The sequence below is a fragment of the Cyprinodon tularosa genome, unplaced genomic scaffold, assembly GCF_016077235.1.
Source record: "Cyprinodon tularosa strain WSP-4 unplaced genomic scaffold, ASM1607723v1 ctg177, whole genome shotgun sequence".
In the NCBI taxonomy this organism is placed as follows: Eukaryota; Metazoa; Chordata; class Actinopteri; order Cyprinodontiformes; family Cyprinodontidae; genus Cyprinodon; species Cyprinodon tularosa.
In genome coordinates this window covers 1404288-1548466 of record NW_024038589.1, presented here as the reverse complement: position 1 = coordinate 1548466, position 144179 = coordinate 1404288, and the positions used below count along the sequence as shown (strand labels likewise).

Here is a 144179-nt window from a genome sequence, read left to right as displayed (position 1 = left end):
CTGCTGCTGGCACGTGTTTGTGCTTAATGAAAGTTTGTGTTTTCATATTTGATTTCCAATTTTGACTCTCATGTCATAAACCTCATGGTTTATGCGAAGTTTGGGAAAAATGTAGCAACTTGTAGACTAAAAAATACGGTACACAGATGACAGTTTTTTTTTGCATTTTGAAAACAGTCAATCTATGAAAAATAAAATCAATTCCTTTGTTGCTTTTCTAGTCATACTAATTCAGTCATACTGATGGCTTTTTATTAGAGCTCCACTTAGATTCATACACCATTATGCAGGTTTTTAAAAATGTGCACCTTTATTGGGGACACAGACATGTTTCCAAAGATTTTTTCATGTGCATTTTGAAGATTTGCATTAGAAGGGCTTAATGGAAACAGCAAAGTTCAAATGAACAGACTATGTTTTGCAGAAAAGCAAAAAATGTTTTACGCGCCCTTGGGGTTGGTTTTTACTTTTTTTTTTTTTTAAAGGGAAATGTGCTAAAGAGGAGATGGAAACAGATTCGTAGAGTGATCTGCTGTTTCCAATTAACCTGAGGTTCAAGTGGAAGTAAAAACGAAGGGTAAGCATTTAAATTCTACTTTTTCCCCCATTCTGGACAACATTTTAACAGAGTCTAGACACCTGGATATATTAGGAGTGTGATGAGGTTGAAGAGTTTGCAGCAATTGATCAAGTGTATCCATTAAGGTTAGAGGTCAGTGCAACTAATACATCCACCATGCATGTTTAGTAAAAACATAATTTTTCTGAAAAATAACATACTTTGAAAATTGTGAGAAGCATTTAATTCGATCTACGCCACAGTCAGTTGCTGTTTGGACCTTTTGACATTCTATAACTAGCTCTGCCACATGTACTCAGTAAAATGGATGTATTTGAGGGATTTTTGCCATTTTTAAGTTTTTTTACACCCACTTCTGTCGGCGTAGAGTGTGTCCTTCACCTTCTCTGTAAAATGATCCGTTAACACAACACGACAGGCCTCGATCAAACCTCCAGCCGCCAGTCAGTGTCAGACAGTTCACTGAAAGGCCTCCGGGTGACGACGACTCCTCTGAGCTCCAGCTTCCCTGTACCTGCTAAACTATCCTTGGATGTTGCTATGGAAACTGTTTGATAAGCAAGGAGCGCCGAAGGTTGATTTTTTTTTTTTCTTCCCTTTTTTTGCTTTACCACACACATCGAAACACACGCACATGCACAAGCCACTTCACTCGATCCCTAGAGGGGAGCGCCTGGGATCATATGTGGGAGCAGATCTTCGGAGTTGAAACCAATATTTGCAGGCAAAGAGAGGATGGAAGAAAAAGAGGAGGAGGATATGATTGGGAGGACGTGGGTGTGTTTTCTGTTTTTCCTTTTTAGCACAATCTGAGGTGTGAAGACACTGAGAAACAGGGAGGCTCCCAGCGCCTGCCAAGGCCCCCCTCTTTCCACTGCTTTCTTTTACCTCAGAAATTTGATAAAAGATGGTGTGACAAAAAGGAAAAGAAGAGCAAAGAAGTGAAAATAGCCCAGTACTGCCTATTAAAAGAACAAATAAAGGCTTAGATCACCTCAAACCTTAGTTTATTATCCTAAATGTTGTCTCTTAAAAATTGGTCTCTAAAAATAACCTTAACATCATGTTAATTGTGCATCTTTGGGCTGAAAAGCCAATTTAGCTGAACTGTGGTTGTCATCTCAGTTTAGAACCCATTCCCATTAACTGGAAAGTAAGAAATAAGTTGATATTATGTCTGAGTTGTGCAAATGTTTTTTGCTAGTGCAGTTTGTCCAGGTTAGACTATCAGTCTCAGCAAAGGATAATGTGGATGGCTTCTAGAAATCCCCCCAGTTTTCAAGGCTTTTAATGTAAACATTGATTAACCCTTTTCTGGCAAAGTTCTTTGTCCTAATACAGGCGGAATTTCACCTTTAAACCTACCTTGATGAAAACAGTCCTGTTATTTCATAACTAATCCATGATTAACATTGACAGATAACTCTATAGCAGGGGTCACCAACGCAGTGCCCATGGGCACCGAGGGGCCCTACAGGACCACATGAAGTGCCCTCAAAATCTTCTTAAAAACAGATCAACTCAACAGTGGGCTAAGTTTGAATTTTTATTCTACACTGTTGCTTCTGTTTTTTAATCATTCATAGAGCATTAAAACATTTATAGAGATTTTAAAATAATATCTAAAAGAAAAATAGAAATTTAAATAAACAATAAAAATATGTTTATTATGCATGAAGTTTAGATGAATGCTGACCTCTCCAGCTCACAGGTCAGTGTTGGTAGCCTTTCCAATGACTCAGTGATCATGAGGTAGCCCTCAGCCGTAAAACGGTTGGTGACCCCTGCTCTATAGATTATAAACATATTAAGCTCACTGCTGTTGTCCCACAAACCAAAGGACAGCAGTTATTTTTTTTTGCTGAGCTCAATAGAAACGTCCCATAGAAAATCCATTGACTTTAAATTAGACCATGTAGATAAGTATCAATTTCCATTATTTTTGTCTAATTTGTAGGTAATGGCTAATTAGCAATAACCTACAGATAATTTGAATCATTACAATTATGTCAGTAACATCTGAGAATGGTTTAATTTTTTTCAGATCACATGACCCAGACAACCTGTAAATGTTATAAAGAACTTGTTATAAAGAGGTTCTTGTACTCCAAATGGATCTAATGTACCATAATGTCTTATAACAAGATGTTTCTCCCTGATAAAATAGTCTCCAATGCAAAACTTTCCAATTGTATCTCTAGGAGTCATGAACTGCATGGCAAAAAAATAAAATAAAATCCCTGGACTGTTTTCTTTTATTTTACTAATTGTTTTTTAAACTTTGTCAAAACCAAACTGTCAAGGCTTGGTGGAGGTTGGTTGAGGATCCAAATGAAGAGAAGAAGAGGCAGAGATGAGTTTTGCTGATTTAATGAAAGATCCAGAAGCAAACCAGGGCATGTGATGGGTTTAATGCAGAAAGTTCATTTCGTTGTTTGTACTTGTGACAATCTAATGACAAGAAAAGTTGGATTTTATTCTATGCAATTATGAACAGCAATTTCTCAGGGAAGATGAGACTTTCACTTGATAGGTGGTAATAAATAATATAGCGACATATTCATAATATGTTACATTTCTGTCAGTAACTCCCTGTAATTATTACACACTGAACGTTTAAAAGCCTTTCATAAGTTCTAAGTAATGCACAGTGTGTGTCTGCAGCCTCTAGTGTCTATTCTGCTCTTACCTTATTCACTCACTCTTTATTCTTTGATATTCAGATCGAAGCTTCCAGTGAGGCATAAATCCACTTTCTAGTGTTTATGTATTTTTTGTCCTCAGTATAATACTTCCGGACTTCTCGAGTCCAATGCTGAAGTTGTCAATAATCATTGCTGCCACCTGCTGGTTTAAGGGGGAACAATTATGCCAAATAATATTAAAAACTCCTGTATCCTGATTATGTCTTGATCATCACTAAAATGTAATGGAATGTTCCTTGGACTCAGGTGGACCTCTCGTAAAACTTTAATTAAAATCTGCTCCGAGCTTTTCAAGTGATCCTGCTAATAGACAAACCCAAGAAAGCTGAGGTCAGAACCATTATTAAGAGGTAAATCTACCATGTTTTTCCTCTTATATATGAGACTGAATTATTTAATGCTTAAATGAAAAATTAGACTGAGACTACGTAAGTACCTCTACGTATGTAGGTCCCATCCTAAATGCTGACATTGCTTGAAACCTAAAGGCCTAAGCCTTTAATCTTGGGTACTTACTATGAAAAGCTATAAAAATGTAAAAAAGTTTTTTTTCAATGTGCTTAGTCATTTTTATTAGCTTTAACGTTAAAAAAATTACCATAAAACACAAACAGGATGAATTCCATATGCCCCATCAATGTGTAGGGTTCTCTAATGCTTTCCCACCAGGGTAATGTATCAGTCCTGCCCAAAAAAATGTGGGGGTTGGGGTATTAAATAACATGGTAATGGAGTAGGTGGTGAGTGCAGAGGTGCAGGTGACTTTACCTGAAAGCATAATCCTCTGCCATTGTATGTGCTGCTGCACTGAGTACTTTGTAGGTTTGGATACTGGTGAATTTCATAAGAAAGAAAATAGAGGTAATGTAACATCATATTGGTAATTAAAGCAGACACTCCTGACTGTGAAGATTACTTCGCTGAATTGTGCGTACGTGTACATAAAAAATGAAGAAAACAAGACTGAAAAGCTGCAATTTTACTATAAATTACTTTAATTGGACTAAAGGGACTCACAGGCTCATTTTAGGCTTCAGAAAATTATGATAAATTGCGAAAAGCTTATTGGATGTCATATGAGTAATATGTGGGTGATTTATATCATTTCGGAAGCTAAGGAGCTAGTTTCTTCACATTTTCTAAAGGTCGTAATTTATTCATGCAGGGTTTAAAGACGCCTGCGTACAGATGTTGGGTGTTGTGTTTCCCCCATGGGTACCTTTCCTCTGTGAGAGCAGATTAGGTCTGACACTTGGGACAAGAGCTAACAAGTCACTGTTTAAACTTTATACTCCTTAGTTTGCTTTTCCTTAGGCATATAGACGAAAGTGTGTTGCCTTTCCTTAATGGTACAACTAAAAGAATATGAATATTCTATCAGAGTTTCCACAAAATAGAATGAAGGAGATGTATCCAAGCCTTAAAACTGTGATGATTATGCTGTTTTGCAAATTAACATTTAGATTGGACTGGACTAACGATAGAGCGAAATTAGCGCTGCTATTAGACTGCGTCCCTGAGAGAAGTTTAGCCACAGCAGGATCTATGAATTGGTTTAAGACTGAATGCAAGGTGGCTATGTCGGGTTTGAGATCGAGGCTCACACCTGAAAATCTAAACTAAATAAGAATCCTTAAAAAATGCAGACTTTGAAAGAACCACAATGAAGGACAGAGCCTATTTTGTTTCATTCAGGAACTTTCATCAGAGACCAGAAAAATCCTGCCGTGTTCTGAGAGGGTCCTTCTTAGGGGTTCTCCTATTCTATGTCTACATGTTTACACAAACTTTTTAATAAACAACAGTGTAATATACCCTAACTATGTAGAGAACACACAACTGTGTATTAAAATCTCACCAGGTAACTATGAACCCATTTCAGCTCTGGGCAAATGCAAATAGATCAAAATAATCAATACATGGATGTCCCCAAATTTTCTTCAACTGTATTAATAAAAACTGAAGTAATAGTTTTTGTACCAAAGGAAGAGCATTTAATAGTTAGCACAGAGCTTCAGTTAATCCAGCTTGAAACTAGAAATCAGGTTTTAGATCTGTGTGTAACGACAGACTCAGACCTGAACCTTTAGAGCAGGTATCACCAAAGTCGGTACTCGAATGCGGCTGTCCTGCAGGTTTTAGACATTTCCTTGTTCCAGCACAGCTCATTTTAATTGAACACTGATTAACAGGCTTTTGCTCAACTGCAATCATCATAATAAGCTCTTCTAAAGCAGGGAAACCTCTAAAACCTGCAGGACAGCCGCCCTCGAAGACTGACTTTGGGGATTCCTGCTTCAGAGGCTCATAAAGACAGAAACAATCTCAGCCTTTTATCAACTAAAAAAATTTCCAAGATTAAAGAGCACATGTTTTAGCAGGACCTTGCAAGCTTATTAGTTAATCTTTAGAAGAATCAATTATTGTATGGCGTTTTCACAGATCTGCCTAAAAAGTTGATCAGACAGCTGCATCTGATTTGAAATGCCACTGCCAGCATCATCACTAGAACTGAGAAAGTAGAGCACATCAGCCCAATAGTCCTTCCACAGACTCATGGTATCTCATAGAATAGACTAGATTATCTATAAATCACTAAATGGCTTAGCAACAATGGCCATGCTACTGAAATGTGCTAATAAAATAAACTTGTCTTGCTTTGGCTTTTGCCAATGCTGATGCTGGTCGGATCCCTCATTCTACACAACTGAAGAACCCTATAAACCTATAACCCACAACCCTATTTCCCATTAACTCTCTTCAGATCAACCTGAACCCGTCGCTATATAACCTATACTTGGATTAGACTTCAGAACCAAATTATGTGCAAAATTCTCATCCGGATTCTCTGAGCCTGTTTTAACCCCTATCGGACCTGATTGTTTGGATAATGTGGATCTCTGACCTGTTTGTGTCACCTGACCCTGCATCTGGATTTTGCTCTGGATTTCCCTGGATACTCTGATCACCCAGCTCTGAATCATGTCCCTTGACCGCTGTTTATCTGCCTGTACCATGAGCTCGATCCCTGATTGTGCCCCAATCGGACTTAGGATCAAGATTATCACCAGAGACATAACCCATCAACAGGAGCTTCGGCCTACCTCACAAGCTAATCCTCGGAGTGTGAGAAGGACGTGACCTCTGTTATCTTTGTTGAACTGTCCCATAGTCTCTGCCTAGTCACTAACCATCCGTCTCCACTCCCAGAGGTTGCTGTGTCCTACACAGATGATTCTTCACTGAACTACCACAGCCAGACTTAAAAAATAAAAAAACGTTAAACGCTATCTGTTTTCTGGATGTCTTTGGGTCCTTTAGTTCAACCTGTAACACACAAACAAAAATTAAGGCTGAAAGATCTTACCCAAAAATCTAAATTTTGATTATTTTAAACCAATATTGCAAATGCAATTCTATTTTGACTGCACTAACCACAAGTATGTATATGTTTCATTCCAAGGATTTTTTTTTTTTTCATGCACTTAAAGACCAGCTTGTCCAGAATACATTTTTTTTCAGGACTTTACTGGAACCTTCGTTTGAAAAAGTGCTGACTTGAACTAGAATGCATAGATGTGCGTGCTAGCTGGTTTCTCTCTCCTTTTTTTGAGGCAGCAAACCCATTTGAAACATACAATCGCCACCTAAAGGGTTGGAGTTTGAAAAAACTTGTTTCTTAGTCTCTGTAAAGTGACCATAATTGACTGCCTCTGCCATTTGAAAATTGTGTTCTGTTAAATGGTGATTATATTGCAAAAGCAGTTACCCTCTTACCAAATCCTCAACCTAACCCTGAAAGATTTGCATTGTGTGGCCATTCTCACTCCGTTCATGAAAAATAGACCGCCTCCCCCTCAATCAGAAATGTTCATGCCCCACAAGCTACACAAACACCCACACAGTGCCAGTGGTAAGGGCACAGTTGTTAATTTCTTGTTGTTCGGCCACCACAAATGACAGATAGGAAGATGTGATGTGTTTTGATAGAGAGACTAAAGGGGAGACAGGAAATGAGGGTGAACAGTAAGGGGAAAACTTATCACCAGCAGTAGGACAGCTGGAAGATCAGTTGTCTGTCAGGATTAATGTCAAAAGAGATAGTTGGTCCAAAATGAATACAGTGTTCAAGTTTTAAAGCTGCAGTCTGTAACATTGAGAAGAGAGCAGACTTCGACTGAAAATTTTAAGAAAAACAGGTTTCACGCCACTCCCCCACCCTCTCTGCTTCACTCATGCCCCACCTCCAAGCTCCACCCCTCTCACAGCATCTGCGCGGCTACCGCATGCGACCAGAAGCGTCCAAGCAGCGTACGCGGCAGCTCTTCCATTGACATCTTTTTTTTTTAAGTCTTTGCCGTGTAACCAGTTGTCGGCAGGGGCAGTAAGGGCAGTTTCTCTTTCGCTGGTGGCTGTCGCTCCACCATGACTTCCACGCCATGACTTCCTCCTGACTGCGGCAGCCGGGCGGCAGCGGCAGGTTCAGCGGTGAGAGGGAGGGGGCGAGATTCAGCGTGTGTGAGCTGTGATTGAAACTCCATCAGACGCTCCTCTGGCTGTGATTGGTTGTTTTGTCTCGTCCCGAATTATTCTTTCCAGATTGAAATACAGGCAGTATGCGGGACCAATTGAAGCAGTTTTTTTCACAGGTTACATATCACATGTACTGCTGTCTGGGCATAGGGACAGTTTTAGCCAATATGACAAAAAAGTGATTTTTAAAAACTTACAGACTTCAGCTTTAAGGAAGTGAAAATAGAATATTGGCTATTCAGAAAAACAGCCTAAAATGTAAAAGGCAGACAGTATTGGAAATAACTCATTCAACAAAGTATGAAGTGAGGGAAAAAAGAGAAGGAAAACAAAAGCTCTCAAGATGAAGACAATGAAATTATTGGTGGGACTCAATTAAAATTTCAAATTGCATTAATTACAGGGACTGTATTAATTGATTAATTGACTGTATTGATCCCACAGTGGAGAAATGTACTCATTACATCAAGTCAATTGTCAAAAAGAGAAGAAGATGGTGCCAACGGAAGAAAAAGGTGCATGGGATATTTACAGTATATATATGCCGTGTCCACATATGATGCTTTTTTCTTTTGTGTGTAGTAGGATTATTATACAGGGTTATTGCACAGGGTGTTTACATGGGTATTTATGCAGATGGATATTTATATTTAAATATATACAGTTATTGCACTGCAATTAATCACATTTAATTGCATTTAAGTTGAAAAATATATACTTATTGAATAAATAATCCTATGAAGGCAGCTACACAGACGTTCCTAATTTTTAATCCATTATTTGTAATCAGCCATCAGATTGGTTGAAAGTGTCATTTTTCTTTTTTTTTCTTTTTTTTTGTACATGAGACATACTGAAACTGGGTGGTGTGGGGGGATGCCTTAGTTTTGAGAAAAGAGAAAATAAATTCGGTTCACCAATGCTTAAAGGCCATTATCATGGCTTATGGTATAATAACAATGGCTGTTATATTATCTAAAGCTACTACCACAAACCGGAGGACAGGGAACCAGAATCAAAAACAGCAGCAACCTTTATTTTCCTTTGAAGTGTGACGCTCAGAGTCAGAATAAAAAATTATTCTCAATTTAACTGTGTTCTTGTTCTAAATTCAAAATATTATCAGTAAGCCTGCAAACTGCTGTTGGTAGGGGCTACCTGTTGGTACATTTAAACACCAAAATAACATGTTCACTAAATAGGTTTGCACCATACTGCAGATTTGTGAATTGAAACAGAAATAATCAAACGCAGAAACAAACTGCTTTTTTGTTGCAAAATATATATATATTTCTAGAATCATATTAGATTTTAGGAACATTTTGACTCTATTTGCAATTCTGACTTGTTAAAGTTTTGTTGATTTTTTTATAGCTTAAAAATGATTCTTGGGTTTAATAAATGACACAGCTACTAGCTGAAAAGCACACAAGGACTATGGTTCTGATGTTTTAAGTTATCTGGTTCTTTAAAAACCTAATATTTAATGTGTGATCCAGTTATCTAAAGCGTAAAACACCAGTTACTGCACCAGTGCTTTCACTGGAAAAACGATCTAGAAATAAGTTAACATTTCCTAAATTAAGTGTATTTACCCTTAATTTGAGTAGGTAAATTAGATAGTTTGTCAACAGAATTTTTACTCTTAAAATGAGATAATTAGATAATATGTATTTGAAATAGGATAATGCAATTGTGTTTTCTTTTTTTAAGTGTAAATTGTCTTGTTCCACTGGCAAAATGTATAAGTGCAAAATGCATTTTTCTTAAGAAAAAATGACTTATCTAGATTTCAATTTTTTCAGTGTTCTACTGCATTGCATCACATGGGGATTCTTTGTTGCACTTTTTTAACTTTTAAACTGTATGTTGAATCCATAAAAATGTAAATTTCCCTTTAGAACTGGATTTATATAGTTTATAATTGCTGCGGTTTACATTTACTTGGAATACTTGATTTTACAAGCGGAGTTATCATCTCTGGGTCTCCTTCCTTCTCAGGTGCTCTCTCTACCACCATACTTTCAGGAGTGGTACATTTTTCCATGCATTCCTTATGCTCTGATGCAAATAATTGGATGTGCATCCCAAGGTCAGGACAGATATAGAGCCACATACCAATTAACTGGGGATGGAATAGAGGGAGATTATGGAGAGTTACATTTTTTAACTAGTAACATTTTGGAGGGCTGGAGATGGGGATGTATTTAACATAGAAAACAATATTTACGTTTCATTATAGAGTGAAGGTGATTCTTTCAACTAATTGGTCCATTTATGCACGGACCCTTATTATGTCAAGATGGCAGTCACTGTTCCAATGAGGTTGTGGGATTACTTTTTCTTTTTACAGGTTTTTAGTTTTGGCATTTCAGGAATGCTGCAAAAGACAAGCTTGTTATTATATGTGCCAGATCTACAAAAAGGGTACCTCAACACTGATCCAGATTTCCCATGTTGTTCTTGAAGCCTAAGGCAACAGATCCTCCATCAGTGGGCAAACCCAGGACCCAGATCCCCCATAGCTTGGCAGCAAGTGCCGTGATCGCAGCCCTGATAGGTGATCTAATTGCTCACTTCTCCGACTGAACCCTCCCCACCCACTAATCCTCATTCATCTTATCCACCCACTCCTTCTGCTTTATATATGGTTCAGCCCAGCTTTCAGGTCTAGATAATGTATGCTTGTTCGTTCCTGTGAATTTTTAGTTTTAGTTGGAGATAATGGCTGATGTCCAGAATTCATGTTCCCGTTCTCGTGGCCAGTGTTAGAGAGGGTTTTTTTGTCATGTCTTGGTGTTTCCTGATTGTGTCTTCTCTGCTGAGAGTGCCTTGTTCCAGTTTTGGCTCAGTGGGAAGGAGGTATTTTGAAGCTCCGTAGTGCTGTCTCTTATCCTCTGAGCGTGCCCTGATCCTGTATTTGGCTCAGTGGAGGGAGGCAGTTTAAAGTTCCGCAGTTTTCCTGGTGTTGTGTCATGCGTCTACCTCTCAACCACGGAGCCTGCTTGTTTCCATCTGAGCGTGTCTGCCTGAGCCTGCTGCTGGACTCATGGAGGTGTGATTCCACCCAAAAGCTCTGTGGATTCCTGGAACCCTGGATCTGTCTGTTCCTGCTCTGACTCTTGACTGGTTTTCAGACTCCTGGATTTCAGAATCATCCTTGTTCTGGACTGTTTCCCTGACCTGGCTTGGACTTCTTCCTGTTTCACGGAGGCTACCGCGTCAGCGACACTCCGAGCGGCTTCACGCCACATCTTGTCTGAAATTTTAAACAAGATAAGTGACTCACATGGATAATCATCTTCTGTCTTATTATCAACTATCACTTACCTGTGTTTCTCCCAAACCAGAGTGCCAGTGATGGGTTGTGCCCTCCGCAATCGCTGCATATCCACAGATCCAATGTTTGTTAGTTCTGGATAAACGCTTTTAACTTCCCACTGTCTGTCCCGCCTGAATACTGGGTCCTACATTCTGGGGTTTCATGACAGCAAGCGATGTCATAGAAGGAGAGGTAGGGTCGTCTGAATTTTAGTCCTTCCCAATGGGTTGTTTTTATTTATACTGATGACATTTTGCTGGGAAATATTATATTAGTAACACAAAAATAGCCTACTGTCAATATTTTAGAGATTCCTTCAAATCTTTACAGATTGCTGTTTCTAGGGAGCTCATTAGGAAGAGCCGAGCTCTCCCAAGATCCCATGAAAGTTTGCATCACACATGCATTCTCCTCTGTGTTCAAGGTCGCATTTATGATGCATTATTTGATGAAGGTGCGCTTCAAGGAGCACCTAATAAAGCACAGATGAAGGCATTTCATGGGCTAATGTACCCTGAAGCAGCCTCAGTTTTAGGAAAGAAAAACTGCAGCGCGGGCAGAGATATATGGTCTTAATGAATTTACAGTTACATAACACAAAAGTTAGGTCATATTTGATGTACTACAATGTTAATGAGAAACCCAGCAGAATCAAAGATTTTCTGTGGAACAGCAGTTGTTTAAACAGAATCTATTAAACTAATTTCTACTCCAGAATGGTTGCAAACTGATGGTGAAAGATTATGTAAACAAATCAACTAATGGAGCTGAATGAACAAAGTGGCATTGAACTCCAAGGACAGGCAAGTGTAGAGAATAACCCCCTGTGGGGCTCAAGCATCTGCTCTTTTACCCAGGATAAGAAAAGTTAATTTTCTGTTGGAGTCATTTTTTTTCATTAACCCATATTTTAAAGATAAAAAAAGACTGTCATCAATCCCCAACAATAAAGACTCTCTGAATAAAGTGTTGCAAATAGAAAACACATGATCTTAATCACAGCATCCTCTCTTTAACCCTGTTTTGTCTCTAAAGTTTCCCTCATGCAAGTCAAAAAACAGAAAATCCATAGAAAGCTAAATAAATGCTAAATAAAATGAATATCAGCTTGTTATGTATTTGATTGAACAGGCCTATGGTTAACATTAACAGTGAGGTCTTAAAAAATACTAAAATAGCAGCAAAGAAGAGGCTCTAGTGAAGAAGCTACTTCAGTAATCAAGCTCCCTTGACCTTCATAGAGAGCCTGCGCTCTTTAGCTAACAGTTCTGTTATAATGTATGTTTTTTGTGATTTATTTATGCAGAGCACAGGTTTGATAAGTTCTAATAACTTCCTGTGATTATTGAATGCATTTTTCATTACAAAAAGCCATAAAATGGCCCTGTTCTGCCAGTCTGAAAACTTCAGTTACCCTATTTGAAAAGGTGTCCCCTTTTAGGGCTCGTTTTTACAGTTATTAGTTGTTTTGTTAATTTGGTTTATTTTCCATTATATTCAAGCAGTCTTTAGTTATTCTCTGTTGCCGCCTTGTGCTTGTTCTCTATCCCCTTGGCTTCCTTCTACTTAGTTCCACTCACTCCTGCTCCATATTCAGCTCATTGGTCCATCTTTTGCTCTGTTCCCCTTATATACTCCACCTCTGCAGTCACTCAGTGCTGGTTCCTTGTTGTTGTTAGTTGCTTGCTCATCTCTGGCTCCCCACGTGAGTTTTCCCTGGTGTTTTCTGTTGTTTTTTTTGTTTTTGTTTTTTGTTTTTGTTTTTGTATTTTGCATTTTTGGATGTCTGCCTCAGTTTTTTAGCCTAGTAAACTAGTGGTCTAGCCTCTTTTAATGTCCCAGGCCCTAGAACTGCCAGGCCAATCACAATGCAGAGATGTGTTTTGAATTTCTGGATGCAAAGCAGGCAAGATTTTGAGGGCGGGACGACAAAGCTGTGTGATGGTGGAGAAAGCACAACAGGAAAGATGACAACAACTATTGAACAGTTCTCGTTTCTCTCAGCTTTGGAATCAGTTTTGGACGGATTAGACTTTGGGTTTTCATTGAAACATGAGCAGGAAGAGGCTCTACGCTCATTCATTTTTAGGAAGGACGCATTCATGTATAGTCTGGATTTTTCAGGCTACAGTTTTTTGTTAAACCAACAAGAACTCCTCTCTGCTTCTCTCACCTCTGCATTTGGGTCCTCAAGCAACCTCAATCCCATTGTTGACAGAGTTACAGAAAAAAAATATTCAATAGAAGTTAGAATTATCCTAGGCAGGTTTTGTGTGAATACATTTGGTTTCCTCTCCCAAAAGATTTCTGAAGATGTGGCGACACAAGAATGTCACCTGCAAGAGAAAATGCAGACATAATTGAAGTTTATTGATCTCACTTTGGAGAAATTTACCTCTGCATTTAATCCATCCCCTTGGAGAGCAGTGGGTTGCCATCATGGGGCGCCGCATGAAGGTGTGAAGTGACTGATCCTGCAGAAAGTTGGTGACCACTTTGCACTAAATTATCATCCGCTGACCTTGCTGTTGCTGTTGTTCTGAATCACTTCTATTTTCTTATGATACAGCCGACAGCTAACTATGGAATAGTTTGCAGCAAGGAATTCCATGACTGGATGTTTGTTGCACATGCGGTCTTGTTTCACAGTTCCTTTTTGGAATTCACTGAGCTTCTGAGAGCGACCCATTCTTTACAAATGTCTGTAACGACACATTGCATACCAAGGGGATTAATTTTATACACATTTTGCCGTGGAGGTGATTGGAACACCTGATTTCAATCATCTGGATAGGTTGAATTCCTGCTGTAACATGTAAAGATCGGCAATTAGACAGTAGTGTGTTTGAAATAATGTTTCATCTTTCTTCTTATCTGATGTTTATGTCTAAGGACACCCAAGTACAGTGACTCTGTCTATCTAGATCTAAATTTCTTCTTTCGGGGGAATTTTAGAGTTTTCTTTCACATAAGTTTGGTCTGTTGAAGGAAAAAGACAAAGTAGAAAAGGAAATACCTTTGGCTTTACCTTTATAGCAGTCAGCGTGATCTCAAAACTATAAAATACACAACTCTCAGGTGGAAAATACAGGTTTTGCCAGCCTTGACCCCAGTTAACTTAATGACTCATTCATTTCCCACGGGGAGCTTAGAGTAGCCCGCAGCTCTACAAGCTAATATCTGCTGACAGATTGGAGCATTTGCAGGTCATATTCAGTCGGCCTGAGTAAGCGAGTCACAGCTGTTTGGACCTTGGATTAAAATTCTGTGCTGCTCCAAGTGCTTACTGACATGATTATTCCACATAAAGAGGAAATGGCCTCGTAAACTAACTTTATTTCAGGGTCCATAAAACCAGTGGCCTGTAGGACTGCCTCTGATGAGGAGGACTGTTGACTTAAGAAGCAGCCAGGTGCACCTTGAACTGTCCAAGTCATCTTTAAAGAAGCCCCTCAGGCTGTGTGAAGAGGTCAATAAGTTTAGCTACATCGACCTCCATGTCTGTAACCTGCTGACGGTACAGTAGCTGGGTTTGTTCGTTTATTTGGCTGCTGATACTTAATGCCTCATTCAAATAAACCCTTGACGAGAGAGTCTTTCCATCTTCAAGCGTCATAAAGTCACATTGAAAATGATTGTCCTGCATTCCTTTCATGACACTGATGATGATCTGAAGTATTTTTACAACACAATTTAGGTCCATTCTAACAGAATTTCTTCCATATGTTATTCTGTGCTCCACATCATTAAAAACTCCTCAGAGTTTAAGAATTTGACTAATTTCAATATCAATAAACAGACTCTATTTATTCTAGATCTATTCCATGTCCAATCCATTCTAGGTCCACTATTGTTACAAGCAAATCACTTTTTTAGTTTTTTCTTAAGATAATGTAGAAAAAAATATTTTATTACATTGAAATAAATATAAACATTATGTAAAAATAATGCAATCCAGGAATAAAAAGGTTACACATGTTTTAAAATATATATAAAAAAATATATTTTACATATCATTTTTTTCTAAATAATGATTTGTTATCTTTTGAAATATTTTATATTTTCAAATGATTTTACATATCACATTGGCTGTGTCCAGATGTCCACCATAATCACTATATAGCGGTTATGCATATAAATCCTGAAATGCAACCACATTGTCATTGGTCAAGAGTGAATGTTTGTATCTGGCTTAATGTTAAGAGAATTCGATCTGTGAAACAAAATTTTGAAAGAATGCACATCATAAATCTTAATTGGAAAGATAGAAATTGGTAGAAAAAATGGAAGGTATAAAATTGTGAGCATTTTTTTTTAAAAGAAAAGTTTGAAAAAATAATTTTTGAAAATATACAAGTTACTCTCAAAACATTTGATTGATTAATATGCTTTTCAAAATGTAATTTCTGGATTACATTTGTTTAGATCAATTTATAAAATGTTTTCTTTGCTTGCAAAAATAATGGAACAAAGTTCACTCCATCCATCCATTTTTTTTTTTGCAGCTTTTATTGTCATTATACTGTCACAAGTACAAAGCAATGAAATTCACTCTGCATTTAACCCGTCCCCTTGTGGAGGAATGGATTTATTTATTTTTTAATCAATTTATAAAATGTTTTCTTTGCTTGCAAACATAATGGAACAAAGTTCACTCCATCCATCCATTTTTTTTTTTTTTTTGCAGCTTTTATTGTCATACTGTCACAAGTACAAAGCAATGACATTCACTCTGCATTTAACCCGTCCCCTTGTGGAGGGGTGGATTTACAGTATTTATTTTTTAATCAATTTATAAAATGTGTTCTTTGCTTGCAACAATGCTGCCATCGTGGGACACCCAAGGAGTAGTGTTGGGTTAAGGCTCTGTGCTCAGGGACCCAGAGTGGCAGTCTGTGGGAGTGGGGCTTGAACTCAGAACCTCTGGATTCCGAGTACAATTACCTAACCGCTGTCATGATCGGTTCTCTAAGAGAGACCCAAAGATGCAGAACACCACTGACGGACACAGGATGAAAAGTTTAACAAGTTTATTTGCACAAGCACGTAATATGTAGATGACTGGTTTGGGCCTGGAATCTGGTTTCACCGGAGTCTGCGTGAGAGACAACACAGTTAAGGGCTGTTGACGGGGTTTTGGTTTCCAATTGTGCTCTGATAGTACCTTGAGGGTTCTTGAGGTTCTCCTTGGGAGAGTCACTATTGGTTCTGGAGAAGGATGTGTTAGCAGAGTCCGTTAGCTGCTTCAGCGTCTCACGTCTTATTAGGACAGACCTTGGCTTGGGTTTCCTAGCTCTTGCCCAGAGCTGCTTAGAGGTTGACTGAGAATCTTCAGGGTTTGGCTCGGAGGGTCGGCTCGGCAGGTTAGCTCTTCCAGAGCTTTCACGGAGGAAGCACGAGTCACCTAGAGGCACAGAGACAAACGTTAGAATCCGACTCGGGATTAAGGACATGGAAAAATCACTGAGATCAAGGCTTTAGCGCTGACCAACTGGAACAACACTGCGGCGTTGAGGTAAGGTCTGAAGGCAGCTTATGTAGTGGATCCTCTGATGGTCTTGATGAGCTGCACCTGTGCAGGAGGCTCCCTCAGAGGATCCACGGCGGACTCTGCTGGAGAAAAGTGGTATTTTCTCCAGCTCCCAACAACCGCTAGGCCGCCACTCCCCTACTTCTATTGTCTTTCATGTTTTGAGGAAGAAAAACAATCTCTGGTATGGTGGTTTATACTGTTAAACATTATGGTCACAAAGTCATTCAAACAATAAATATTATTTCCAGGATCTGTACAAATCCTTCATCAGCTTATTAACTGAACATTATCCAGATTCTGCATTCATAAGGCATAGCAGACATGGGGATTTTGTTGAAAAAGACATCTTACTTAAAGGTTACATTTTATCAGTGGGGATTATGCAAGTATTTATGTTATGGAACATAAGTAATTATATTCAAAAAATTACAAAGTAGTGAGAGATGGAGAGGCCTGCTGTGAATGCAATCATCAGGAGCCACATGTTCATTTGTAAAAAGTACACCAGTATTTCTTTGTTTTTTTAAACATATTTTATTTAGTTTGAAAAAAGTTTGCATTGTGTACTTTATTAATTATTGTGAAAATAACCTGCATCGAAGGTAAAATGCTGGCATGGGCTGGAAATTATTACACCCAGCCGGATCATTCATGTGATTAAAAACATGCTTTGATTATGTTATTTAATCATGTGCAAAACTTTTTTACTTGTTTAAACATCTGCTGATTATTTAATTTCTATATATTTTGGTTTTTTGCTTATTCAGAATCAGAATTACTTTATTAATCCCTTGCGGGAAATACTCTTCTTGCAGTGGAATCGTTTAAGAAAGAAATATAAGATTGTAAATATATAGAGCAAAATAAAATATAACATAATAAGAATAAAATAAGTTTAATTACAACCTATACAGTAAGATGCATTATAAAGAGTTTATTGTTTTTTTGTATTTTATTGAAATTACAATAAGTCATAAAAAGCAACAGACGCTTTTATTTTGATGGGTTTTTGCAGAGATTTTATTTATTTCTCCACAGATTATAAAAGCAATTATTATAGATATTTATATATTGTATATCTATCTATAAATTATTATTTTCAAGTAATTTTGAGGTGATTTTATGTTTAAATATTGAAAGAAAGAGATGCTTTACATTAAGTTTATCATGTTTTCTTTGCTTCCTCTACCAGTTATCTGTGTTGTTTTTCATTTTATACATCTTTAAAATGAATAGTTTCATGTAAACCAGTTTCAAAAGTTGACACCAGTCTAGGACCAAAATCACTGGTGAAGCACCTGAGTAAAATCTTTATTATGCAAGATTATCTAATATGCAGGGTTTACAGGACATCAAACAACATTCTAATAATGCTGGATTATTTTAGTAGAGTGCAGCAAGCTTAACCAGCATTTAGGGTGCAAACGCTTTATATAATTTCAGGCAATTAACAGATGATTTATATTTTATCTAATTATAATACGCAATGGGAAACTGCCCTTTTAACCTATAGCAGTAAATCATGATACACATATTCTAGAGCTTCTAAAGTTCTCCAATGATGGTAAAAAAACAAAAAACATTACGCTTAGGAACTAAAAATAAAATATACCGTACAAAAGTGACATTTCTGTAGTAGGTTTTTTGATAAGTGGCTTAATAAGGAAGGAAATCAAAAAAATGGAAATCAAACTGGAAAGTGAAGCTAATCCTTTGATTCAAGCTTGTTTAAAGCTGCACTGACCCTTTGCTGAGCTAAAGTAGTAGCTCTGCAGCTCTAAATGCACCACATGCCTCTTTTAACCTCTATGCTTTCTTAACACTCAGGTCTTTGGGTAGAGTAACAACCTTTTGGATTTATGAGAAAACTGCAGTCGAGTTTACCTTCTGAATTTACTCCAAGAGCTCCTAGGACCAATTTTCACGAATTGAGGAAATGCAGGGGAAAAAAGCCCCCGCTGCTGCTTTCCTTGGAAAGGCTAAGTCTCCCGGGATTGTGACAGAGCCCTGCAAATCAGCAGGAAACTATGATCTTATAAAGCAAGCTCCTTTTGTGTGCACAGAGAAATAGAAAAGCTGATTAAATAACTTTTTCATTTTTAATTGTTTGAATTGGTTTATAACTAAAGACCTTATGTGGATGTGGCCTTTTTTTCCTACCACATGCAGCAGCATCACTCTGTTAATAAGGATATAGAGGATCTGTTTCCCCCCCCCAGAATAAGGACATGGGGAAAGCACAGATAAATGCAAGATAATTGCGCCCTGAGCAGTGAACCTAAAAGAATTTGTTTAAAAGCCTGTTTCCTTTCCCCATGAAATGTGCAGTGCAGATCTAGCTTTCTACATCTAATCCAATTTAATTACCCACTTTCGTCATTTCTACCCGTGGTCTGGCGTTTGCTTCCCTGATTAGTGAAACCACATTTATCCCACCTGGGTTTCAACAATACTAATCTTATTAAAGTGCTGTAATTCTTACACATAGCCATTCAGACTCCATGGTGCAGTGTTCATTCCAAAGGTTTGTGTTAAACAACAATGGCTTAAATCTTTAGGAAACATAAAAGAAGCTATTCTGTTAATACAGCAAACCTAATTTAGGTTTTACAACCAAATTGCAGTCAGATCTGGAACATTTTTTTCTGATTATAACTGCCTTTGCAAATTCTGCTGAGAGAAGGTAAAACCAAACCCTTCTTTCTCCTGAAAGACCAAAGTCAATAATAAGCATCCCAAAGTCTCCTCAAGCGATTTTTTTTTTGTTGGCACTACTACTGCCATTATTATTTCACCTGTGCAAATTGTCAATCATCCGGGCCACAGCAACCACAAAACAGGCATCCGAGGCAACCAGACTTTTGCTCAGCTTTCTATGGAAATTCAAGATTTTTGAAGTAACCAGAACCAATTTTCAACTTGAAATTATCACATCGAACGTGACATCAGCGTGGATGATGGGCTCGAGCTCGTTCACCAGGCGGCCACAGGTGACCCAGCTCACAAACTACCTGCAAGGCGGACTATCATGGGAAGAATAAATGACCAGCACGCCATGGAGAGAGCTGCGAAAGATGAGCAGGTGATCGAGGCAATGTAGGTGTCAGATTTTCTGAGACACTAAATTGTTAAAGTGGGAAAATCTATAATTGGAAGTGAGTCACTCTATTTTTTGCAGCAAAAACACAATACCAAATGAACAAAATGTCAAAATCTTAAGTTGGAGAAATTACTTGTAATTTTGCAAACAATAAAAAAAAGCAAAAAAATAAACTTTTTTAATAGTGGAGGTAGCAGATACATATCATGAATGCCTTTAGCAGAATTCAAATGAGAGATTTTAATCTAGATTAATTCCAAAATTACAGTGAGATCAATCTAAATTTTAAAAAAATCATCTATGCCCACCTCTAGTAGAAACACTTAATTACTGCAGAATTAAATATCTATAAAGGTAAGTTTAAATCATAAGTATTAAACTGTTTATGATTCATAGATAACTTTATATAAATATATCTATCTATCTATCTATCTATCTATATATATATATATATATATATATATATATATATATATATATATATATATATATATATATATATATATATATATATATATATATATATATATATATATATATATATATATATATATATATAATGTGTTGTTTGACCCTTCTTCTTATGAGCCCTGCATGATCCAAGGAAAACGTTCTAATCACAGTTTGAGGTTTTTAACTTGTTTCTTAATTATTCGGTGCAAAGTTCCAAACTCAAGGAATAAATCCCTTTTTGCACCTGTGGCTAAAACTGATAATAGAAAAACCCTAAATGACCTTAACAATGTATCCCTGAATTTACTGGTTAAGAAGGTGTTTTGGCGGCTGGTCAGATAGACCCTAATGTAGACTGTCTTGGGTCGGCTCAATGCAAGAGAAAATGCATCTAGAACCAAAAGAGGAGCAGATGAAGCAATCATCTTAACTGCTTCTACAAAAAAAATCTAAAGAAAAAAATCCCTGGAAGACTTTTATTTGTAGACTTATCTTTGAAGTTCTGTAAGATCTAACCACAGGTTAGATCAACCGACTATCGCAAGATTATAACCTTGAGGCCATCTGCCACAAATTGCACAAATCTAAATAATACAGTCTATCTTCAAGAATAACGAAAAAGTTCCCCACATGGATTACTGCACAAACGACTGCAGGAGCGTCCACAAGGACAGGCATAAACTCTGAGACATCTGTATCTGTGCTTGCATTACACGTTTCCTTTCTGAAGAATAATAAAAATGACTGACATTTCAGGTGCAAAAAGAAAGGATGTCAAGAAGTTTCACTAGAAAGCCAAGAGATAAAAACCATTTATACTAATAGCTGATATGAGGCTTAGTATAAAAGGTTTCAAATGCTTTTCAGGATTGCTATGTCGGTGTAATGTCACAGATTTCAAACTATCTGAAATGCACTTCTTCCCTTTACATACTTTTCAGAGTTTCATGGGAAAAAAACTATCCTTTAAAGTATTTTCCAAACCAGTAAAGAAATCTGTTTTTGTTCAAAGCAGAAGAAATGATGCATCTTCCCCTGAGCTTTTTTTTCCCAGTGATATTTACCTGCAGCAATAATATGTAAGAAAGAAACAAGCTTAGGTGCATTGAAGGTAAACTTGAACTGAAATCTTGATGTGATATAACTGCCAAAGGGCCTCTCTCTGCTCTGGTTTTTAATCTTGGTAGCAAACAGATGAAGAATCCTAATTTTATCTCGCCTCCCTTTACTGCCCTTGAGCATTCAGTGTGTTGAGACAAATCCCAGCATATGTGCTTTTGTTGCTTTTTAGTCACATAACCGAGAGGAAAATGAGAAAAGAGAAATGTCCACAGAAACACAAAAAAGTAATATACGACAAAAATCCAAACCTTCTCGTGATGAGATCAAACATACAGCATCTCTGCAGAGTTATGTTGCGATTTTAAATGATATTATTTAGGGCTGCATCATATGTTTATGCTTTAACATCCATATCAGTCAATGTCAGTCATTAATGGGGCTGATATTAATAACTGATATTTATTTTCCTCCAATTCATGTTTCCATTTTATTAGGTGGAAGGCAGGAGGATTGGTCATAGGGTGTTTGGTCATTTGACTTTAATACAGAATCAGAACCAGCTTTACTTTATTAATCCCTTGCTGGAAATTATTTTCTTGCAGTGCAAAAGTTTACAGAAGAGAGAAAAATAGGATTGAAAGTACAAATAAGATAAGACTAAAATAAGGTGCAGGTGGCTTCCTGCCAAAGAGCAAAGACAAAAACAACATAAGACTCAGAGAAAAAAGCTCAGGTTAGACTCTGCTAATCTCAGCTTGGCTAGAGTACCCAAAACTGGCAAACACCTGGCATCGAGGTAGTGACAGCCCACTGCTCAAATACTCCTCCAGTAATGAACCAAAGAGCCACAGGTGTGCAGGGAGGTCCAACGAGGAAAGGGCACCACCTGGTGGTGGAGAGAGAAGAAACGCACAAATAACCCACACAAACTGGATTCCTAACAGAAATGTATTTCTAATCTGCTTACTAGCATTCATGCTGTACTATTTAAGTGAGAGAAGACCCACCCCAAAGTTTAAAGGCTAACAAAGAGCGGAAAATGTTGCAACAGTATGAGTTTTAGGAAAGACTGGTCAAAATTTCTAATTTCTAATCAAGTTAATGCAGCAGAGGCTTCACTCTATAGGTATTGTTATATTAGTTGGGATGGGCTCACTAAACTCTTTTATTTTCTCTTGGTCACCATAGTCCTGTTGGGGTTTTTTATTCACTTCACATTTAAAACCCATTAGAACACAATCAAGTCTTAATTGCAGTTTAAGCCTGTACTGTAAGTTAGAATGCATTATTACATTTTATCTTGAAAGTTTAGAGCTTAAAATATAAGAAACAGAGGGTGTATGTTTGTTTGAATTGTTTTTAACTTCACACAGACAAGCCTGTCTGTGTCCAGATGTGAGCGGTGCAGGTTCCAAAACGCCGAAAAGGCACAATGGTTTCCAGGTAACAGGCAGGAAAGAGGAAGTCTGCCTTCACCTCTGTTGCCTTTAGGCAAGAGGGAACACTGTTTTTTGACTCTGTGCCACAAGCTCGCTCTCTCATCCAAGTCCTGCTAATTAGATCTATCCACGCAGTGGTGTGTTGGGCCATTAGAAAGCTGTGATGCTTAAACTGATATGTGGTTGCTGCCTGCTTTACGACCTTATAGATGCTAGCACAACTGTTTTTTTACCCTGAAGGCAGCTGTATCACACAAATACATAGTTAAAAAAATCATACATTGTGATTTCTGGATTTTTTATTTTTTTAGTTTATGTCTCTGACAGTCAACACTGCATTTCACCTCCTGTTATTAATAGCATCTAGATAGTAATGAATTATAACTTTTTTTTCATTTAGTGGGGTAATGATTAAAAACAGTCAGATAAACACAAATCAAAACTATGTTTTGCCAAAGAAAAAAAAAAAAAAAAAAAAACACCATCAGAGCCAGCAGTACTTTGCACATGGTTATGCCAACAGAGGGCTTCTGCAGATGGGCTAAGGTTAACCCTGGCTGCGCTTAGCCTCGATGCTCCGCTTATTGCCACGGTCATCTCAACATCCGAACTTCTTTTTTTTAATTATGCTCTAAATCAGTAAATGGGCCATATAGTGAAGCTTAAAAGTATAATGTTCTCACCTCAAATGATCTTAAAATATAGTTTTGTAGTGAACTTTTGACTTTACACCGTGAGTGCTCCGCTGAAAGCTGCTGCTGATGCTGCTGCAATGCATGCTGGGACAGCTGTCAAACTTGAGAACAGCCAAGTCTCTGATGCATGCTGAGTAAAGAGGGAGGGGCGAGAACAACATCCAGGGAATTTGTCTGTTCTCGGTCTTGTGTGTTTGTGAATTGGAACAGTGTTGGTGCCAAGGCACAGAACAGAGGACCCAGTTTTTCAAAGCAGACAGACAGTTTGATATCTCAAAAACTTTTATTAAGAGTAATGGATGTACAGTCAACAGCGAGAGCGTCTAAGGCAGGAACCTCTGCAGGAAGAGAACATAGGTTAGTGACCACATCAATCTGGCGGAGGAAAATTATGAACATGTGAGTCACTAACCTACACTAACCTGGTCCTAAAGTTCAGTCCGTCCTCAGAGGACGAGATTGGTTCCAGCCGGTCGGCTGCTGACAACACACGGTGCACACTGCCAAGAGAGTCCCTGACGTTGAAGCCCCGGAGAGGAAAACAGTGATTGTTACAGCAAAGAACAGTGTAGAGGAGGTGCTCAGGATTCCAGGCAAAAAGCATAGAGACAAAGTCAGTCAAAATGATCAGAACAGGAACAGGCAGGCTTAGAGGTCAAGAGGCAGAAAGGATCAGGATCAGGCATTCAGAAAACACTTAAATACGCTAGAAGACTCTCACCAGGGGCTGGAATAATCTGGCTCCGATGACTGGAAGAAGGCAGATTAAAAATAGCCTGGATCAGGTGAAACAGATGAATGGTCATGAGAAACTGGGCGGAGCTAGGCAGGTGAATGAAATGAGTAATCAGGCCAGTCAGCAGCGCCAAGATCATGACAGCTGGGTCTGAGGCTGATGGCATTTCACGAGCACACAAGAACAAACAAGTACGCATATTGAGAAACGGCCCATGACATACAGTACACACATACACAGTTAAATAGAAGTGCTGATCAAAAATACTTTCTATGTTAGAAAAGGTAACGGTAAACCAGCACCACAAGGAGCTCTGTCTGGGAAAGACACAGTTGAACCCTGAGCCCTTTTTCACATCAGATTGATGAAAAAGAGCACATAAAGTTAATCACAGTAAAAGCTGAGCCCATTGCTATGTCCAGGAGAGAAACAGTACCAAACTCTGAAAAACAGGTACAACTTTATCATCTAAAATATAAAATGAAATAAAAAAAAGTTATGATGGGATGAAATTGTGTCAAGTTAAACATTCAGTCCAGCTTTTACCCACACAACCTCTGCTGCCTGATATGTCTTTATAATCTGATAGATTTAGAGCACTTTCACAACTCAATGTTTCACAACTCAAATATTACCAAGTTAACACCTGGCAAACTAAGACTGAAGACTAAATGCTGTAATTATACCGGAGGGGAAGCCAGCAAACAGGACTGTCAACTCTCACCCATTGGGCGTAAGACTTGGGCCTCTAAGGGTATTCACAAGCTCATCCTTCATATCCTCAATTTAAACATTAAAACTCAACTCCCTTCCATCTATTCACTGTTCCCGGCCTTTTTCACTATTGAAAAAGGCCTTTTTCACTATTGAAAAAGGCCGGGATATCTGGGCAGTTATTAGGAAAGGTAATTAGGTCATTAGAATTTTTATCTTATCTTTATCTTATCTGGACTAAGATCATTCACTTTTTAAGTTAATGAAGACTTTAAGCAATCTATCACCTGAGTAAACATAAACAAAATTTACAGCAATCATTGTTTAGACTGAGTGTAGGATCATATCAAATTTATATCAAATAGTAGTTTTCTTTATACCATGTACTCTTTTAAGTGAGCTTTACTCTTTGTTTAATCTAGTTTACCCACCTGTTTTAGTTCATGTCTTGCTTATAAGTTACATACTTATTGCTCAGTCTAGTTTAATAATCTCCCTCTGGAAATAAGGACTAATTAAACCAACACAAATATGGAAATTCTTAAAGCTTTCAGGTATGCCTCACAAACCCATAGGAGGTCCGCAAAAATGAAAAAGAATGATTGCTTTTTATTTTTCAAAAGAAAGCCACCTAAGAAAAGAAATCCACATAAGACACAGAGAGGATGTGCAGAACAGCTGTTATCCAGGATTGAGTAGAAACCACAGGGATGTTCTCATTTCATTATTACTTATCCTATTCATTTATTCTTATTTTGGTCCATTGAATATGTTTAAAAACTTAATTTCAATCACATCTATAAAAATTAGACACCCAGAGAAGTCTTGCTTGTGTCACGGTGAGTTTTTATAGAATCTAAAGCCTCCTAAAGGGTCTGAATGGTGTTTTTTAATTAGGAAAAACACAAAAATTACGATAATGAGTTTAGATTTTTACAAAATATTTATACACTGTGTAGTTTGCATAGGGTTTGATTGCACTGGTTCCTGTATTAGTGACAGTAATCCAGTTATAACTTATTAGTTTTACATTATTTATTTTACTTTAACTACATAGAATAATTAATAAACATAGTTGTAAAATTCTTATTTTACCGTATATTTAAGATGCAAGTATTTTAGTATGACTCATTCTTCTTTAGTTAAATTCTCTGTAAATCACTGGAATACAGAAAATACAGATTACTTATTGTTATTCAGTCAAATTCATTGTGCTTTTAAAATCCACATTTTGCCACTTTATTCAGACAATCGTCTAAAAACTTACTGCACACCTTGTCAGGATTTGGTTGAGGTTTGGGGACCCAAATGCAGAGGCAGGGAAGCAGAGGTGACTTTCTTGATGATTTATTGATAAGTAAACAAACAACTGAGGCAGGAATCCAAAAATCAAACATGAAAACAAAGTCAAACAAACCTGGAACCATGGAGACATCTTGGGGAAACAATCACAAGGAGGAAGACTCAGAGAGACGGAGTTGGAGGAAGTTAGACAAGGAACCAGCAATGAAGAACTGCACAGAGAGAGTATTTATGGGAGACTGAAACAAAAAGAGGACCAATGAGCAGATTGGGAGCAGGTGTGAAACAGAGCAGAATAGGAAAGGAGCTAGGGAAAAAGGAGAACACAAGAGGGCAGCAGAGGGCAACAAATAAAAACCTGAAAACTGAAAATCTCCATAAAACACAACAAAATAAGAAGTAAACCACTTAAACTAGAAAACATGGAACAAAGTAAAACAGAATACACAAAAGAAAACACAACAGGACCAAAACTATGACACCCATCCTCATTGCCTTTCAGTCTAACCCTGACATGGGTTGCCTGTCTAAACTCTTTCAAAAACTCACTCCAAGGTTTGGTGAAAAGTTGGCAGCCCTGGGAACAGTATAATTCACTGTGTAACATTTCATTAAGCCTCACTTAAAGTTCTCACTCTAAACAATTGCATGCACATAATGTGAAGAGCGGATGGGATAAGGCTAATCGGAAGGACAGGGTCACCTCTTGATTGGTCGGTTTATCTGTGGGCTGGTGTGGAGGATAATACACACACCTTACTTGTTTTGAAAAGATAATGTTTAAGTTATAATATTAACTTTTTTGAATTACTTTGAATACCCAGAGGATCACTCAGAATACCCTTTATATTGTAGTTCTTATTCCATCCCTTTGCAAATGTGACTTGGTTTAGTCCAATTTAGAACCCTCTAATGAATTTTTTTTCTCCAAAAAGTGACTAGCGACAAATCTAGCGACTTTTTTGTCTTGTTGGAGACTTTGGTAACAACATATCAAGCAACAATCGATTTGTGATATAGATCAATGGCTGCAAGGTCCATTTTGTCCTTTGAAGGAAACATTGCAGTAGGCAAAATGTTGGCCGTTCCCAATATGTGTACTTCTGTGTTCTAATGTGTGCGAGTTCTTGTGAAACGTCATCAGCCTCAGCCCTAGTACTGTTCCAATTCTTTACCCAGCATGCATCAGAGGAGACTTATCCGTTCTTGAGATTGACACCTGTCCCAGCAGCAGCAGCTTTCAATGGAGCGCTCAGAGTTTTAAGTTAAAAGTTCTATTTTCTATTGCTGTTGTTCAATAAAAGCACATTTTAAGATAATTTCAGGCGAGAATATTATACTTTTAAGCATAACTATATGGCCCATTTACTGATTTAATGCATAAATGAAAATAAAATTTCAGAAGTTAAAAGGACCTCAGCAACCAGTGGCCCTCGTAGGGTAACGGCAGAAAGGTCTACTCCCAGCCCGTCTGCAGCAGCCCTCTCTCAGTATAGCCGTATGTGAAGGACCACTGGCTCTGATGGAGAGTTTTTTTGTTTTATTTGGCAAAAATTTTCATTTGATTTGTGTTTATCTGACGTTGTTCATTATTATTCCCCCACTAAATGAAAAAATTAAGAATTTATTATTATCTAGAAACTATTAATAACAGGAGATGAAATGCAGCTCCAGACGAGCAGAGTGTGTGGCAACGTCATAAGTACGCATCTGTTCCAATAGACCCATATTTATGCTGCGTTCACACTTTCCTGAGTTCTTCTCAAGAACATACTTGGCGAGGACACAAGTCCATTCTCGTGTTCTTCTGAATTGAGAAACAGCCATGGTTTTTCATATTTTGAGTTAGTTGATGGTAGACAGCACCCTCTGCTGTTTAGCTCTGTGTATTACCTGAAAGTCAGAGATAATTTTTTGCTCTACCTCAGCATGACATCTGTAGCAAAAGTAAAAGCAAAGGTTTAACTTGTGAAGCTGAATTTATGACTCAGAGGTAAAGCCTTGCTCCAAAAATTTTTTATTGCACGGAAAGGATCATTGCATTGTTACAGCAGAAGGTCAAACTGTTTGGACTTTATGTCTGTTTATTGTCTCTGTATGTTGGCTTTAGTTCCTTGGCTTAAAGATATAAAACTTCACAATAATAATAAAAAAAACAATGTCAATTATGACCATTCTTATTGACATCCAGCCGATTTCCTCCTAGTAGAGGCCTAACTGGTCCCAAAAGTCACATATATGGTTTCTGGTTCCAACCTGCGCATGCGACCGCACAGTCAGGTTCATGACGAGCCATCCACTGGTGTCAGTATAGCGTGGCCACACAGGAAGCCGCTGCTCCCGACAGAAAGCAGTCTGCTGAACCCGTGAGGACGGGTCGCCTGTGTGTGCAAATGCCCCCCAGTAGCACAGCATCCGGTTAGATAGCAGCTTTTCAGCCAGAGACAGGGAGTAGTTGGCCACTGGGGCAGAGTCGAAAAGAAAGGGCAGCTCAGCTCCATGGCAGACATGCTCATAGCAGAACGTTAAACCCGACCAGACACTGGAATCTGAGGCAATGTGGTCGAACACATACATCCACACCTGACTGGCTGCAGCAGTGCCAGCGCGCGCCGACCTCCTGGATGGACACAGAAAGACGTAATCGGTAACGATCTGAAAGGAGAAAAAAAATGGAGAGAAATTAATTGATAAATTCATCACCTTGAGGTGCTATTTATTTATTTATTCATTGGTATATTTACTAAATGGCACATAATCTAAACCTTTTTTGTTTTATCAACAACTTTAGATGACAGATGATAAAGACCTGTTTTTTTTTTCCAGAGTCCTGTTTCTCTCCTGGACTGTGAGCTCTGGACTTTTACTCTGACTGTATGTGCTGTCTTTTAGCCCTCTGACATGAAAACTGGCTCAGAGCTCGTCTGCTCGGCTTTTTCTTTGCCAGACAGAACCACCTATTGAGCTAGTTTACTGTTACCTTTTCTAACATAGAAAGTATTTATAGATCAGCATTTCTATGTTCTTTCTGTATCTTTGCTTCTGTCTCCTTGAACCCCAGTCGGCCTCGGCAGATGGCCGCTCACACTGAGCCTGATTCTGCTGGATATTACTTCCTGTTAAAAGGAAGTTTTTCTCTCCACTGTCGCTACAAGCATGCTTAGTGTGAGGGATTTCTGTCGATGAGTCGATGCAAACAGCTGGTTTTCCTTATATAGAAAACTTTGAATCTGACTGTAGGATCTGGTTGAATTGTCTCTTTAAAGAGTTGGCATGTGTTGTGAAATTGCACAATTTTAATACACTGAATTAAACTGAATTCTAACAGTTCAGCTTTTATTTGGTCTCCTAGTCCTCCTGTAGAAACGTCTGAAACATCCAGTGCCACCAGGGTCCAGGTTTCTCTGCAGTCTGACAACACTAATTAGCAGGATTTGGATGTGAGTGAGCTTGGGACAAAGAGGCAAAAACGGGTGTTCCCTCTTGCCTAAAGGCAACAGAGGTGCAGGCATACTTCTTCTCTCCTGCCTGTTACCTGGAAACCATTGTGCCTTTTTGAGCGCCGTGCAACTTGCTCCCACACAGCTGCATAGCTCACACCTGAACACAGACACGCTTGTCTGTGTGAAGCTAAAAACAAATCAAACAAACATAAATCCTCGCTTTCTGAGTATTTTTAGCCTTATGTTGGCTCTAAACTTTCAAGATGAAATGTAATAACCCAGAACAGGCACCTTCAGGACCTGAATGCTGAAATTCAAGTGGTTATGTTATGTAACAGATTCCTCTCTATCTTCAGCCAGCAGTTAATCTGCTGAAATTTTCTCTTCCTGAAACCATCTGATGCATTACAGTGCTGGGCTACAACTGCAATTAAAAGGTGTTTTAAAAGGATTTAAATGTGAAATTTATCAAGGCAGCAGCCTCCAGGGCTATGGTGACCCTCAGAAACATAACAAGAAGCCCAACAGCCAATATAAGAATATTTATGATCTAATTTTTAATGAACGCTGCAGCCTCAACCCTTTCCTGATAAGCATCATTAGTACTTGGTGCATCCTTCTGTTTATGTGAGCGGCTGCTACTTTGAATAATAGCTTGACAACAGCACCTGGCAGTATTCCTGGGAAGGCCTAGTCCTACAGTGGCTGACGGGTGCAAGAGCGCGGCAAACAACAGAACCAGCTGCAAAACCATATGTGGCACAAACTCTGTAACACGCAAGCACACAAAAACTAAATGCAACAGATAAACATTGCAAACAAAAATGCTGCAATTACTGAGATAGAAGAGGAAAAGAGTATAATTACAAAAACAAACACAAAAAATGCTGCAATTGCATAAAGAAAATGATACAAATACTATATATATATATACAAATACTATATATATATATATAGCTCATTTATATATATATATATAAAAATGCTAGATTCCCGGGGACAGACCCCAATTTGGACCACCTGTCTCCAGAGGTGTAGCCAGAAATAATTTCTAAGGGTGGCCAGGCAATAACCAATGTACACTGAGGGGTGGTTGAAAGTTGATAGGCGCCAGAACCTCAATCTAAACTGTTCCAACAGGAAAATTAACGAGCAAAACGTGTGAGCATGCTATACTCATTTATTTGGCTTTTACTTGTAACTCCAAATATTGTGGTAATTAGCCTTTTTAGTATTTAAACTGGTGAGATAACGACAACAACAATAATAATCATGAGCCACACATTGTCTGCGATGGACTGGCGACCTGTCCAGGGTGTACCCCGCCTCTCGCCAATTGACTGCTGGAGATAGGCACCAGCACCCCTCGCGACCCCACTCGGGACAAGCGTGTAAGAAGATGGATGGATGGATGGATGGATGGATGGATGGATGGATGGATGGATGGATGGATGGATGGATGGATGGATGGATGGATGGATGGATGGATGGATGGATGGATGGATGGATGGATGGATGGATGGATGGATGGATGGATGGATGGAGCCACACATTGTTTGTATATTCAGATTGAAACGTTAAAATATTATGAAAAGTAAAAAAAAAAAAAGAGGGAGTATTTAAAATGTATTTGAGAGAGTAAATTAATACTAGAATGTAAAACATTTATCACTGAATAATGCTTTGAATATGTTTGATTTTGGGTTTAGATCTTATATTTTGTTTCAGGAATAATTTTGTTATTTAAAGGAACTTTAATCATTGTTTCTCTGTGTTTATGTTCAAAGGTTTTTCACCTACTATTACTACTACTGTTCTACTACTATCAATGTTACTATTGTTGATTGAACTTTCAAATAAGAAAGAAAAAAGGGAAGAATCAACTTTGGTGTTCTGAGTGAAATCCTGTGAATTTCTGGAAGCAAGCTGCCTTCTGAAGTGGGGGAAACCTGCAATTTAAATCCCAAACAAAAAAGTGTGAACCACTTGACAATCCTCATAATAATAATCATAATATGTATACTGAGATCGCTGAATGAGTTCTGGGAAGAAACTCCGTTCCGAAGTCAGCTCCCGACCTCACTCCGTCTGCTGAAGGGATCGTTTTAAGGGTTGGAGGGCACTTCCCCCCCTAGCTCTTAACCGAATGGTAGGATCCAAAACGAATGCAAGTGAGAGAAATGGGACTGGGCCTAAACATGTGGAAAGGATTTTGATTGTATTATGTCACTGTTTTAGCTTAGTGTAAGATTGATAGAAGAGGAGAGGAAGATGATTAGAAGACAGTAAAGGAAAATAGAGACACTGATTGAAAGATCAGTTGAAGAGTAGGAAGCAGCTACAAAGAAAAGAAGATGGAGAAGCAAGAAGACAGAAGACTGAATGACCAAATGCCACTAATAAACTATATCTATTGATTCATTTGATTAATCTTAGGAAACAGGAGAAGCACGTTCCTGAATTTCACACTGGATTTTTGCTGTTTGAATATGAATAAATATGTAAAAATGGATGAAAGCATCACTATCTCTGTTTCCTATTTTAGTTTTGATGATTTTTTAAATTCTTTTATCTTCGAGCTGGAAATCTCCCCAGTTTGGATTTCAGAAATCTGGTCACCTTAACTATTGATGGTCCTTTCTCTTTTCTGCAGTTTAGTAAACCACAGCAAAAAAAATGGATTTCAGAAATCCGGCCACCTTAAGCTAGACGCTTGTGTTTTCAAAGTGAAAATATTCAAGGCTCTGCAGCAATCTGGACCCAGAGTCCAGCATGTTTTCAACTTTGCTCTCAGGCTGCAGGCTTCCTTGAGGTTCTTTTTAACTGTAATATCTGGATTCGACTGTAATTAATTAATCAGTTGGGTTCCTTAAAATAAAGCAGAGTATAAATGAAAGGAGCTGGCTGACTTTCCTAACCTGGGTTAACATATTCCTGCGGTCGGCTTCCTTGTAGAGAGGCAGATATTTGTGCAGGATCCTCAGAGCGTGCTGCTTGAAGATGGCTGCGATGTAAACCGTTGCCTCCACCACAGACACTGGCTTATTGAAGACCCCGTAAACAAAGAGCACTCCTTCTTCTGAGGTGGTTCCTGCAGGGGAACATCAGACAAATACGCTTCACGTCTATTGCTCTGAAGGATATCATCGACTTTAGATTTCCAGCTATTGTCAGAGTTCTGACATAGAGCTGTTTTTTAATGAGGACCTGTGGGAGTCTGGCAGAAAACAGGAAAACACATTAGAAACTGCCGTCTATGTCTCTGTGTTTGTGCTGTTCTTACCCAGCAGCAGGGGCTTCTCTTTCTGCCAGTCTCCTTTCTGAAAGGCGCTGATAGCCTGCTCTTTAATCAGCTCTCCATCAATGTGCGGGCCCCACGTCTCAAAAATCTCCAGGAACCTGAACGGGTTCACCAACTTAGAACCTGCAATTATAAACAACATTTTAGGAATATTGGCCGTCCGCTTTATTAATCCAGCTTCATTCCTCTTTGGAAGACGATTATAAAAAAGGGATTATTTTGTTTTTATGAAACAATTTTATCACTTTTGGCAGAAGAACCCCCCTCCCATCCCCCATTAGCACTACAAAAAACTCATTTATACTATTGTAAGATTTATGTAAATGTATTACATATCGAATTTCCCTTTACTTTTTTTTAGACAGTTTTTACACAAACCTATTAAGTAAACCTTATATAATGCATACTCATTACTATAATAAAGCCTGTTTATTAAAAATACATAATCACCAGGTTTATGTATCAATAATTATTAAAGTTTACTTGCTCAAGATTAGTACTAATGACTGTTTTTATTTCAAACACAGAAAGTTTCTCACTTAAACTGCATAAAGTTAACCTGATTAGTATGCAAATTAAACTAATAAACTTTATTTATTTGAAGTAAACAGACTAATTATTATTCTTTTTAAGTGGGTATAGTTTTGTCATTAAGATTTATATTGTTTATTAATTATTTCTTAGTTTACTCCTCTTTGTCGTTTATTTTAGTTATTTCTTTTCAGCGTTTTTGTTATTAATTTAGTCAGTTCTGGAGTTTTTCATATTAATGGTTTTATCATATATTTACATTATTTTTTCCATTGCATATTTGTTATATGAATTTCTCCAATGTCTTCCCCATCCTCTAGTTTTCCCTTTTGTTCATTCCGTGTTTCTTAGTCATTATCTATTTTTGTATCATATTATTTCTTGCCAGCTCTATTGTATTGTTCAGTTTTCTTCTCCCCTGTCATCATTAGCTCCTGTTACTTTCACTCACCTCCTGTGTAACTCTGCTCTGGTTCAATTCAGTTCAGTTTATTTATATAAAGCACCAATTCACAACACATGTCTTCTCATGGCACTTTATTGTTGACTAGATCATACAGTCAAATTGATTCAAAGTTTTCTATCTAAGGAAAAGCAGTTGATTGCATCAACTCATTGACTCAAATGCAATCCCTCACACTAAGCATGCTTGTAGCGACAGTGGAGAGGAAAAACTCCCCTTTAACAGGAAGAAACCTACGGGCAAAACCATGCTCAGGTTGAGCGGCCATCTGCCTGTTAGATTTATATAACTGCTTCCTTCATCTGTACATCTACAAGAAACCATCTCCGCTGCCTCCTCCTCTGCATTTTGGGTCCATCTACAAACTTCTACAAACCCTGACAACTTTATTTGTTCTAAATACATAAACCTGACAGTTATGTATTCACAAAAAAATAAGGTACATCAAATGAATACGTATCCATCATGTAAGGTTTCTTTAAAGAAAATAAACTTGTATTTTTTAGGTTATAAATTTATATAAATCTTGGTGTATGATTTTTGTGGGTGTAGACACTGTTAAAGCAGTAAATAATTGCCATGCAGCAACTACAGTAATTAAGACAACTTTGTTTTTTGTTTTTCAGAAATAAATGTATTTTACCTTGATTTTAAAGGAAAAGTTAAACAATTTACCCATTCAGTAAGATTATTTTTTTAATAAAAATCTCTATTTGGCATATATCTGATTACCTTATCTTAAAAAAACCTATTCCAATTGCAAGGCAAATTATTTACCGGTTTAGATGAAGGAAAAATAAACAAATTTTATATTTCTAGATCAGTATTTGCAGTCCTCTGTTTGACATCCATGATGGTTGAGTCATGGAAGTGTTCAGCAGAAACTCTGAGTGGAGATTCATGACCTCAAGGACCTAAAGTAAGGCGTATAAATTCTACTTTACAACTATGACACTAAAAATAATCTAACTGCACTATAATAATTACTTAAATTGTTTTATTTATTTATTAAATTTTTACTGACTGATTTTTTTTTTTGGTTTGCTGTTTTCATTAAAGGTTATTACTATTGTAGTATATGCGTGCTGTTTGCAGCCCTAAACTATAAATAAATTTTTTTACCTGCAGAGGGACAATAGAAATAATTCCAAGTATTAAATTGGGATTATACAATAAACCCCCAGAATGCTAAGACATTTTTATAGCCTAGTCCCAATTCCTATATATCTAATGATACATGAAAATCTGGGTTATGATGTTTGTAATCAAAATCTCCTCTAAAGTAAAAAGTCACCATGGGGAAACTGGAGGAAGAACACATTCCAGTAATTAGAAAATAGTCCAGGATGGTAAACCTCCTGGTTTACTACGGAAGAGGATTAGGGCCACTGGAAAAATAAAAAAAAGGTAACTGATTTATAAATGTTATTTCAGTTTAATATGGGGAAAAAAGTCAGAAATCTGAGATTAAATTCCGAATTCTCACTTTAATCTCAGAATTAAGATCAGATTAAAGTCCGAATTCTGAGAAAAAAGTCAGAATTCTGAGATTATAGTCAAAATCCTGTGAAAAAAGTAAGAATTCTAACTTTTTTCCCATATTAAACTGAAATAATATTCAAAAATCAGTTCACTTTTTTTTTTCCAGTGGCCCGAATTCTCTTCCGTAGTTTACTCAACTTAGTTATGTAAAAAAAAAAAAAAAAAAAAAAATGTTATTGCATCTGAAATTCTCTTTAAGCTACAGAAATGATCAAAGACGCCACAACATATCCCAACACATCTTTAAGGCTGATTTTTTTTAAGCATTCCAGTAAGCCTCCCCTTTAGACTAAAGGATAAATAAAAATAAGAGAGGAAACTTCTTGCATCTTTTGAATACAATGCAGAGTTTTCACCCTATTTCTTTTAATTTAAAGAAAAAACAAACTATCTTACAGAAAGAAATCCTAGAATTAGAGACACTGATCAATAAACCTGTCAGACATAGATGGATGACGTTCATTTTCTGCTGTAAGGCAATAAAACCCATCAAATGGCTCCTTTAGGATAAAAGTTCAAATTGAACAACTTTGTCTTCTTCTAACTCAGGATAAATAAAAGCTTTTCATCATCTTTTCCAGATAAACTCTTCGTCCTGCCTTGTTATATAACTGTGTGGGCAGCTCTAAATTGGGGGGTTTGCGGCGCCCTACTTGTTTTCATCTGAGCAGCCAGGACGGCCTGCGGAGTGAGAGACAGCAGGCAGATGAAGTCGCTCACAGAGCAGTTGGTTTCTTTAGCAAAGTCTTTTCCCAGCCTCAGGGCATCATGTCTGGGAAAGAGTAGAGATAGAGAGGGGGGTGCAGAGTTAGATGGCAGCTTGAAGCTTTGCCAGAAACAGCTAGGTAGGAAGCTCCTTTGATTAAGTTTAAAGACTCTGAATCTGTTTTTAGCTCCTCCAGATAAGCAAAGCGGGCAGCTTCCTACCTGGACTTGAGGGGGATGGAAAAAGGCAAACTCTGCAGGACGGCTTGTTTAAAGAGAGGTTTGCTGCTCTGGATCATCAGCTGGAGACTCACTGATTGAGCGCCTGCACTTTCCCCAAATATTGTTACCTGACCATAAAACAAAAGAGAATAGAGACTCAAATCAAAGCTCTGGAACAAACATATGGGTTATGTTTTGAAAAATATATATTGAAATATATCGGTTCCCCTTATTCCCTCCTTTGTTGCTCATTGTGAGATCATATAAAAAACATCATGGACATGAGAATAGCTATTTTAAAACACCTCTATAGCTTCTTCCAGTTTTATTATTTTCAAATTGACTTTACAGACCAGATTCTCTTATGAATGTGTGTGTGTGTGTGTGTGTGTGTATGTGTGTGTCTGTCTTAACATCAGAGTGAGGACAATTTTTCCAATTTCACCATCAGAGGACCATTTGTTGCAAAGTGAGGACATTTTGCCTGTCCTCACAAGCTGCAGTATTTTGCTAATGGTTAGGTTTAGGGTTAATGTGTCAATTGGGTTAGGGTTAGGTATGCATTGGTAATGATTAGGTTTAGGCTTAGTTTTAGGATTATGGCATATATAGGGCTGAACATGACTGAAAATCAATGTAAGTCAATGGGAGTCAACACATGGTCCTCACTACGATGGCAGAATGAGTATGGGTGTGGGTGTATTTGGAGGGGGGTGGCGGTTGGGGGTGAAAATATGTAAATCTTAATCTGAAAAATTTGTATTTAAAAATAAATATTTTTTTTATCAAAAAGAGATCAATTAAATAAAAATATAAAATCTTAAAAAGGTTTAAAATATTACAGTTATAAAAATGTGAAAACATAACATCTTTTAAACGATTGAAGATTAAAAAACAGAATTTGAGAAAAAAAAAAGATCAAAATTCAGGAAAGAAAATTTGCGGAACCAAAGAAAAAAAATAATTTCTAAAAAAAAAAGGAAATTGGAGAAAACAGCAAAGTTTTTCTTACAATGTTTTCTTTTAATTAAGAGTTTTAATCTTAAGGTTTTATTTCTGGATTGCATTTTGTTTTTCCAAATTTCCATTTATTTCTATGTTCCATGCTTCCAATAATAACGGAACAAACCTGACTCCATATTTTTGCCTGTACTGTCACTTGCCTTGTTGGGGTCGCCCCCAAAAGCTGCAATGTTCTGCTGCACCCATAGCAGCGCCGCCTGCTGGTCCAAGATCCCATAATTCCCCGTTGCGCTGGACGTAGGATCCTTCCCCGAAACGAGGAATCCAAACGCTCCTTTAGACACAGACCACTTCATGTAATGAGACACAAGCAACTTAAAAAAAATAGGTAATTGCCTCTGAATTCCATGTGACATTTCACATGCCACTGATTTCCCCTTGTTAATGCTATTAAACTGAGATTTCCTCTCTTTTCTCTAATTCAAGCAGAGACTCTGAGGGATCAGGAGAAACTAATTGAGTTAAAGTTTGTAAAACACCCCCGATCTCTCTCTGTCTTACCCAATCGGTAGTCCAGGTTCACAACCACAGTGTGAGTGAAGTTACTGATGAAGCGTCCGTCATACATGGGCTTTGAGGCAGAGCCAGCGATGAAATCCCCCCCATGGATCCAAACCATGACAGGCAGGGGCCGCCGCAGGGGGGAGGTGAAGTTAAGGTCCAGAGGTACGAAGATGTTGAGGTAGAGGCAGTCCTCGCTGACCTGGTTGGGATGCAGGTCATTTCAATTTTAGTTCAATAATTACACATCTGTAGAATATGGACCAAAGTAAACAGAGTCTACATTTTATTTTCAACTGAACACTATTTGGTCTGATTAAAATCCACATTCATGTAAAATTTTGAAGCGAATTCTATCAGTTTTCTGCTTGTGAACTTAAATCCAATGTAAACACATTTCATTGATTGATTGATTGTCTTTATTGATCTCATAGTGGAGAAATTTACTTGTTACATCAGGTTAAATAGTCAAAGGAGAGAAAGAATGTGCCAAAGAAATAAAAAAGTGCATGGGATACAGTGCATTTACATATGACAGCTTTTTTCTGATCTAATGTAAAACTCTTGGCTTGGAGGAAACCGAACACACCTCAAATAAATATGAACAGATACAGGTTTTATTAGACCGATGCTGGTAACGAGCCTATTCGATTCCTGATTTGTGCTGCAGATTTTTTTTCTGGAAATAAATTTTTTAAAAGAGATATTAACAGACGAAGTGACAATGCATGGGTTTTATGTTATCTTAAGGCTTGGCTGCTAAATATGCTAATGAATCAGCTGACGAATGAGTCTCTACCCGATTCGTCCCGGAGCCAGGATCCGTATCATTTGCTCATGCGCAACCAAATATACATCCATGTTACCTTTGATTTATTTTCTAAAATAGGCTTAAATTATGTTTTTCCCTCCCCAAAAAATAGTAAATGTACTTGAATATGATGCGTTAAAGGTTGATAATGTATTTCCTTATAAAATAAATGCCTTAAAATCCTTTCTGTTTTATCACTCGTCTGTGTCAGATCTGTAAAGGAAATGGGATCCTATGCTTCTTGCTTTTAATCACATTTTGACGGACTCCTCTGTCCGATGATGACATCAGACAAGCAATTTAGCTTAGGAAATGTAAAAAGCATCAAAATTGTCTCAGAAAAGTCATAAAACATTTTTTAAATATGTTTACTAGCATTCTTTAGTGAGTTAACGATAGAAATAAGTAATTTTAGAACCATAATTGAATTATTTATGGAATTTATGTGGTTGCGCATATGCAAATGAGCTGAAAACAAAACACAGACTAGACGGAACATTCTGTGTCCCCCCCCCCTACGTTAAAACAGTCACTATATTCACTATATTTGAGTTTTTAAGTTCAGTTTTATTAACAAGGCATAAGTTGTATGGTCCTCTGGGTCTTTTATTGTATTTCGATGTAGTTTTTATTCGTTTTTACCACTTATGGCACGTTGTTAGTTATGTTTATGTTACTGTGCAGCACTTTGGAAAATGCCTCTGTTTATAAAATGTGCTATAAGGAATAAAATGGATTGGACTGGGGGGGGAAAAAATTTTAATCTAGAGAAGAAACTTCATTAAACGTCTTCTGATTAAAATTACTCTCCAAATCTTTGTTGTTGTGTTTCCTGTTTTCTCAGGTTTTTAGTTATTGTTCTTTTTATTTTTTTATTAAATTTTCTGGTTTTCTGCTTACTAAACATGTTCTTTGCTTGCAACAATAATGGCACAAATTTCACTCCATACTTCTACTTCACATCCACGCGTCACTGAGAGAGTCAAAACTATTAATAGATGTTGCTCTGTTTTGTGATGTCTGAATGTCCTTATTTTAGTCTTTCTTCTCTCTCTTCTCCTTAGATACTTCTCCCCTACCTTCCTTCTCTCTGTTCTTTTGTTCCTAGTGTCATTTCTTTCTCATTTTCCTTAATTTTCTTCCATATCTTTCCAATTTCTTACTTTTCTTAGGACCTTACATTCATTTTCTCTCCTCTAATTTCTTTTTCATTCCTTTATTATGTCCTGACTACCTTTCTTCCTTGCTTTCCTATTCTGTAATTCCTTCTTCAGTTCCCTCTTTCTATCCTTTTCCTTCCTTCTGTCTTTCCTTGCATTGCTTCCTCTCTGTGTTAGGGTTAGGGTTAGGGTCCTACCTTCTGTCCTTTCTTTCTTAATCCTTTCCTTCATCCTTGCAACTTTCTTTTTTCCCTTCTTTGTCCTTTTTTGCTGTTTTTGGTCTCCTAGCTTCTGTGCTTCCCTCTCTCCATTCTTTCCTCCTACCTTCCTCTTTATCCTACCCTCCTTCATTCTTTATATTCCTCCTAACAAATCTTTTTTTTTTCTTTATTGTTTTGTTTAAAGGTGTCATGGTAAAACTTCCCTATAATAAAATTGCCATAAAATTCTTGTGAAAATCATAATCATTACATTTCACATCCAGATCTTAGTCAGGTTTGTCTCAAATTCATACATGTATAATTCTCTGTTGTATCTTAATAGAATGTGAAAAATAATTGGGTATCAGCTCTAATTTCTAACATAAATCCTGCAAATAAAGGAAATTTAAGAGTTTCTCACCTTCTTCGGACACTCAGCAGAGGTGGATTCAGTGCAGACCTGCATGCACGCCGCCCGAGGGAAAGAGGCGTCGTAAACCCCAGACCAAGTGCTCAAGGGTCTGGGTGGCTTCCAGCGATAGGCACCAACAGGGGGCTCTGCATAGGGCACCCCATAGAATATATGGGCCTTATCCACTGTGACCCCCCTGATCTGTCCGTTTTTGGTAAACACCACAGGCCCATCAGTCTGACGGAACACTCTGTCCTTACTTTGCTGTACGGCTGCAGGGTCCCTCAGCTCTTTAAGCTCAGGGTCCCTGATAAACGCCTGGCCTCTCACCGGCGGCCCTCTGTAAATATCCCTCAGAAGGCTGATGGGGTCGATGCCATCATTATTTCTCCTCACCTCTGCGGAGCAGAACCTTAACATCAAGGCAGTGAGCAGCAGCAGAAGGCACTGCCAGCTTTCCATGTTGTACCAAGCCTCTCCAAGGATCCTGCTTAGATCCTGATTTGACTTGAATGATGGACCAGATGAGGCAGAGGCCATCCTCTCTGCACAGCCTGTGCATGACTTTAATTTGCTTGTTTATGTGTTAAAGTTGATCGACAAAGAGGCCCTGTGTGACTGCTGAGTCCTGAAATGACTGAACAAATGCATCCAGAACCACTAATAGAAGACCACTGGCCTCTTCTTTGCTTAATTCAGGGTAATCACATTCAGAGATCCGAGGTAAAGGGAAGAATTTAAGCTTATGGAGGGAAAAACTGGCTTGAATCTAGTTATAATATGATGTATCATGTCTTTTATATATATATAAACATATATATGTATTTCCTTCAGTGCATCTGAAATAGAGTATACAGTGCCATCTTCTGGCTTCTTGCACCACAGCACCAAACTGGAAGGTCATCATGGGGCCATCTGCATAAAGGAAGGAAAGGAAGGACATTTTGTCACATTATTAAAGAACATATTTTGGAAATGGTGATTTTAATAATGTCATTTCAGAAATTAAGCTTGGAAAAACGTCTCGAACCAAAACATTTTTTTAAGAGGAACTTTCCCATTTTCTCAAAAAAAAAAAAAAAGAAATAAATCTGTTTTTTTATGGAAGAGGGTTAGTGCCACTGGAAGAAATGAAAATACGGGATACACTATATCATTAAAAGTAAAAGTGTGAAGACGTGACCTCAACTTTATAGCAACTTTTAGGCTGAACTAGAGCAGACACTGATTTCTGATTCCATGATTGACTATAATTACCCCGTGTAAACTTTATATAAAGTTTTAATATAAAATGTTAAATGTTTACAGTATAGGCAAGGTTTGCTGAGAGTGGCCAAGCTCTGATGACACACACAAAAAAAAGTGGAAAACCACAAAGGCCACAGATGCACCATGGACTAATTTTACGCAGGCAAAAGAAAAAATGTTCCAGGTAAACTCCTTTAGTTTTCTCAGTTTATTTTCTCCTCAGGCAAGCAAACAGAAAATGACAAACATTTCCTCCCTGCTTCTATTGCACTGCTAAAAACCTTACGGCCGCCCAGATGCATGCTGGTCCTACCATTGACTGCCTATTTATAAAAAATAATTCACCCAAATTAATCATAACTAACCAAAAACAAATGATCATGACTAAATAACCAGAAAAACATAATCTCATAACAGATATCAAACAATAAAGTAAATAAACGTAGCTAGACAATGCACAAAAAAGAAAAAACTTTGTTAATTAACAGAAAATTATAGGCTCCTACAATATGTGTACGCAGATTATCATGTTAAATTAACAGCTGTAAAAAATTGTTTAATTTATTTGAAGTTGAAAATAAAAAATCTTTTCTTCTTACTGTAATTTGTGATTATATTTTGTACTTTGCTCTTTAAAATACCAAATTTTTAAATTCTGAATTAGTTGTTTTTTTTGCTCTTTATTTACACTCACTAGAAACATGTATGACTGCCTACTTTTAACCTTTACTCCACCAAATATGTGTCAAAGTAGTACTACCCTTACTTGAGTATAATTTTTGACTACTCTATCTATATAGCACAAAAATACCTCTACTTTAGTTTAATGCCATAATCTATTATAAAACACTTCTAATACATGATCAGTTTAATTCAAATTAAATGATTTATTCCGATGCATTCATCCGATGCAGGTCCAGCAGATTCCAAAACACACAAAGTCATTTTTTCTTAAACTAAGTGCATTTGTTCTTGTATCGGTCTCCCCCAGTCACGTGACATTTGTTGCTAAGACGCCGTTTTAGGTGGAAAAGGCGTAGTGTAAACAACCGCAGCATAGCTAAACGAAGGACTAAAGGCCCGTTTACATAGCAGCCTGTCCAAGATAAGTCATTACAGTTAACATAAGCCTGAAAACAGGTGGATTTAGGAAAATCGGTTTCCGCTAGTCACGTGACATTTGTTGCTAAGACGCCATTTTAGGTGGAAAAGGCGTAGTGTACCGCGCCCGAGGTAAACAATTGACGTCACTTGGCGGAGACCGATTGAGGAGGTAAGTGGGACACTTTGCCAATGGAACAAGACAATTTACATTTAGAATAAGAGAAAAAACAAGTGCATTGTCTTATTTCAGGTGCACATTATCTAATTATCTTATTTTAAGAGTAAAAATACTCATTCCATTGGCAGATCATTTTATTTACCTGCTCAAATTCAGGGTAAATACACTTAATTTAAGACATTTTTACTTATTTCTAGATTGTTTTTGCAGTGCAGTTTCTTCCCCACTGCAATTAGACAGCTAAATTTTACGTAAAATGGTTTTTTTTTTTTAATTTGAAAATTTTGTGAAGGTGAATTTTCTTTTTTTAGACTCATGTGTACAAAATGACAAAATAAAATCAAAGTCCAAGTTTTATTCCTCCTTTTTCTATAAGCTTGGTAATGACGTCAGGTGAGGCAGAGCTGTGCACACCTGCCTCTTATTAACAGCCTATCAGTCCATGCAAGCTTCCCAGTTTGGTAAACACACTATACTTTACTGGAAGACAAACAAAATGTAAGTCAATTTTTTTTTTTAAGTGCTTTTAAATTGCACACCACCTTATTAATCTAACATATTTAATGTTTTTAGGAACTCATTAGAATACTCCTTTGTATTTTTTATACTGGTGCCTCATTCGTTTGGTGAGTATGTGCCTACAGGTTCTGGTTCAGTAGAAATTAACTGGCTAACTCTGTGAATGTTTTCTTTCATGTGTTTAAAACCAGGGAGATGCTACGACATGTTTTTCTCAATATGTTGGCTGGACACGGCGGGCGCTTTGAATGGGTCAGTAGGTGTCTTTTATTATTGATGGCGTGTGCTTTTTTTTTTCTTTTTTTTTTGATAACTGATTTAATATTTTACAAAATGGTGTAAAACAGAACAAAACAGGTGAATTACAAATTCTGGTGTTTCAAATATTGAGCAACCAATACACATAACATACATCAACTACACAATGCAAAATTAAGGTAGAATGAGCACTCTATGTATTAATAAATCTATTAAAATCTATAGTTTGTAAGATTATGATTTTTTTTAAAGTATAATGTTTAATGTATTTTCACTTATCCTACAAATGACACAGCAGATGGAAAATAACATTTAACCATTAAGCTTTAAGTACAAGAAAAGAAAGTGTCTCTCTAAACAGTGCATATTTGTTTAAAACAAGCTTGTTTCCATTAATGTAAGTTGCACACAATGGATGGAGCAGCCAGAAATTTACTCAAGACTTATATATACTTTTTTTTATCTCAAGTAAAAGTTAAAAGTACAGTAAAACTTCTCCTAAAACTATTTTTTTTTATTATTATTATTATTATAATTCTTTTTTTTTTTTTTTTTTTACTGTAAATGTAACTGAGAAAATGTATCCACTTTGTAAACTGTTACGTACGGAAAAGGATTAGGGCCACTGAGAATGAAGGAAAAAAAAAAATATATTTAACTGATTTTTAAATTTTATTTCAGTTTAATATGGGGAAAAAAGTCAGAATTCTGATTGAATAGCATCAACTTAGCACTTAGCATCAAGCCGTAGCCATGTCTGTTTTAGAAACTAAACTGTAGCTCTCTTGTTTTAATCCTTACCTTCTGCTCTTTCATTAATGAAATAGCATCATCGGGGACCCGGTGAAGAGTCTGACTTCTGAGATTAAGGTCAGAATTCTGACTTTTCCCATATTAAACTAAAATAAAATGAAAAAATCTGTTAACTTTTTTTAGTTTTTTCAGTGGCCCTAATCCTTTTCCATAAAAACTCCAGGTGAAGTTTGGTTCAGTTTTCAAAAACTATCAAAGTAGAAATATCTACAAATGATACAAATGAATGACATGATTTCAAAATGTAAGCAGAAATACGATTTACAAAATCACTTCGATGAATCTTTTCAGACTAATCCATTCAATTTGGGCTTTTTTTGTTCTTTTTGTTGTTTAAAACGATCTCATTCTGTGAAGTTAGGCAGGATTAGAGGGCAGGGATGATCCATAAGAACAGTGCTCAAATGTATAGTTTTTAAATGGTCTTTGTTTAGTAATTTACCAAGAATATGTAAATTTAATAGAAAAAAATATACAGAATTTGTAGATATTGCAGCTAACTACTTAATGTGAGGTGTTTTTTTTTGAAACTTTTGAAACTATATTTAGTTTAAAGTGAGTGGGCCTCTCAAAATACATACATTTTACACTTTAATAACATCATTTTAATATTTTCATTTAAATCACTGTTTTTAAAGGGATCATTTATCATTTGTGTAAATTATCATTTATTTTATCATATTGTTCAATTCAGCTTTTTTTAGTTTCCACTCAAAATGGGTCATTTGTTTGATTACCCACCTAACCTGCAAGTACACTTGGCCGCCCCTAGGGGGCGGCGACTCCATTGTTTAGCTCTACTTTAAAATGTTCAACAGAAGTCAGTTATAGTCCTATGAAAAAGTTTGGGCACCCCTATTTTATTTCTAAATAGTCGGGTGTTTGCAACAGCTATTTCAGTTTGATATATCTAATAACTGATGGGCACAGTAATATTGAAGTTTATTGGACAAACAGAAAATGTGCAATATGAATTAAAACAGAATTTGATGGGTGCAAAAGTTTGGGTATCATTTTATTGATTTGAATACCCTTAACTACTTTTCACTGACTTACTGAAACACAAAATTGGTTTAACTTCATTAAGATTTGAACTTCATAGCCAGGTGTATCCAATCATGAGAAAATGTATTTAAGGTGGCTAGTTGCAAGTTGTTCTCCTGTTTGAATCTCCCCTGAAGATTCATCATGGGCACCTGGAAACAACTCTCAAATGATCTGAAAACAAAGATTGCTCAACATATTCGTTCAGGGGAAGGATACAAAAAGTTGTCTGAGATTTAAACTGTCAGTTTCCACTGTGAGGAACAATAAGGAAATGGCGGACCACAGGGACAGTTTATGTTAAGCCCAGAAGTGGCAGGCCAAGAAACATATTCAAGGGAAAGTAGACAAATGGTGGGAATCCTCAAGGACAATCCAGAGACCACCTCCAAAGGCCTGCAGCATCATCTTGCTGCAGATGGTATCACTGTGCATCGTTCAACCACTCAGCGCACTCTGCACCAGGAGAAGCTGTATGGGAGAGTTATGCCACAGAAGCCTTTTCTGCAAGCACGCCACAAACAGAATCGCTTGAGATATGCAGAAGCACATTTTGACAAGCCAGCTTTATTTTGGAATAAGGTCCTGAGAACTGATGAAACCCACTGTAAAAATTGGTGGAGGTTCCATCATGCTGTGGGGCTGCGTCGCAAATGCTGGCACTGGGAATCTTGTTAAAGTTGAGGGTGGCATGGATTCCAGTCAATATCGGCAGATTCTTATGAATAATGTTAAAGTTACGAAGTTGAAGGTACCCTGGGGATGGATATGTAAGCAAGACAATGATCCAAAACACCGCTCCAAATCTACTCAGGCATTCATGCAGAGGAGCAATTCCAATGTTGTGGAATGGCCATCCCAGTCTCCAGACCTGAATATCATTGAAAATCTGTGGGATGATTTGAAGCAGGCTGTCCATGTTCGGCGACCATAACGCATAACTGAACTGGATTTGTTTTGCAAAGAATGGTCAAAAATCCCTTCATCCAGGATCCAGGAACTCATTAAAAGCTACAAGAAGCGACTAGATGCTGTTGTTTTTGCAAAAGGAGAATCTACTAAATATTGTCTTTTTGCTGAGGTGCCCATAATTTTGCACCGGTCAATTTTGTCTTAATGCATACAGCACATTTTCTGTTAGTCCAATAAACCTCAATTCAATACTGAAATATTACTGTCAATCAGTTATTGTATGACAAACTGAAATGGCTGTTGCAAACACCCAAATATTTAGAAATGAAATTAAGATTAATAGGGGTGCCCAAACTTTTTCGTATGAATGTCAATTAAGTCCTTGTTAAAAACTAAAGCTTTATCCTGACATCATGGTGCTTGGAAAATTCATTTGACAATTAAAGATATCAAGAACATCTTAAATTCTTTGTACTTCGAAGACAATGTTTCTTATTGTTAAAAGAAAAAAATGGAAGAAAAAAAACACATTTGTACATTTAAATTTGACAGAAAAATCCAAAAGTGAAGCTATTTTTGTAAAAAGGTAACTTTCTTTTTATCACATTTGTTCTTTAAAAATGTTTTTCAGATTTTCTTTTTTAATCTAAATTTGTATTTTAACTATTTTTTTTGGCAGTGGAGTTTTTTTCAAATGTGTTTTTTAAAAGATGTAACATTTTAATTTTTTTTTTCTTCAAATTTCTGTTTTTCAGTTTGCCTCCTTTTCAAATGACACTTTCTTGATCTCGTTCTCTTTGCTTTTTGGGACGGGGCTTGTCTCTGGATGGAAGATGCATTTTTATCTATATGGACCTTAGAGACGTTGTTATTGATCAATGTGCGGGTCAAGATGGAAGGGAAAAGATTGTAGAACTCTATCTAAAAAACAGAAATTGGGGAAAATCTAAAATCTGTAAAAATAAATTAATAAATAAATAATAAAAAAAATAGAATTTGAATAGATAATAATAATAATAATTGGGCTTTAACAAAGTCTTAGAAAATGGCAGTTTACTGTGAAAACTTTGATTAAAAAGTTCTTTTTAGTTCTCTTTCCAGGTTGCATTTTTTTTATCTTCAACAAAAAAAATAATGGAAGAAAATTCAATCCATAGAACATTAGTTTTAAAGAAACTCAACATTAAAATGTCAGTTTTGAGTTGAAAGCATTTGTTTATATAAAGACTGGTTTGGTGTGTGGTTTTTTTTTTTTTTTTTTTTTTTCCCAGGGAGTATGGAAACTTGCAGCTCAACGGCACATCTTTGAACGACATCGTAAAGGTGGGGCGGGTGACCTCTGTGACGGTGTCTCCGGTTGTAGAAAACAAGGTTGCTCTGCAGTTTGGGGACTTTACCCAGACATGGACCATAACAATCAGCCCACGTAAGGAACCAGAGTACATGAGCATGTTTATCAACCTACAGGGGCTGGTCATAAAATTAGAATATCATGAAAAAGTAGATTGATTTCAGTAATTCCATTTAAAAAGTGAAACTTGTATATTATATTCATACATTACATACAAACTCATATATTTCAGATGTTTATTTTGTTTAATTTTGATGATTACAAATGACAACAAATGAAAATTTCAAATTCATCATATCAGAAAATTAGAATATTACTGAAGACCAATAAAAACAAAGGATTTATAGAAATGTTGGCCAACTGAAAAGTATGAACATGAAAAGTATGAGCATGTACAGCACTCAGTATTTAGTTGGGCCTCCTTTGGCCTGTATTACTGCAGCAATGCGGCGTGGCATGGAGTCGATCAGTCTGTGGCACTGCTCAGGTGTTATGATAGCCCAGGTTGCTCTAATAGTGGCTTTTAGCTCTTCTGAATTGTTGGGTCTGGTGTATTGCATCTTCTTCTTCACAATACCCCATAGATTTTCTATGGGGTTAAGGTCAGGAGAGTTTGCTGGCCAATTAAGAACAGGGATACCATGGTCCTTCAACCAGGTACTGGTAGCTTTGGCACTGTGTGCAGGTGCCAAGTCCTGTTGGAAAATGAAATCTGCATCTCCAAAAAGTTGGTCAGCTGCAGGAAGCATGAAGTGCTCTAAAACTTCCTGGTATGTGGCTGCGTTGACCCTGGACCTCAGAAAACACAATGGACCAACACCAGCAGATGACATGGCACCCCAAACCATCACTGACTGTGGAAACTTTACACTGGACTTCAAGCAACGTGGATGAAGTGCCTCTCTTCTTTTCCTCCAGACTCTGGGACCTTGATTTCCAAAGGAAATGCAAAATTTACTTTCATCAGAGAACATGACTTTGGACCACTCACCAGCAGTCCAGTCCTGTTTCTCTTTAGCCCAGGCAAGACGCTTCTGACGCTGTCTGTGGTTCAAGAGTGGCTTGACACAAGGAATGCGACAGCAGAAACCCATGTCTTTCATACGTCTGTGTGTGGTGGTTCTTGAAGCACTCACTCCAGCTGCAGTCCACTCTTTGTGAATCTCCCCCACATTTTTGAAGGGGTTTTGTTTCACAATCCTCTCCAGGGTGCGGTTATCTCTCTTGCTTGTACACTTTTTTCGACCACATCTTTTCCTTCCCTTCGCCTCTCTATTAATGTGCTTGGACACTGAGCTCTGTGAACAGCCAGCCTCTTTAGCGATGACCTTTTGTGTCTTGCCCTCCTTGTGCAAGGTGTCGATGGTCGTCTTTTGGACAACTGTCAAGTCAGCAGTCTTCCCCATGATTGTGTAGCCTATAGAACTAGACTGAAAGACCATTTAAAGGCTTTTGCAGGTGTTTTGAGTTAATTAGCTGATTAGAGTGTGGCACCAGGGGCCATCAATTTTGAACCTTTTCACAATATTCTAATTTTCTGATATGATGAATTTGAGATTTTCATTTGTTGTCATTTGTAATCATCAAAATTAAACAAAATAAACATCTGAAATATATGAGTTTGTATGTAATGTATGAATATAATATACAAGTTTCACTTTTTAAATGGAATTACTGAAATCAATCTACTTTTTCATGATATTCTAATTTTATGACCAGCACCTGTATTTGACCCTGTTAGGACCTTTTCTCTCTCACCCTAAGGCACGAAGGTGATCAAAATCAAAGGCAGGCACAAACCTGAGGAGAAGCCAACAAAGGCAACAAAGGTATTGCTGATATGAAATTGCTTCTTTTAGCTCCAAATAAACATGTCTATATAAAGAATTTCTCCACTGTTTTGTTCCAGGGCCTTCTGGAGATGCTTGATCCCTCTGAGGTGTTTGCATGTGAAAGTGGAGCAATGTTTCTGCACCAGGAGGAGAACTTCTTCCTTGCTGTTGGTATGATGAACTTTTCAGGTTTGGGAGATTGGCTTTAGGATTTAATTAATCATCATCTCTGAAGCTAGAATTCCCTAAAAATAAAGTTTATATGTCGCCTTGCAAATCAGCCTCAACTGGATATTTCTATTTTCCCCTTTAAGGTAATAAGAAGTAAAAAGGAAGATTAGGAAGAAAACAGTAACTGTTGAAGGCTTTAAGACAGAGGTTCCCAAACTTTTCACCCTTTTACCCTAAAAAAATTAGAGCCGCAATCCAGCGACCCAATAAAATACATAATTATTCATTTATAAAATGCATTTGTTTCTAAAATATAATTAATATAATTTTTAAATATCAGGGCATTATATTGTGCCTTTTATAATTTAATGGTATCTTTACTGTAGTATTTAAAATAATATAAATTACATTTGGTTTAATTATTCACCTGCTTTAACGAATGACCATACGATGACATCTAGTGGAAAAGTCATGTTGAGGGACTTTGTTTTCCAAGTTTGAAGATGTTTCGCTTCCCATCCAGGAAGATTTTTTTTAATTCAAAATGTCTGGAGTAGCGTTTGAGTTCCAGGCTTTTTTTATGCTCTTTTTTGCTATATACACTCTATTTATATTGTCTATTTTATTTTTATCTTTAATGGCATCTTGCTTTAACTCTTTTTACTCTATATAAGCTGGTGGTTAATAAGGCATCTCGAAGCGTTTCCACCCATTGCCAAACTATTGATACTGTTATGTCTCACAGAATACTGACACCTGCTGGACATGGCAGGTTATTTTACAGATTAAACTGAATTGATTTGATCACCTAGTACAATGATATAATTTAAATTATTGAAGGTTATATTGTATTATTTCATATCTGTTTAAATTTAGAATATATTTGATATTTTTAGATGCAGCCAATAAATAATGTTAATATATTATAACAGGAAAAGTTAGGGGAAAATGTGAATGATGCTTGTTGACTAGAAGTTTAAAGCATATTTTTTTTAAACAATAAGTACAGAAAAAACATTAAATAAACTAAGAGTCAATTTGAAATTAACTTTATTTTAGATTAGTTGAGTGATAAGTGGGAGGAAAAGTATGACGCGAGAAAATTAAAATGAAAACGCCACGGCTGAAACGTTCCCATTGCTTTTAGGTTGCTCCAAAATTCTTCATAATTTAATGATAAACTGCAAAAGATGACATTTAGTTTTTAGCAGATGCATCATGTTTTTAAACACAGTTTAGTCTGTTGAAAGCAACTCCAATATCCGTCACATGACTTTGCTGAAAATATATACACACCAATGCAGTGTTGCTCTATGGGCTCGACGCTGCACCCAATCATCGGTGTTGCTGAATCCATCGCTAATATAAGCTACTGGAACCAGAATTTCCCTGAAGGGATAAAATTGAGTCCAAGTCTATAGAGTGGCCCAAACAAAAGCCTTATGGCTTAGAAAACATGCAAATTGAACAGAAAAAAACAGGTCCAACCCTTAGTAACGAGGAGTCGTTAAGGTCGATTTTAACCACTCCCCATTACTAAGGGGTGGACCTGTTTTTACAGTTTAATTTGCTTGTTTTCTAAGCCATAAAAAGTTTTTTGTTTGGGCTACTCTATAAGCCTGGAACTCAATGCTACTGCAGACATTTTGAATTGAGAAAGCTTCCTAGAAGAGAAGTGGTATAAGTTTTTTTAACTTTGCTAGAATAGCTATGACCTGGAAGACTGAAAATCTCCACCAGCATGTTAAGGGTTTGCTATATGCAGATCTGTTTCTCAAGTCTTTCATTTTTATTTAAAATTCTTTTCCAATTTTACATAAAATCTCCCTCCAAATATGTTGTTTGGTCGTAGCGATGATGGATGTCATTAGCTTTGAACTGGATGAGTTTATTTTCCTCCATCCATTCTAATTAAACTATTGGATGACTTGTTTCTCTTCTCTGAGGTCACACGACTCGTTTCCCCATCAAGCTGGAGTCCAGGAGTCCTTTCATGTTACTGGTGTCCTGGATGGTGCACAGTCCAACCGTTCGCCATCCTCACAATGTGACCCTTTTCCACAATGAGATCGGATCCTATCATCCCTACATGGAGGACATCACCTCTAAGAACCAGTACCGCTTCACCGCCTTAGACCCATGCAACAGCTACATGGTCTGTGTGGAGATTTCAAACTCTCACTCCTTCACATGCCTCTCTACTATTACAGGTATAAACACCTAGACTTTATTTCTGTGTAGAAGTCATACATTAGATGATCTTATAATCCCCCCCCCCCCCCCCCCCCCCCCCCCCCGAGTAGACCCAGATGTTCCGAAGTATTTTGATGTGACGTCATGGAACAGCAGCAGCATATCGTTGGCGTGGGACTGCCCTGAAAACCTGAAGTACTCGTCCTTCTTCCTCACCATCTTCTACCTTAACGGTACGGACCATGTCACTGAGGAGGCGGAGCTGTGGCTGACGGATGACAGCTTCACGTTCACCATGTCTGAGCTGCAGCCCTGCGTCAGGCTCAGGTTTGGCCTGCAGACTGTCTGCCAGGCAGGGTTGGAGTCCCGCTACAGCAGGATGGTGGAGAACGAAGGAAACTCTGGTAGGTTTGCTCTTCGTCCACCTTAAAATCCATGGTTTCAGGGTTTATGATGCTGCTACTTTGGGCATTTCTGCTCATGGAAGCATCGTTGAGGTTTTCGAAGTTTATCAGTAAAAACTGGAGCTTTTTATAAAAAAAAATTTCTAGTCCCAAAATTATTAGACCTACTTATATATATTCTTTTCTTTGTAATACTGCTCTTCATTTGCTTTTACCACCTTTAGTTTGAGACAAAAAAGCTCCAAATATTTAAAGGAAATGCAGACAATGTAACTGATTCAACTTTTTAATCCAGTTTTGTTGCTCCTGTTCCTTTTCAATAACTCAAGTTATGGGGTAAGCTTTGTTCTATTATAGTTGCAAAGTTCACGTTTTTTTACATAGAAATTTCAAATGGAAAGTGCTGCTTTAATGTTCTTTAATAACTCATGTAGCTTACTATGATCATGTGTTTAATAATGCGGTTTATATTGGTGTGTTAACCTCTGATGTTCACAGTGGTCCTTGGTGAACTTCAGGGGCTTCAGCATTTCCCCAGACACATTAAAATCAGAGGGAACAATAATGGAACAAAATTCACTCCATACTAGCCCCTCTGATATTCAGAGTAAAGAATGAATTAAAGGAAAAAGCTCTCCTTTCATTTTCTATATAGTTACACTACCAAGTATTAATTCGTTACGGTCAAACTTTGTAGTGGCCCGAGTCTAGTATATGTTTTTCATAAAGTTGACTTGGTTACTATGACAACTGACCCAAACTTGGAGCTGACTAAGTCCAAACTGTCTTTAAGCGGCTGCCGTAGTTCTTTAAGTAAGAATTTAGTCAGGAAGAATCTAGTGTAGCCAAAATAGTAATAAGGAAAAATTAAATAGTTTTAATCATTTCTTTGATTGCTATATTGTCGCCGTCTTACCACTTACAAGTTTATTAAAGATGTCATTTATTAATTTGATCCGGTATTTTATTTTATTACAAACTTCATCAGCCTTCTTTCTAAAAGGAAAAAAAGCTGACATAATCCTATTGTTTAACAAAGGTAAATGTTGACTTTTTTTTTTTTTTTTTAACAGCAGTTTTTGAAAAGGAAAGTTTTATTTTGAGTTTTCAAAGCTGAAGGTTTAGAAATGGGATCCTTGGGAGTGAAGCTGACCTTTATAGTTCCTACAGTAACTTTTAAACAACTACAAAATGATACCGATATTGTTTAATCTCTACTGATGATCTTTATACATGTTAAAATACACTATATCCATGTGGAAATGATATTTTATGTAATTGTGATCACATAAAAATTGCTCCTTTAATAAGCAACATAGAATCTGTGAATTCATATAAAAAGATGTACCCATGAAATAACCTTGCATATGTTTAACTAACCTGCTTTTAATCTTTTTAATGGTTAAAATGTCATTGATTTCCAACAGAAATTAGCCTTTTTTTATGTGTGTTTGGGAGGATAAATGTTTTAAAGTCTTTGTTAAAATCTAACCAGTTTGCTGCTTTCTTGCCAGACTTCTCCAGGATTTATTGGTTGCGTCAGACCTCGACTGGCTCCAGAAACTACACCCTGAGCTGGGAGGTGAGGAACACCTCCTCCATCTCCATGTTTAGGGTTTACCATCAGGGGGCGCTGCAGGACACCACTCTTCTGACCACACACACCGTGGCAGGGCTGCTGCCATGCCAGACGTACCAAGCCAAGGTGGCGGCGGTGTGCGGCGACAACGTCCTCATGAGTGTTGGAACAGTCGTGGCGCGCACAGGTAACTCGCACCTGACGTCTTCATTTCTCTAATTCCTGCTTCTTATAAATGGGGGTTATCTGTGTTCAGGACCTGGGGGGGTGTCTGAGCTCAGGTACCGCTCCAGTGATTCTACGGCCCTGTGGGCGCCCAGCATCTCCGGACAGCAGGATGTGGTTTACCTTTACCAGCTCTCCCTGGAGAGCGGCTCTGCCGTGGAGAGCAGCAGGGTTTCCGACTCAGAGCTGCCTCTTCCAGGGCTGGAGGCGGGGAAACCCTACATCCTGGACGTGTGGGAGGAGTGCCACGGTCTGTGGGAGTCAGAACCTTCTCGTTTGTATTTCAAAGGAGCCAATCTGACTTCTGGCGTCGACGTGAGGGGTGTTGTACCCCTTCAGACCAATGGTCAGTATGAGCTATCACTAACTCTGTCAATGTTTTCTGGGAAGTAAATCCTGCCTTTATGTGGATGTTGGGGGGGCCTCTGCAGAGCTGCAGTCCGATTTTGACAGCATCGGTCTGAGGGTGGTGGTTCCCTGGTCTCCGACAGATAATCTACAGGATGATTCTTTAGAATCCAGAGAGGAAATGGTGCAGATTCTTAAAGCTAAGGTCAGGAACTCTTCAAAACTGCAATAATCAGGTGAAATAATTCTGCTGTAATTGAGTGCTGGCCTCCTTTAGTTGGAGGAACTGCTGAAGGACTTCGATCAGCCGGCCCACATTGAGCTGGATTCCTTGAAACCAGCGGACGAGCAAGGAAAGACGGTGCTGCTGTTTAAGTCCTTCGACGCCTCCAACTCCCAAGAAGACGTTGCCTTGCCGGTCGACGATCAGCTCGCCCACATCCGTTCACTCAATAGGCCTGAGATCAGTGTGAGGAACGGGGTCATTTACGTGGACGGTGAGCGGCTCGTTTCGGTCGGATGTTTGAGAACAAGTCCTGAGTCACGCCGTTTATAATGCTCTCTTTGTGTTTGGGCTCCAGACTCGTGTGCTTCCCAGAAACCCATCTGCCCGCCTCATTCTGTATGCATCAACCAGCTGGGCTCGTACTCCTGCGTTTGTGCAGACGGTTACTATGACGTCGGCTCTTTACTGGACCTGCCTGCAGCCTCACATCCGGTCTGCAAAGGTACAGAACTCATCAGCGGGTTTGAATTAGAAACTGACACGGAAGTGGATTTTCACTCCTGTCCCGTGACACTCCTGGTGAAATTACTCCAACTCCCGTCCCGCTCCCATTCAGAATGACTCCCGCTCCTGCACCACTCCCATTCTCGTTGTCTTCAATAAGATTTCTGCCAATACATTGAATCTGAATTTCTCTGAAGGGTCAGTTAAGTTCCTGTTTCTAACTGTAGTAGTTAGTAGTGTTGGTCCCTCCGTTGTTGTTTTTGAGCATTGGTGAAAAACTCAGAGCGGAAGCACTGTTGGTTTTTGGGTCGTGTAGTTTTTTTTGACTCATTATAGTGTAGGCTTTAAGGAAAAAAACTACAAAATGGCGCCAGTACTAGATTTTTTTTTCTTTCTATTTGATTTTATTTTTTGGCATCTATCCGAGTTTTTTTTTTTGTTATTATTGTTTTGCTCCCGCTCCCGTCTGCTCCCGTTAATGTTTAATCCTGTACCGTCCCAATCACGTGATCGTTACTAATACTGACTCCCATCCCACGGGAATCCCGTGACCCGTGGGATTCCGAAAAAAATGTCAGTCTCTAGTTTGAATTTACATAATCGGAACACAGAAGTAACGTTAGCTGCGATCTATAAAGGAAAACTGCTTTATTTGATTCATAAATTAGATTAGTTGTATGAAGTGTTTTATAAATGAGAACTCGGTTTCTTTTATTTGACAAATCCTCTTTTTCTCTGATGCACTTGATTTGTTCAAATTAGGAAAGCTAGAAACCAAGGTAACCCTTAACTGTTGGCCTTTTTCTAATTTTAAAGGTTTATGCTAATGTTGCTATAAAATATTTTAGAAGTGTGAGTAGAATATGATTCTTTGCTGCAGCTTTTAATTGGAGCTTCACTGCTGATCAGTTTCATGCTCCTCCTTGCTTTATATGCCATGGTGGTAGAGCCTCCAGTTTATAACCCTGATCGTCTGGGAATCACAGTGATGCTGCTTTATCATTGATCAAAGCTGTTTACTTTTACATATCAATACTGCGCCAATCATTAGTGTTTCTAATTGAACCTGCTCTGAAATGAAATGGATCTCTGCAGAAAAATAAATCTCATCTCTTGATTTTTAAACAGATAAAGGGCTTTTCAGCCAGTGTCTGGATAAGGTGATGACGGGTGGAATAGCAAAGGCCTACCTGGCTTCTCTTTTTGGGGGAAAGTTTGAGGTGAAACTGAACGACGGCCGATGTCCTGTGAATGAAACGGACATCCTGTACTACTTCAAAACCTCACGAAACCCACTCGAGTGTGGAATAGAGAAACAGGTGAGCGGTGGATTTCAGAGCTGGAAATGCAAGCTTCTGTTAAAATTAAATGTCCACCCCGGGGGGGGGGGGGGGTTATTTATTAAATATCCAGACTGTCATGTTGTTCTGTGAACCGAAGTTCAACTGGCTGTGTGTGAGAACAGTAAATGAAATTAAGACTTTAGCTCAAATCGTGGGCAAATGGGTAACTCTGCACACATATGGAATAACTTTCATTCCAAAAAATGAGTTTAACTAAAATCATTCAGCTCAAAGTCAAACATTTCAGTTAAACTTGATTAAACTAGAGGTTTTTTTTATATACTCTCTTGGGTGTTAAACATAAAGTTAGACCCAAACCCATTGACAGCTCTGTTCGGGGTCATGGGAGGGGAGAAAAATTTAATTTGGGAAAACGCTTTTTATCCCTTTTCTCCCTTCTGGCTCGACGAGCGCTTCTGCTCAGGTGGAAGGATGCTTTCCTTCCCATCCATGCTCAATGGCTGGGGGATATCATGTCCTGTCTAAAATTGGACATTCACTACAGCCTTCAAATAAGTTTTCAGAAGGTGTGGGGCCCCTTTTTGAAAGAATTCAAGACCCTTTAAAGGTTTGGCCCTTGAATACAGCTCAGCCATGCTGCACATTTATTACACACTCTGAGGTTTAGGTCTAACAGTGATTTTATTTCTTTTTTTTATGTAAATAAATATGACTAGTAACCTGGCAATGACATGGAAGGGATTATTTTGCAAACTGTTAAATTTCCTTTCTTCCCTTTCATGTCTCTGTAGCGACTATTCAGCACTGCACATTTGTTATCATGTGAAATTATAAATAAAAAAATTTCGACTAAACTTGATTAACTAGTGGAACGCTACTAAACTAAGCTGCTATGTACACATAGAAAAAGGGGATAAAAATGGTTGAAAACCATAATCGATAAACAATTGACCAGGTTTTATATTTGAGAACAAAGTTTATAATATTGAAGAGCTTGTAATATGATCAAAGTAGCTTTTAACTAATATAGAGCAACTGGAATGTTGCCTATTAATCAGCTATTAAGTCCACTCTAGGACAGGATCTCCCCTCTGCTCCAGAGCAGCAATAACCAGCTGGTCAGTCTATAAAAAATACCCATGGAGGTCTGAGACTATGACCCTGATTGGATAACATGCAAAAATCCTTCACTTCCACTGAGGCTGTCTCTTATGGGGTCTATGGAGCTGGGGCAGGTTGTGAAGCTGGCTGCTCGGTGCTGATTGGTAGAACATCCTTATTGACAGTGTGCAGACAGGAAGGTTTTTCTCACGAGACACAGATGAGAGGAAAAAGTGATTTTTAAACAGTGTCCTGTCTTGCAATAAGAATAATTGTCTTAATGCCAAAAATGAGCCCAACAGATTTTGCTTTCACAAGTGGAGCAGTACGGCTATCGCCATAGTGTTTCGCTTGATTAATACATTTAAATAGCTTTATTATAATTCATGCAGGGAGTATTACAGATTTTATGGAAACTGCAATGTGAGTAAAACAGAAAAGGAAAAAGAGGAAAGAGGAGATACTGTAAAAGGGACTAATTATTCAAGACAGAACAGTCGTCTTGTGCTGAACTTCTTTGTTTCTGGAGTTTCTTTCAGAGCAGCTATTTTCACCCAATGTACACTCGACATTGTAAATATATTAGAAAATACCAGCGTTATTGCAGCACTTGCATTTCATTGAAGCTTTGTCCCTTTGTTTCTTTATGTTTTGATTTAATTAACACCTTCCCTATTTCAGGGGAAGACCAGCAGTTAAAATCTTCAAAAACTCAGGCTGTAGCTGAAAACTCTCCCTAAATTTGCCACACCTGTAACTCTGATCTCTATTTTGGAAAAGTTGTTTCTAGGATTCAGCAGCTTAGCAAGTCAGGCCTGCAGCAGGGAAGCTGTCCTTTCCTGCTCGACTGCTATAGTCTCTGGCATTTCAAGGTTTCCTCTAAACTCTGAGAGAAATGTTGCAGAATAATCTGTTTTTGCAGAAATCTGGTTCGGAAATCGGCCACAATGTCGACTTAGCCTCTGACTGGTCTGCAGATTCTGGTCCTTGAATTCCATCATGGTGTCTCCCTGGTGTCAGCCTCAGGAGAGATTCACAGAAAAGAGTCTGACTTGATTCTTTGTCCCCAAGCACAGTGAGGGGGCAGGATCACATGTCCCTGTGAGAGGAGACATCTGCTGGTCTAAACTAGTCTGCCATCAGGTTCCAAGACACCATGGTATGGAGTTGATTTTGTTCCATTACGGTTGCAAGCAAAGGGCACCTTTTGTCAATCAAAATAATACAAATAAAAAAAAAAAAAGAAAAACAAAGACAGGAAAACTACCTAATGAAAAAAATGGTTTTGAGAGGAACTTATTTTTGCAAATGCCACTTTTTCCAATATGTAAATATGTGGGGGCGGGTTACCTTTGGAGAAATCGGAACACTTATTTCTATCAGTCTATATGGACTCAGAAAATACTATCAGTCAAGCCCATATGTTTGTTATATACAGCTTGTAGTTTGAGAAACTCAACCTGAAAAACAGCCAAATCAAAAAAAAAATAAGATTGTAAATCTCAATCTAAGAGAGTAATGAAAACACAAAATATGAAAAATATTGATTTAAATTTAATAAAAATAAAGATTATTTAAAATTAAACATAATAAAATTAGATATTTTAAAGTATAAAATCTGATTGGTAAAAGCAAGTTTACTCAATACTTTTTTTCTTTAGTGCAGTTTTTTTTTTTTATTCCTGGATTTTATTCTCTTTAAATTGCCATTTGCAAAAGTTGTTCTCTGCTTGCAATAATGGAACAAAATGAATTCCACACCAAGGGAGATGGCTTTATTTTTTCACATTGCAGCGTTGGCAGGGAACCTCGGGACTGAACCTACAAGTTACAGGTCTAGCACCTCTAGTGGTTAGGAATGTTTCTTAAACTTCATGCAAATTGTCCACTGATGAAAGGTGTTTTTAGTAAAGCTGCAAAATCAATTAGGATTCTATAGTTTAAAAGGAACCATGTGTGTTACAGGTGAACAAAACTCACATCGTTCTCCAGAACTTCCTGAGCATCAGTCTGACTAAAGAGCACACGATCAGCCGGCGGGATCTCAAAGTTGTCTGGAAGTGCATCTACCCTCGACATTATCTCCAAAACGCTCAAGTTGGTGCTGATATGGAATGGTAAGGGAAAGGTATGAGTGTTAACAATTTTAAAATGTGATCTTGTTTGAATTTTTTTTATTTGGTTTCAGGCTGTCCTCTCTGTCCTTTGTGGAGTTTAACTCCTCAGTGCAGCTGGGATTGAGCATGCACTTGTTTAAGGATTCCTCCTACACCCAGGCTTACATGGAGCCTGTTGAGCTGGGACATGAGGACACCTTGTTCTTCCAGGTCGCCCTTCAGGCCAACAGGTCGTTTGCCTCAGAGGTCTTGCTGCGGACGGAGTCTTGCTGGGCCACAGAGAGCCCAGACCCACAGGATGCGGTCCAGGCATCTTTTCTTGAAGATGGGTAATTTCTCTCTCTAGTTTTTGGGCCAATAATGATCAGTGGTTCGAAATGGCTAAATCCAGCCTGAACACCTGTCATTAATTCATTTGTAGACCCCCAACTTCCCACTTGTAGAGCCCTGGCTCTTTGTGGTGTTCATTTACCCACACATCTCACTGCTTTGGTTAAAGCAGAAAGTGGAAAAAGAAATTCAATAAAAATGGGGGATTTTGATGCATTGATTTTTCATGCACAAAATTCCTTGATTTCATTCATTTTGTTCACATTAAAAATATATATATACTCTGATTACAGCGACTATATGGGCTGAGAATTAAATAACCCCATCATGACAGGTTTATTTGCATCAGGATTTATTCAGAATAAAGTGTTAAAACAGGAAGTGTTCAAATGCTGTCTGGATGGAAAAAAATGGAAAAGTATTTTTGTTCTGAACACAAAGAATCAACCACACCGGCTTCTGAGAGCAGTTAAAACATTAGTTTCTGTAACCAAGCTACACTACAGCCAACTGCATTAGTGGCAGTAACTGGGGATTTTAATCAGACCTCACTCTCTGCTACAATGCAAACATTTCAACAGTTTACAGCTTTTGTACCACAGAACATAATACCTTGCACTTGTTTTATGCAAATGGATTTAAAGTCCGATCTGCTAGGAAATCTGAACAGTGTTTTTCTATGCTTTGAGTATTAGTCCCTTTTTATAAGAGTCAACCTGCATTAAAAGTAACTTTAAGATGGTCACAGGAGGCTGAAGAAGCGTTTTCTCACAGGATTGCCCTGTATAGTTCTATAGCCCCATCAACCAGCTCTCTGCCCCTGTTAAGTAAAAGCCTTCCCACAACTAGATTCTTTCTATTGCAGAAACAAGTTTGGTTTTCTTTAAGCCACAGAGCTTTGCATGTTTACAATGACTCCTTGGTTGCAAGAGTCGAACTTGAGTTAGAATGGATTTCTTGCATTTTCTGGATGCCTCTTTATGCTCTCCTTGCCTTGACAGTCTTAAAGGCTTACAGATACTCTTTCTATCATCAACTGTTAAAAACTGCTCCGTGAGATGCTCAAATTTAACCATAATTGAAATTTCCCCTCAATTCCCTCCCAAATCTGTCTGCTGTTCTTTATCCTAGTGTTAATCTCAGAACGGCTGCTTAAAGTCTGTTTTCATTCTATACAGACCAACTAGTTGGTTGCATTAGACTCAAAAGTCACCGGTTTTTAATATCTCCTAATCCTTTGAATATATAAATGCCTTTAGTTGGCACAGCTTTTAAGTATGATGTATGTTTTTCTTCAGTTGTCCCACTGACGACACGTTCCAGTGGCTCTCTGTTAACGGCCTGCAGCAGAGCAGCAGGTTTTCCATCCAGATGTTCCACATGCCCAAAGGCCTGCCGCTCTACTTCCACTGTCTGACCAACATTTGTGGGCAAACTGAAGGCTGCACGAAGGTAAAACCTTCCAACAGCATCAAATCCTGCCAGCTTAGATTATAGACTTGATTCTTAAAATGTCTATTCTTCTAATGAAACATCTCCTACTAAATACGTTTTGATCTTTCTACATCCTTGATTTTATCTCGTGTATTAAAACCTCTATGGAATGTAATCAGTATAATCTGGTATAGGAACATAATTAAATGCAGATGAATACTTAATTTCTTAGCCACCAGGCCAGTTAAAGACAAACATGCTTTGCATTTTAGTAAAAATGAAGATGTGTTTATGAAGATGGGTTTATATAAACCACAGATAAAGGCAGGGCCATTTATCCTAACCTGCATGACCTGGAATGAGTAAAAACATAAATCTAATCTCTAACATTAAATTATGTTATTGAAAACATGATGGTAGAAAAAAATTTGTACTGAAATCCAGTCAATATGTTTAAAAATTTTAATTCCTTTTTTTAATTCCTGAAAGTTGGACGTCAGATCTGTGAATATCAGTACACAGGAGGAGAGCTTGTTAGGGTTGCAAGTTGGAAAACCATCGGCTAACTGCGGCTAGTTGGGACATGCTAGCTCCGGTGTGTTTAAACAGTAAAGGATGAAGCTCAGGATTGACAATTCTGTCTGCCTCACTATTAGCATTACAGCCATAGAGGGAATTTGTTCCATTAGTTTCGCAAGCAAAGTGTTATAAACACTTAAATCAAAATTTCAAAAAGAATTAAACTTTGAAAGACCTAATTAAAAAAGGTTTAGAGTAAATTTTGTCCTTTTTTTTATATATATATTTTATCAACTTTTTCCTGCTTTTATTTATTTTTTTACACTTTAGTTATTTAAAAATGTGTTCTTACAAATATTTTTTATTCAAATGTTTCAGATTTTTACAAATTGTAAACTTCATATTTTTTCCAGATCACATTGTCTTTAACTTTCAGAAGTTAAAGACATTTTCTAAAAATCAATCTCAAAATGAGAAATTTCTAAATAAGTGGAAAAAAATAAACCTTTGAAAATCTTGCAACCTAAAACAGAAAAGGGGGGGGGGGGGGGGGGGTAAAATAGTTGCTTTCTCAGATTCTATTCTTTATATTCCATTTATTTTTAAAAGTTTATTTATTTTAAGTTTAATTTCTGGATAAGAATAGTATTGATAACATAATACAATAGAATAGAAAATATGTTTATTGTCCCACAAAGTGGAAATTCTGGTGTTTACAGCAGCAAAAAAAAATTTTTTACTTTCACTATTATGTTATTCTCATACATTTTTCTCATACAAGGTCCTTATTTGTGTGACCATTTTTTTTCTATAAACAAATACTGATACTGTAAGCAAAATAAATACTGTACACCCAGGGAATAAATAACCAATATACAGCTATGGACATTTTTGCATTAATGGATATTTGAAAATCAGAGATGTGCAAAGTGACAGCAGCATGTTATTTAACTAAGATTATTTTAAAGCAGAGCAGCAGTATGAAGGAACAACTAAGCAGCTTTGGAACAATTTTTCCTTCATACAGGTTATATGGCCCAAAACTAGAAGTACAGCTGAAGCAAAACTTCTCCCTATTTATTTAAACAATCTTTCAGTATCTGATCCTTAACATGGCAGCTAACATTTAGGGGGGGTAACCATATCACAATCAAACTTTTTATTTTTATTTGAAATTTCTCAATTGTTGTGTTTTTGCTTCTTGAGTCAAAGAACATAAGCTTTTTTTCTTTTAATTTCAGTGAAATAAAACAAATTATTTGGAAGTTTCTTGAATATTTTGCATAATTAAAGCTGTATTTTAATGCAGAGCTGTGCCGGCCAGCAGCGTCTAAAAAGGTCAGCGGTTGGAACGGACCGACTGGAGAACCAAGCTGCTGTTGTGTCTGCTGGGCCACTAAGAGTCAACATGAGGATGAAGTCCATCCATCCGTCTGGCCGTGAGTTTGTTCAGATTAAAGAAAAGCTGCAGCAGAAGCACCTGGTTTTAGTTCAATAAATGCATGAATGTTTTTGATGTCTACAAACATCTTTGCATGAGTAAAATAACAACTTTCTCTTTCAGGGGGAGAACAAATGAGCGCGGTTGTTATCATTGCTGCATCAATAAGCTTCTTGGGAATCTCTATCCTCTCTCTGAGCGCAATCAAAGCAGTCATGGTGTATTACGAGAAGCTACGGCTGCAATAAACACTTTGAGACCCCCTCAGAAGCTCTTTTGTGTTCATGTAACCATGGAAACGTCTCCACCACAGATCAAAACAAATAATTATCAGCGCTGTTTGAGAATTAGAGGACAGGAAGACCACAGAAAGAAAAGATAAATAGGAAAGATGTCCTGATATTTTCCACGCTGGTTTATTTTCAAAGCGTTAAGTGGTGAACGGGACTGAATTTTATGGTCATTCTGTTCATGTTTTCACTCTGACAAGTCGGAAAAATCCTGAAGTTCATTTAAAAATGTTAGAAGAAATGAGACATTGGAAAAGTCGATATATGAAGTTAAAGGAAAATACAAATGGTTTTTGAAATGTCTGATTTTCTGCTTTACTCTGATGCTTCATTGTATAATCTGGATTTACAGAACAGTCCAGATATGTGATGAATTCCAAATGTGCAAATCTGGTAGAAACACTGCAAAGGGCCGCGGTAGCATTAAAAGCCTGTTAACCTGATTTTCCCAGTTTGTTTTTGCTAGTTGTCCTGTAGAACCTTTCCTGGCCCCTGTACTAAAGACCTAATAATATATTAGTTTATATGTAACGTATGCTTCTGAAGAGACTGATGGTCTCGGCTCCAGAGTCCCGAGGGCCTGTGTAGAGCAGCTCTGTGGGATTCTACAGCACCTCTTCAACCTTAGTCTGACCCAGGAGGCAGTTCCAGTGATGTGGAAGACCTCCTGCCTTGGTCCAGAGCCAAATAAGACTATAGACCTGTTGCTCTGACATCCCACATCATGAAAGTCCTGGAGAGACTTCTGTTAGTTCACCTCAGCAAGCAAACAAGACCTCCTGCAGTTTGCTCATCGCTGTGGCATTAATGAGCCATCATACACCTGCTTCAGTAAACACACTGTCATGTAGACGAGGCAGACGGCTTTTTAATCTAGTAGTCAGGAGCACCACAGGGCGGTACTTTACCATTGCTTTTTAACCTGTACTTTCAGTCCTGTTACCTGCTGAAATACTGCAGGTAACCCTGCAGTCATTGGGTGCTGCAAACTGGCAGCATAGCTGTAGCAAACTGGTTTCTTGGACAAATGTCCTGGTTTTAAATTTGAATGGTTTTAACCTTAATTTAAAAATTAAGGAAATAAAATGAATCTATGTTTGAGGTTACTGGTGAACCAGTTTTGTGTAACATTTATTTAGATTTTAAAAGGATTTACTAGAAATGTCAGAATGATGGCATAAAATCATGAATTAATTAAATCATTTAAAAAGTTTGGGTCTAATTGTTAATTTATACCATCCATTTTTTTGTTGGAGCAGATTAGTTTTTTTTCCTTAAAATTCAGAGGAAAAGTTTGAAATTATTGTAGATTTTCTGTGATCTATATGAGGTAACAGCTGTTCTTACATTAAATTATGCCAATATTTTGTTTTTGGTCACTCGCCTTAGATATTATTAAACAAATTTTAAAGGCCTGGTTTAATTTTGCCACAACTATAATTAGTTGACTTATAGCCTCTAACAATTCCTCTCAGGTAAAGGGACTGAATGTATTGTTCAGACTTGCTTAAAAGTTGCTTAAGATAAACCTGTTATATTTTGCACTAGTTGTGTCCATTTATTTTACCCATATACTGAATTTGGATGTTATTTTTTTCTGCTTTATGCAGTGTAGCAGTGCTGCCTCAGCATGATGCTATTTTAGTATTCCATTTTGAAAGGTCTACCTTCTCTCCTCTAAATAAACTGATAGTTATGATACTCCAAATAATATTTTTTGGATAGCATTATGAAGGGGTTTTGCTTAAAAGAAAAGTGTGTATAATTTTTATTTTTTTTGCCTTTTGCAAGTTTTATGAAGTGCTGTATGTGGAGGTTTGGCGCCCCCTGCTGGCTGGTAACAGTATGGAGGCTATGTAATGCGCTTTATGCAGGACTGAATTAAATTTTATCCTGTCCCGTGATTTAGTTCCTGCAATTTGATTTCTTTGAAGGCTAGTAGAAGGGGGGGGTTCCATTATTATAAACATGTTTTCTTTTGTAAGTTTTTTTGTTTTGTTTTAACAGTTATAAACAAAAAATACTTAATCTCCATATATCCATTACTCAACCATCAGCCATTACTTCATTAGAGAAGTAAAACTGCTTTGTGTCAAAACAAACAGCCTAGAGGAATCTACTATAAAGCAAACGTCTTTGTGTAACAAAAAATGCAAAACTTCTTGACTATAGACGACATTAGTGAAATGAGATATCAGGAAGGTCCATGAATCTGATCTAGGGAGCATTTCCCAACCTTTGAGAAAATACACTGAAAGGCTGTGCATGCTGCCATTTTCCATTTAGTGGGCTTGTCTATCACTGACCAAATCATTAACCAGCTCTGGAGAGGAAATAACTGCTGCTTCCTTGTATTTGGTCATTTCAAAAGGAGCAGAAGTGCTGTTCACAGACACATGGTAGAAGTGCCTTTTACACCTACAGGTGCTGGTCATAAAATTAGAATATCATGAAAAAGTAGATTGATTTCAGTAATTCCATTTAAAAAGTGAAACTTGTATATTATATTCATACATTACATACAAACTCATATATTTCAGATGTTTATTTTGTTTAATTTTGATGATTACAAATGACAACAAATGAAAATCTCAAATTCATCATATCAGAAAATTAGAATATTACTGAAGACCAATAAAAACAAAGGATTTATAGAAATGTTGGCCAACTGAAAAGTATGAACATGAAAAGTATGAGCATGTACAGCACTCAGTATTTAGTTGGGCCTCCTTTGGCCTGTATTACTGTATTCATATTGGAAATGAAATCTGCATCTCCAAAAAGTTGGTCAGCTGCAGGAAGCATGAAGTGCTCTAAAACTTCCTGGTATGTGGCTGCGTTGACCCTGGACCTCAGAAAACACAATGGACCAACACCAGCAGATGACATGGCACCCCAAACCATCACTGACTGTGGAAACTTTACACTGGACTTCAAGCAACGTGGATGAAGTGCCTCTCTTCTTTTCCTCCAGACTCTGGGACCTTGATTTCCAAAGGAAATGCAAAATTTACTTTCATCAGAGAACATGACTTTGGACCACTCACCAGCAGTCCAGTCCTGTTTCTCTTTAGCCCAGGCAAGACGCTTCTGACGCTGTCTGTGGTTCAAGAGTGGCTTGACACAAGGAATGCGACAGCAGAAACCCATGTCTTTCATACGTCTGTGTGTGGTGGTTCTTGAAGCACTCACTCCAGCTGCAGTCCACTCTTTGTGAATCTCCCCCACATTTTTGAAGGGGTTTTGTTTCAAAATTCCTCTCCAGGGTGCGGTTATCTCTCTTGCTTGTACACTTTTTTCGACCACATCTTTTCCTTCCCTTCGCCTCTCTATTAATGTGCTTGGACACTGAGCTCTGTGAACAGCCAGCCTCTTCAGCGATGACCTTTTGTGTCTTGCCCTCCTTGTGCAAGGTGTCGATGGTCGTCTTTTGGACAACTGTCAAGTCAGCAGTCTTCCCCATGATTGTGTAGCCTATAGAACTAGACTGAAAGACCATTTAAAGGCTTTTGCAGGTGGTTTGAGTTAATTAGCTGATTAGAGTGTGGCACCAGGGGCCATCAATTTTGAACCTTTTCACAATATTCTAATTTTCTGATATATGATGAATTTGAGATTTTCATTTGTTGTCATTTGTAATCATCAAAATTAAACAAAATAAACATCTGAAATATATGAGTTTGTATGTAATGTATGAATATAATATACAAGTTTCACTTTTTAAATGGAATTACTGAAATCAATCTACTTTTTCATGATATTCTAATTTTATGACCAGCACCTGTACTATTTAGTCAGCTTTTCTTCTGACACAGCATTGTTATTATTACTTGAGGTTTCTTTCAGGTTTGCACTGGATCAGATGTGCTGCAGCAGAAACATGTCTACTGGGAGCCTTATGTAAAACTAAAAACATATATTTTTTCTATGAAACCCTCTTTGACCTGTTGAGTACACAACAATGAAAATGATTAAGTTGAAAAAAATGTGCAATTATCTTTTCTGGATTTGAAGGAAGTTAAGAACTGCTAAAAACACTTTTTGAACTGCAGAGAAAAGGTTAAGTGGAAACAGGAAAATGTCATAAATTTTGTTTAGCAATAGCTGAGCCTGGGAACTTTAACACTGAATAACAAACTCTGGCATTAAGGCAATCAAGGTCTTAATTAGTGCTTTAGATGTAGATCTGGATTCCCTTTTAACCTCCTGGATGATTCATGCTAATTTCATTCGTCCTGATAAAGTGTCTGACCTCTGCTGTGGAAATAGTGTTTTTGTCCACTTTAATACTATCATCTTTCAAGGAGTTTTGACGACTTAAGTATCGATGACAAAAATAAAGGTTGGTGAAAGGTTGCCATAGATTTTCTCCACAATAGCGAGGGAACAACTGAAAGCCGAACCTGGGGCCTGTTTCAATAAGGAAGTTCAACCAACTCTGAGTTAAAACTTGAACTCTGAGTTGACCTATCCTGAGATTGGAAACTCTGAGTTTTGGGTTTCAGAACAGCTGAAATGAGTTAGTTTAATCAACTCTAAATTGACTGACTCTGAGTTAAGCGCGTGCACCACAACTATAAAAAGCCATTATCAATGGAGCACAGATATTACGAGTCACCATGGCAACAGCGTCAGACAAAAAAAGGTGTGCATATTTCTAACCAGCAGAACTGGATGTGCTTATGCAAGCATATGCAGAATTTGAACATGTATTTAAAAAAAAAAAAGCAACAAGGCTGCAGCGGCGAAGGAGAGAGAGTTAGCTTGGGTGAAAATAGCTGCTTGAGTCAATGCATAAGTTTACATTTTAATTACTTTTATACAGTGTTGGGTGTAATGACTTAAGTTACTTAAGTCATATAAATACTGTAATTAAATTAAAGACTATAAAACAATAGTGGATTTAATATCAAATTTTAAAAGGTATATTTTGATTTGAACTTTCTCCCTCTAGTTACACACTTTGGTCAATTTAAGATGAATTCATGCAATTGAATATTGTTTATTTGAAAGCATTAGAAGTGCAGTTTCTTGTCTCTCCTTGTATTGTTCAGGTGGTTGAGGTTGATTTGGCATTTAGAAAGTAATTAATAAGTAAGTAAAACAAATTAGTAAGTAGACCAATACTTTCTAGAGACAGTAATTATTACATTAATCTAATTAGACTTGTTGAAGATAAAATTTGTAGTTAGTAATTAAGAACTATTTTAGAGTAACTTACCCAACTGTTATAATATCAGAGGTGAAACTGGAAGAACAGTATTTTATTAAACCTAATTTAGTTTTCATGGATAGGTGCAATCCTGCAGGCATCAAAAGAACATGGCAGCAGCTGAAAATAAAATATAAAAACATACTTCAAGCAGATAAGCCTTGAGCACATCATGGGAGTATAGCAGCTACCTGGCTTTACAAACATTTCACATATTAAATGACTAAATGGCATTCAGTGTCTAGCAGTGCAGCAGCATTTTTGACATAGGTCTAAATGTTCATTCTCATTTGACTTCTACTCAGCCAACAGAAAGAAGGCAGAGGCTCGTAAAACAGGGGGAGGACCTGCACCACCACCCCTGACAAATGCAGAAGAGATGGCCCTGAGCCTAAATGCTGGAAGGCCAATGGCTGAGGGAATTCCTGGAGGGACTTCACCAGAGCCAGTCACTCCAGAAGATTTTAAGTGCCTTCATAAAATATAAGAGGTCTACCTACAGTGTTATTTTTTTATGTAGACTAAATGTGATATTTCCATTTATATTACTTTGGGTTGGGTTTTTTGTTGGTCCCAACAGATTCGGATGGTAATATCTGCCTCTTGGAGCCTCCTGTCCCAACAGTACCCCATCCAGTTGTCAGTAGCCTACGCCATACACCATCAATTATGACAAATAGTATTATAAAGTGTACTCTATGAAATGCTCATCTTCACAGGATGATGGGGATGAAGAAACTGTTTCTGCTGCCACAGAGAGGTAATTTTAATATTATTTGTCTACACATCAAACAATCTACACATTCACATTTATATGTGGAGTAGCCTATAGAATCCAAGTTTATATCTATAAATGATCATTCTTATCTCTACACCCCAGAGTGTGGAAGAACAGCAGGAGGAAGGTCCATCAACTTCTGGTGCACAGATGGACACAGTTCAGTGATTTACAGTAAATGCCAGTTTCTGCAAACAGTAGCCTTACTAATATGTTCAACATCCCAGATGTTATAAAGAAAACTTCCATTCGCAAAGAAACGTAAGGCAACGCAAAGAATCTGCTCGGATGTAAGAGCACGGCCACAATGGTTGATGTTTCTGATGTAAGGATGGATGAGATTATGGATGTATCTTATTGACTGTAAAGAAAAACGGTAACGCTCAGGTTAGGTTTACAGAGTAAATTGCCATGGTAACTGACTCTGAGTATAAGTTACCTCTCTTTCAGAAACGGGCTTGACTTACTCTGCTTTCTCAGGTTTAACTTACCTCCCTTTCTGAAACAGAAAACCCAGAGTTTCCCTCATTTCGGGGTTAACAAACTCAGAGTTTTCACTTAAAGCTACAGTGTGTAATAATTACAGGCATATAAATTCAGAAATTTAATATATTATACATAACTATGTTATTTATCATCACCTATGAGCTCAGCCTTTTAACCATAACATTTGCGTTGCCTTAGAATTCGTTATTTATAATTACATAGGAGCGGGTCTAGCAGCCATGGAGGCTGACATCTTTGCGCTACGGCAGCGCAGAGGCAACAAACTAGCGATTGCGAGATCTCCCATGACGCTCGAAAATAACTACGGCAAGTTGAGAGAGATGAACTGAGACGGTACTGAACAGTAGATGGCAGTATTATGCCTGAGAAGCGTTTAGTCTACCTGAAACCAAAGAAGAAGAAGAAGCAGGTATACTGCGCCTCGGTAACAAGAAAGGTAAACAAGGCGGCAGGCGTGAGTGACTTTGCAAACTGTTTGGCACTGTGTGGCCAAACATCAGACGAATGGAGGATCATGTCTACTCTGTATCACAACGAAAAGCGGCGGACACCGAACCCCCGTCATCTAAGAAGCGGAAACACGACGAGAATAAACGCAAGAGTGACAAGAAACGACAAAAAACACGGATCAACATTGGCACGGCATTTACACGATGGAAGTCACTGATGGAGGAAAAAGGTTTTCAAAGTGACGCTCAAGTTGCCAGTTTTCTCTTGGACAGGTAATTAATCCTATACACACAATTGTCTAATATCACTGCAGTTTTTGGAGTACAGGATGCTCAGACCTGTCTAAAACAATAACATGCTGCGTGATGATGCTGTTACTCTCCAGTATACTTATTCAGCAACGTCCCTGACGTTTCACAGGTAATGATTCAGTAATTTTCTGTAAAATGATTTTCTGGATATATACCTCGGTTACTTCTCTCCGGCTCCTTTGGAGATCTTCAAGCCTTTCCTCCTCTGCTCTCACCCCGCTGGCTCCCCTCTCTCGCCTGGCCCCAGCTGCACGCTCACCCCGGCCTCTCTGCCCTCTTCCTTTCCCTCTTCCTTGCCTTGTAACCCCCGTGCCACAAACAAGACTTGGACTCTGTAAACGGGGAATATATATTCTTCCAGCGAACACAATCTCGCTGTTAAACTAATGACTACAATTACTTCGTCTGTTTATATCACCATGCAAAGCAGCTCACCAAGACGTCACAACGATGTAGAAAAAATAACGGGTATATTTATTATCTTAAGTCTACATGAAATCTATACCCTACACAGACTAATGAAATACTATCTGTAAAATTATCTATGTAAACAAACCTCATCACTTGAGAAGGTAGGTGATGCGGACGTCGTGGAAGACATTTTGTCCCGTAACGCTCGCCGTACTGTTGGGGGGGAGAAGCGGTGGGGGGGAGACGTTCATGTTGCTGCAGTCTGCAGTCTGACCGCTAGATGTCGCTGAAAATTACACACTGTAGCTTTAACCTCCTTTCTGAAACAGGCCCCTGGTCTCCACCCTCGACAAAACAGTCATGAAGATCCAGCTACATAGAAACATCCCCAATGTTTGCTTAAAGTAGGACAGCACTTCTCTTTTTTTATATATATATACACCAAGTAGACAAAGTCTCACTAACCGTGAATGTGTGATTATGATGCAACAAACTGTTACTGCAGCTATCAGCAAATTTTATAGGAGCTGCAGCCATATTGGATTTTGAGATAAAAGTTGCTTGATTTAATTTTCTTGTATTAACTCTGGATAATAATGTTACAATATAATGTAGGAAATTACTGTAAAATAAAGGCAGAATTTTTTTTTTATTGTAGAATATCATGAAATAAAATAGTTGATGCAACTGTTTGATTCTAACTAATTATCTATTTAACTAATTATATGAAAACATATTATTGAAATATGAAATTATATTATTTTATGATTTTTCTATATATCCATCTATGGAAGCCAACTGCCACCGCTTTATTGTAAAAATAACACATGCAATGTCATCTTTATGAGTTGTAAAGTCAAGAGTTTGACTTTCAAAGTCATAAAGATGCAAAATAACTCATATATTATATATAATATATGTAATGTAGACAATTTATAATATATAATAATATAATTTATATTAATATTATATATAATAATATATTACATGAATAAATAAGTAACTTAAATAATTTATCATGAATGAAAGCTGAAATTATGACAAAATCTAATTTTTACTGACAGAAATGAGCTTCCATAATTATATATATTCGTTAAATGCTCAATTTGAAAGCCCTTAGATTGGTCAGGAGCCAAAAAGTCCATTGCTCTGAGTGGGTTTTTCCATCATCCAATAGAATTTGCTCAGGTGGGCCAAAGGTCCCGCCCACAGTTAATATGTGCGCCCTGATTGGCTGGTTCGAACAGCCTGCCTATAAACAGCTGGAACAGCAGCAGAGTGGAAACTCTGGATAATAGAAGCTCCAACTGAATATTTCCCCTAGAAGAAGCTGTGAGTCCGCACCCTGACCCGGGTTTCCCTGATAAAAGTACTGACAACAGTCGGTTCTGCTGGTAAGTTTATGTTTTGTCGTTATGCTGGAAATAAGCAGCTGGGAAAAGTTTCTGTGGTGATTTTCTCCAGCGGGAAAAGTTGCCTCGTGCAGACTTTTGGACCGACGGGCTCCTAAAAGCTGGACTTTATTTATTTATTTAATCTTGGTTTAATAGGAATGAAGTTTTTAATATTAAAGTCAAATGAACAAATAGTTATATTGCTATCCCTTTTCTCAAATCTTAAACTCTACAATAGAATACTTGATAGTTTGATATGACATGTCCTTACGGGCTCCCGTAGTCTGATCTCCTGTCTGTAGAGTGCTAATACATTTATCCCTGATTGGCATCTAACAATAACTAGGTTAAGAGGATCAGTAGTTTATTGGTACATATTTAATCCTGCAGTCAGTCTCTCTGAGTTGTTCTCTGGAAGAGCAAACATGTAAAGATGTTTATTTTTAGATCAAAGCTGCTGGCTGGCATGTTTCCTCCTGCTGCACTCATGGTGCCCTAACAATGAAGATGGGGAGATTTTTTATGAAGCTTTCATTTGACAGCCCTGGTTTCCTGTTGGAGGAAAGAGGATCAGCAGGTGTGTCCTGCAGAGAGGTTGTCTCTAGGGAGGTGACTGGCATGCAATCCTGATCCTCAAGCTTTATTTATTATTCTGCAGTTTTCTTGTTTTCTGTGTTGCAGATTATTAAGTTTTAGTGAAGTATCCTCCAGTTCCGGACATGTGTATGGAGTGAATTTTGCTCCGTTATTGATGCAAGGAACACATTTTGTAAATGGGGAAAATAAAAGTTAAGTTAGCCTCAAACAAAACATAAATTTAGGGTAAATTTGCTGATTTCAGATCACATTTTCTTCACTGAAAGTCCAATGCAAAGACTTAAGGCCAATTCAGGCTTCTGACGCATACAGCGAAACTGGTTTCGCGACCAGACCCAAGCGACACTTGATGTGTGCGGTTGCAGAAATCCAAATAATTTATTATTACAAATTATTTTTTTTTATGTACAGCAGACAAATAGAAATGCATCTTCAGTCTTTTCCAGAGGAAAAGTTGCAGTGAAGAGACTGTCATCTATAGAATGCAATTTGAACAAAATGAAATTTTTAAAACTGCTGTTAAAAGCCGAATTTGAAAAATTGCATTTAAAAAAAAAAGTGAAAATTTTTGTAAGACATAGAATATGAGAAAATGGTATATGGAAAAATGTTTAAAAAGAAACGATTTTGGGGGAGAAAATAAAATCTTAGAACATCAATGTTGCAGTCAAAATCTTTAAATATTCTTTTAAGGTTCATTTCTGGATATTTTTTGCAGCTATATTGGAACAAGTTTCACTCCATACAATTTGAAAAAATATGAAAACATTTGCTTTCCTATGCTTTACTCTTTCAAATGAAAACAAGATCTATCAAAATGCAGGAGAACATTGAGGGAGTGCAGTGGGTAGCAATGCTGCCTTGCAGCAAGAGGGTTCCAGGTTCAATTCCCGGCCTGGGATCTTTCTGCATGGAGTTTGCATATTCTCCCTGTGCATTCACGGTTTCTCTCCGGGTACTCTGGCTTCCTCCCAAAGTCCAAAACCATGAGTGTTAGGTTAATTGGCTTCTCTAAATTCTCCTTAGGTGTGTGTCAATGGTTGTTTGTCCAGTTTGTCTATGTTGTCCTGCGATGTGCCTGTGACCTGTTCAGGGTGGACCCCGCCTCTCGCCCATTGACAGCTGGAAATAGACACCAGCATCCCTCGCGACCCCGCTTGGGATCAACGTGACGGAAAATGAATGAATGGATGGATGGACATTGGGGATTATGTCCTGCAATTTTGTTAACGTATGAGGAAAGATCTGTTTTTTATTTTGTTTAATAAACTCAACTCTGGGGGTAAATAAAAACAACTCCTCACTGAAAAGAATTTAAAAGCTGCTTCACCTAAAGAAACCTTAAAGGAATAGTACACCCAAAACATGATTGGCCTTCATTTTCTACTCACCCCAGTGCTGAACAACACTCTGGAGTACTTTTTTGATATCTCAAATGCATCTGGAGATCTTGGAGGCTTCTTGCTGTCTGCTGACATTCAAATAATGGAGGTCTATGGTGACCGAGGCAGAAAGGTCCATAAAAGTCCACAAAAAACTTGTCAATATTCCTCCATACTGCTCGTCCAATGTATTCCAAGTGTCCTGAGTGAGTAGCATCCAGAATTTACTCGAAACGAAGTCCTTTAGAATGTTTTTAGAGCATAAACAGTAGTGTATAGGATTTCCTGAAAGCGCGCTCACGACGCTACGGAAGCCGGCAGATCAAACCAGATGAAAGTGCGCATTCAGCGTCTGCTCTTCCAATAATGCAAGCGTAGAAGAAGAAGAAATGTGCTGTTTACCTGTGCAAAGAAAGAAACAACGAAAGAAAAATATCTGAGGACTTCAGTGTTGAGGAAGAGCATGAGTTCTTTGCCGAGCTGAATGCGCTGGTTTGGTCTGCCGGCTTCCGTAGCGTCGTGAGCGCGCGTGTGCGCGCTTTCAGGAAATCCTATACACTACTGTTTATGCTCTAAAAACATTCTAAATGACTTCGTTTCAAGTAAATTCTGGATGCTACCCACTCAGGACACTTGGAATACATTGGACGAGCAGTATGGAGGAATATTGACACGTTTTTTGTGGACTTTTATGGACCTTTCTGCCTCGGGCGCTGGGCACCTCCATTATTTGAATGTCAGCAGACAGCAAGAAGCCTCCCAGATCTCCAGATGCATTTCAGATATCAAAACAGTACTCCAGAGTGTTGTTCAGCATGGGGGTGAGTAGAAAATGAAGGCTAATCATGTTTTGGGTGTACTATTCCTTTAAGTCAAGACCTGACCTGATCTAACCAGCAGGCTGCTTCATTTTCACTGATTTGATGATTGAGTTGCAGAAGCAAGAAACAAATAGCCAAAATACAGCTTCATTCATCCATTCAAGCAGAGTCTAATTTAAGTCCCTCACAATCATTAAATGACCAATCAGTGATGTTGATCGCTTCAATTCTTAATTTTATTGCCTACAGTCATCCTAAACCAGCATAGCGTGAATATTTGATCAAAATGATTGATTTAATTTGATAGAAACATCAGTTTGATATAAACTGGGGCAGATTTTAAGCCAGAACTCCTGAGCTTTGAGGTTTTGTTTGTATTAGCAATGCTAACATAGTTTCCAAATATGGACTTCCTCCAGATCAGCAGTACAGTAAGTCATTGTTTGAGGAACCTCATTTCCATCTATCTTCATAATCGCCATCTGCTTGATCTTTAGCATCAGGAGGCCTCTTCTCCCACTGAAGCTCTAGGAAACGACCCAAACACGCGTGCCTGATTCACCCCCCCCCCACGCACAACCACCAGCTGAAATCCCAAATAAATGAGGGGCTAATCCAGTTTCATTATCATCCCCCTTGTGTTGCTGACTGTGGCAGCCCATATGTCCCTGAGGTCATGCTGAACTCATTAAGTCCCTTTGTTTCATTTGCTGCTGCAATAGCTGCATTTAGCTTCTATAAACAGTTTTCTACTTTAAGAGAAGATCGAGCGTCATGTATCCGGATACAATGCTGTTTAAGAACGGTACCAACTCTAAATAAGTATGTGATTGAACTTTATTGATTTGACATTGGAGATATTTACCTCTGCGTTTAACCCATCCCTTTGGGGAGCAGTGGGCTGCCATTGTGCGGCGCCCCAGGAGCAGTGTGGGGTTAAAGATTTTGCTCAGGAACCCAGAGTGGAGGCTGCTCTAACCCACTACACCAACACTTCCCGTTTGCTATTATATTAATTAATAAATTTCTAGATTATTTGCATAACGAAAGAATATTACTTAAAGTAACCTTGAAATATTGTCAAATTTGGTTATTTACATCTATTTGCTCACTTATTTATTAGAATCTTTAGATTTTTATTTATTTTCTTTCTTCTTAATGATTATATGACTTCAATTTTTTTTATACCCAGTGCATATGAATTATTTACATATTTGACATTTTAGCCATCATGTTTTTTCATGCTTTAATCGGATCGCTGACCAGGAAGTGGTAAAAACTTGACATTTGAATGCAGCAGACTTTAAAACTCTGAGCGTGTTCCTGATAGCACTAAGATTTGAATTAAATGCTTGCATGCAGATATTTTCCAGGAGCTCCTCTGTAACTGAGAACCACGATTGGCTGCAGGTTCGTTCTGTGATGGTGCTTGTTTCTGGTCCCTGATCGAAGTTTTACTAAATAAAGATGAAGGTTGAATCCTTCCTATGAAGGATCTATAGGGTGATATCGAACCCTAGTTAGGAGGCAGCAGCTTATCTGAATTCCCCTTTATAATAAAGCGGGTAACGTAGCAACGCTGCAGCTATTTGTTTGAACATTTGAGTATCGGCAAAGTTTAACAGTGTTTACTTTGTTCGTTTTTTTTTCCTGAAACTTGACCATAAAGGGGAAAAACTGGCCTTTGAGATCAACCTCCAGAGTTTCTTTTTAAAAACTTTTGAATTTGCAAAGTTTCCTTCCGACTTTGACGTCTCATTTTTGTGTTCCTGTTTATTTTCACACAAAAGGTTATTGACTCTGGTCTCCATGGACAGACTGGTCTGCTGAAGCAATGCCAGCGCAAAGATCAACACTGTTTGTTTAGAAGGCTTCTGCTGTGTCACAAATGGCTAACGTCTTCTGATGGGGGGGGCGGGAGGTGAAAGGTCAGCAGAAAGTGTTCAGAGAGGATCGCCTCAGGCCTCCAGCTCTATGAAACCAACCATGACCATGTGCCCATAATGTAGGGAGGAACTCAAACCTCCACACTTGGAGATTTTTCTTGTTTGTTTGTAATTGAACATAAACTATTGATGATCCAATGAACACCTGGCTTTATTAATGAAATTCTCAAATCCTGTGAAAGTGCTGCCTTTCAGCATTCTATTCTATTTACTTGGAACCAGAAGTCCTGCAGCAATGGTCTCTGGGGAATAAAGCTTTCATGGTTGTTTAATTATGTAGAAAACCTTCTTTGAGGAACCTTTCTCTATCCTATTAAAGGAATAGTACACCCAAAACATGATTAGCCTTCATTTTCTACTCACCCCCATGCTGAACAACACTCTGGAGTACTTTTTTGATATCTCAAATGCATCTGGAGATCTGGGAGGCTTCTTGCTGTCTGCTGACATTCAAATAATGGAGGTCTATGGTGACCGAGACAGAAAGGTCCACAAAAACGTGTCAATATTCCTCCATACTGCTCGTCCAATGTATTCCAAGTGTCCTGAGTGGGTAGCGTCCAGAATTTACTCGAAACAAAGTCATTTAGAATGTTTTTAGAGCATAAACAGTAGTGTATAGTATTTCCTGAAAGCGCGCGCCAGCGCGTTCACGAGCCTACGGAAGCCGGCAGACCAAACCAGATGAAAGTGCGCATTCAGCGTCTGGTCTGCCGATAATGCAAGCGTAGAAGAAGAAATGTGCTGTTTACCTGTGCAAAGAAAGAAACAACGAAAGAAAAATGTCTGAGGACTTCAGTGTTGAGGAAGAGCATGAGTTCTTTGCCGAGCTGAATGCGCTGGTTTGGTCTGCCGGCTTCCGTAGGCTCGTGAACGCGCTGGCGCGCGCTTTCAGGAAATACTATACACTACTGTTTATGCTCTAAAAACATTCTAAATGACTTCGTTTCGAGTAAATTCTGGATGCTACCCACTCAGGACACTTGGAATACATTGGACGAGCAGTATGGAGGAATATTGACACGTTTTTGTGGACTTTTATGGACCTTTCTGTCTCGGGCACCGTAGACCTCCATTATTTGAATGTCAGCAGACGGCAAGAAGCCTCCCAGATCTCCAGATGCATTTGAGATATCAAAAAAGTACTCCAGAGTGTTGTTCAGCATGGGGGTGAGTAGAAAATGAAGGCTAATCATGTTTTGGGTGTACTATTCCTTTAAGCATTTGATCACAAAACTATTGACTGATTAATCAATTAGCAGCATAATTATTTGCAGCCCTAATTGGAAATAAGTCCTAAAAAGCAGATATCGGCACCTGTCTAAAATTGATCAGCAAGCTGATTAAAACCACTTGGCTTAGGTTTGAAGTTTAAGTAATTTGTTGGTTAATAACAAATGGGTCGTTTTTGTTGTAGACTATTGTTATCCATTTGAGTAAAATCACCTGATAGTCTTTTCTAACATTCCCCACTGGGTCTGATTCATGCTAGCCTTTATGAAAACCATCCCCTCTGGAAGGTGACCTAAATTTAAAGGGGCCATGACATTCAATCTGTGAAACCTGCTGGTATTATAATCCTGTTTCACAATAAGATGATGAGCTGATTTCACTCCGAGCGATGGAAGACCAGACGGCGGAAATCCAGATTTAAAAAAAACAACAAAATCTTTATGAACAGGGCCTGTTTTGATGGCGCAGTGGTTAGCTAACATGACCCATGTACGGAGGCCTTAGTCCTCGATGCAGCCGACCCAGGTTCGAACCCGACCCGTGGTCCTTTTCCACATGTCTCTCCTCTCTTATACTCCCTTTCCTTTATGGATTCCTTCTAAAAAACCAGGATGTCAGCAGGTGCTGCTTTGAGGCTTAGGATGTTTTCTTGTGGTGGAAGTTCAGTTCTGTCATGAACATTCTCTGATTAGCAGTTATCTGGTCTGATAATCCGTGTCAAAGTGAAGTGACCCAAATCTCATTTGTTTTTTTTGTTTTTTATGGCTGTCTGAACAGCACAGATCCGTTTTAATATTTTTTTTCAGTGCGACCCAGGCCACTTGGCTAAGTGGTTCTGAATACGATACGAATCTGATCTTTTCAAAATGATCTTCCGACCTGAACAGCATTAATACCCAACACAGGTCACTATTCTGGGTCTTGCTATGAAAAAGCGGAAAGAAAAACAACCACCATGGAGGACAATGATGCGGAGAGCAGTATGTATGTTTAACCATATAGAAAATATTGTTTTTTTATGGTTGGGAAAGATCACTAGATTTGCTCAGACACTACCATCCATGTTTACTTCCGTAAACACAGAGCTAGCTGGCCTGTGACGTCATTTCACACAGGCGATCACATACAAGTCGCATATATTTGGAAATGTGAATGGCAACGCAAAAAAAAATCAGATTTCACGAAAAGGAAAAATGGAATCGAGCATCAAGCCCTGCAGTGTGAACGTAGCCTAAGAGGCTTCTAGTTTAGGAACTGGTATATGGTTAATTGTGTAACAGAACCAGAAAAACTGGGCCCTACCAGAACAAACTGGATTAATCTTGTAGAAAAAGGCTAAAAAGCAGAAACTCTACATGAGTTAAGCTTAAAAACTGTAAAAAGAGTTGTCTTATTTTTCGTACAGGATGAAGCAAAAAACAGAATGCAAATTTCAGTTAAATGTTTTATTAGTTATTATTATTGTGGGGGTTTGACTGTATCCTTAGTCTGAGTGTCGACGCTAAACTCAGTCGTTTATAAGTGTTTCTCTTGGTTTGGTTCAAACCAACCATCTGTACTGAACTTTTTCAGTGTGCTGTGTTTTTTAAAGCTGCTCCTGGGTTGTAACTGTTTTAATATGGCGGTGTGACGTAAAGGGAGCTGTGGATTAGCATTAAATCAAAATTGGATTGGCAGGTGGGCCCACTCAGTCAAGCCTTTAAGATGGGCTTTACTTTCGGTCTCCCACCCTTAAGGAGAGGCTGCTGCAGGAAGGATGGGGAGGTCTGCTCCGATGGATGTAATCCTCTAAAGGTTGTAGTATTGTGCTATTTAAAAACTTTAAGTAGAGCTGCTCAGACTGGGGTGTTGAATAACTACAAAGCCCAGATGAAGCGTAGGCATTTTGTTCTGTTCAGCTGAATGAGTTTCCTGGATGACACGGTGCATCTAGGCCCCATCTGCACTGGAAGGGAGGAGGCCTGGCTCTAAATGAAACGCCGCTCCAATCGAGTAAGTCCAGACACAAAGGGCTCAGCAGGAAGGAGTCTAATAGAGGAGGAGGTGCTATTCTCTGGGGACCAGTTCGGTCCAGTAGGACCCCTCTGGACCTCAATAAAGTGGAATGAGGCCTGGGGGGGTTTGCTGCTCATTGTCTGCCCTGGTTGTTAATGTGGCTCAGATGTTTGCTTTCTGTGTAAACTTAAAGTAGCAGAATAGTTTTTGCTGCTTTTGACTCAAACGTACAGAAAATGTCTGGAATATGAAGGACCAGGAGAGTCTGTGTGGTGGGCAGAAAATAAACTTTTTAAACCATAGATTTAGGACTCTAGTTCAAAAAGCTTTTCAAAATTACACATTTTAAAATGAATTACTAATTGACTAATCCATTATGAAATAAAGCAAAATGTTTACTAAATGCAGATATAAAAATCACAAGTAATCTGATTAGTAATGCCTTTATTTATGAAACATTTAAAAAGGTCATTCCTTTAGGTTTTTTTTTTTCCAATTTACATTTTGAACTCCTTTGATATTGTTTTTTTGTACTCAATTTAGTATATCTGTGACCAAACTACAGCTTATCAGGAGTGGTAAGTTTTGGAGGGGGTGTATATGTGCATTAAGACTGAATAGATTCATCAGATAATTCAATTATTGTCATCTTAAGATATAAATAAATTGTTAACTTGACTATAGAGACTCTCTAAAACCGAAAGAGAAACTCACTCAAATTTGTTATACCAAAATATATAAACATTTTGTATGTAAGTCAAATGAAAACTATAAAAATGCAGCATTTAAACAGTCCTCAAAGGGCACAATTTTGGCTTTACTTTAGGGATGCACGATATAATCGGCCCCCCTATCGGTATCGGCCTTAAAACTGAATATCAGACATCGGCCACCCCACCGATATTTAACCCGATATTTGATCAGCTTCTGAATTTCTGAAGTCTAAAATGAATAAATAAATAAATAAAAAATACTACTTCTTCTTCTTCTTCTTCTTCCTCCTCAAAAACTTCTTTTTAACAGACCTAAAAACTTCTAAAGACGAGGGAAAAAATATTGATACATTAAAATATCACAATATCTTCATATGCTGATATATTGCCATTTAAAAACACCATATCAATCTCTTTTACTAATGAAATATTGCTATATGTCATCGTTATGCCACGAAATCCCCCCAAAATTCACAAAATTTTGCCATATTTTTATATGTTGATATATTGACGCGGTATCGATCTATTTTACTAACAAAATCTCACAAGAATTTGCAAAATATCACGAGAGTTTCTAACAGAACGATGAAATTTCACGAGATTTTGAAAGTAAAATAGATCAATACCACGTTTTTAAAAATCTATTTGATATCAGCATATGAAAATATATTTGAGTATGTTATTTTTCAAAGTGTCAGAAATGGATAACAAAGCTATTTTCAATGACTACTTATTTATGTCCAGCTTTAACATCGGTATCGGTTATCGGCTACATGAGGTTTAAAATATCGGCATATGGGATATCGGCCAAAATCCCAATATCGTGCATTCCTACTTTACTTTGTTTAAATGTGTAAAATCCTCAAAATAATTTTTTACCATCTGATTATTAATTAACTAAAATAATTGATAGACTAATCAAGTAGCAAATTAGTTGTTAGTTGCAGCCCTAATATTCATGTATAGTGAAAAAGATTTGAAAATGCAACATAAATCAGGAAATGGGAGATTTAACTTCAAATATTTGAGAAAAGTTGATGGGATTTAAAATGTTCAAATTGCACCATTTAATAATGGTTTCATAAATGCAATGTATAATTATTTTTTATAGTTTAATTCAACATGTGTTGTGTTAAGAAAATATATTTTTTTTACTTAGAATTTCTAAATCTGATTTAAAATAACTGCATTTCTTTTTCACTGTCCTCCGTACTGGAACACATTTGATGAACAAAAAGATCCCTGAGGAATAAACAGATGCAGGCTGCAGTTTATTTTTACTCCCGTTTTTATGCCCTGGATTCAGACGATGCCATATAGCGGAAAATCAGGAGGACGTTCTCTTCCTGAACGTGTTCCAGTCGTTACGTAACGAGCTGCTTCTTCTGCGCTTCTGCACGAGCGCCTGCATGCATCAGCGGAGCGCCGCGGGCTCCCCGGGTGCGCCACGTGCCGTGTGTTTTGGTGACGGAGCGTCATGGACGTGCTCTTCTGTCTGGAATAGCCCCTGATCCTCTTAAATGATTATTGGCTGTGACTAGAGAGCGAGGCGGCGTGTGCGTGGAACACCTTTAGGATGTCTGAACTACAGCTGGGTTCAGGGTCTCCTTTAAGGCTCTGAGGTGCTGCTCTTTTATTTCCCAGGAAGCATGTTGCATTCATCCAAGGAGATAAGGGTATCTGGGAGATGTTTAACTCTGAATGTTGACTGAGTTCAGTTCACTCGGTCTGAAGGTGTCAGTTTTCCTCAAAGCTGCTCCTACCATGAACTGCAGGTTCCTCCACCTGCCTTTAAACACGACTCAGGTTGTTTTTCTGCCTCATTTCCTCTCAATCCTTCTTTGTTTTCAGGAATGTGGTGCGATCTGATTTTTGGACTGGTTTGTCTTTTGTTCCGGCCCCCCACCAAATCATACCAAAGCGACAACATTCGCCTCTCAGGAGATGTAGGATTAGCTGCTGAATACTTCTTAATCATTTCAACAACAATAACTGGTTGTGTTGATCAAACATTTCTATCCCTGTGGCCTTGACTGTTTGGAGACCTCTTTGACATGACCCTAATCTTTAGCCTCCCCCCTTCATGGGCTGGGCTGCTAAAAGGTTATAGCTTCCTGTTGGTAAAGAAACATGTATGTAAAATGAGATGAGGGGAGGAGTGAGCAGTTTGCTTTACTTTTTCTGATGCTGTGAATCAGGATAGGAGCTGGAATGATATTCCTATACTCCAACTGCTCATTGCATTCAGCAGCAATGCTTTGAGATCACAGGAAATAATGCAGCATGCCTTGCAACTCCTTTTCTATCATTCCTTGATTTAATGTCATGCTTTTTTTTTTTTTTATAACTTTGTTTTTATTGAGCTTTTTAGAATACAAACAAAACCAATACAAAAAATCTGAAAAAATAGATTTAAAGTGATGCTTTAATTATTTTTTTTTATTAAGTTGTGCAACATAATTTTTTTCCCCTTTTTTGTAAATAGAGAAAGAAGCAATATGGGCTCCAAAAATCAGCTACACGTATGCAGGGTTTTTAGGACCAAAGCAAAGGGGCTGAATTTTCTTTTTATACTATGTTACATCTATTTCTTTTTTCCTCTTTTGCTAATTAAACCCACTCGTTTTTATTATTTGACTGACCCAGAGATGTTGCTCTGATCCACTGGTTGGGCTGTAATTTCTTCACACCGGCGACGCGATGCTGCTTTTAATTTGAAAGGAAAAACAAACAAAAATGACCATCAGTCGGTTCGCTTTGAGCTATTTGGGAATAACTTCACCCCTACATACAAAGCTGGGTCTCCGTCTGCTGGCAGGGTGGTAGTGGAGGTGTTTGCCTGCCTGAAAGCTGTCACTGTGAATTGATGGCAGTCTGAAGAGCGCTGGCTTCTCTCATGTATATGTGCAAACGAGGCGGTAAATGTTTAAGAAAACGGTTTCCGCTGCGATTACGCTCATAAATCAGCCTGATTTCAGCATGTTTTTTTGACATCTTTCAGTGTAACTGGCGGTAGTGCTGAAATGATCAGGATGGAGCCCAGATATCAGTTAAGAAAAAGCATAGTTTGGGGGAGTGATGTGCGCTTGTGCTCTGAGAAGGTTGTAAGTACTCGCTTTGATCACCACAGCCTGCACTTTGGGTTCCTGAGCAAAATTCCTCAAACCTACACGGCTCCCCGGGCGCCGCACAGTGGCAGCCCACTGCTCCCCGAGGGGATGGGTTAAATGCAGAGTGTTAATTTCTCCAATGTGAGTTCAATAAAGTTCAATAGCCTGAATAAAGTATAGCCCAACAACCTGCTACACAGAAATCTGCTGGTAAATAAACTGACGCCTGATCAGTTATCCAAATTATCTGCAATGGCCCCTACATGATGCAGATTTTTTTGTTTTTTGCTTCCATTTAGATGATAAAAATAACACATAATTGCTAATATTGACTGACATATTAATTTATCAAAAAGAATGGTTGAAAAGATGAAAGTGTGACCCCTTTTTACAGAAGTGCTGCAAACTCAAAAGATTTGTTGTTGTTTTTTTCTGACTGATGCTGAAATGTTTTTTTGTTTTTTAATGTTTCATAGAGCTGAAGCAAAGTTTCTTCATTAGCCCCAGTTTGTAATCGGTTGTGGGGACAGTCCTGTCAGATGACCGATGGAGAATTTGTGTGGTAGGCGGCTTCAGCTGCATAATGAAAGAGTTTTGTTTCTGCCTCCTCTTGGCTTCGGTTCTTCTTTCCTCCTCTGTTTTTGACCTTATGTTGAGGGGGGGGGTCATGCTCCAGATGCACACATCTGGAGTTTGGACCTTTTTTCTGTCAAACACGTCTTTGTGGAGTCTTTAGAAATCTAAAGGTCGTCCCGCCGCTGTTTTGTTCCACCGCCTCGCTCCTCTGCTTCTGATCGGGGAGGTTCTGGTCCGGTTTCAAGAGGAGACTGTATGGAGGGAAGAAAAACAATAGATGCTTTGTGAGAGGGTCCCGCTGTGACAGGATTGTTAGGGAGGGGGGGGGGCTTAGTGAAGCGTAGCCACTTCATTAGTCAGGGTTCCCCTCCCCGCCTCGTCATCCTGCCCTGGCTTTCCCTCAGAGCGGAGAGCGCTCAGTTCGCTCACCATGAGCTGCTAGGAGGCGGACTCTGACGCTTTAATTAAAAGGTAAGTCCTGCTTTCAGGTTGGTTTTGTTTTTATTGTGGTTCTAACGGCGACCCGTCAATCTGCTTTGATCAAAACAACCTCATGTTGTTGATTCATGTCATGAAGCGGGGAGGAAGTTTCTGCTGGTTGCCTCAGCTGTGTGGATCTACGTCCCCCTGATTGCTTCCCTTCCCCCTGGAGGACCCTCCCACCCAGGAATGATGGAGGGTCCGGGTAGCGCTGGTGTGGGAAACCAGCTTTATTGCTTCCTTTTTCTAATGAAGGTTGATGGATGGAAGCCTGAATGCGTCTACAGATCAGAACTAGTCTGAGATTCGTTTAAACTAACATACTGCTTCGGCTTTGAATGAAGAGTTTAGTTTTTACATTTATAATAAACACGTTTTAGGCACATCAGGTTTTATCAGCTCCTCATAAGTCATTGTTCCTCCTCTTGCTGTCATTTCTAACCTTTGGTTTGAACCAGAATCTCTTGGTTTTGTTCTGAAGGCTTGTTTTCATCTCCACAGAATGAAGTGAACTTCTGCTGAATGCATTCATGGCTGTCCAGACTGGTATCCCGGTAAGATGATCCTCCCTGCTAATATTGAAATAAAAGTAAATTTTTCTGAAAAAGGAAACTATTTTCCCTTCATTTTTGCCAGATATTTGATAGAATGAGATTATTTGCATTTTTAAAATGAAGAAAAATTAAACCACTTATTCATTTAAGGGTGAATTTTTAGAAACTTTTTAAGCAGTTTTCCATAAAAATTTCTTCGGATTGGATTCTTAAATCCATTAAAATCGCTGCCAATTCCTCCGAGCCTTTGGTATCCGTCTGCTGTGTCCTGGCATGCCATGCTGCTGCTCCTCTGCATGTCTGACGTTCCTCCGCTCAGTTTTCTCCTCACATCTTCTAGGAGTGGCCCCATAATGCTCCTCACTCCCCCCCCCCCCCCCCCCCCCCCCAATGATGAAGCCCCAAAACAACAAACGGATCGTGTTACAGATTTGTCGCTCGGCGACGCCTCCTCCACAGAGGAGCGGTTCCCTCTCATCTGGTTCGGCAACCAGAACTCTTCCAGATGCATGGGATCGTGGGAATGTCAGATATGTGCTGCTTTGCTGTTTGCAGAACATGTGGCAGGAAAAAGCGTCCAGTTTGATGCTGATGTGTTGATGGGGACATGAGGGTGCTGCTGCTGCAGCAGATGGCTCCTGAAGATCACGTTACCCAGAAACGGCTCGGCGTTTATCAATCGGCATATTCTTTAAAGCCAGGTGGAGAAACGTTGAGTTATCCCTGATGGTAAGAGTTTGGAAAGTGGCTGAATCTGTTTCTGTGGCGCATCGTAGCGTTAAGCGGCCATCCTGGAGCGACGCCGCAGCTCCTATTAAACTCAGAACAGAGTAAAACCGGTTTGTCTGGAGCTGGATTCTCATCTTCTTGTTGTTTACAGACATTTTAAACCGTTAAATAACCTTAAAGTACCACTGATGGAGTTTAATCGCCCTGAGAAATTTCTGATGTTCTTAACTTGAGCCTCTTAAGATTTAATTCTGGGTAAAAGGTTGAATTGATCCAGGATCTGCATTCCTGCACCCGGCTTACCAGAACCTGGCTCTGTTCTGACGTCATTAGGCTGTTTTTGTTTTCTCTCATCATTGCGTCATATTTCAGATCCTCCTCAACCCTCGAACTAAATGGTGAAACACAAGCGTGCATCGTCATCTGATCCAGATGTTCACATTAAGGCTGCAGAGAAATTAGAATAGAAATGTCATTTTGTATATTTCTTAATTTTGGTCAATATGATTTAGATATAGAGGCTATAGTTGGATTATTGACTGCATACATCACCATGTGAGTAAAGTCTTAGTTTTAAATTAAATGGATTGAATGTACAGTGATGTAAGCCATCAGTAGCTGCTGTGCTGCTTTCTGCCGTGAAGTGATAGATCGCTGTAATGATGTCAATAATGACATAACTGGATCAAAACGCTGGACCAGCATCATTGATCTGATATCCAGCTGACTAGTCAATATCTGAACCCATATCAGATCGCTGCATCTAGTATATAAAAGCTTCATTGCTGCCAACTTATGACGGTTTTTATAAAGTTACATTTTAGAAATATTTCCTTTTTTAAATAAAAAAAATGCATAAAACACAGAACCACATTGACAAAAGCTGTATTCAGTCTGTAATGCACACAGTGCTGGAAATGTATTTAAAAAAAAGTCTCGATATATAATTTATCTGATCTGAAGACTTTCATGCCTTTATTAGTCATGTTTTCTTTGATTTCTTATCATCATTTCATTTGCATTATAATTTAAATTTAACGAAAATAAGTTTTCGGCCAAATTGCAATTAACGGAAGTAGGACGCAGATTTTTCTTTTTTCATTCCGGCCCTGGTAATGGGCTAAAAGCCTTCACACAGTAATAAGCATCTTTTGACACAAACGCTCGGTTTGAATTCAGCGGCTCCATCTAGAAGGGTACATAGCCTTGGATATCCCATGATTCATTGCGAGTCCAAGCAAGCCGGCTGCTCTGTGATCAGAGGAAAAAGGTAAAAGGCGCCAAACGGTGGTGAATATTGGAGGTGCAGTTTAATATACCGTAATACAAGTATGGGAATAGTTCTGTTTGAAATTAATGAAAATGGTAGTTTTAAGTGGTTATTGAGTTGGATATGTGGCAGTAATGTTTTGTTTATTGAAAGGTTTTATCTGTCCCTGTGCAAATGGGATTGGCTGACATTTAAGCACAGAATCCAATATCTGCAGTGTGGAGGCTAGAACTGTGATATTTGCAAAAACGGTACTGCTGCTGAAGCTCCTTAAATGTGACAGACGGAGAAGGCTGGACCTGTTTGAATCCATAGCAAACCTCTTCCAGTCTCCTTATTTTCACGGACCTCCAAGGACCCGGTCCAGATAGACATTAACCTTCTGCAAACAATGCAGTCTGGACATGATTGTGCTTTGTGGAAAGGAAAATCAAAATAAAATCTTAATTTTGATTTTTGGCAAAATCATTTAGCCACATTTGTTAATAATTGTTTAAAATTAAACTTATGACCATTTGGATGTTAGTGATGACAAATGTTAGACAATTATAAGAAACGACTGTTTGGACGTGCAAATCCGAACTGGCAGAATTTAACCCAATTTTACTTGGTGGCTCAAATGCCAAGTCACCGATCCTGCAAACGGGAAGCCTGGGTTCGTACCCCATTTTGGGGGAATGAGCTGCCAGTGTGGGTCCTTAGGCAAGACCCTTCACACTAATGCAACTTTCGTTGCTCTTTAGTTCTTACAGTGTAATGACAATGTTTTTGTTTTGTTTTTGTTTTTTTGTTTTTTATTGTAATGACAATAAAAAAAAATGTATTCTGACTAATGTCAGAATAATTGGGATTATTTTATCAGTCCCCATTTTATTTCTTAGGTTTCTTCCTCTTCCATCTGGATTTATTGGCCAACATCTTGACTTATGCTGCAACAGATTTGAGTAATTTTCCTAATGTTGGGACAAACTGCTCATATTGCTCTGAGGCTTTAGTCATTCAGGACGTTTTCCACTCCCAGTCCAGCGAGCAGCGCTGCCTCCGAGCTTATGCAGAGGTTCTGTTAGTGTTGAACAGTCGGTCTGTTTCTCTGACCCTGAAGGTTTCCTGTTTGCTGGCCCGTGAGAACGCCGTGAATCCGGCGCCTTGTTTGCAGGCACAACAAGCCTTTGAGCTCCGTGTCCCATTAGAGCCTGATCGCATGTGACGGACACCGAGATTAAAGGCTGAGCGGCAGGAAGAGGAGGTGGTTATGTAACGTCTGGAGGAGATGTTGGACTGGACATCATCTGGTTCCCTCCTCCCCAGATTGAAAACTAGAAAATCAGCCAGAGCTGGGGAATGTGGATTTTCCCCTCTGGTGTCCTGGGGGGGGGAAGCTGCTTTTTCCATTTTGTTCAGGGCAATAAAAACATGTCAGATTTGGTAAATGATCAGTTAAAGAAGCAGATGGATACGATCAGACATGTTGGTGAAACACAGCAGCGCCTGGTGGTTTCCTTCACATCAGAAGCAAAAATAACAAGATGATAAATGTGGTTATTAGTAGGGAAAACTATGGAGGGAGTTTTGTTCCACTATTGCTGTTCTCATGTGAATACAGAGTTGAATAAAGGTGCCAAACACCGGGAGCGTGAACAAATGAAAGCAAATGTAATGATAGAAACCTTAGTCCGTTGATGCTGCTGTCATTCTGCACATCTCTGATGTTGCTGCTATTTTCAAATATCCATTGCTGTAAAAATGTCCATAGCTGCATATTGGTTATTATATCAGGTTTATAGTCCCCACACTGCAGATATATTTGAATATGTAGGCCAGACCCATTTACACAATAACAGATAAAAACCTTTAGATAAATCAAACATTACCGCCACATATCTGACTCGATAACCATTAAAACAACTATTTTCATTCATTTCAGATGGAACTTTTTAACAAAATTGTATTATATTAAACTGAACTTCCAATTTTCACCACTGTTTGGCCCCAAATATCTTTCCTCTGGTCATGGAGCAGCGGGCTTGGTCTCTCAATGCATCTTGGGAAAACCAAGAAAAGATGGGATACACCGAACCCATCCTTCTAATTGGGGAAAAAGGACGCATTTAAGGCCACATAACGAGGAGTCTTGGAATCCGACCAGACCTCGGTGCCGCGCTATGACGTAATCAGCCTTCGAATCTGGCCTTCGGAGGACGCAGCCCATAAATTTGAACAGAGTCCTCGTATCAAGTGGAAGTGAAGCGAACGCGATCCCTAAAACGCAATTTAAAAGGAACGCAAATCATAAAACTCAATCAAAAGAGAAATTTCGGGGGAGGCAGGGGGGTTTGAATAAAACTTCCAAATATTAAACTGTATAAAAAAAATGTTTTAAAGGATAAAATTTTTAAATGCAAAACAAGTTATAGGGTTAAAATAAAATAAAAAGCATAACTTTATGTTTTTGGGTTAGTTTTTTTTTTTTTTTCAGTTTCACACTTTTTTTTGTAAGAGGTGCAGCTGCTGAGAATTATTTTTGTTTCTTAACCCGTTTGGCTAGTGTCATTGTTATGTGTGCAAAGCATACCCAAGGAAGGAACACTTAATTTTAATTTTATAAGTTATTTTATCAAGCTTGCTTAATATTGTGCACAGCATACAACCTTTATTGTATCTTATTTATTAATGAGAATATTTCTGTAGAATTTTGGAGTCTTTGTTTTTATTCTTGTGGTATCGAAAATGGCATCGAGTATCGAATATTTTCCTTAGTATCGGTATCGAGTTGAAAAGTTTAGTATCGTGACAACCCTAGTGTATATATGTTTTTTCTTTTTTCCCGCAATTTACAAAATGTTTATTTGCAACAATAATGGAAAGGATTTCACTCCATAATAAAGATGGGTGTGATAAATGAAGGGAGCAGCAGCTTCTAGGTCAGGTTGTTATGCTGCTGTATGGATAGAGGACGGACTGCTACATCCTCTGTGTTTTCCAAAGAGGTCGTCCCTTCATGTGACATTATGCGTGAAAATGTCAACTATAGCTTCTCTGTTACTTGGAGAAATGAAGCCGTTTCATTTGACTGATTCTGATAACATCAAAACAACCTAAAGACGGCGTTCTGTAGTTGAGCATTAAAATGTTCTGGTTGTTCTCTATTCCAGGTTTGGTTCGGTAAGAAGTTCGCCTCCCCCCCGCAGAGTCCTCGCAGCCCCTTACTGCAGCGGCACGGCCCCGGCCTGGCTGACGTCTGCCAGTATAACCAGTGGCTGGCGGTTCGCCATGAGGCCACCCTGGTGCCCATGCAGGAGGACCTGGCCATCTGGCTCAGCAGCCTGATGGGTGGGTAAAGTTCTCTCTCTCTCTGTCTCTCTCTGTCTCGATATTGTTTTACTCGTCTGACTTGTTTTTAATCGAACGCAGTTTGATGGAATTGGTTTTTAAACGGCAGCCGTGTGCGTTTGTGGCATGCCCACAGTTTTCCCCTGCAGGCCAGGAAAATACAGATGAACTATTGACACGGCTGCTCTGTGTAACTGGATTTGGATGCTCCCATTTCCAAGCTTCTCTTAGGAAACCACAGAGCAGAATCCTTCATCGGTGACATTATACGGGCCTCCATTGTTCCCCCACCCCGTCTCACAATGGAGCAGTGAGGAAACCGAAGCTGACTGGAAACTGACTCCATTGTTTGCTGAATCGGGGATTCAGGACGTGACATTTATCTGCTGTCAGTGAGAATGTGGGCAGGTAAAGAGCTGCTGCAGCCGAGGACATTCTGACCTGCATTTCAGCTCTTTAGACCTTTTTAAAGTATCCTGATTTGGGGTTAGGAGCTGTAGAGGTGATGGTCCCCACTTCAGGGCCATCTCCAAGTGTGGCGTTATTGTTTGCCTCTGATTTAAGGACATCTGTGACCTTTCTAAAGTCTCTAAGGCTTTGATTTACATCAGAGGGACAGTGGGAGCGCTTTAAGCCCCTGAGGAGGATAAAGCTGTTTGATGTCGTCTCTTCTTGCAGAGAAAAGAAAATGTTCTTCCGCCAACAATCATTTGTTTTGTTGCTTTTATTTTCCAGGAAAGGAGGTGAGAGCCGAGTTTTTCATGGAGGACCTGGACAACGGCGTGAAGCTTTGCCAGCTCATCGGCGTCCTGCAGACCAAGGTGGCCCAGAGCTGCCCCTCGGCGCTCAGCAAGGTGGCTAGTCTGCATTTTGTTGGATCACAAGGTTTCCCATGATGCTCACTGTGGATTTTCCTTTTCCCATCCAGCTCTTTCCAGTCAGAAAGATTTCTTGCAAGTGTAACGCCTCTCCAGGGTCCTTCTTCGCTCGGGACAACACAGCCAACTTCCTCGCCTGGTGTCGACACGTCGGCGTGGACGAGACCTACCTGTTTGAGTCAGACGGCCTCGGTAAATGCCTGACATGAATCATGTAGTTTAAACGTCATAAATTTGGGTTTTCTTCTTATTTCTTCATGCTTTAATTCGTTGGTGAATTCCAGTGAAGCTTTTTGGGATCCATAATAGTTGTTTTAGGAGAACGCAGAGGCGAAGTTTCATCAGTAGCTTTTCCTGGATGAAATCATTTAAAATTAAAATAATTTCTTAGGTTTTTTTCCTTCTTGAGTTTGGCGTCAATTATGCAATGAACATGTTTCTAAATTGAGCTTTGGAACAAATGCTATATAAAAATAAAACTATAAAAACTTCATAATCATAAGATGCCGAGTAACTTCGAAAAGAGGAAAAAAATCTTGGAAAGCAGCTTTTTTTTATAAATATATTATATTTCCGTATTTTCACGACCATAAGGCGCACCGTACTAAAAGACGCAGTCTCAGTTATGTGTGCCATTACTGTATTTAAGACACACATAAGGCGCACCGGACTATAGGGCGCGGGTTTTATATACCGGTACATATCCTCTACTACGTTTATATACCTCTACTGCGTATTTAAAAATAGAGCGGGAGCAAAACTGAGTATGATTGTGTTTTATTCATGTATTTATTACAAAGTATTAATCAAACCTGGGAGCTGGCCGTGAGACAGACACATCGCTGATGACAGAATGCTGTGATCACTCCTCTGAAACAGTTTATTGACGCATAAATTAACTTAAAATGCAGAAATCTGCCGGGAGAATATGTTCGCTTTTATTATCGTGGTGCCTGCAGTTTAGATTATTTAGAGGAAAACACCTACCAGCTGCCATGGTGAACCGCAAGGAGGCGACCCGGCCAGAGGATGCTGTTGAATGGGATTCCTACTGACAGAGCCCCACTGGTATGTGGGGGTCTGAGCGGCTCCGACAGAACTAATATTGGAAGGCAGGATGGTAATCTGGATGAACTGACTGCAGTTATTAAGTTTTCAGGTGTATTTTCTCACTTAAAAACATATTAAAACTACTTTATTCCCACTGATCACAGCCAATGTAGCTGCAAGGCAGAGAAAGGATAGTGAAGCTCCGCCCAACGCGCGTCAGACACACTTTTGCACAGATTAACAGCGATGGTGATGCATGGAAAAAACCACCTGGTCTCTTTACATTCACCTCCCTCAGCCACTCTTTCATCATCTCCTCAATGAGGAGATGATGAGTTCTGCATAAAGCACATACCTGTTCTTTTATACACAATCCATGCCCACACTTCCCCCTTTAACGTTCTCATGGTGGTCTCAACAACACACATAGGGCACGCCGCACATTTTGAGGGGAAAAAAAGACGTTTATATGCGCCTTATAGTCGTGAAAATACGGTATATTCCATTTTCTTTTACTGATTTAGTATTTTCTTTCTTTCTTTTTTTTATACAGATTTTTCTGTAAAATGCAATATAAAAAGAATCAAATGTGTAAAATTCAATCTGAAAAAGACAAAATTAATTTAAAATATCTGTAAAATAAAATCTTATTTTTTTTCTTCTTCAATAATTACATTTGAGAAAAAGGCAAAGTAACTCTCCTTTTGTAAATGTTTCATTCCTTGATTGTAATTAATCTCCATTTACAAAAAATGGTCTTGCAACAATAATGGAACAAAATTTAGTCCATAGTTCAGGTTTCAAGAAAACAAATTCAGAAAACGTATTTTATTTTATGGTCCCGTCTGGAAGAGGTCACTAAGGGTTAAGCACACAAAACATTTGCAGCTACTTAGAAAAAAAAAATGCATCCTAGATGTCACTGATAAACTCTCAATTTGAGGTTTTATATTTTTTCTAGTGTTTTTTTTTTTTTCATGTCTAGAATAAAACAATATTAGGAAAACTCATAAATGAGACAAACCTTCTTTAGTTTCTCAACCTTGATTACAGTTTGTTTTTTCCTACGTCTCTCTGATCTCAGCCTATCCGACACAAAAAATGCCGAACCAGCAGGCAGAATTTGCATGCGGATCATTTGCAACCGCTTTGTTGCAGCAGCGGCCTTTAGGTAAAAAACTAATCTGGTTTTAGGCGTTCATCCGAATGTACAGGTGCTGGTCATAAAATTAGAATATCATGAAAAAGTAGATTGATTTCAGTAATTCCATTTAAAAAGTGAAACTTGTATATTATATTCATACATTACATACAAACTCATATATTTCAGATGTTTATTTTGTTTAATTTTGATGATTACAAATGACAACAAATGAAAATCTCAAATTCATCATATCAGAAAATTAGAATATTGTGAAAAGGTTCAAAATTGATGGCCCCTGGTGCCACACTCTAATCAGCTAATTAACTCAAACCACCTGCAAAAGCCTTTAAATGGTCTTTCAGTCTAGTTCTATAGGCTACACAATCATGGGAAAGACTGCTGACTTGACAGTTGTCCAAAAGACGACCATCGACACCTTGCACAAGGAGGGCAAGACACAAAAGGTCATCGCTAAAGAGGCTGGCTGTTTACAGAGCTCAGTGTCCAAGCACATTAATAGAGAGGCGAAGGGAAGGAAAAGATGTGGTCGAAAAAAGTGTACAAGCAAGAGAGATAACCGCACCCTGGAGAGGATTGTGAAAAAAAAAACCCCTTCAAAAATGTGGGGGAGATTCACAAAGAGTGGACTGCAGCTGGAGTGAGTGCTTCAAGAACCACCACACACAGACGTATGAAAGACATGGGTTTCTGCTGTCGCATTCCTTGTGTCAAGCCACTCTTGAACCACAGACAGCGTCAGAAGCGTCTTGCCTGGGCTAAAGAGAAACAGGACTGGACTGCTGGTGAGTGGTCCAAAGTCATGTTCTCTGATGAAAGTAAATTTTGCATTTCCTTTGGAAATCAAGGTCCCAGAGTCTGGAGGAAAAGAAGAGAGGCACTTCATCCACGTTGCTTGAAGTCCAGTGTAAAGTTTCCACAGTCAGTGATGGTTTGGGGTGCCATGTCATCTGCTGGTGTTGGTCCATTGTGTTTTCTGAGGTCCAGGGTCAACGCAGCCACATACCAGGAAGTTTTAGAGCACTTCATGCTTCCTGCAGCTGACCAACTTTTTGGAGATGCAGATTTCATTTTCCAACAGGACTTGGCACCTGCACACAGTGCCAAAGCTACCAGTACCTGGTTGAAGGACCATGGTATCCCTGTTCTTAATTGGCCAGCAAACTCTCCTGACCTTAACCCCATAGAAAATCTATGGGGTATTGTGAAGAAGAAGATGCAATACACCAGACCCAACAATTCAGAAGAGCTAAAAGCCACTATTAGAGCAACCTGGGCTATCATAACACCTGAGCAGTGCCACAGACTGATCGACTCCATGCCACGCCGCATTGCTGCAGTAATACAGGCCAAAGGAGGCCCAACTAAATACTGAGTGCTGTACATGCTCATACTTTTCATGTTCATACTTTTCAGTTGGCCAACATTTCTATAAATCCTTTGTTTTTATTGGTCTTCAGTAATATTCTAATTTTCTGATATGATGAATTTGAGATTTTCATTTGTTGTCATTTGTAATCATCAAAATTAAACAAAATAAACATCTGAAATATATGAGTTTGTATGTAATGTATGAATATAATATACAAGTTTCACTTTTTAAATGGAATTACTGAAATCAATCTACTTTTTCATGATATTCTAATTTTATGACCAGCACCTGTAAATATTTGAGCTGCTATGGAAACTTTGACCACATATTAATTAGATGACCAATAAAACTATGAATGTTTTTGGGAAACAGTTGCACAATATTATACCCTATAAACCTGCTCTGCCTCTCAGCCTTGATATATGGAAAATTCCCTGTTAAACCACAATGATTGGATGATACCAATACCATTCTTACATAAGAAATGTTTCACAAATGTCAATTAAAATAAAAAAGAAACCTTTTAACAAATCATTGATTGCTGCGATTCATGTGATCTGAATGCGTAGCCGAAAACCGGACGAAACCATAAAGATTATAGCGTTGAAGAAAGTTGAGTAAATAAAGTGCATAGTTTAAAGAAGGGCTCCGTGGAAAAAAAGCTTTTTTTTTTTAATCAACAAAACTTAAGCAAACTAAAAAACTTTTACAAAAGTTGGATAAAAGGGTTTAGAGCTGATCGCCAATAATCGCTTATGTTAGACGTGGTCATTTTTGTCCCGGCGGTTTCTATGCCTCCATCGACTGAAAGGAATATGTGATTGCGCGGTTCCTCGTTTATCAACAATACAAGCTTTAAACTTAATTTAAATAAAATGTGGAGCACATTTCAGACGGGAAGGTTAAAGCAGACTTTGCTTCCAGCGCAGGAGTCTGCAGAGAGACGTTCTGTTCTAGCTCCAAATAAATATGGAGGGACAAATGTTGAGTTTCTGAATTACAGAAATCTGTGATTAAATATCTACGCAAAGATTTCTTGAATTTTTATAGCATTTTTAATAAAAAAAAAAAACTGGATACATTTTCTTCCATAGGATGGTGATATTGGTGGAAAACTGTGTAGCAAAGGTTTTTGTAACCAACCTGATAAAAAGAAAAAGGTGCACAGATCTGCTGTCAATCTGCTAAACTTTTCATTTTTATTGGAGCATCATTTCGTGCAGTTAAGAAAAAAACATGAAAAAAGTTCTTTTTGTTTTTACCTTTAAACCAAGATATATGGAAAAGATTTAGGGCCACGGGAAAAAAAGGACTGTTTTTAGTTAAATATGGGATAAGTCAGAATTCTGACTATTATTTTTTTTTTAGTTTGAATGGGGGGAAAAAAAAATATTACAGTGGCCGTAATCATCTAATGGAAAAATAAGATTAAAACACTGAAAATATTTATTGTGAGGAAATCAGGAAACCTACTTAAAAAAAAAAAAACTGCAACAAAAAAACCTGTCAAAATCAGCAGGTATGGCTTTTTTTAAAGATCAGCCAGAAAACTACAATCAATACAACCAAACAAAACATTTCTGCTACCTTCAGTCATTCAGTACAAAAAAAAAAAAAAAAAAATACTTTAAACCTTTTAATATTTTTTAAAACATTAACTGGTTGTGATGTTTTAGATAAGCCGTTTTCCCACCCTGCTATGAAACATGGCGCTGGCAGCATCATTCTATGGGAGGAGGAGGTTTTTTGTGTATAAAAACACAAATTGGATTTTTGTTGGTTTAATTTTCGGCATCATGACCAAATGTGACGGATCAAGTGGTCTTTGTTTTTTTAAAGTACAGCCAGATTTGTCCCAGTTGGACAGAATGAGGAGCTTATGGGATAAAATGGAGTAGAAGGGATCTTTGAGCGGTCGGCTACGGCGACCTGAGGAGGTTTAAGCTGTACTACGGAGTGGCTTAACGGGATCCATGAAGGATCACTTCATTAAAGTTGATTAAACTCTAAAACCCAGTTGGGGCATTTAAGGATGGGCCGCTCTAACGTTCCTGTTTGTTTCCTCTGCTCTAGTGCTGCACAAGGAGCCTCGGCAGGTGTGTCTCTGCCTGCTGGAGATCGGACGCATTGTCTCAAAGTAAGCCGCCGAGGACAGAGTCCTCTGACTTGATGTTTTGATGCCATCCTGACCTTCCTGACTTTGTCTCAGATACGGCGTGGAGCCGCCGGCGTTGGTGAAGCTGGAGAAGGAGATCGAGCTGGAGGAAAGTCTGCTGATGGCAGTAGAACGCCCTCCTGCCGTGCAAACCTTCAGCGTGTGCTGCCAGCATGGCGCCCTCTACCATGCCGAGGTCAGTCTGCTCCCCTGAAGGTGTACAGCTGATGCGAGGCCCGCTTAAAGATGAAGCTGAAATCTTCCCGCTTCACTGACGCATCACAGCTAACATGTGATTTCCCTACTGGGTCACACGTGCCGCCGACGGCTGCAGATCACACATGTGATCACACATGCAGACGGTCTTTGGTCAAAATGTTTGAAGGGTTTATTAGGTCTGGTTCAGAACATCGGGTCAGTTTTCCTAAAAATACCCAGAATCACTTTGGATTCTGATGACATAAACGTTTTTCTTTCCACTGAAAGCTCAATATTCCACTTTTTAACCTTTAATGTGAAGCAAATCAGCTCAGCTGATTGGTCCGGGAAGGAGGCGTCCCTCCTGGAAGCAGCCGAAATATGGAGGGAATTCCTATTTTGCAAACAAAGAAAAGATTTTAATTAAAACTAGAAAAAGCTGTTTCGGAGAAACATCAAAGTGGGAATGCTTTTGCTGAATGAAAAAAGCTGAAATTAACTGCAGAACATATAAAAATGTGATAGGAAGTCATCAGAAACTTCAAACTGCAGAAAACAATTGAATTATCTGAAGATTTTGTAGGGTAGAATCATTTGGCAGTAAAATTGCAGAAACAGACTCATCTTAAAAACTGCACAGCCAAACCATACATGATATCAAAAAATGTCTTGAATGTGGGCACTAGAAGGGTCTTAATATAATGTCTCCCAAGTTTCTAGAAAAATGTATAAAGAAATTTTGAAGGGGGGTTTACCTACTTTCCAGAAACATGTCAGGCGTGTTATGAATTAGCAGCAAACAGAAAAGCTTAATTCCTGTCCAGAAACAGAGCAGAATGAAGCCAAAGTTCACAACATAGGCTGAAAAGTATGAAATTAGCTGAAGTAGAAAAGAAATTACAAAGAAAAACTTTAATCTTATCTGGTTGAAGAAAAAATTAGTAGCTTAAGGATGGGAAGTAAAATGTTGAGGACGATGGTATTGAATAAGTATTAACATTTTGAAATCATATGTGGAAATGTCAAGACTTGGCAAAACAATTGGAAAATTATTTAAAATGTGTCGGTTGATCAGCATAAAAAAACAGTGTCATCCTTGGAGGATTGAAAATCTACAAACCTATGTGCAAGACTGACCATGAGAAGCAGAGGAAGGACAGAGAGAGAAGCTTATAGAAAGAGAGCTAATACCACTTAAGGAGCTGAATTTATAAAAAAAATTGAACCTGCATGTTACGAGCCGCTGTGGTAATGAAAGCACCATTGGCAGGCGTAGGCTGCATATTACAAGGTTAGCAGATGCCTTATTACAGTATAAATCTTAGAACCTGATTAAGAAATATGCACTGAGGTGTGTGGTCCACAGGCCTTGGTAGTGTAATTTTAAGAAATTGGTTGACTTTGGGTCATAGCTACAAGCCATACGGCACAATGAATGAGTGTGCGTAAGGAAGAGGCTTTTATTTTGTAGGTTCCCTTTAGTCTTATTTTGAAAGTCTATCATGGATGTGTGTCAAGGGAAGGGTCATGCCCAGCAGTGATATAGAATCCATTTCCAAATATGAAATCACTGGTTTTCCATGTTATTGGGTGAATAGATGCTGTATTAGAGCGTAAATGGGAGACTTTTATTGTGAAATTTGCTCTGGGGTATGTTTTGAAAAGGTCCCTAGAGTCTAATAGAAACAAGTTGGTAGAGTTTGGGTCATAATGCTGAGCCATTTGCATCAATTAATAGGCGAGTATAATATTTTTGCTTTTATTTTGTAGGGTCACTGGAGTCTTATTTTGAAAGTCTAGCAGGGTTGTGTGTTGAGAAAAGGGTCAGACCCAGCAGTGATACTTGATGACTTTCCAATCGTTAAATTACTCTTTTCCCTTGTTATTAGGGCAGTAGATAAAGTGGCAATGGGAGGCTTTTATTTTGAAATTTTCCATGGGGTGTGTTTTGAAAACCCCCTAGAGTCTCATTTTTAAAAAAGTCGTTGAGTTTGGGTCATAATGTTGAGCCATATGCTGGGAAAAAAAAATATGAGTTTAATTTAGGGGCTTTTATTTTGAAGGGTCCTCGGAGTCTTATTTTGAAAGTCTATCAGGGTTGCGTGTGAAGGGAAGGGTCATGGCCAGTAGTCATATTTACGACGGAGTATTAGGGCCACACATGAAGAGAAAAAATATTTTTGCCATGACGAGATTAAACTCGACATGTCGACTTTAAAGTCGACATGTCGAGTTTAATCTCGCCATTTCGAGAATAAAGTTGATATATCGTGGCGACTTTAATCTCGACATTCCAAAGTTTGGAGAAAAGAGCAACCGCGCTCCACAGCTGCAGTCTGCGTTTTAAGAGTGAAGGTAGTCTTTGACGTGCTGCAACTGTATAACTGTATAATCATCACAGAAAGTACAATTTGACCAAATCATCTACACAAGGCATGTCTGATTCTGGATTCTGTGCATGTAACCTGCGGAGCGGTTGGCTCTCTTGAACTAATTTCAACTTTATTGTCGACACGTCGAGATTAAACTCAACATGACATTTCAACTTTATTCTCGAAATGTTGAGTTTAATGTCGACATGTCGACTTTAAAGTCGACATGTCGAGTTTAATCTCGTAATGGCAAAAATATTTTTTCTTTTCATGTGTGGCCCTAATACTCCGTCGTACATATTGTATCCACTTCCTAATGTTAAATCAGTGTTGTCTCCCTCCATTAGATTAAAATGTGCTGTTTAAAGTGGTGGAGGTAAAATCTCTTTGAAGCACGGTTACCTTGACGACGTTAACGAGCCTGTCAGTGACAGAGAGACATGCCCATCACTTTCGTTCCTTAGTTCTCAGGCTTTTTTGAATGGGAATAGCAGCTCCGAACAAACGAGTGCTTAAGACAAACCATAAATGGTATCTAAAAAATTCTTTCACTCTAAGCGACAGCTATCCTTTGTCTCCAATTGGGGTAACTGTCATGGATGTAGCTCATTCACAACCTTAATGAGAAGGAGGAATAAAAAGGTTTGAGAAATCTTGCTGGTCTCATTAAATAACATGCAGCACAATGGTAGAGCAGAACTCTCAAAAGCAAAACTTTCCCTCCGAACAAACGAGCGGTGAGCCAAAACCGTATTAGGTATTCAAAAAATTCTTTCACCGTGAGCGTCAGCCATCTTTGGACTACAACTGGTGCAACTTTCATATTTCTACAATATTTCGTCTAGGCGTGGTGACGATGTAAAAAAGTGTATAATTGTCAAAATCTTGATTTTGGGGTTCGGACAGATTTGTTACCCCCAAACAAACCTTTTTCCTAGCTAAACGATAAAAGATATCGACACACTTCCTTCAATGTGAGTGCTAGGAAGGTCTGAGGAACAACTTCCACAAGGCTCGTGTTGCTACGTCGAACGGTTCCCAAATGGGAGCGATACGAAAAAGTCTGTTTTTTTTTTTATTTTCAGTTCGGATTTTCAGAGAGCTCTCATTGGATTTCTATTAGAGAAGTGTGGACTTCTTCGTGGTCTGGGCCAAACTGTCGGAAAACCGTAAATGCCACACAGATGAGGGTTACATTTCCTGAATCCTGACAAAAATCCCTACGTTTCGATGTAAAATTTATCTAGATAGGGTAAAAAATGAGCGAGTGAGTTGAAGCTGTTCGGCATGAGTGAAATGTTTGAAAACGCTAGAGTGGCACACTCTAGCAGCTGAACATTCCGTCCATAGACTTCCATTATAAATTTGAAAATCTTTAAATTTTCTTTTAAAGTTTGAAGCTTCACTGAAGCAAAACTGTAAAAGTTAGCAGAAAGCCGAGTTAAACAGTAATAGCAGAAAGATACGGAAACATTTTAAAAGTTGAATGGTGTTTCTAGCTGAAAGTATGCTGAAGTAGTTAAAGGTCAAAGATGCTGAAGGTTTAGCTGAATTTTGCTGAAATCTAAGAATTCTACATGCATTTCAATGGGACAAAAGAAACGCAGAAAAAGCTGAATATCGTGAAAACTACAAAAAATATCTTTATCAAAAGACATAGCAGAATTCTCCTGAACAAGCTGAACGTTTTGATACCAAAATTGTTGAAATCAGTTGAAAACTGCGGGACTAGTTAGAGTCAGAAAAATTTAAAGTGAAAAACAATAAGTGCATAAGCACTCCCACTTGATGAACAGAAGTTGGTTTAAAAAAAAATGTGTTGAGTAACTTTGTGGAAAATATAATTTCAAGAAAGTTATTTGATGGAGAAAAAAAAAATGAAAAAAATAATCAAATTTGATTAAAAAAACAAACAAAATCAAATCCGAGAAAACGCCTTTCTGTTCACCTCTGGTGACAGGCTTTCCTTTGAAATGAGGAAAGAAGAAGAATTTCCATTAGTCTCCTGGACGACGTTTTTTATTAGCCGAAAGCGATTGTTGAAATGAAGGGAATTAAATCTTTTTAAACATAATTTGAAAAATAAATTTGTCAAGCCTCAACTTGAAAAAGAAATATTTAAGAATATAAAATAAAAAGATTTTCAAATATTCTAGATTTCATTTTTTTTATTCCATTTACAAAACATGTCCTTTGCTTGTAATGGTGGAACAAACCTCTGGAGAGTGACTCTGGAGGAGCTGCTGTGCTCCATGGCAACCTTAAACTGATGGTCTGTTTCCCTCTGTCCTCTAGGAGCACGGCGGGGACGACCCACCATGCAGCTGCTCCAACAAGTTCTCTCTGGAGTATCTGTCTGAAGGACGCTACCGGCTGGGCGATAAGACCATCTTCATCAGAGTGAGTATCTTTGATGTGCCTGGTCGTGCGTAAGCTCGTTAGCCAACGGCGGCGGATTGTGATTACATCATGATGACGCTGCTGTTGGGGGCACACGCCTGAGTGCAGGCGGGTTAATCTGCATCTGCTGCTATTTATGGCTAAAATGAAAGTGTGTCCCTATTGGCTGACGCCGTGGAAACGTTTGCTCCTCAGATGCTGCGTGGGAAACACGTGATGGTGCGCGTGGGCGGGGGCTGGGACACCCTGAGGGGCTTCCTGATGAAGCACGACCCTCTGCGGGTGCTGCAGTTCACCACGCTGGAGCAGAAGATCCTGACCTTCCAGAAAGGGCCGCCTGGTTTGGGGGGTCACCATGACAACACGCCGCTGCCCCCTTCTCCCGATATGGACCCTCTCGCCGAAATCGACGACCTGGTCTCCTCCTCCTCTTCTTCATCCTCCTGCTCTTCCTCAGGGTCGACCAGTAAGCCCACGTGTCACTCATCCACCCCCTCCCCCTCATGCACCCCCTCCCCCGCCTGCACCCCCACCCTGTCGAGGAAAGGTAATGCGATTCCCAGGAAGAACCTCCCGAAAACCCCCTCCTCCTCTTCATCGTCCTCCTGCTCTTCATCAGAGGCGACCAGTAAGCCGACATGTCACTCAAGCACCCCCTCCCCCGCCCACACCCCCAACCTGCCGAGGAAAGGTTCTGCCATACCCAGGAAGAACCTCCCGAAAGCCCCCTCCTCCAGGAAGCCCACCGATCTCCCCCTGCCCGCCCCCAAAGCCCCCTCCCCCATATGCAAATCCTCCAGGCGGCCAAGGGACGGACCGGTTCAGCGTGGCGCCCCGAATCTAAACCTCCCTAGGAGCCCCGTCTGTCCAGAGCCCTCCTCCAAGTGCCCCAAACCCTCCACCCCCAGGCCCCGCCCCAACGCGCCCTCCAAAGATGCTCTGCCTCCGTCCGGCTTTAATCAGTGCTCCCGGCTCGCGCAGAGGCACCCCGGCTCCCCCGCATTGCGCCTCCGTCTCCAAACAACCAGGAAAGCGAGGGCGGCGCCGGAGCCAAGGAAAGGAGTCCAGGAGTCCCCCAGCTCTAGAACTGCTCCCCCCGCCCTGACACCCACCAGCAACAGGGCAAATATGAAGGACACGAACAAGGCAGCGGGACCAAAGGGCAAAGCTGCCGCCACCAGATCCACGCCGCTCCCAGTGGGCAGAAAGATCAGGAGAGAGGATCCATACTTTGAAATGAGTAATTAACGTCAACTGTGTTTGTTTTGTTTTCGTTATTTAATAGTCTGGTTTTTTTTTTTATTTACATCTTAATGGGTCAAATACGTTTTCTATTAAAACGAATAAAACTCCAACTTGCACAATTTTTACATTTTTTGCTTAGTTTTTACAGAAAAATCATGTCAAAGTCTTTTGTTTAAAGTGCCTTGAGATGATGTCAAATATTTAAGGTGGGGGGGGGATTCCTGGCTGCTCTGTGAAGAAGCACTACGTCCCTGCAGCCTCCTCTTCCTCATGTGCCTTCATCAGACTCTCCCCGTTTCCAAATGGCTGCAGAACATATCAGGCAGAAGGTGACTTCATTCGTACTAGGGCTGTACAATTTTGCAAAAAACTCAATTACGATTATTTTTAACCAGAATTGCGATTTTTCTTTTCGATATTCCTTTGCACTAACCCTAAGCTTGTAGATGTTTAATCCCAGGCTTTCAGTTTTTAAAACCTTGCTTCCCCAGAGTCTAGCGTTGCTGGACTTTACTGTAACCTTGGTGTGAAAAAGTCTTTACTTCTACTCCCATGCATGGATCTCTCTATAATAATCTCTGTGTGGCAACAAACACACTTTAAGCATTTTACTGCCACCTTAAGAGCTTGAGGGAGGATTTTAGTGTCTTACTCTTGTTAAATATAGTTTAATTAGAATTGGGTGCCTCTGTGATTTAAAAATTGTGATTATATTGCAAATGCAGTTAATTGCTCAGCCCTAGTTCGTACAAAACACGTGGAAGATGGTTTGGTTTTGGAGTAACTACTGATCAGATGCCTTTTTATTTAATTTAAACTCCGTTACACTGAAAAACTGCATTTAAACCAGAATCTGTCATATTCTTTGTGGTATCGTTTCTAATTTTGTGATCTAAAGTTCTAGTTTTTTATGTTGTGATATCTGTGTAGTTGTTTATACAAACAAGCTTTGATTCTGTGCACTTTATAGAAATATTTGAATGTTTTATCTGATTTAATAAATGTTTTAAAGATTCACTGACTGTTTCCTTCCTAAGAACAGGTAATCTTGAGATTTATTGGGGGGGAAAATGGACATGGAGGCAAAATATCCAGAAATGTTGGTTCATAAACGGGACAGTTTGATCTTTAAAGGAATGTTTGAATTTCTGGTGCTTTACTGACCTCTTGTGGTATTAATGAAGCACTACATCAGGAACAGCAGTGAGAATGAGAACCAATAGGGCACATGCATCATCATATGAGCAGTTTTATTATTAAAACACACATAAAATCTGTTTCATGTGAACATATTCATTATTATAAACCAATGCTGTTGCTTCTGTGCTCTTTTCTAACTCCTGCAGATTCTCTCTTCTCTTTTGATCCAGGTTGTCGAATTTTTTCACCTGGAACTAATTATGATCTAATCATAATTAGGAATCAAATCACTTAAAGACTGAAGGGATGTTTTTTGAACCATAAAGAGTTTATAAAGTGGCTACTAACGTTTCAAATATTTGCTTCCTTCTAATTGAAAATAAAATTGACTGTTTCTTCTTCTGTTCATCATGGTTCACTTCATGACTTTTAGTGGGCTTTAGATTTCTGAAGGCCTCCCTGTTCTTTCCAAACAGATAAATACAAAAGGATTTGCATTCTTCCCCAAAGTGGAAGAAAAACCAAAACATAATCCTGTAAAAGCGTCACACAGAAATATTTGTCTGATTTTCAGAACTCGGCTGTTCAGCAAACTGTGCTTCTTGGGAAGGAATCACCACGAGGGTCGGATCGACCAATCAGATGCAGAGACTTGGGGTCATCAAATTACACGGCTAATAAAAGATTATCAATTTGCATCCTTTATTCAAAGCCACGGTTAAAGGATCAAAACATGTTATTGAACAAATGGTGCAGAAATGGAACCGTGTTAAAGCTAATGAGGCCGTCAGGAGGTGGATCAAATGTCCTACGTGACAAACTCCTCTGTTCATCTGGGTTAAGGAGGGACGTGCGGGTGGAAAACATCCAAGACTCCATAAAAAAAAAATCTAAGATGAGACGCAAAGTTTTCCAATCTGTCTCCTTTAGTTTAACAGGAAAATTAGTTGGAAGGAAAAACACCCATTGATAGCAATTTATTAAAACTGAAGGCACATTCAGGGTTATACAGGAAACAGATCACTATACAGTCAAAATTTACTTAATGTCACTATTTGGCATTGCAGTTACATCACGGCAGGAAACTGAAGACATTAAATATCAATACATTAAAACATATATAGGCTAATCTTACATGGCAAAAGTTTGACTTTAAAAGAACTAAATGTGATTGCTTCAGAAAATCCAAAGTTTTCAGCAGTAGTCTAAAAGTTGTGCTCTGAACCCTGAGAAACGTCATGGCAACGCCCTGCTGTGATCATGAGGGTTCCTCAAACGCCTCAGATCAAACTATCATTTAATACTTAAATGGAAATATTACTGATAAATAACATTTCAGACCAACAGGCCTGCAGGAATAATAACTTCAAGAGAACCTGTTTGGCAACACGAAGTAGGCTGAACCCCTCATAGGAGGACACTGCTTCTATCTGTTGGGTTTTCTTTGATCTGAAGCCTTTAGGAGATAATGAGGGAAATCCCGCATCAGTGTGCAAAATCTGGAGGTTAAAAAGTCTGGCAGAAGCTAAGATCCGCTCCGCTGATTTAAAAAGAAGAAGAAGGTAGTGGTTGAGGATTTTAGTGCAGCTGATGCGTCCTCCTTCCTGCATCGGGGTTAATCAAAGCGATGGAAGTGTTCCGCCTGTTTTCACAGCAGCAGCGGCGTGTGCTCCCCCGCCGGTTCCCGCCGCCTGACCAGCTGCCGCGCCCGCTCCAGCAGGCGCCCGGGCAGCGAGGGGACGTGGTGGCTCGGGTCCAGCACGTTGGTTTTACGGCGCTCGCGCTCCTGCAGCCACATGAGGTACGGGCTGGGCGGGAAGAACGGCCTGGAGCGCTCCCGGTACAGCTGCAGGACCACGCCGCACACGCCGAGCACCACCCACACCGTGATCAGGGCGTAGTCTGCAGCCAGAGGAGGGGGAAATTAAGAAAAAACAAAAACAGACCCAGATATTTTCACCCCGCAGCGATCGGAGGAGCTGTCGACTCACCGATGATTTGGAACGGTACGTCTGTGAAAACGGCGCTAAAGTTGCTGTTGAGGAAACGTTTCAGGATGTTGAGGGTGATGTAGGACAGGCTGGTATAGATGTAGGCGTTGACAGCCAGGATGACGGCGTACGCCCCCACGATCCCGCATGTGGTGATGTTCCCCTGAAACACATTTTTATTTTTAGAATTCAGATCCAGCAACTAATTCAGCTTAAATAGAAGATTAAGAAAACAATCAGTATGGAGTGAGTTTTGTTCCATTATTATTGGAAGCAAAGAACAAGTTTGTAAATCGAAATATATAAAAAAAATCCAGAAATTTCTTAAAAACATTTTAATAAAAAAAGAGGTAATGATAGTAACTTTGCTGTTTTAAATTACTTTTTTTTTTTTTTACAGTTTTTAATAAATGATTTCTTTTCACTTCTGATGAGCAAAGATGCAGCGTTATTGTGGTAACAGTAATTATTTTCTAATCATTTGTTTATGGGACAGTATTAATAGGTGGAGACTGTCTGGACCTCTTTGTTTTGAATATAGTAAAAACATTCTGAGGGGCTGGAGCTTGGTGATGTGTTTTCCATCCCGCTTTCAGCATTTATGGAGGTAAAAGTTTTACATAATTACTTTGTGATTTTTTTTGTTTGCCTGTTTTGTCAGCAGCCTGTTTTTTTATTTCATAAAAGTCAAAGAAATATCTAAATGAAATTGAATTTCTAATGGTCTGTATGGATGGATTAATTAAAAAATTTAAAAAAGATAAAACTTCTAATTAAAAATATAATTTTTTCCTGAAAAAAAGGAAATATATGAGAAAATAGTCAACCTCTTTTTTCAAACCTTTTTTTCCCAAAAAAATATTTTATATTTTTTCAAATATTATTTGCAAAAAAATTTAATAAAGTTGCTTCCATATTCCTGATTTTAAAATTTCTGTCTGCTTCCTCACCACCAGGTGGCAGCACGGCACATATATAGTTAGTGAATTATTTCTAAAAACACAAAACAGTAAGGGAATTGAAGGCATGCAGTGGCTTGTAATAGTATTCAAACCCTGAACACTTTAAGAAGGCGTCATATAATAAAATGCGTAAAAAAAAAAAAAAATCCTTTTTTTTCTTTTTATTCTAACAGAAATATTCATACTTTGGGTTTTCCTCCCATCAGGGATACCCAGTAACTCTGTGGTTGATTACAAATGGCACCGCCACAGCATGATAGGTCACTGATGAGTTTGTTTTTCAGTTCAGCTGCAACACCTGAGGTTCATTCAGCGACCACATGGGGGTGGGGTGGGGGTTAAACCGCCATCTCTTCAATCAGAGCAGAAAGTGTGAAATCTGTTACCTCTCTGGGCCACCGCACAAAGACGAGCGGAAACGTGACCATGATGCAGCAGAAAGTCACCCAGAAAACCACGTCTGAGTTCCTGAACACGTCCAGGTCTCCTGTGAGAAAACAGAAACACAGATTCAAAGACAAAAACACCTTAAGGAAGTGGAGAACACACAGACCCTCATGTCAACACACACATACCCAGAGGAGTGAAAAGGACAATGGAGGCGACGAGAAAGCCCAGCATCAGGCCGACCACGACCACGCAGGCCATGACTGAGCCGAACCGCCACCAGCTCATCACCAGGAGGCCGCCGCCCACCACGCCCACTACAGCAGACACTGCAAGGCGGACTGCAGGGAGACAAACCGCCCACAGCTCCGGTCAGCGTATGGACACATGAAGACAGGATGGAGCAGAGGAGGGCGCCTTACCATCGTAGTCCAGCTGTGTGGTCCTTGTGATGAGGACAAAGAAGAAGAACGCCGCGAAGCTGAATCCCATGCAGAACAGCTCTGGATGCAGGAAGAGAACAAAGTTATTAAACATTAAATAACGGGAACCTACCGTGCTTCATTTTAAATCTTTACTTATTGTATAGGTTTGTAACTTTTGTTGCACAAAATCACTCGAATAAGATTTTTCCTCCTTATCCATCCCAGAATGAAACATGACACTTTTATCCAAACAATCTGTACCTGAACGCACCTCGCTCCGCCTCAATGTCATCATTTATACACCTTAAAATGAATACAGAAGCAGAGCCTGAATAAATGGAGCCTCCTGAACAACTAGCGAGACCTTTCTGTATGGATAGTAAATATTATTCCTAATGGGCCACCGTAGAAAGTTCCAGTCCTTTTAAATCCTCTCAGAAACATTTGTGTATTATAATTTTATAAAACTGTTTTATTGTTAAAATACTTCTATATGTTTTAATTGTTTTAGGATGGAAGAATCTGGTGAAAAAAATAAGATGATAATAGCGGTAGCATCCCTATTGGATTTTCAGTGCAAATTAGCCTCATGCTAACTGCTAGTTGTCCAAATGTTATATGATTTACTCTGATAATTTTACACACATAAAATTTTGCATGACAGGTCCTTTAAAGGGAACATTTCCACATATTATTTCTTCTATCTTTTATAGAATTTAAGTATTATTAAAGCCAAATATATAGGAGAAAATAAATGAATTGTGAGCAGAAAGTTTTTCCAGTTATAGAAATGTGTTTCTTTTTGCTAGTTTTTAATTTGAGGAGAAAAAAAACGCTAATAATGGTATCTTCCCGAAGGGATTTTCAATGCAAATTAGCATTATGCTCACTAATACTTTTTTTTCCAGCTTTCATTCAGTGATAAATGTATGTGATTTAATTTTTTTTAGATATTTTTAAATACTTATACTGTTTCCAGAAGCAGTGGAGACCCAAATACAAGACCGTACTTTTGGCCAATAAATTCCCTTTAAAGGGAACATTTCCACGTATTCCTTCTGTCTATTGTCTTTTGTAGCATGAGGTCATTTTTTACTATTTTGTAAAAAAAAAAAATGCCAAAAGCAGAAGCATCCCTATTGGATCTTCAATTCAAATTAGCGCCATGCTAAATGCTAGCTGTCTGTGTCATTTCAGCTGTAGTTCAATGTCAAATCTTTTGTATGCAATTCACTTCAATAAAAAAATATATATTGTTGTTTCTAGAAGCAGAGGAGACCTAAATGCAAAACTGAACTTTGCATAAGAAAATTTAAAGGAAACTTCTCATCATATTTCTTCTATTGTTTTTCATAGCAGGAGTTATTGAAGATTTATTTACAGCAAAAGGAAACAATTTGTGAGCAGAAATGTTCCTAGTTTGTATGGGGTCTCTGTTGATAGAAAACAACCGTGGGAGTCTGAACTGACCCTGATGATGGATTAGATCGTCTTTTTTTCCTTGTTTCATAGAAAAAGTCCTATTTCAAAGGTCGAAAAGTGAGTTAACCCTTGAACTCTTGCACCAGGAGATGAAAATAGATCAGCGGGTTCAAAAGCAGCGAGGTCAGAGCACTCACCACATTTGAAGAATCGATGGCCAAAGAAGCAGACAAACAGGCCCGCCAAGCCGGCGATGGTGAAGAAGACCTTGGTCGATATTTTTCCTGCAACATGTTCATATCTGGAGTTAAAACTCAAAGGTAGGATAAAGTGATCGTGATTGAATTAGCTGGGAGGAGAAGCTAACCGAGTGTCTGACAGCCGTCCAGAGTGGAAGCGAAGCTGCAGGCGTAGGTGTGGGCGGGAACGTAGGAGGCGGAGGTGTTCAGCGCCGGGTCTCTGACGATGACGGAGTAGATGACGCCCTGACCGGGGATGGAGCTGAACACCATGATGGTCTTATCCGTCGACTTTAACGTGGTGACCTTACGGCAGACACAGGGAGTGATGCCGTCAATTATAGTGCCCATCAGGACGCTTACCCATCATGCTCCAGGTTTTTACCAGTCTACCGCTCGCCATCATGCCTCGCATGTCGGCGACGGCCTGGAACCCGGCGAACAGGCTGCTCTCTGACAGGTCGTTCTCAGGCAGGAAGTACTGGTAGACGTCGTAGAGCAGCCGCCAGCGCGTGCTGCTTCCTGTGGACGTATCGCAGGCTGGAGGAGATTGGCCTCTAAGAGAGAACGAAACAGGGAGAGGTTTGTGGTGGTCGCTGCTTCATAAACAGAAAACATCCTTTAGATACCAGCCCCAATGAACCCGAACGGTTCGTTCTACTGTTGGTGCGTCGCATGCATCGTAAACAACCACTGACATGTTCTCATTCGTCAGGAAGGACAAGCTTGTTTACTTGGTTCAGTAACTGATGTGAGCTGTGATAAAGAGCTGGTATGAAGCTCTGCTTTGGTTTCTGCATCAGCAGGATGTTAAACCTCAGAGCAACTCTCAACAGAATGTTGGTAGAAAAAAAAACACAAAAAATGGCAGAGCTTTTCTGAAAGATCAACATTGATAAGCTTATGGAGAAAATTTTGTTTTATGATTGTTGCAAGCAAAGAAGACGTTTTGTGAATAGAAATGACAAAGAAATACAACCCGCAAATGAAACAGGAAAACTTCCAATCAAAATAAAGTTGACTTTACCGTTTTCTCCATTTTAGTTTTTTCAAACTTTAATATTTTTTTATTCATGTTTTATTCGTTTTTCAAAGATTTTATTTTCATTACTTTCTTTTTTGTTTTTTTACAGCTTTATTTTGTTTTATTGTTCTTACAAATTTTATATTTTTTGTTTTATTTGTTTTATTTTTCTCAATTCTTTTTATTTATAAAAATCTGTAAAAAAAGAAACCCCGTTTTTTTTTTTAGATTAAACATGAAAAATGAATTTAAAAATGACAAGAAAACTGCTCATTTAATCTCAAAATCTTTTGATTAAAATGTTCTAAAGTTTTATTTCTGTGTTGCACTTGCTCCATTTATAAACGTACTCTTCTGTTTGCAACAATGTGAAGAAATTCACTCTAGGGCTGCAACTAACGATTATTTTAAAAATCGATGAATCGGACAAAAAATATTTTTTATATTAACCTCTTTATTCCAAAATAAACATTTTAGACAGAACAAACAAGCACACAAGTACAGGTTGCTCATTAACTGTACTGGTGCAATATGAAAAATAAATGTTTGTGTAAAAACTACGCAAACTTACATGAGAAATGTAGCTGTACATCCACAAAATATAGGGTACTTTGTTTCATAAAGCGCAAAAAAATACATTTTTGTTTTTTAAAGCCCCTAAGGGGTTCAAACAATAGGCCCCCCCCATTTCATCAAATGAGTTTTTTTAGACTAGAAGAGTTCTGCCTTTTAAGACAGGAAAGTATAGCAGTTAAAGTTGCTACTTGAGAAAATACTGAACCATAGAGATAAAAATAGCCCTGTGATTCAAATTATAAATTGTATTTGGAATAAAAATGAGAGAAGTAGGGGTGCTAAAAAACACATCCTCCAAAGACAGATATTTACATGGGAATGTGGCAGATAATTAATTGACATATTACTGATCTTGCTGGATTTTGTTCTGCTTTACTTCCATAAATTGCAGGATCTTCTTTACTTTATCTTTGCCAGAAGATTTAAACTTTAAAAGCCTTGCCCTCATAATTTGCAAGTTAATTTATTTATAAAGTAAATATAAACGCTGCTTAAGCTAATTCAAATGAAATTAAAAGTAAAATAAGAAGCCAACCTTATCACTGTCTGTAACCTACTAACACGGTAAGGAAAGCATCAGATGAGCTACCTGAGAAACTAACGTTACGTTTCCCCACTTTAAAACCAAACAAACATGGTGGTTCCGTGCCATGTTAATTTCTTTTGAAAAAAGTTGCATGTTATCACTGTTTTCGCTTTACAAAGCGCAGGCTATTTTAATTATTGTGATCAATTTGCGCCGTCAATCCCGCCGCATGCGCGCTTCATTTGCAGTTTGGACGCTGAGGGTCTGACTGCAGCGCTGAGAGGGACTCCTGCGGGAGAACGGGGTTGGGATGGGGGAGGCGCCCCACGCCAGAGTAGGAACGATAGATGCTTTCACGTAAAAGTCTCCAAAAGCCGCCAGTGACACCGAAAAAAGTCGCCAGATTTGTCGCTAGTCGCTTTTTTGAAAAATAGTCGCTGGAGGGGTCTGAAAAGTCGCTGAGTTGGCAACACTGCACCTGCAGCGCTGACTCGCTCTGCCGTATTTTTTTTTTCTTCCTCTTTCAGTCAAGTGGCAGTGATGACGGCGCGGCGGATGACGCAATAATCGCGCGACACAACTAATCGATGATGAAATTCGTTGCCAACGCTTTTAAAAGTCGATTTTTATCGATTTTATCGATTAGTTGTTGCAGCCCTAATTCACTCCATACAAACTTTCCCTGCTTCAGATTGGAGATTAAATATATTGATCTCAAACTGCTACTACCTCTCAGTTATCTATCTTTCCTTTTTTTAAATATTTTAAAATCCTGCATCCTTTCATTTCACTTCACAATTATGCACTGCTGTTTTTTTTTCTTTTTTTATCAAATGTGAAAAACCTCTTATCTAGAGACAGTTTGTTTGTTGTTGTCCTTAAGTTTGTTTCCTGGTGACAGGAAGAGGAAGCAAAGCAAACGCCGCGGCGCCTTACCTCTCATATCCTAAATTTGCCGGTGCGAAGCGGATGGTGGTCTCGTACAGATTGTAGCGGATGTAGAGGTTCGGATCCACGTCAAGGCTGAACTCAATGTTGCACGCTCCAGGTACCGGTTCTGGAAAAACACCAAGGAATCAGAAGGGATGGAGGCTATGAAGCGAGCGCCGCACAATCAGTGCAGCCAGTCGCTCTTCCTCTGCATGATTTTCTCACTTTGTGGTGAAACCTTTTGCAGTAACACGCTTTGTGACTGATAGTGCGCAACTTTCTCATTTCCTACTCCTCAGACGAGGATGAATAGAGGTACGCTGGTGTTTTAGTGAGAACTTCTGTGTTTTCTTCTTTGTGTTGTTTGTTTACCCATGCTTGAGTAAGAGAGGATGACTCCGGTCCCTGGGATGGTTTCCTCATCAGGAGAAGACAGGAACAAGGAGAGCGACGTTTGGCCATTCTGTAGAGCCGACAGGAGCCCAGAGTCCACTGCTGTCAGAGAGCGACTCGGATCTGGAACCTACCAAACAGATGGACCTCAATGATTTATTGATGCAAAGCAGAAGCTTAAATCAAAAGGCAGCAGCAGTTGTAACCTATAACGCAACGCAGCAACCCCATCGCCATGCAGGTGGTCAGAACATTGCTGCTGTAAGCCAGACCAACAACGACCTTAACAACCCCCCATTACTAACGGGTGGACCTGTTTTTCGGTTCAATTTGACTGCTCTCTAAGCCATAACAAGGCTTTTGTTTGGGCTATTCTATAAAACCTGAAACTCAACGCTACTCCAGACATATTGAATTGAGAACGCTTTCTGGAAGGGAAGCGAAACATCTTCAAACTTGGAAAACAAAGTCCAGTAGTTTGTTTTAAGACAGTTCTGATTGTCTATTTCTGTTTGATCTGTTCCCGTTTCATCTAATTCTCATTTTCCTCTACCAGCTGCAATTAGCAGCATTAAAAACCTCTAATCAAATTCGTTTAAAATGAAAATCTGCTCTGCTCACCTAAATCTGAGCTATCCATAAATGTTAAATTTAACCCAACCTTTAGCTTTTCAAGCTAATAAAACAATTTTACAAGATGAAAAAACAGCTGAGATGAGAACTAAGAGGTCATTTAATGATTGAATAAACTAAGACATGATGACAGACAAGAGAGGGAACGGTTAGTGGCAGCGGCTCCAAAAGATTAATGCAAAAGAAGCAACAATAATGTCTAAACAGCAGAGAAATAAAGCTTGACTTTACCTAAAATAAATACATAAAGTATTGATGGCCATATTTCAATGTTTAAGAGGAAGTTTAGCTAGAAACAGAGGTGACATCATGTGATGAGGCCTCCTGCTTTAGCTAGGTTAGCACAGCTAGCAGAAGTTCAACCATCTTTACCTAAAGGGAAACTATTAACTCAGAGATTTGCATAAGGCGGCCATACATTCTAAAAAATCCAGTTTGTCCACAAACGTTGAATGCCAAAACAAAAAAGCGCTTTACTCTTTTTTTAGCTCAGCATTCCTGTTATCTGCTTAAAAACGTGCGTTCCCTTGACATTCAAAGGAATCACAGACATATTGCTGTTTTGTGAGAAAAAAAACTTAGTTTCTTGCCTCTTTGTTTTTTTTTTATATAATTTATTGTTCATCCAATCAATATTTAATCAGTCTATGAGTGCTTATCTTATTCAGCCAGTAGGAAGTTTGTCACCTGAACAGCATCGATGTGAAGCAATATTAAAAGAAAGAAACCAGTGATTTCACTGCAAACAAACAACAAAATGTTCCTTTCCATCAGGGCTGCATTGTAACTCCACCAACAAGTTAGTTCTATTAAATTGGATGTAGAAGGTCCACTGGAGTAAAAAGTCACAAAATGATACGATTACTCAGAAGCAGATCACAAACCAATCCTTCAAAAATAAAAATAAAAAACTGACAGGAATTACCGCCATGTTTAAACATAGATCTTAAACTGTAGTGCGTGACAAAACTAGCATCGGAGCATTCCACAAAGTTTAAATAGTTTCAAAATGTTAATTTTTTTTCCACTTTGTTTTATCATGTATATGATTTTATATATGAGTTTTTAACATAGATATTTAATTCCGTTAGCTTTAACTAATATATAGAATTTGCTAGCTAGTTTATTTATTTAATTTGCTTTAGTTTTTGTTTTTATTAGTTGTGTGAGTCTTATGAAATACGATTAACATACTGGGGACCAAAAAAAATCGAACTAAAATCCTAAATAACGACATCCGAATCTCAAACGACCTTTACAGATGTGCCATCTGCTGGCACAATGTGGTACAGCAACAACAACAAAAAACGTTATTGCAACAACCTGAAGCTATACCTCATATTAAAGCAACATTTTTTGTAATAGTGTCTAAAACTCCTATTAAAGTTTTATTTAGTTTTTTTTGTGTTTCCTGCATAGTGTAATGTTTATTTTTTTTTCAGTTGACAAAACCTTTTAATTCTAGATTTAATTAATTGAGTAGTTTAGGTAACCAACAATAACCTCGCTGACAACAACAACGTTTGTAGCTTTATTGGGAAATTATTGTCATAAATTTCACAACAAATGATGCATCATTGTAGGAAAACATAAGCTGGAAAAGTGTGGCATACACATATTCAACCCCTTTAAGCATGGACTGGAAAAACTGATCTGAAATAAGAAAGAAAATCTTAAAATCAGTGGATTAGCCCTTAATTTAAGCAAGTTAAGAAGACGATCTATAAGTTAAATTGGTGTTTTTCCGCCTTAAAATTTGATAATTTGATATTATGGACATTTCTCAATTCTGCTTTTTATTTTTAGGGTTTTTTAATCCAAGTTTCCTGATTTCATTAGTTTTTGTTAATGATGAAAACCTTGGTCAGGACGGCGCAGGTTCTGTGTGGGTTGAATTGGATCTCATAAGCTACAGGTGGCCAAACCTCAAAGGCAGCGTCGTTCAGGACGCCGCCGACAGCAAAGAAAGCTAACGCTGCTGTTGGATTAGATTCTGGGAGGATTCAGTGTCTGTGTATTTTCAGGAAGGTGGTTTTTTTATTTTGTTTTTTTAAGCAAACATGATTAAAAAAACAAAAACACACCAGTAAGTTTGCTTTTTGTTTATTGAGCCAAAACAATGAATCAGACCACAAATTATTATCTTTTCTCGCCAATCGAACAGCAGGTTAGACGCTCGCTGCGGGACTGAAGGAGCATCAATTCTGCTCAACCAGATTCATTTTCAACCACCCCAGCTACATCATCTGACGGTGACATTTTGCAAGCTGGATATGAATAGCTGGGAGTTTGCATCCGAAGACAATAACGACGGTTTCCATGGAGATCAGGTTGAAATGGCTTACTCACTGTTTCGGCAAACTATCAATTAAGATGTTTAGACCCAAATTTCCTGTACTTTTTAAATCTTCAAACAAAACTTAAGCTGAATATAAGGTTTCCTGTGAGAGAAAACAAAATACAATTTACAACGTTTTGTACGAATGCTGGGCAGAGAAAAGGCTAGTTGTCAAAAATATAAAAAATAAAAATAAATATCTGAAATGAGATAATGGTTTGTTATTTTTTTATTTCAATTTTGGGATTTTTTTAGTAAATAAACAAAAAAGTAAAATACTATTGTGTTTTTGTTTTCCTGTTGTGTTCTTTGGTTTCACACATACAACAAAAAAACAAACCCAGATTAGGTGTGGCCTGTAGGAATAATCTAATGTGGCTTAGAGAGGAGGGCATCTATTCATTAAATATGGAGAACATTTTCCAAATTAGCTGAATTTTATCTTTACTTGTTTCTTTGAAAAAAAAAAAAAAGAAATCACTCCATCAATAAATCAAATCTAGAAAAAACAGGGAAATTGATAAACAGGAAGTTCAATTTCTAGTATGCTTTTGCATTCTTGCTCAAGAACTAAACTTCCTCTTATTTTTGGGTCCGTCTTGCACGTTTCTTACTTCCTAAAGCTCCGATATAAAACCAAGCACAGGCTACTTATTGCAGATTTATTTTCTTCTACCGTATTTTGCAGCAGAGGAAGGAAATCTGAAAACTTTCCCAACCTGTGCGTGAAACCCTGGACCACAGGGAGCTTTTTTTTTCCTTCTTTTTTTTTTTCCCCTCTCTCCCCCGTCCAAGACGGCAATGTCTGCTACTCATGACCCGTCAGACTGTTCATCAGCTGACTGGGACTTCTCTCAGGGGGTCAGCCGACCCAACTCACAAAGCCTCATTCATTACGTCGCAGCAGAACTAACTGCCTAGACATACGGCGGGAAAGAAGGCTGCAAATTCACTGTCAAGTTCCCGAGTTTCCACACATCCTCAGACCCCTTAGCGTTAGACAGAACCTCAAATATAAACCAGTGTTTTTGTTTTTAACTCGTTTATGAGTGTTTCTCTCTGAATCCATCCCAACTTCGACAACCATAAGAAATATGCTATGAAAAACAGCTAAAGTCCCAAACATCCAGCCTTAAAGCTACAGTGTGTAATTTTCAGCGACATCTAGCGGTCAGACTGCAGACTGCAGCAACATGAACGTCTCCCCCCCACCGCTTCTCCCCCCCAACAGTACGGCGAGCGTTACGGGACAAAATGTCTTCCACGACGTCCGCATCACCTACCTTCTCAAGTGATGAGGTTTGTTTACATAGATAATTTTACAGATAGTATTTCATTAGTCTGTGTAGGGTATAGATTTCATGTAGACTTAAGATAATAAATATACCCGTTATTTTTTCTACGTCGTTGTGACGTTTTGGTGAGCTGCTTTGCATGGTGATATAAACAGACGAAGTAATTGTACTCATTAGTTTAACAGCGAGATTGTGTTCGCTGGAAGAATATATATTCCCCATTTACAGAGTCCAAGTCTTGTTTGTGGCACGGGGGTTACAAGGCAAGGAAGAGGGAAAGGAAGAGGGCAGAGAGGCCGGGGTGAGCGTGCAGCTGGGGCCAGGCGAGAGAGGGGAGCCAGCGGGGTGAGAGCAGAGGAGGAAAGGCTTGAAGATCTCCAAAGGAGCCGGAGAGAAGTAACCGAGGTATATATCCAGAAAATTATTTTACAGAAAATTACTGAATCATTACCTGTGAAACGTCAGGGACGTTGCTGAATAAGTATACTGGAGAGTAACAGCATCATCACGCAGCATGTTATTGTTTTAGACAGGTCTGAGCATCCTGTACTCCAAAAACTGCAGTGATATTAGACAATTGTGTGTATAGGATTAATTACCTGTCCAAGAGAAAACTGGCAACTTGAGCGTCACTTTGAAAACCTTTTTCCTCCATCAGTGACTTCCATCGTGTAAATGCCGTGCCAATGTTGATCCGTGTTTTTTGTCGTTTCTTGTCACTCTTGCGTTTATTCTCGTCGTGTTTCCGCTTCTTAGATGACGGGGGTTCGGTGTCCGCCGCTTTTCGTTGTGATACAGAGTAGACATGATCCTCCATTCGTCTGATGTTTGGCCACACAGTGCCAAACAGTTTGCAAAGTCACTCACGCCTGCCGCCTTGTTTACCTTTCTTGTTACCGAGGCGCAGTATACCTGCTTCTTCTTCTTCTTTGGTTTCAGGTAGACTAAACGCTTCTCAGGCATAATACTGCCATCTACTGTTCAGTACCGTCTCAGTTCATCTCTCTCAACTTGCCGTAGTTATTTTCGAGCGTCATGGGAGATCTCGCAATCGCTAGTTTGTTGCCACTGCGCTGCCGTAGCGCAAAGATGTCAGCCTCCATGGCTGCGAGACCCGCTCCTATGTAATTATAAATAACGAATTCTAAGGCAACGCAAATGTTATGGTTAAAAGGCTGAGCTCATAGGTGATGATAAATAACATAGTTATGTATAATATATTAAATTTCTGAATTTATATGCCTGTAATTATTACACACTGTAGCTTTAAGCAAACACAGCAGGGCTTTCATTTCATTAGATTATGCTGATTAGTAGGAACAAACTGTTTGGATTACAGGAAACGTAACCATCCCTTTCATATTTCCCAGTTTATCTGCGTCTTTTCTTTCTCCCACCCACTCACCCGGGTGTACGACAGCGTGGCGTTGCGGTGCAGCGTGTGGAACTGCAGCGTGATGAAGGCCACCTCGGCAGGGATCCGGGTCACCACCGCCTGGACCGTCTCGTTCTGCGAGACGTTTATGTTCTGGAAGGTCCCCGGCAGGAAGGTCACACGGTCTGAGATGCCAAAAAAATAAATAAATCCATCAGTCGATAGGCTCATCTCCAGCAGTCACATGAAAGCACATTTAATCAACGCTGGGATCCAAGAGAGGGTTCAGAACATTGCTTCAGTAGCAGATCAATAGATACCAAACCAAAAATAACAGTTATTATTACTTTGTTGTGACATTTTCAACGAGATGGTGCCATGTTTCGGAATGAGGGATGTAAACAAAACATATCGGCAATTTAACTACTGAACAAACCATGGAAACAACAGTGCAGACCACCACAGATATGAATATATATATATATATATATTTTTTTTTTATTGTTTTGGAGATAGCCTTTTTTATTTTAAATATAAAAAACAGAAGGTTTCTTGTAAATATTGGACAAAATAATAGTTTATGTGCATGTAGTTTAATGTCATGCATTCCCAGGCTGACCTTTATCCTAATCCTGAAATACAAAAATTTAATAACTGTTGACTGACTGTTTTCCATCTATAAACAGTCTATAAAGGGGAGTGGCGGCCTAGTGGTTAGGGTGGAATCCAGAGGTTCTGAGTTTAAGTCCCACAGACTGCCACTCTGGGTCCCTGAGTAAGACCCTTAAACCCACACTGCTCAGTGGGCACTGCACAATGGCAGCCCACTGCTCCCCAAGGGGGATGGGTCAAAATGCATGCAGATAATTTCGCTGCTCTGTCCCTGTGACAGTGTAATGACAATAAAAACCTGGTAAAAATAAATGAATGCACAAAATAGACTTCAGATAGAGGTTAAAGTTAGATATTTTAATGCATAAATAACCATAGAAATTATTTGATTAAAAGCTGGATCAAAGAAACTCACAATGACACCACTAGAAGGATTTTTTCTTCAGGGTTTTGGAAAAATTTTAAAAACTCGTCATCCTATAAAGAAGAATAATCAGTAAACTATGGATGTTTTAGTAAGTTTTTCCTTTCTTTTTTACAAAGAAAACATCTATTTTCTCCTATGCAGTGGGTTTGCATTAATCTGATTTGCTGAATGAGTCATAACTGATCCATTCTGGCAGTTTAGTTTTATCAGATCTCAAGGACTGACATAAAAACATGTTCAGTCTGTTTATTCTGTTGTTAATGGGTGGATCAGACTCCAGCAGGTTTTATCTCCAAATTATGTCAACTTGTGCTACTTTATTCAGATTAATTGCAGTTTTTTTGGCTGTTTTCCCACCTACTGGAATCCAAAAAGTGTATCTTCAAAAAAAAAATACATATTTATATTTGTCATGTTCAGTTTCTGTTTTAGAAAGTTTGTTTTTTTTAGCTAGCTAAGCAACGGCCGCTTTTCTTCACGAGCTCAAATGCATGTCCTGCTAGCTTAATAAGAAAATCCTCAGTGGAAGACAAAAAATACTTTAAATAATAAAAATAAAAAGGTAAATTACACATAAACCGTGACTGTACTCACTTTCCACTTGAGCTTGTACTTCACCCTCTGAGATCAGCAGCAGCAGCAGCAGGAGGAGAAGACGTTGACTCCACATCCAGCGAGACATTTCCCTCCGCTTTATCTACCAGACAGCGAGCCTCTTCGACCTGCCAGTGATCCAGAAATTAGCGGAAACCGCGCATTCGTCCGTGTTTTAGCCCCACCGACCGCAAAGGAGACATACTGGACAGCTGAGGTTTGCTCACTGTAACAAAACTCCACTTGTTTCCCTCTCTATGGTGCGCCTGTCGCTCTGGCTCAAGAAAGACTCAAATCTCGCCCCTAATCTCGCGATATTTTGATAAGCGCGATTTTACCAAGTAAACTGGACGGCAGAGGATCAGTGCCACTGAAAAATTAAAATAAAAAGTAAAATGATTTTTGAATGTTATTTCAGTTTAATATCCTCCTGAGACCCGGCCCATTCATTCATGTCCATTATAGTGGACATTTTGTCCACCTGCATCTCTCTTAAGTATCTGGAGTTACCCTATCAAGTCCTATAGTGTTTTGTAGAGGACATCCTGGGCTTTCCAGTGATGTGTCATGTGATAGGTTTGCATGCTGGGAACTTTACTTTTTTCCTCTCACAAGATGGCAGCCATACCAACAACCACATTTTATGGAAAGAGGAGAGGGAAGTCAAATATTCTTTATCTATTGCTGTTTTTACCATGATAATTATACATATTCGTGTTTATTAATGTGTCATCAACAATATTATTACATCTGAAAACACTTTAATTATTTATGTTTTGAAATAACAGTCATTTAATTAATGTCAACTGTAGTGGACACCAGGACCATTTTAATGTATTTAATGACTGCACATGGTTGTAGGAGACAGAAGCGAAGCAGAGAGGATTCTGTACCGGATGATAGAGGGAGATTCAGATTTGGAGCTGTCAGATGAGGAAAAGGATGAGAATGAGTATCAGCCTGTAATAGGGGAAGATAGTAACGAAGATGGAGAGGAAGAAAATACAGGAGAATCTGATGAGACAGAGTCAGAGACAGAGAGGGAGCCGGAAAGTCGTCGTCCACTGTGGGCCAGGACAAACTTGTATGTTTTATTTAGTTTCAGGTTAATGTAATCAATTTTATTATCATGTTACTGCAGATTATTTTAGAATTTGTAGTCTGTATAAAAGATGTTAAATGTATGCAAGTTGCCTAAAAAAATGCTTGTAAGATTGGTCAATATTATATCCATGACACTGAAATTATGGCACTAAACAAAATTGATGTGTAAAAAAATGTAGTGTTTTATTAACTTTATTTTTTTCCCATTCCATTATAATAGATTCACACCTGTGCTACCTGGGCTTCCTGCCTATCACAATGACCCTAAAATTTGTGAATACTGGAGTCCAATACAGTACTTTTGACAGTACACTGATAAAAAATGTTTGAAGATCTGGCAACCTTTACAAATCACAGACTGCTGCAAATTACAGGAGTGTCGCTGAATACTACTGCCCAAGAAATAAACATTTTCTTTGGTGTATCAGTCCACATGGCCTGCCTTGGCTATCCCAGAGTGAAAATGTTTTGGGCTAGAAAAACCAAAGTACCAGTCATTAGCAAGAAGATGACAAGGAAGAAGATGACAAGGGACAGGTTCTACAAGCTAAGAAGGTCACTTAAGATTGTCAGTGACCTGGATGTGAGTGAAGAGACAAAGAAGTCAGACATTCTTTGGAGAGTCAGACCATTGTTTAACCATGTGAGGCAAGGTTGTCTCAGCCTTCCAAGGTGTGATAAAGTGTGCATTGATGAGCAAATCATCCCATTCACAGGCTGTTGCCCAGTCAGGCAGTATGTGCCAGGAAAGCCAAACCCTACCTGCCTGAAGGTCTTTGTGCTTGCCTCTCCAAATGGTCTCATCCTTGATTTTGAGGTTTATCGTGGCAAGAACACATTCAGGGGCCAAAGACTGGGAGTTGGAGCTGCAGTAGTTTTGCGAATGGTCGCGTCTGTTCCTCGAGGAACTTGTGTGTTCTTTGATCGATACTTCACAACAATCGATTTCATGGACGCTTTGCTGTCAAAGGGTCTTCCAGCAACTGGAACTATTATGAAGAACAGAATCCCAAAGACATGCCAGCTACCAGCAGATAAACAGCTGAGAAAGGAAGGGAGAGGGGCTTCAGTGGTGTTGGTCAGGAGGGAGCCAGAGCTGGCACTGATGAAATGGTTTGATAATAAACCAGTTCTGATTGCCTCCACTGTCTATGGCAGAGATCCAGAGGATATCTGTAGCAGATAGTCCAACAAAGACAAACATCATGTCCCAGTGCGACGGCCAGCAGTAATCAGAGAATATAATGACAACATGGGTGGCGTAGACCTTTGTGACAGAATGCTGAGCTTCTACCGAATGTCAACCAGGACGAAGAGGTGGACATCACGTGTGATGACGCGTTTCTTTGATGTTGGCATCACAAATGCTTGGATTAAGTACAGGTCTGACAGTATAGCGCTGAATCGACCAGCTAAAAACACAGAGCAGTACTTGGACTTCAAACTGCATCTGGCTGAAGAGCTGATGGATAGTCCAGCATTACATGACAGCAGTGAAGACAGTGAGGAAGAGTATCAGCCACCAACCAAAACAAGGATGCCACAACCAGAGCCATCTGTACGCAGACTATGAGCTAGACACATGGACATAAAGCATGCGGAAAGATGCAGGAACAAGGGCTTATAGTCTTATAGTTTACTGTTGAACTAAATACACGTATTTTTGCTGTTGCAAGCAACAAACAAAAGAAGGATTTTACAGAATTGAATCTGTTTTTATCAAATGTCAAAGTTCTTAGGTAAATATCACTTTCAAGACATAATCTTTCTTTATTTCTTAAGCTTGTTCTATTTTCCCATGAAAATCGTCCTGTTGTCCTCCACAGTGGACATGCCATAAAATTAATATTAAAAATATATTTAAAAAAATTAAAATTGTAATGTGTTTTTTTAGGTCCAAATACATGGGAAATCACACAAAAAAAGAAATTGGAAAACATTTTTTTTCTTCGGTTCTCAGGAGGATATAGGAAAAAAGTCTTCTCAGAATTTTGACTTTAATCTCAGAATTCAGACTTTTTCTTAGAATTCTGACTTTCTTTTCAGAATTCTGACTTTTCTTCTCAGAATTTTGACTTTAATCTCAGAATTCAGACTTTTTCTTAGAATTCGGACTTTCTTTTCAGAATTCTGACTTTTCTTAACATAATAAAATATGCCCTGTCACTCTTGAATCTTTAATAAAAACAAGAAGACAATGAAAAACAACAATATATGAATAAATAAAAAATATTTATGAATGTTTTTTCAAGAATGCTCACCTATTTCTTTTTCCAGGGAAAAAAATTATTTGATTTAAAAATTAAATGTACCAAATTTGATGATATACTGAGGTGATTTTCTACACTGCAAAAAGTTTAAATCTAAATAAGTATTTTTTTCTTAAATTAAGTGCACTTTTTCTGTAATTGATGAGGTAACATTACATTTAAGAAAAAAACGATTGCAATGTCTTATATCAAGTTCATATCATCGAATTATCTTATTTTAAGAGTAAAAATACTCATTCCATTGGCAAATCATCTTATTTACCTACTTAATTTAAGGGTAAATACACTTAATTTAAGACTTTTTTTTTAACTTATTTCTAGGTCGTTTTTGCTGTGTAATTTTGAGTATTAAAACCAAATTATTTGGAGTTTAAACATTACATGCAGGTATGCATTCTATAAACACTGATTTATGGTAAGGATAAGCAACTTTTAAAAATACAGCTGTAAAAATCTGAAAAGTGTGTCGAGCCTTTCTGTTTACTCCCTCGGGGTTGATACTTCAGAACCGCCTTTCACAGAAACAGTTTTAGAGTATTTCTATAAGATTAACCTCCAATGGCTCAAATGTTTTGTTCTTTGCAGCGTAGGAATGTTCTTTCAGGAAATGATTGACATAATGACTGCATTAACTGTAAGCATCTGCTGAAAGGGAATAGCCTCCCTACAGAGTGATGCTACCAACACTTGTGTTCAGTAAGTTTTTTTTTTTTCACTAGTATGCAGGATAAAAAGTTCAACTTTGGTCCCATCTGAGCACATCACCTCCTTCTGTATCTTAGAACCTGACGTTGTTAGAGCCTTGCTTCCTCCTCCCCACCTTGTCTGCTTTGTCCCTTGATGTTTGATTATTCCTCATCTCTGACACAGGGGTTCCTAAAACTTTGAGCCTGTGATCCCAAAAATAAAGGTACAACAGATTTAAATTCATCCATCCATCCAGTATCTTACACGCTTGTCCCAATTGGGGTCGCGAGGGGTGCTGGTCAGATTTAAAATTCTATTACTTTATTACAATAAAGTACAATACAAGGAAATTCTGCCATTTAATTGACAGGTTTGCACTACTTTTATTTACATTTAGTTATTGAATTGTGCATTTTTATTATCATCATTTCTTAAAAAACATTTATTTAATGTTTAAATCATGTGTTGAAAAACTACATTTTCTCTAATATTTAAAAATTCAATTTAAAACAATTTATTTAAATATATCGGTATATTTAGTAAATTAAGTGTTTTATAATTCCATAGTATATTAGATATTTAAATATCATTATGTATAAACAAGTAAATCAAATGAATTTTTTTTAGATTAAATATGTTTGGTTAATTATAATTTCCATTTTTCTATTATTAAATGATTTAATTGTGCATTTTAACATTTCTTGGTATATTACAGGTGCTGGTCATAAAATTAGAATATCATGAAAAAGTAGATTGATTTCAGTAATTCCATTTAAAAAGTGAAACTTGTATATTATATTCATACATTACATACAAACTCATATATTTCAGATGTTTATTTTGTTTAATTTTGATGATTACAAATGACAACAAATGAAAATCTCAAATTCATCATATCAGAAAATTAGAATATTACTGAAGACCAATAAAAACAAAGGATTTATAGAAATGTTGGCCAACTGAAAAGTATGAACATGAAAAGTATGAGCATGTACAGCACTCAGTATTTAGTTGGGCCTCCTTTGGCCTGTATTACTGCAGCAATGCGGCGTGGCATGGAGTCGATCAGTCTGTGGCACTGCTCAGGTGTTATGATAGCCCAGGTTGCTCTAATAGTGGCTTTTAGCTCTTCTGAATTGTTGGGTCTGGTGTATTGCATCTTCTTCTTCACAATACCCCATAGATTTTCTATGGGGTTAAGGTCAGGAGAGTTTGCTGGCCAATTAAGAACAGGGATACCATGGTCCTTCAACCAGGTACTGGTAGCTTTGGCACTGTGTGCAGGTGCCAAGTCCTGTTGGAAAATGAAATCTGCATCTCCAAAAAGTTGGTCAGCTGCAGGAAGCATGAAGTGCTCTAAAACTTCCTGGTATGTGGCTGCGTTGACCCTGGACCTCAGAAAACACAATGGACCAACACCAGCAGATGACATGGCACCCCAAACCATCACTGACTGTGGAAACTTTACACTGGACTTCAAGCAACGTGGATGAAGTGCCTCTCTTCTTTTCCTCCAGACTCTGGGACCTTGATTTCCAAAGGAAATGCAAAATTTACTTTCATCAGAGAACATGACTTTGGACCACTCACCAGCAGTCCAGTCCTGTTTCTCTTTAGCCCAGGCAAGACGCTTCTGACGCTGTCTGTGGTTCAAGAGTGGCTTGACACAAGGAATGCGACAGCAGAAACCCATGTCTTTCATACGTCTGTGTGTGGTGGTTCTTGAAGCACTCACTCCAGCTGCAGTCCACTCTTTGTGAATCTCCCCCACATTTTTGAATGGGTTTTGTTTCACAATCCTCTCCAGGGTGCGGTTATCTCTCTTGCTTGTACACTTTTTTCGACCACATCTTTTCCTTCCCTTCGCCTCTCTATTAATGTGCTTGGACACTGAGCTCTGTGAACAGCCAGCCTCTTTAGCGATGACCTTTTGTGTCTTGCCCTCCTTGTGCAAGGTGTCGATGGTCGTCTTTTGGACAACTGTCAAGTCAGCAGTCTTCCCCATGATTGTGTAGCCTATAGAACTAGACTGAAAGACCATTTAAAGGCTTTTGCAGGTGGTTTGAGTTAATTAGCTGATTAGAGTGTGGCACCAGGGGCCATCAATTTTGAACCTTTTCACAATATTCTAATTTTCTGATATGATGAATTTGAGATTTTCATTTGTTGTCATTTGTAATCATCAAAATTAAACAAAATAAACATCTGAAATATATGAGTTTGTATGTAATGTATGAATATAATATACAAGTTTCACTTTTTAAATGGAATTACTGAAATCAATCTACTTTTTCATGATATTCTAATTTTATGACCAGCACCTGTAAATATCTAAATAATTTAAATGCATTTTTTATAACATTTAATTAGTTAATTTATCATTTACAAATGTTTTCCAGTTATTAAATGCAACATTGAAGGATTTAATTGTGCATCTTATAATATCCTGGTATATTAAATAGCATTTAACTTATAATTTCTTTCAAGCGATTTAAATGTGATTTAAATATTAAAATTTAAATGTGATGAATATAAATGTGATTTAAATGTGATTTGTTAAAAGCATTTAGCTTATCATTTTTTTCATGTGATTTAAATGTTTAAATCACATGTTGCATACATTTTTTTTAAATTAAATGCAATTGGTTGATTATAACTTCCATTTTTCTATTACTAAGTAGGACATTGAATGCTTTAATAGTGCATTTTAACATTTCTTGGTATATTACATTTTTAAATAATTTTTTCTAACATGTAATTAGTTAATTTATCAATGATTTATAAATGTTTTCCAATTATTTTATGTTAAAAATTTAAAATAATTAGTAAAAGATATTTCCTTTACTTTATTTAATGGGACATTGAATTTTTATTTTTTTTTTTGCTTTTATTTTTGTGGTATAACTATACTAATCATGGGTTAGTTACATAAATCTACCTATTTCATGACACAATGTGTTTCTAGATACATTTTGGTCGCCCGTATAACTTGGGAATGATTGTGTAAACAATCTCACAATCCCCCACTCTGTGTCTCGCGACCCTGCAGGGGGTCCAGCCCCCTACTTTGGGGACCCCTGCTCTAACAAACCTCTAAGGCCTTCATAAAGAATCTTTTTATTTCATTATTAACCTAATTAGTGTCATTAGTTTATTTCGTGGTTGTAAAAGTCTAATACTAACAATGTGGTTTGGTCCATTTCCCATAAGAGCCTCAGAGCTTCTGCTTCCACTCCTGCAGTGTTTCTACTAGATAAGGTTCCATTTCCTGTCCTTAAACCCTTTGACAACAATAACACAAGTTGTGAAACTGAGAAATTGTGTATCCACACGCAGAAACCAAAACATTCGATCTAGTGTTAAATCAAAACGAACTCAGGCACTTTAACGTCTAAAGATTTATTTCATTCTCTCACTCGTTCACACATTAAAACAACTCTGAACATTACAGCGCCAGCGGGGAGTCGGTGGGGCAGGTAAAGGGGGGGAAGCAGCCTGTGCTCTATAAACAGCAGAGGGGCGGAGCTCTAACTCTTCCGCAGGCTGATGTCAGTGCTGGTCTGTAGCGGGGACAGAGATGTGTTCTCGGATAGATCTTCTCTTTTAAGAACAAGGAAAGCTTCCCGACTGATTCCCAGCAGTTCTCTGAGTCCACTGTTCTCCAGCTGGGAAAAAACAAAAACAATCACAGAGAAACACTTTTGGTCAGTTTCACCTTTAAACGTATCTGAAATGATTCTTTTTTAAAGTAAAAGACATAGAACAAAAGTTTTAAACAAACTATAAATCAAAATAAACACTCACTTCGCCTAAAAAGTGCTTTAGTTGTCAATCTGGACGTTTTTCTAAGCAGAAACAGCTTTTTAAAGATAATCTGAATCAGATATCAAACAGACTTTGACTAGACCAACATTAAACCACGATTTTTTGAGGCATTGTATTCCTGCTATACAACTCCAGGTATTTAGCTTGCAGGATATTTTCCCCCTCAGGTTCATCCCTAGAGAGCAGAGAAAAGAAGCTCGATCCAGCGCAGGTTGTAGCTGCCTAATGCTACGTTCCCATTTAACTTTCGCTTAGGGCAGCAAAAAAGGTTCTACTGCTTTATTTTTGATGCTTTTACACATTAGGCTCAGACACGCATCAAGAACATCTTTGATGCTCATAAAGTGCCGTTTTAAGTGGTAAAAAGTAGTTTTAATACATTTTTAAACGAGGAAAGTCCACCTCAAAACAGCTCAAGATTATGATATTGCCTTAAAATATCAGTTGGCTGTCCGAGACGCTCAAATCCACACGTACTCCGTCTCTGGGAATCTCCTGCAGCAGCTGGGGGGTTTCCGCTACTATTCATGGCTGGAAGTAGATGTTAGCGGTTTTCATGTTTGTACTTTGTACAAACTGCAAAGCCTGATAAACCAGACTAAATGTCAGATTAAATGTGTAATTTAGTCTGGCCCAATAAATGACACATCAGAAGATTGTTGATGAGAACAACCAGTTGTTTTTCAAACCATGTCTGTGCCTATTGGCCAACACTCTGACCTGGTGGGGGGAGTGTAAACAACAACAACCAGCCTGTCAGTAAAACGGCGAGTACGTTCTTCTTAAAAATGATGAGCGTAAAGCCTCTTCCTGATCACGTTTCAATGAAAACCCCAAGTCTAATCTTTTCAAAACTGATTCCAAAGTGGAGTCAAATGAGAACTGTTAAACAGTTGTTGCCATCTTCCTTGTTGGGCTGATGTGATTGGCTACAAACTGCGAGCAGCAGAATAATGAAAGCGAACATAATTTTCCGGCAGGTTTTGACATTTTAGGTTAATTTTGGCGTTACCGTATTTTCACGACCATAAGGCGCACCGTACTAAAAGGCGCAGTCTCAGTTATGTGTCCCATTTCTGTATTTAACACACACATAAGGCGCACCGGACTATAGGGCACGTTTTTTATATACAGGTACATGTCCTCTACTACCTTTAAATACCTCGACTGCGTATTTAAAAACAGAGCGGGAGCAAAACTGAGTATGACTGTGCTTTATTCATGTATTTATTACAAAGTATTAATCAAACCTGGGAGCTGGCCGTGAGACAGACACATCGCTGATGACACAGGGCTGTGATCACTCATCTGAAACAGTGTATTGACACATAAATTGACTTAAAATCCTGAAATCTGCCGACAGAATATGTTCGCTTTTATTATCCTCTTATAATCCTTTTGATTATTTAGATGAAAAAACACCTGCCAGCCGCCGCGGTGAACCCGGAGACGACCCGGCCAGAAGCTGCTGTTGAATTAAGTTTTCAGGTAGAAAAATACAGCGGGAGCAAAACTGAGTATGTTTGTGCTTTATTCATGTATTTATTACAAAGTATTAATCAAACCCATCAAAGTCATCATCCTCCGTTTCTGAATTAAACAGCTGCGCTAAATCAGACATGTCAATTTCCCCTTATTCGCAGTCAGAGTTACTTTCCATGCCGGGCGGCTCCTCGGAAATGATGCCGGCTTTTGCGAAAGCTCGAACAACAGAGCCAGCAGACACGTTAGTCCAAGCATCTACAATCCATCCGCAAACGGTGGCGTTCCTTTCTTTGCCTTGCAGCTATATTTGCTGTGATCAGTGGGAATAAAGTAGTTTTAATATGTTTTTAAGTGGGAAAATCCACCTGAAAACTGGATGATAAAAGCGAACATATTCTGTCGGCAGGTTAAGTTAATTTAGGCGTCAATAAACTGTGGAGCGATCACAGCGCTCTTATATGTGTATCATCAGCGATGTGTCTCGCTGTCAGCTCCCAGATCAGCTTCTCTGATTGGTTGATGCGGCGCTTCCAACAGCAAAACTTCAATTTTTCAATCTCGAGCAGCAGCAGCGCGTTGGCGGCGCATCAGATGCTTAAACGCTCCCGACGCGCTGCGCCCGCTGCTCAAAACGCGCTGCGGGACCCTTTCCTGTACCTATACTCGGGTCAACCATTAACTTTGCACGTAAACTCACTGCTTCTGGTGCGCCTGCTGCGTCCGGTTCACACCGATGTCGAGCGGTTGAATAACAGTAAGCACAGCGTTCATTTGTTTCACCATGTTTTTCACATCAGCTGTGAGATGGGCACGCATGGAGTCACAGATTAGCAGCAATGGTGATGAGTGGGAAAAAACCACCTGGTCTCCTTACATTCACCTCCCTCAACCACTCTTTCATCATCTCCTCAATGAGGTGGTCTCAAAAGTCCGCAGTAACAACACACATAGGGCGCACCGCACCAAAGGGCGCGCCGCACATTTTGAGGGGGAAAAAATACATTTATATGCGCCTTATAGTCGTGAAAATACGGTAATGAACTGTTTCAAATGAGTGATCATAGAGCTCTGCATCAGCAGTGCTGTGTCTGTCTCCCTGCCAGCTCCTAGATCAGCTTCTCTGATTGGTTGATGTGGCGCGTCAAGCAGCAAAAGCAAAATTTTTTTTAACTCCAGCAGCTGCTGCTTGTGACACGCCTCAGATGCTTTGCTGCTCAAAAGCGTCGCTTTTGCTGCTCTAGACGCGCTGCAGGACCTTTTGATGCGCCTTGATAAGTTAGCATTAGCCTTACTTCCAATTGTTTAATCCTCTCCTCGTCTTCGCATATCCGGCCCTCATCCACCTCTATGGCCTTCCTCATCACTGACGCCATCTCGTTTATCTTGTCTATGTGTGCTTGCATTTCCTGGAAAAGTTACAAAAAAGCAGATTGAGATGCATGTTAGACAAATAACAGCCATTCCCTGTAAAGTAGGAGCTGTTTTCAGGTTCTGACCGTGGTATGCTGCTCTTTAAGCTGGGTGACGATGGCCGGGTCCTCCCGCTTGCTGGACATTAGAAGCCTGAACACCTGCTCCCTGTATTTGGTCATGATGAGCTCCAGCGCCGACTGGTGTTCCTCCAATGACGTCCGCAGCTCTGCAGGAAGGAGAAGGCATTGACAACCAGTTTATTGTTACGATGGTAGCGAACAGAAGGAAAAGTCAATATGATATGAAGACAGAAGCACTAACCTTTATTTTCCTGCTGAAGTTCCCTGATCTGACGGTTTTCCTGCTGGATTCCCAGGACCAGACTGGAACGAGGTCGATGTCGTGCAACCTGGTTAAGTGAATCAATCTCCTCCTGGTACTGCCGACCGGGAAAATAAATATTTTAGTGTCTTTAATACTTTTTTTTTATTAAATCATCTGTACAACCTGACACATCATATTTGGATGTTTATGAATATACACTTTTCTTCCTGTTACCCATGACTTTGTATTGATTTAACCACAGCGCAACCACAGACATTTGAGATTGATCCTATATATTTTAATCCACAGAGCAGCTGATGGGAGCCTGAATGACGGGAAATTTTGCAGGGCAGAGATTGTTGAAACATAAAATGCTTTATCCAATTTAAATTCGGCTGAAAATATTGTGAAGACATAAAAGGATAAAGAAGCTTTTTTTCTCACTAGATTAAAACAAACTGAAGTATTGACTGGTTTTCCTGATTCTGTATTTTATTTCTCTTTATAAAGATATTTGGGTTCCTCAGTGTTTACAAATAATCTGATCAAACTCCAGTTCCTGATACCAATAGATGAATTAGGGTCAGCCTCTTAAGATTTTATTAAAGAATCACAGAAATGCACAGATAGCTAAACTGTGTTACAGAATATTTTGCTAATCTATGGATTCTGGTTTTCTTCCCTTAATAATTACAATAAATTGGGTTTACAAAATTGTTAGTCTGTGACATTAAAAACAAAAACGTAACCGAGCAGGAACCAAAAAAAATTTATATAATTTCTCTACTATTTATCTATCTATAAACAGGAAGTAAAGTTATTATATAAATTTTTATTGTATTTTTTGTTATGGTATTTTTTTTTTATTTTATCATTTAATTCATTCTTGTTCCATTTTTATTCTACAATATCTTATTTTTAGTCGAAAATATTCATTTTATTTCACTTTATTCCCATTTTATGTTCATTCATTTATTATTATTACTACATTTATTTTTCAGTTCATTCTTGATTTATTTTTAGTCTACAATATTAATATTTTTTATCATTTAATTAATTTTTCTTTTGTTTTTATTCTATATTTATCAATTTTTTTATAATTTAATTCACTTATTTTTTATTTAACAATATTTTTTTTTATTTTTCTTATTGTTTAATTAATTTTATACTGTATTTTTCTTCTACAACAGTATTATTTTCTTTAAGCATTTATTTATCTTCTACAATACTTTATTTAAAAACATTTTAAGTTAGAATTTTTTACTTAATTTTTAAATATTTAATTGTGCATTTTACTATTTATTGGCATTATTAATATTGGAATCATGTTTTAGATAAATCTACAAACAAATGTTGCTACTACCTCATTCATTGTCATTTCTAGATAGAAAAACCCATCTTCCAACCTCTCACTTTGGGAAGCCATGGTTTAGAGAATCTGTGATCTTTTGTTCTCACAAATCTACGGACGGCTCATATTGTCAGAGAGAAATCTGCTTAGAGGAAGCATTAGCTTAGCACACAAATCTTATCAGCAGGGTCTGCTTTTTGTGGCTCTTAAATCTCTGATCACTTTCACTCAGCCCACCTGCTTCATGGCCTCCACCCGCTTGTTAAGGGACGTCGTCTGTTCAATCAACATCTCTGCCGCGTTGTCATGGTTACGGAGCCTTTCCACTAATGATTTGGCATCTGCCAGAACCTTCTCTAAAGAACAGTTCATACCTGAGTGGAAACAAGTCATGATCAGAACATTAAATGAGACCAGTAATGAATTCTGGAGACAACAGAAAATAATATATGCTATAAAAGTTTAGTATATGAAGCATTAGAAAAATAATCATAAAAGAATAGCCTTTTAGAACAGAAACATTGCTTTTTATTAGAATAGTATCTCTATAGTCTAGGTGAATAAACTCAAGGCTAAGTGTTTTTCTGAAAGCTGGGCTTTTTCATAACAGCAAGGAAAAAGAGCTCTGCTGTGGCCAGATGGCAAACACCCTCCATAAGGAGATCATTGCTAAGAAGGTTGCATTCAAGCATATAAATAGAAAATTAAGTGGAGGGAAGAAAATGTTGATGTAAATCTGTAAAAGCAAAAGGAAACCAAGTCCAATCAGAAACGGCACCACAAAGATGATGTTGCTGCTGAGATCAGTCTCTCCAGAACCAGAGCCATAATCAAAGAACAGTGAGAGTTTTCAGTAGCTGCTCGCACTCGGTTTGCTGACCCGATTTTCCAGCTGCATCTGATGTACCAATCCCTTCCTTAATAACAATAGAATCACCTGGCTTGTTTAGTCAGTAAACACTCAGAGGTTTGTGTTAAAAATATGATAAACATCAGATCTTAAAATACTAACATTCATTTAATACCTCAACAGCTACACAGGCTGATGTAAAACACACAAAGGCATGATGGCAACTATATATATATATATATATATATATATATATATATATACACACACACACACACACACAAGCACTTTTTTTGTCTTGATCTGAAAATCTACCTTTCTAACAAACTAAATGTGGCTTCCTTATTAGCTTTAAGCTATAATGTTCAAAATGATCAGAACTAAATAAAATATATTACTCAATGGCTAATGAATTATGTGAACTGTACTATTTGAAGGTAAATACTTCGAAATATTTCAACATTTACATTTACCAGCAAACAACAAAAAATTCTGATATAATTCTATACATTTCGGTATATTTTACCAGGCAACACCTGTTGTTTTTAGCTTATTTGAACAGTCTCCTAACTATAACTTTAGCTGAAAGCTCGTGGTGTATTCTATTCATAAACGAGGTGTCATAAAAGTCAACATCACACATCGTTGCTCATTTTAAACCACAGGAAATAGGTAAATTAGTAAACATTCATACCTGAAGAGCTCAAAGTGCAAGAAGACGCTAGCGTTAGCTAGCCTCTTTACTTCCTGTTGACGTTTGGCGGCTGTCATTAGCTATAAGCTACAAATTATCCTCAGATAAGCTCTGTTGCAGCCCCATTTCTTTAACGCAAGCAATAAAATAGAAACAGACACAAACTATTCACATTAGCTCGTTACTTAGTCCTGTATAAACCCAACAATCCGCTTTAGATACATCCGGCTAACTGAAAGCTACCGAAACACCGTCTACTTCCGCGAGAATTTGTACTCTCGCGAGGAAGGCAGCGAGATTTCTTGTATTTACAGGAAAGATGGCGGATCGGCTAACACAACTTCAGGACGCAGTCAATTCGGTACGCTGAAAAATCCCATTTGGGAAATTAGATTTGAGATACTGTTACATTTATTTTGTGTTAACATTATAATAGAATGGCAGCTCTGTTATTAAATTATATAAACGGTATTTCTTCTCTTGTGAGTCTCTAATCTCCTCCAAGTCCCCTAGCTATCGGGCTAAACCTTTTTTTCTTTAAATAAAATGTTTTAATAAAGCCAACAAAGCTGATATAAACTTTGTAATTTAAATTTAAGATATCTCCCGACTTTACCACAATGCAAAAACAGATATAAGTATATATATTAAGTAAATAATTATGGTCTGTTTATGTCTAAATAAAGAGATTGGTTGATTGATTAAATTAAGTGTATTTACCCTTAATTTGAGTACGGTAGGTAAATAAAGTTATTTCCCAATGGAATGAGTATTTTACTGTCAAAGTAATAATTCGTATTTGAGTATTTTACTATCATAATATTAATAATACTGTCAAATAATAATAATTAGATAATATGCTCTTGAAATAAGGCAATGAAATTAGTTTCTTTGTCTTGTTCAATTGGCAAAGTGTAACATACCTCTTCAATTCAAGAGAAAAATTTACTTATTTTAAGAAAAAATTTCTTATTTAGATCAACATTGTTTGCAGGGCATGACATGTTAAAGCAGAGCTGTAGTTGCTGTAGGCTACCGTTGATTGGGTGCATTGATTTTTAATGGAAAGTAATGGGTTGAAGTGTTGGTTTCTGTGTCTGCTTGCAGCTTGCTGATCAGTTCTGTAATGCCATCGGTGTTCTGCAACAATGCGCCCCACCTGCCTCTTTCAGTAACATCCAGACGGCTATCAACAAGGATCAGCCCGCAAACCCCACCGAAGGTTTGGGTTTTAAGCTTGTTGGCTAAAGGAGATGCTTCCCTTTTGGATCTGTGGAACTTTGAACCAATCTGAGTCAAGCTGGATCAATGGAAATAAGATTTATCAGCATACAGCTTCACAAACATTAATGTAGTTTGGGGGATTTCAGTTTATCCTAGATGTTTCGCTACATTTCCATAAAGGATGGTTTTGTAAAGTAGACAGCTAGTAGCTGTCCCTCTAACAGTGTCCCATGAGCAGCTCCTAAGGATTCACCATCAGCCTTTTAGCTGCTTTAAATGCATAACACACTTTTTAGACTGGCATGCATGTATAAAACTATGTAAAATTTTCCCTCTGCTTCACAATTCTGGCTACCCTTGTTCAAAAATACAATATTTGTAGCTGATTGTTTAAAAAAACATGATAAGCTTTTTCATTGAGCATCTTTTTTTTTAAATCTAAAATGGAGGCTGTTCTTCCTCTTTGTCTCAGAATATGCTCAGCTGTTTGCCGCCCTTATAGCCCGAACAGCCAAAGATGTGGACGTCCTGATCGACTCTCTGCCAAGTGAGGAGTCCACGGCAGCTCTGCAGGTCAGAAACCTTCCCCAGTTTGCTCACATGTTTTAGATGATGAAAGTTACATTTCCAGATATAGATGGTAAATTGTAGAGTAAATACATTGGATTACGGCCCTGCAGCGTTAATTTAGCCACTAGAAGATGAAATAGATCAACTTTATTATGCATTTTTTATTAGCATATAAATGTTTAAAGAACATAAGCTGTTTTCATCCATGTAGTTCCTTTTTACTTAATTTTTCCCACCAAACAATTTAAGTCTGTACCACCATCGCTGCCCCTTTCATATGTATCATTCTTTTGTCTATTTTTCCTCTTTTTTAGTTACTTTTTCTTAATAATTGGGAAAGGGGCGTGGCAGGGGGGGGGGGTTGGAGATTTCACTAAAGGTATCTGAGAGGAGAATCTCTACAAAAATCTAATACTCAGCTTTTTATGAAAAATCATTAGAATATTTCAGTTGACTGGGTCTAAAAAGGCTTGATGTGAGTTTTTCCAGCTCTAGGCCAGCAGGTGGAGCCTTTTCCCATCAGAAAACACCTCCGTTTTCTGTTTATATTTACTGAAAATCTTCTCTAGATTACGAAATACCGTAAATTCTCTAATATTGGCCTGTATTCCATTAGTGGCCGGGTCTCTAATAATGGCCTGTCTCGCTGATGGCGGAGGTAAATAATGGCCGGTCTCTTATACAGGCCGGGGCTATAAACGTTTTTTCTGGGCATACCTCAACATTATACTTGTGGTAGTAACATACAAGTACCACAGCCCTGCGCGGCTGGACGACAGGCCCTGACTGCTGCCCGTCTGCACGAGGAAGAGAACAGACACGCAGCAAAACATGAGGAGGACGAAGAGGAACTGTACAATAATGAACTTGTGATAGAGACTGGCGCGAGTGATGAGGAGAATACAGGGAGAGATGAAGAGGAGGAGGAAACTGAGGAGGAGGATTTTTTTTTTTACTTCACACCAAGCGAGACAATTTGAGTGAGCGAGGAGGTGTCTAAACCTGTAAGTTGCTTTTCGTTATAAAACAGCCTAATTATCACCATGTATGGTTAAGTGTTTACATTGCACTAGTTGCACTACTGGTATGTTTGCTACGTTTTTTTCCACTGGAATTTAGCCTGAATTACAGGTAGGCTATTTGTTGTTAAATTTCTGTATACCGTTATGGTAACTGTTCTTGTTCAATAAATGAACCTAGTGTTTTATAGGTTCAAATAGACACAAAATCTCATTTTTATTCATTCCACTGGTAGTCTGTTTTGCTCAAATAGCAATAGAGGCCTGTCTCTAATTCTGGCCTCTATCCAATAAAGGCCTGGACCGCGATGCACTTGAGTGAAATAAAGGCCCGGGCCTATATTAGAGAATTTACGGTATGTTATATCTGTGGTGTTTTTTTTTAAGAATTTGCTTAAAAAATATAGAGCTAAAACATATTGTATAAGTATTCACAGTGTTAACTTTTGTTCTTTATAGCCCCTGTGGTTCACTGTTGTAACCTGATTTCTGGGTCTCATTTCTGCCTGAACCGTACTTTGACTGAATCCCTTTTGTGATGCATTGTTTCTCCAACTGCAGGTTCTCAGCAGGGTTTAGACCTGTGCAGTTTCTGTGATCTTGAAGCCAGTTCTTTAAAAAAGTTTAACCTATTACCTGGCCGCAAACAAATCAACAAAAAATTACGTTGAAACATCGGAAAAGCATGAATTAATTTAGCTGCTGTTCTTTAACCCTTGGGAGGATCTAGCCTGTCATATAAAACCATTGTAATGGTGGACAGCAGCCTTGTTGTTGCAGTATGAGGCTGAACATTAGGAGACCCGACATGCGTCCTGTGGATGAGACATGAAAGTTAATAACTTAGAGATGCTGCAAAAAAAATAAATAAACTAGGGTTATCAAAAATATCCATTCTAAAGACGCGTTTGGTATTTTGCTTTTGGTAATTTTAGATTTCTGGATTATTTTCCCATGAAAAAGAATAGAATCTCACACCAGCTAAAATGAAGTCACTTTGTTATATTTGGGTTATTTAGTTTGCATTTATTTGCACATTTATCCAACTCTCTGTTGACAAAGGAGGCTCCATGTTGACATGTAAGGGTTTTAAATATTCAGTACTTTCCTTGGTATCAATATCCTAGTGAAAATGTTTAGTTTTGTTTTTATTTTAAGTCTGATGCAGATTATATTATAAAATAAGAACATTTTGAGATGTCATTTTCTTATTTTAAACATACATTTGTTATTTTAAGTCTGATGCAGATTATATTATGCAGGAGTCGCCAACGCGGTGCCTGCAGGCACCTAAGGGCCCCCAAGACCACATGGGGTGCCCTCAGCGTCTTCTGAACACACAATAAATCACCAGTGGGCAAAACTATTTATAGAGCATTTTAAAATGACAATATATAAAAGAAAATTAGAAATGAAAAGAAACAATAAAAATATGGTTATGTATAAAGTTTAGGTGAGGGCTGACCCCTCCAGCTCAAAAGTCATTTTTGGTAGCCCTTCCTATGACCCATGAAGTAGCCCTCAGCCTTCATGACCCATGAAGTAGCCCTGTTGGTGACCCCTGACTGACCCCAGATAAATGGTACGGATCACTTTTTTCCCCTCCATTTTAATGTTAAAAACGACACAATGATGATAAATCTTCTAAAAGCTTTTATCAGCAGATACCGATAAAAGACAAACATTCTAATATCGACCAGCCGATGTATCGGTCCATCTCTAGTGACCTCAATGGAAACTATCACTTTATTGTGTCTGGATTGTTGGGAGAATGAACAATTAGGAAAACCTGACCTCTTTTAAGGCCCCTAAAAACCCATATTTATTTAATTCAGTCAAAGCATCATGTTCAGTTTTTTTTTTATTACCATCGTTATCTGCAGAACTTAACTCTTGGTTTTCCTTGAAGGTGTCCTTGCCGATCTCTCGTCAGACATATATCACCTTAATCCTAACTTATCATCTTATTCTTAGTTTGTATGCAAATATCCTCATGGATCAAGCTCTGCACTGGTGGCTGAAGGATTCATAAGAGGATTTTTAAGCTTCATTTTTATAACCTGTCTTCACTGTGGTTGTAGCTTTTATCCTTTAGTCGATCTGAAAAATGTTCTTATTTTAAAGCAGTAACCACTTTTTTTATGAGGTAGCTGTGTAGATTAATCACTAACTCCAGTGATTATGGCAGCTGAATGGTTCGTAAATCATTTGCGGCTCTGCTGCTGTTTGTTCTGTAAATTGACCATCTGCCCTTTATTAGCCTTTGGTTTTCTTTACCGGTTGTGGATTGAATCAGCTTTCTTTTTGAGAAGCAGATGATATATGAGAGCCAACACAAACAAGCCCTTCCAGGATTACAGGGTAAAAATAATGCCAGTCATGTGAGTTTGTGCTTCATATGTATATTTCTGGAATGACTGTTTGGGAAAAGCTAAAAGAATCGAGTGAGTTTCATGCTCCAAATATGCAGGGGCTCTGCTTCAGGCTTTTACTTCCTGGAAGGCAGATTTCTTTTTCTGGGTTCTAGAAAGTTTCCAACATTGAATCCTTTTATATCTGTTTCATAGATTAGACATGAACATGCAAAAGTTTTCACACCCTTGGGATTTTCCACATGCTGTGGTGAGAACCAAGGTTCAAATTAGGGCTGAAACTTTTAATCGGATTAATCCATCATTTAAATAATCATCAGTTAATTTAATAATTGATTAATTGGAGTATAGAGACTCTAAAACAGGATTTAAGTTGACAGAGTCACCTATTTAAGTAGTAAGGAGTAATTATACAAAATTGTAAAAAAAAAAATATTTAAACATTTTACATTTAAGATAAAAAAAAAAAAAACTTTTCCGCCCATAAGTATATACTATATCCAGAAATCCTTTTGTGGAAACGATTTTGTTTGACTTGGTTTAAATCTTTAAAATATCGTCTTGAAGAATGTTTTGCTATTCGATTATTAATCAATTAGCAAATAATCCTTAGTTACAACCCTTGTTCAAGTAATTTTGAAATCTTCATTTATTTAGTTTGCACTTCTGATTTTAAATTTTTTTTTATTTGTTTTTAGCATTTTTTAGCTAATTCTATTTTCTTTTTTAGCTTCTTTCATGTATAATAAGTTACAAACTGGGGGCTAGACAAAAAAAAACAAAACAAAAATAAATAAAAGGTTCCAGATAAGCCTCTCTGCTGGAGTAATGTGGTACAGATACCAGGCCTGCCTAACGATTCATTTGCTAATTAGTCTGTCGATTATGTTTTCGATTAATATTCGGAAAGCCAAAGGTACCTTAAGAAAGACAAAATTAAACCAGGTGAAACTAAAACCTTTCTACTTGAGAAGTTTGGGATACAAAATATTGATGGACAAAACATTTTTTTCAATCCTAAATGCAAAATGTTTATATATATATATATATATATATATATATATATATATATATATATATATATAACTTTTTTTTTTCTTTTTGTTATTTTTATATAAATTCTGCCCTAAATGTGTCACTCTTTCAGCTAAAGGCACGTTTTATAATCTCTACACTCCAGTTTACAGTTAATCCATTTCTAAATTACTTGGTGATGATTTCAATAATCCTATAATAATTTTTATAGATTAGAGAACGAATGCATCATTGGAGGGAAACAACAGCTGATATATATCTTAAATTTGTGGCATGCATTTGTATTTAACCCCTTTAGATAATAATGCAGCTGTTCTGCACTGGAAATACTTAACTAATATAAGTAAAAAAAAAATCTTAAAATCTGTGAATTTTCCATTAATTTAAGCAGGTGTATATAAGTAGATCTGCCACTTTAATTAGTATTTTTTTCCTTAAAATAAGATAATTCAATATTCCAAACTTAAAATAAGAACATTTCGAGATTTTATTTTCTTATTTTAAACATAAATCATGTTATTGTTACGTCTTACCTGCTCAAATAAACGAAAAATACACGAATTTCAGGAATAAAATGGCTTACTTATATTTTTACTTCCGTTATGTGCTGCTTTGTGTCGATTTAAACTCATTAGAAAATGAAAATGTCATCAACCTCTCCTCAGGCGGCCAGCCTCCGGCAGCTGGAGGAGGAGAACCACGAAGCGGCGGCACGCCTGGAGGATGTGGTTTACCGTGGCGACATGCTGCTGGAGAAGATCCAGAACGCGCTGGCCGACATTGCCCAGTCACAGCTACGTACCCGGAATGGAGCGCTGACCCAGCCGGCGCCAGCCGAGTCCTGATCCGCCGCTGTTTATGGACAATCAGCGGGTTCACTGAGGATGCTTCATTCATCTGGATTATATTTTGACCTGTATTGTTTTGTTTTGATATGTTATGCGTTGATAGAAATGTTGAAACTTCGTCTCTTTTGTAAATATGTGACAGACGGGTACAGGGGTGTTTTTTCTTTAATTGATTTCATTTATCTCTGTCTATATCTACTGTGTTACTCCTGATAATGCAGATAAAAGTTTGAAAACTTTCTGCATCATTGAACCTTCTTACTTATTAAATGTGTTTTGATATTTAAAGTATTTCTAAATAAAATCCAACCCCTTGTTACGGGCTTAAATGACCTGACGTATTAGACCTATTCATTATAGACGAGGTTAACAAGTGCACACAGATTTATAAAAAAATGTTGTTTTGAAAAAAAGAAAAAGGTAATATATTCCGTAAAGTTTGGATTAAGAATAAAATAGATTATTTATTTGCCCTCAACTTGGAAATTTTCAGTTGCAAGATGAGGCCCCAAAAAGCTCCTCAAACATACAGGTGCTGGTCATAAAATTAGAATATCATGAAAAAGTAGATTGATTTCAGTAATTCCATTTAAAAAGTGAAACTTGTATATTATATTCATACATTACATACAAACTCATATATTTCAGATGTTTATTTTGTTTAATTTTGATGATTACAAATGACAACAAATGAAAATCTCAAATTCATCATATCAGAAAATTAGAATATTGTGAAAAGGTTCAAAATTGATGGCCCCTGGTGCCACACTCTAATCAGCTAATTAACTCAAACCACCTGCAAAAGCCTTTAAATGGTCTTTCAGTCTAGTTCTATAGGCTACACAATCATGGGGAAGACTGCTGACTTGACAGTTGTCCAAAAGACGACCATCGACACCTTGCACAAGGAGGGCAAGACACAAAAGGTCATCGCTAAAGAGGCTGGCTGTTCACAGAGCTCAGTGTCCAAGCACATTAATAGAGAGGCGAAGGGAAGGAAAAGATGTGGTCGAAAAAAGTGTACAAGCAAGAGAGATAACCGCACCCTGGAGAGGATTGTAAAACAAAACCCATTCAAAAATGTGGGGGAGATTCACAAAGAGTGGACTGCAGCTGGAGTGAGTGCTTCAAGAACCACCACACACAGACGTATGAAAGACATGGGTTTCTGCTGTCGCATTCCTTGTGTCAAGCCACTCTTGAACCACAGACAGCGTCAGAAGCGTCTTGCCTGGGCTAAAGAGAAACAGGACTG

At 38.3% G+C, this 144179-nt stretch overlaps 6 protein-coding genes across 8 annotated transcripts; 3 read left to right on the top strand and 3 right to left on the bottom strand.

Annotated features, from left to right (window-relative positions):
• Positions 1 to 28168: 28168 nt before the first annotated feature.
• LOC119781422 (cAMP-regulated D2 protein) lies at positions 28169 to 41131 on the bottom strand. Its single transcript, XM_038281890.1, has 8 exons — positions 40498 to 41131; positions 37906 to 38107; positions 37545 to 37678; positions 36382 to 36509; positions 36108 to 36226; positions 32901 to 33041; positions 32536 to 32708; positions 28169 to 28829 (listed from the first exon to the last, which is right to left on the bottom strand). The coding sequence occupies exons 1-8, from the start codon at positions 41026 to 41028 to the stop codon at positions 28377 to 28379; spliced, it is 1881 nt and encodes a 626-aa protein (XP_038137818.1). The 5' UTR covers positions 41029 to 41131; the 3' UTR covers positions 28169 to 28376.
• Positions 41132 to 49828: 8697 nt separating this feature from the next.
• Positions 49829 to 63913, top strand: LOC119781470. The gene is made up of 11 exons (XM_038281951.1): positions 49829 to 49918; positions 51865 to 52128; positions 52222 to 52515; positions 54030 to 54281; positions 54351 to 54665; positions 56526 to 56716; positions 59768 to 59919; positions 59991 to 60248; positions 61548 to 61701; positions 63512 to 63641; positions 63767 to 63913. Exons 1-11 carry the CDS (start codon positions 49837 to 49839, stop codon positions 63889 to 63891), a joined length of 2217 nt encoding a protein of 738 aa, XP_038137879.1. The 5' UTR covers positions 49829 to 49836; the 3' UTR covers positions 63892 to 63913.
• An 8946-nt stretch (positions 63914 to 72859) lies between these two features.
• On the top strand, positions 72860 to 105581 carry gas2l3 (growth arrest-specific 2 like 3). 3 transcript variants are annotated; one of them, XM_038281898.1, is made up of 10 exons: positions 85498 to 85840; positions 86351 to 86403; positions 86959 to 87132; positions 91555 to 91732; positions 92468 to 92586; positions 92661 to 92802; positions 98268 to 98331; positions 98404 to 98545; positions 103215 to 103319; positions 103515 to 105581. In XM_038281898.1, exons 3-10 carry the CDS (start codon positions 87130 to 87132, stop codon positions 104565 to 104567), a joined length of 1806 nt encoding a protein of 601 aa, XP_038137826.1. In that variant the 5' UTR covers positions 85498 to 85840; positions 86351 to 86403; positions 86959 to 87129; the 3' UTR covers positions 104568 to 105581. The 3 variants fall into 3 exon arrangements, with proteins under 3 accessions (XP_038137825.1, XP_038137826.1, XP_038137824.1); XM_038281897.1 differs by lacking the exons at positions 85498 to 85840; positions 86959 to 87132 and adding an exon at positions 72860 to 72996; XM_038281896.1 differs by lacking the exon at positions 86959 to 87132 and having other exon boundaries at positions 85499 to 85840.
• An 808-nt stretch (positions 105582 to 106389) lies between these two features.
• On the bottom strand, positions 106390 to 122160 carry tm7sf3 (transmembrane 7 superfamily member 3). Its single transcript, XM_038281899.1, has 12 exons — positions 121854 to 122160; positions 120251 to 120405; positions 114559 to 114709; positions 114193 to 114313; positions 111516 to 111687; positions 111259 to 111436; positions 111089 to 111175; positions 109467 to 109547; positions 109233 to 109385; positions 109044 to 109144; positions 107696 to 107858; positions 106390 to 107606 (listed from the first exon to the last, which is right to left on the bottom strand). The coding sequence occupies exons 1-12, from the start codon at positions 121939 to 121941 to the stop codon at positions 107353 to 107355; spliced, it is 1704 nt and encodes a 567-aa protein (XP_038137827.1). The 5' UTR covers positions 121942 to 122160; the 3' UTR covers positions 106390 to 107352.
• Positions 122161 to 129297: 7137 nt separating this feature from the next.
• Positions 129298 to 136138, bottom strand: fgfr1op2 (FGFR1 oncogene partner 2). The gene is made up of 6 exons (XM_038281947.1): positions 135857 to 136138; positions 134550 to 134686; positions 132959 to 133076; positions 132721 to 132863; positions 132517 to 132630; positions 129298 to 129579 (listed from the first exon to the last, which is right to left on the bottom strand). Exons 2-6 carry the CDS (start codon positions 134682 to 134684, stop codon positions 129442 to 129444), a joined length of 648 nt encoding a protein of 215 aa, XP_038137875.1. The 5' UTR covers positions 134685 to 134686; positions 135857 to 136138; the 3' UTR covers positions 129298 to 129441.
• Positions 136063 to 143261, top strand: med21 (mediator complex subunit 21). Its single transcript, XM_038281948.1, has 4 exons — positions 136063 to 136217; positions 136964 to 137078; positions 137553 to 137653; positions 142742 to 143261. The coding sequence occupies exons 1-4, from the start codon at positions 136176 to 136178 to the stop codon at positions 142919 to 142921; spliced, it is 438 nt and encodes a 145-aa protein (XP_038137876.1). The 5' UTR covers positions 136063 to 136175; the 3' UTR covers positions 142922 to 143261.
• Positions 143262 to 144179: the final 918 nt, after the last annotated feature.

What these genes read in the sequence shown, in the direction of transcription:
- LOC119781422 (XM_038281890.1), bottom strand. Translation starts at nt 41,028, where the DNA reads ATGGCCTCTGCCTCATCTGGTCCATCATTCAAGTCAAATCAGGATCTA. An exon ending in GAACCTGGACTACCGATTGG is followed by an intron (nt 37,679 to 37,905) that starts GTAAGACAGAGA and finishes CTGTGTCTAAAG; the next exon opens with GAGCGTTTGGATTCCTCGTT. An exon ending in AGAGAAGCCCCTGCTGCTGG is followed by an intron (nt 32,709 to 32,900) that starts GTAAGAACAGCA and finishes GTTCCCCTGCAG; the next exon opens with GAACCACCTCAGAAGAAGGA.
- LOC119781470 (XM_038281951.1), top strand. Translation starts at nt 49,837, where the DNA reads ATGCTTGATCCCTCTGAGGTGTTTGCATGTGAAAGTGGAGCAATGTTT. An exon ending in GGAGAACGAAGGAAACTCTG is followed by an intron (nt 52,516 to 54,029) that starts GTAGGTTTGCTC and finishes CTTTCTTGCCAG; the next exon opens with ACTTCTCCAGGATTTATTGG. An exon ending in GTTGGTGCTGATATGGAATG is followed by an intron (nt 59,920 to 59,990) that starts GTAAGGGAAAGG and finishes ATTTGGTTTCAG; the next exon opens with GCTGTCCTCTCTGTCCTTTG.
- gas2l3 (XM_038281897.1), top strand. Translation starts at nt 86,380, where the DNA reads ATGGCTGTCCAGACTGGTATCCCG. An exon ending in GCCCCTCGGCGCTCAGCAAG is followed by an intron (nt 92,587 to 92,660) that starts GTGGCTAGTCTG and finishes TTTCCCATCCAG; the next exon opens with CTCTTTCCAGTCAGAAAGAT. An exon ending in GTTTGAGTCAGACGGCCTCG is followed by an intron (nt 92,803 to 98,267) that starts GTAAATGCCTGA and finishes CCTCTGCTCTAG; the next exon opens with TGCTGCACAAGGAGCCTCGG.
- tm7sf3 (XM_038281899.1), bottom strand. Translation starts at nt 121,941, where the DNA reads ATGTCTCGCTGGATGTGGAGTCAACGTCTTCTCCTCCTGCTGCTGCTG. An exon ending in CCTCTCTTACTCAAGCATGG is followed by an intron (nt 114,314 to 114,558) that starts GTAAACAAACAA and finishes GTGTTTTTCCAG; the next exon opens with AACCGGTACCTGGAGCGTGC. An exon ending in TGTCCTTTTCACTCCTCTGG is followed by an intron (nt 109,145 to 109,232) that starts GTATGTGTGTGT and finishes GTTTTCTCACAG; the next exon opens with GAGACCTGGACGTGTTCAGG.
- fgfr1op2 (XM_038281947.1), bottom strand. Translation starts at nt 134,684, where the DNA reads ATGAACTGTTCTTTAGAGAAGGTTCTGGCAGATGCCAAATCATTAGTG. An exon ending in TTAAAGAGCAGCATACCACG is followed by an intron (nt 132,631 to 132,720) that starts GTCAGAACCTGA and finishes TAACTTTTCCAG; the next exon opens with GAAATGCAAGCACACATAGA. An exon ending in AGAGGATTAAACAATTGGAA is followed by an intron (nt 129,580 to 132,516) that starts GTAAGGCTAATG and finishes GTTTTTTCCCAG; the next exon opens with CTGGAGAACAGTGGACTCAG.
- med21 (XM_038281948.1), top strand. Translation starts at nt 136,176, where the DNA reads ATGGCGGATCGGCTAACACAACTTCAGGACGCAGTCAATTCG. An exon ending in TTCAGGACGCAGTCAATTCG is followed by an intron (nt 136,218 to 136,963) that starts GTACGCTGAAAA and finishes GTCTGCTTGCAG; the next exon opens with CTTGCTGATCAGTTCTGTAA. An exon ending in AGTCCACGGCAGCTCTGCAG is followed by an intron (nt 137,654 to 142,741) that starts GTCAGAAACCTT and finishes ACCTCTCCTCAG; the next exon opens with GCGGCCAGCCTCCGGCAGCT.